The 144,179-nt window shown below is 41.7% G+C and overlaps 4 protein-coding genes, 2 long non-coding RNA genes and 1 other non-coding gene across 10 annotated transcripts; 4 read left to right on the forward strand and 3 right to left on the reverse strand.

The window, feature by feature from the left end:
* Positions 1-3,456: 3,456 nt before the first annotated feature.
* WDR41 (WD repeat domain 41) lies at positions 3,457-28,355 on the forward strand. Of its 3 annotated transcripts, none has more exons than XM_053407726.1 (14): positions 3,457-3,846; positions 6,161-6,273; positions 9,975-10,023; positions 12,581-12,712; positions 13,596-13,658; positions 15,057-15,168; positions 15,949-16,011; positions 17,160-17,267; positions 18,598-18,779; positions 20,630-20,751; positions 21,476-21,564; positions 22,071-22,204; positions 23,148-23,325; positions 28,252-28,355. In XM_053407726.1, exons 1-13 carry the CDS (start codon positions 3,796-3,798, stop codon positions 23,298-23,300), a joined length of 1,371 nt encoding a protein of 456 aa, XP_053263701.1. In that variant the 5' UTR covers positions 3,457-3,795; the 3' UTR covers positions 23,301-23,325; positions 28,252-28,355. The 3 variants fall into 3 exon arrangements, with proteins under 3 accessions (XP_053263701.1, XP_053263700.1, XP_053263702.1); XM_053407725.1 differs by having other exon boundaries at positions 28,289-28,355; XM_053407727.1 differs by lacking the exon at positions 3,457-3,846 and adding an exon at positions 4,123-4,234 and having other exon boundaries at positions 28,289-28,355.
* PDE8B (phosphodiesterase 8B) lies at positions 26,065-69,263 on the reverse strand. The gene is made up of 22 exons (XM_053407728.1): positions 68,884-69,263; positions 56,845-56,904; positions 53,567-53,757; positions 51,197-51,256; positions 50,158-50,215; positions 42,602-42,690; positions 40,656-40,734; positions 40,247-40,387; positions 39,753-39,841; positions 38,356-38,416; positions 37,899-37,950; positions 37,390-37,467; positions 36,879-36,955; positions 34,673-34,837; positions 34,030-34,075; positions 32,938-33,076; positions 31,695-31,893; positions 30,714-30,931; positions 29,787-29,916; positions 29,166-29,333; positions 27,781-27,910; positions 26,065-26,631 (listed from the first exon to the last, which is right to left on the reverse strand). Exons 1-22 carry the CDS (start codon positions 69,202-69,204, stop codon positions 26,510-26,512), a joined length of 2,673 nt encoding a protein of 890 aa, XP_053263703.1. The 5' UTR covers positions 69,205-69,263; the 3' UTR covers positions 26,065-26,509.
* A 20,611-nt stretch (positions 69,264-89,874) lies between these two features.
* LOC128423383 (uncharacterized) lies at positions 89,875-92,893 on the forward strand. The gene is made up of 2 exons (XR_008332741.1): positions 89,875-90,347; positions 91,864-92,893. It is a non-coding gene; the product is annotated as an uncharacterized LOC128423383 (long non-coding RNA).
* On the forward strand, positions 91,580-91,706 carry LOC128423814 (small nucleolar RNA SNORA47). Its single transcript, XR_008332875.1, has one exon. It is a non-coding gene; the product is annotated as a small nucleolar RNA SNORA47 (small nucleolar RNA).
* Positions 92,894-95,138: 2,245 nt separating the features above from the next.
* Positions 95,139-117,881, reverse strand: AGGF1 (angiogenic factor with G-patch and FHA domains 1). 2 transcript variants are annotated; one of them, XM_053407744.1, is made up of 14 exons: positions 117,585-117,881; positions 115,412-115,511; positions 114,209-114,408; positions 113,081-113,227; positions 111,172-111,360; positions 104,266-104,608; positions 102,715-102,826; positions 101,940-101,991; positions 101,721-101,822; positions 101,331-101,496; positions 99,914-99,996; positions 98,904-99,031; positions 98,005-98,104; positions 95,139-96,358 (listed from the first exon to the last, which is right to left on the reverse strand). In XM_053407744.1, the coding sequence occupies exons 1-14, from the start codon at positions 117,741-117,743 to the stop codon at positions 96,158-96,160; spliced, it is 2,082 nt and encodes a 693-aa protein (XP_053263719.1). In that variant the 5' UTR covers positions 117,744-117,881; the 3' UTR covers positions 95,139-96,157. The 2 variants fall into 2 exon arrangements, with proteins under 2 accessions (XP_053263719.1, XP_053263720.1); XM_053407745.1 differs by lacking the exon at positions 104,266-104,608 and adding an exon at positions 108,812-108,881.
* Positions 117,882-125,639: 7,758 nt separating this feature from the next.
* On the forward strand, positions 125,640-135,997 carry LOC128423052 (uncharacterized). The gene is made up of 3 exons (XR_008332658.1): positions 125,640-125,708; positions 132,693-132,845; positions 135,910-135,997. It is a non-coding gene; the product is annotated as an uncharacterized LOC128423052 (long non-coding RNA).
* CRHBP (corticotropin releasing hormone binding protein) lies at positions 133,985-143,748 on the reverse strand. Its single transcript, XM_053407746.1, has 7 exons — positions 143,540-143,748; positions 143,292-143,385; positions 140,534-140,691; positions 138,067-138,277; positions 136,805-136,953; positions 135,933-136,050; positions 133,985-134,716 (listed from the first exon to the last, which is right to left on the reverse strand). The coding sequence occupies exons 1-7, from the start codon at positions 143,615-143,617 to the stop codon at positions 134,559-134,561; spliced, it is 966 nt and encodes a 321-aa protein (XP_053263721.1). The 5' UTR covers positions 143,618-143,748; the 3' UTR covers positions 133,985-134,558.
* Between the last annotated feature and the right edge of the window lie 431 nt (positions 143,749-144,179).

The following is a 144,179-nucleotide window of genomic DNA, read 5'->3' on the forward strand; positions in this document are numbered from 1 at the left end:
CTATATGGATTCTGTTATAATGTGGCATCAGTTTAATAGCCATGTGTAATAAAACCTTAGTCATAATTGAATTCACACTTTTCTCATAAAGCTGTTGGAATGTAACTAATTTGGCTATAGTTATGATCTTTAAAATCTGAATGGTGCTTTTTACTGAAGAGTTGCTGCAGGACCTCGTTATCCCATGGACTTTAATATGCTGAACACAGTTAACGGACATGATTTCATCTCTCATGGATGAGTTCACAGCCATTGCACTCGGGTACCTGGATGTGTACAAACTGGATTCTTTAAAAATAAACAGAAGGGAGTGTGGCTGTGATTCCTTTGTTCAAATCCACCATAAGGATGAGGGAAAATTGGGGGTAAATTGAAGATTGCGACTCCTCCAATATGAAAACAAACACATTAGAAAAACAAGGCTATAATGCCATCTGGGGGTTCATGGAAATATCACAGCTACTCTGCTTTGGAAATTTCTCGCTTAGAACCCTGATCCGACAGCCTGTCTGACAGCCAAACTAACCTGCTCTGAACTCCATTAATCAAATTGCAGATGAATATGTGAACAGCGCCATATTATTAATCATTGTTTTCCAAATAACATGGTGGGAAAATAAAATGCAACACTCAGGAATAAACAGTGAACCTTTTTATGGTTCATTGTTGACTGTGTGCGGTTGATGCCTACAAGCCATTAGCTAAAAAGCCTGCATCAGAATGAGGCAATGGATAATATATGGTATATTTCTGTCATCACCAAAACACTCATTAGAAATACTGTAATTATGAATGAAAAGCTATTAGGGATGCTGTGGGAGAGATCAGTTGAATTTTATTCTACACCACGTCTCTCGGCTCCCATTAAGCAATCTACAAGTTCTTCCTTGAATACAAAAATGACAAAAAGAAGGGCTCAATTAAGTCACCAAGTCATATGCCAGCAAAAGCTCCTTTTAGCTCATTTGCATTAAGAGCTCTCCCATCAATAGCAATTTTCTTTAAACACAGGGGATGGAACTGAGGCTTTGCCTGCCAGCCTACCTTTCAGTTCCTTATTCTGCTTTTTATTTTGCACTAAAGTGGGCCTTGGTCCTTTGGGATGTAGGCTGAGAACCGGGCTTGTCAATTTTAATATTTTAAAAAATCAGGGCAGAGTGACTCTGAGCATATACTAAATTCCAATACAAATATCTGAAGGGGGTCTGTGGGCAAAAGGTGGATCTGGATGATCTATTGGTAGATCCCCCAATGATTTGCAAAATCATTTGCCCCACAAGCAAAATTATATTCCTGAAATCAATAAATCTTGGAGGAGCCAGGAATGGGATTTTATGTGTGAAATGACCGTGAGCTTCTTTCAGTTCTGGTACTCTAAACAAACTCCTGAACTCAGAATTATTTAATTCTAAGTCTCAAAGAAAGATGTGCTCTCTCAAGCCCACATTCCCAGCATGCTTGCACTCCTGTCTCAGCAACGTCTACATTGGCTTGGTCATGTTCACAGAGTGGAAGATGGCAGGATCCCCAGGGACATGCTGTACAGGGTGCTGGCTTCAGGCACCAGGCCCATTGGCAGACCAACTCTGCAGTACAAAGATTTCTACAAACGTGACATGAAGGCTGACAATATTAACTCTGCTGTGTGAGAATCCCTTGCAGACAACTGCAGTGGATGGAGACAATCAGGTCATTTATGCACAGCAGTGACCAGAGGAGAAATGACTGCTGGGAGGAGCACAAAAAGAAGAAACGCTGTGGTACACCTGCATCAGCACATCTGGATGCCTTCATCTGCCCCACCTACAACAAAACATGTCTCTCCTGTATTAGTCTCTACAGTCACTGCAGGACCAATTACTCTCCAAGGGTTTGACATTACCCCCAAAGGCACACTCTTCCATTGCCTCCCAAGATGGACAGATGCCAAAAACATCAGTACTTCTTTTACACCAGGCTCCGGTTGGTGGATCTTGAAATTCTAATAACCCAACCAAGCAGCTCTTGCAAGTCTGCCCACCCTAGATCACATAGGAAAATAGGAAACTGCCTTATACTGAGCCTTGCCATCCCCCACACCCCATGTGCACTGACCTGAGATACCAGCAGTGAATGGTTTCAAGAGAATTTACCCCTTCATTGGCTGACACAGAGTAGAAGGGGCTTTTGTCCCATATAGCACTCCAGGTGTTGGGATACACGGTTTTCCCCAAATCTGTTTTTCATGGGGAGGTTTTAAGACCATTAAAATTATCCGTGGTGGAACTGAGCAAAAATGATCAAGCAGGGATTTAGTCCCAGTTTCAGACCAAAATCTGTAACAGCCAGGTCTGTACAAAAGTAGTCTCAAAGAGCAAACTGTGACACCCTTTCTGATTATTTTTTATCCTCCTGAGATGATAATACCATGTAGTATCCATTGTTTATGGCTCTCCACACAAAGGTATCTGAAGAAGTGTGCATGCACACAAAAGCTTATACCTAAAACTACTCAGTTGGTCTCTAAGATGCTACATTTTAATTTTTAAATTCTTTTGGAAGGATTCTTTTAAAGACTTTCTTAGATCATATAACTTTTTTCAAGACTTGATTCTTTTAAGGGAGTTTTTAGGTTTTAAAAAGAGTCTTTTTAACTATCCTTTTAAAGAATTGTTTTAATTTATTTTGCCTTCAGCAGACCAACATGGCTACCTACTTGAATCTCATACAAAGGTTGTTATGGAGAAGTCTGTTTGGACTTCTTTCAGTTTTCAGTAGATGCACAGCCCATAGTTTCCTGCTAAAATCTGGTAAATCTTCATACCACCCATGTTCTGCACTGGTTGGTTGGGTTTTCTGTCCCACTTTTGTTGCGCTATAGCTCAGGTGTGCCCCTCAAGACGGCAAACTCTGGGGGAGCATCGCAGAACTAATAAAGCAGAATGAGGTGTGGACAGTCCAATATATAACCTCTCTGCTCACGCATTATTATTCCATCAATGACATCCTGCAGAAGACTCCCGCAAAAAACCCCACCACTCTGGCGAGGACTGCTCCACGTGAGGGCATAAACCATTCTGCTATAAATATACAGTATACACAAATAAATCAAAATTTATTACAGTTGTATGGCACTGAACCCGGGACTCCCACCTTTTAAACGGGTTTTTTACAGCCTTTAACAGCTGTATGTCAGGCAGAAAACCAACACGAGCTTCTCCTGGCACGGAGATACATTGGGGAGGAAAACTGCTCCTGGTGATGATGATGATCTTGTTATTATACTTGTTATTACTCTGTCCATATAAAAAGTGGCAACCCTAAACTGGAACACCGGCGCCTTACGCCTCTCGTACATTTACACATACAGAATAGGTGATCTTCGTGGGTGTGTTTAAAAGCATGCGCGTCGCAGGGGGGATCGATGATTCGGTACTCGCACCCCTTCGCCTAGCTCGCGAGCGCGCGGCGGTCAATCCTAACGGCGGAAAGCGGCGGAAGACGCGTCCCTGCTTCGTTTTGTGTTGTTCACTGAAGATTCGGGGATCGATTAAGTCGCCGACGCTTTGCTTCAGATTAAGCTCGCGCTAGCGAGTCCCTTTTCGAAGGAAAACAGCCCCGCGTCCTATTCGGCCGGCGGCGCGCGCAGTCCAACGCCGGCTACGTCGTGCGGCGCAGGGCGGACTGAAGCGAGGGACGAGTCCTCACAGCAAGAGCGTCAGCTGACTGACTGGAGCCGCGCGCAGGGCAAGGGCTGCGGCTTCAACCCGAGGCGAGGGCGCGTCCGCGAGGGCCGCCCGGACCCCACCTCTCGCGATGCTGCGGTGGCTCATAGGAGGGGGACGCGAGCCGCAGGGATTGGCCGAGGTAAAAGGAGCGGTTGGTGTGGGCGCTTGTGAGGGACGCTCGAGTCTCATTTCGGAGCCCTGTGCGCCGCGAAGGCAGCAACCAGCTCTTGCTCAGTGTATTGCTGGCTGGAGAAAGGGCCGCTTCCTCAAATGACGCCTTCAAAACACGAATGCTTGATATACTGCGTGGGCTCTTGTTGTTTTCCTCCGATAGTCTTTTTGCATTGATGATAATAATTAATTTGGTGATGGCTATATTATTAGTGTGCATAGATTAAGACCAGTCTTGGTGGGTTCAGATTGCCAACAATATATCAGAATTTAAGCTATTATAAAAGAATTGCTTCCAGTATTGCCTCCCACAGTGGCCACTCAGAGATGCCTGTGATGTTCACAAGTAGCACATGGTAAATATAGTCATTTAGTGCTTGCTTTCTGGCAATTAGGCATATTGTCTCTAGACGTGGAATTTTCCTTTTAGCTATGATAGATAAGTCATTTGTAGAGTACTGTAATTCTCCATGAAGCGAAGCCTGATCCTTAAAAGAATCCATCTGTGCTAATTTGCATCACAACATTCTGAGGTAATGTTCCTTTACTCAAGTCAGCCTTGTAAAATCAAAGCATTTACTAGCTGCCTCCACCCCACCCCAATGTATTAGTCTGCTGAGGACTAGCAGAGGAGGGATTTTGCTGGCAGCCCATTTGGTTTCTATACTGATCACAGAGGAGAGATGGAGCACTTCATTCCTTTCTTACTGCACAGAATTCTAGGTACTCGTCCGCATACAGTGCCTTAATGCTTATCACTGGACAGCAATAAGTATGCTTATTATTCCTGGTGCTTAAATACAAGACTGAGTTAAGTATGTGTTCCGGTGGGGGCACTTGGTTTTGTTTATAACCTATCACTAATCAAATGATGGCCTGAGCTCTATTGGAAAAGATACAGAAAATAAAGACATTTATATATTGATACCATTTCTAATAAATCTTAATGTATTTCTGAAGAAATTATGTTATGTTTTTTCTTTGTCCTTCCCCAACTAAAAACCACTGGTTTGTTAAACTTTTCTTCCTAAAGAAGATGCTTCTCACCCCTCGATCATTTTAGTTACCATGTTCTGTAATTTACCGTACCTAAATGTGATAACCTTTCTGAGCAACTGGAACTGCATTCCAAGTGTGGGTATAATATATAATGACAATATTTCATAGAATCGTAGAATTGTGGAGTTGGATGGGGCCCCAAGGGTCATCTAGTCCAACCCCCTGCAATGTACGAATCTCACTTAAGGCGTCCATGACAGATGGCCATCCAACCTCTGCTTAAAACCTCCATGGAATCATTATATTTATATATAATTATTGCATGCATATGTAATGGCAAACCATGACTTGGCATCATGAGCATAACGTGTGAGGGGAGATCAGAAACTCTTGATTTCAGTTTGCAGCAAACCATAGTTTGCAGTTATGTCTAAACCTGGCAAACATGGATCTCAAAGCCATGTTTGAGTAACAGCTTTCTGGGTTTGGCCAAAATGACAACTGATTTTCTACAGAGAAAGGGTAAATGGTCAGTGGAAGTCTGATGTTGCTTGTGATCATAATGTCAAACCACCGTATCAAGATACTGGCTGCATTTGGATTGGTATTAAGATATTGAGCTGGTTTGCATGTAAAGCTAAGCCAAACTTAGTGTGAACAGATGTATTCATGGAGAGGAGACTGACTGTTTTGCTCCTCCAGGCCTGCTGCTGCTGCAACACTGCTGTGAGCAAACACATGGTTTGGTTTAGTGTGTTGTCTGAATCCAGGCTTGTGGTTTATCACAACAGTTGTGATCTCTCTGAGAACCGTCATGCTCATGCATTCATGCTAAGCTATGGTTTGGCTAGCAGTATGTGAAAACCAGTTCAGTGGCCGCGTTTGGGTGATCAGATAATATGAAAATTGAACAAGTTTCATGTGCCTGCATTCAGCTGCTTTGTATGGTAAGTGAACAGAACTATAAAGTTTGCTGAGTCCCCGCTACCAGTTCCCCTTTTTAATCATATTTGGTACAGTATAAGACCCCTTACCTCATCCAGCAGTAACACATGGCATATTGGTTCCTTCCTCCAGGATAAAATGCTGGAGGGATAGCTGCTTTATAGTTAGCACCATAGTTAGAATTTTAAAGCTATCACACTGTGGAGGATTATTGAGGAATAAATCATATTGCAAAAAAGAAAACAAGTAACTAGAAACATCTGTTGATTAGAGAGAGAGATTAAGATAACAAATTTGTTGATTTACAGTTTTATTTTTCTGACTTTGTGGATTTCTAGAAATCTGTACAGACCATTGGCGAAGAACAAACACAAAATCCCTACACTGAGCTGCTTGTACTGAAAGGTCATCATGATATAGTGCGGTTTCTAGTGCCAATAGATGATTACAGGTAATACATTACTTTCATAACCTCCTTTTGCACCATAGGGATGATTTCGCTGAAAGTCTTAAAAATCAAATCTTCTGTTTCTTTTCCTCAGAACTGAAGAATATATGACAGGTAGCTTAGATCTAAAGTATACATCGGGAAGGGAAATTTTTGCAAAACTTTTAGGTGAAATCTAAGTAAAATATGCCCCCCACTGATTTTGACTTAAATAGTATTCTTTGCCAAAGTATTGGCAGTTTACATACAAAATCTTAATACATGAGTGAGCCATTTATTACAGAAATTACATTACATATTTTCTCTCAGTGCAGTACTGAGCCAGTGTTTAGGCGCTCAATCATCAGTGATTTTCCTGCCTTTGGCTGCAACTTCTTTATACTTCATATGACACAGTAATGTCAGAAAAAATTATCCCATAACCGCCACAAACATTGTTGGACTTTGGTGCCTTTTAGTGCATTCCCTTTAATATAAAGTTTTACATTGAGAAAACTATCTTCATTATTAATTATTTTTATTAATACACTGCTTGTATGCCAAAATGGCTACTAAGTAGTTACATCTTCACATTCAGATGTAAAGCTAATCACACACAAGCAAACATGAGAAGAGCTGAGCCTTAGGCTTGTGTACTTCCTTTTCTCTCTCTTTCCCACTTCCTTCTCCTTGCACTTCATGGCTTCTAAGCTGACTTCCTGTTGTCACCAAGCAGCTTGAAATATATCTTAAAATATGGGGAAAATGCAAAGCTGGTTCAAAATACTGGGTGTTTTATAGTCAGATTACCAAAATGTTGTATATGTACCGAGAAAAAAATAATGCATTTATCTAATATAAGCAGTAAAATAATTCTTATTCTTTGACTAGTTTAATTTGGTAGGTATTCCAACTTTTTAAATCTTTTGCGTGCATATAGTCATTAAGAGCATTGTTTTAACCAGGCACCACCACCTTGTTTGATTCTTTCCAATAGCATTAGCATTGTTACTTGGTTTCTGAAATGGTTTTATTTAGTTTTCATAGTTTTTTCATTGCATTTTTGTCGACTGTTGTAAGCCAGGTTTCACGCTTCAGCTCTTTAGATAATATCATCTTATTGAGAATTTTGCAGAAGGATTTTCTTGTTTTCTCGGTGGCTCAGCTAAAACCAGTGAGTGGAAAATTTTCTCAGATTGGTTTCTGAAGATACTAAATAAATCCTGTATCAACCTAACCGACAGCTGCTTTTCACTTCTTTTCTTTTGTGTTTTTGAACATGAAGAGAGGGTCATATTGATTGCAAGATCACTAAAGAAGGCTAAGCCTCAGCAAGAGTCTTCCAAAAAATGGAATGAGATAAAATTGCAAGTAATACTCTAGCATTTGACACATTAAACTAGACTGAATTCATAACACACTTTAAGAATAGCTTTTTCTGTTGCTCGTTTGACCATTTCTTGCTCCTCCAGGAAGCAGACAAGGTTATAGAGGATGGTGATCATGACTGGAAAAGAATCAGGTGACCCATGAAACACCAGCTTGGTGAAAAGAATCCATTTGTTGGATTGGTAGTTCAGCTATGAGCCCTCCATGTGAAATCCTGGGCTTCATATTTCAGACTATTTTAAAGACCGTGGTTCATTTTTTAATTGAGATATTAATAATAATAATAATAATAAAATAACAAAAACAACAACAATAACTTATCACCGTATTTTTCGCCCTATAAGACGCACTATTTCCCCTCCAAAAATGAAGGGGAAATGTGTGTGCGTCTTATGGGGCGAATGCAGGCACCTTGGCTTCAGCGAGAGCAACGTGAAGCTTCCGAAGCCTGCACTCCAGAGGCTTTGCGTTGCTTCCGCTAAAGCCAGGAGAGTCTGCTCTTTGGGGCTGGCGGTGGGGGAAAGCAGTGCTTCCCCCATCGCCAGCCCCAGAGGATGGGGGGCAGCGGGAAGGCGCGTGACACCTTTCCGCTACTCTCCAACCCGGCTTGGAGGCTGGCGGTGGGAGAAAGCAACGCTTCCCACATCGCCAGCCCCAGAGGATGGGGGGCAGCGGGAAGGTGCGCGACACCTTTCCGCTACTCTCCAACTCGGCTTTGAGGCTGGCGGTGGGGGAAAGCAGGCTTTTCCCCAAGGAGGGAGAAGGGACTACTGGCGGAGTCCGTCCCTTCCCGCTCCTGTGGGCTTTTGCGGGAGATGGGGGAATTCCTCCACCTCCCGTAAAAGCAGGCAAAAGCCGTGCACTCTTTAAAGGGGCTGCGCGGCTTCTGCTGGCTTTTCTAGGAGGTGGGGGAATTCCCCCACCTCGTAGAAAAGCCTGTAGGAGCCGCACAGCCTTTAAAGAGCGCACCACTCTTGGGGGCTTTTCCCCAAGGAGGGAGAAGGGACTGACTGGTCGTTTCAGTCCCTTCTCCCTCCTGGTCGAAAAGCCCGCAGGAGTCACGCTTTTGCGGGAGGTGGGGGAATTCCGCCACCTCCCGCAAAAGCAGGAAGAAGGTCTTGGAGTAGCGCACAGGCTGCGTGTAGCCTGTCCGCTGCTCCCAGAGCTGCGGGGGGGGGGGGAATCATATTGTTTTCCTTGATTCCCCCCCCCCCTGAAAACTAGGTGCGTCCTATGGGCCGGTGCGTCCTATAGGGCGAAAAATACGGTATTTACACCCCAGCCACTCTGGGCGGCTTCTAACAAAATATTAAAATACAGTGGTCTGTTAAACATTAAAAGCTTCTCTAAACAGGGCTGCCTTCAGATGACTTCTAAAAGTCTGATAGTTGTTCTTCTCTTTGACATCTGGTGGGAGGGCATCCCACAGAGTGGGTGCCACTAGTGAGAACACCTTCTGCCTGGTTCCCTGTAACTTGGCTTCTCGCAGTGAGGGAACCGCCAGAAGGCTCTCAGAGCTGGACCTCAGTATCTGGGCAGAACAATGGGGGTGGAGATGCTCCTTCAGGTATACTGGACCGAGGCCATTTAGGGCTTTAAAGGTCAGCACCAACACTTTGAATTGTGCTTGGAAACGTAATGGGAGCCAATGTAGATCTTTCAAGACCGGTGTTATGTGGTCTCGGCGGCCGCTCCCAGTCACCAGTCTAGCTGCCGCATTCTGGATTAGTTGTAGTTTCCAGGTCACCTTCAAAGGTAGCCCCACATAGAGCGCATTGCAGTAATCCAAGCGAGAGATAACTAGAGCATGCACCACTTTGGCAGTTAGGGTCTCAGCCTGCGTACCAGATGGAGCTGGTAAACAGCTGCCCTGGACACAGAATTGACCTGCACCTCCGTGGACAGCTGTGAGTCCAAAATTACTCCTAGGCAGCGCACCTGGTCCTTCAGGGGCACAGTTACCCCATTCAGGACCAGGGAGTCCTCCACACTTGCCCACCTCCTGTCCCCCCAGAACAGTACTTCTGTCTTGTCAGGATTCAACCTCAATCCATTAGCCGCCATCCATCCTCCAACTGCCTCCACAGGACCTCACACAGGACATTCACCGCCTTCACTGCATAATTGAAAACTGTTTTTAATTTTGAAGATTTAGATATTTTTAGGAACAGCTTCCACTAAAATCATGTTTTCATGTGTTTTTGCCCTGTGCTTATCTGTGAGATAATTTAAAGAATGGTTAGTGGTAATATTTTCTATTCTTTTTGTTTCTATATAAATGTAGCATTTCCTTTATATATATATATGTATCTAATTTTTGATTTGTTGTTTCCCAGGTTTGCATCTGCTGGTGATGATGGGATTGTATGTTTGTGGAATGCTCAGGTTTGTTTATGTTCAGAAATTCATTGCATACAGATGAAAATTAGGTGAAGTTTAAATTGGAGCTATTCCATTACACATGAGCTATCTAAATATAAAGTTAGTTATTAAAGATAATTGGATAATAAAAAAGATCACAGAAGCAGTTGTTCAAACTTAAAAACTCCATTTTGTAAGTAATCTTGAATGACCCTACTGAGTTTTTTATCTAATTCTCATTAGAAAAGTTGGAGACAAAATTGACTTTCAAATTTTCAGTTTATATTTTGACATCTTCCTGTGAAACTAAGGTAATGTCCGTGCAATAATAGTATAATTGCATGTTTTGTGACATTATCCTGACATAGAATTGCGTATATTATGTGCTAAGCATTTATTTCCTGACTTAGCAGTTATCTAGGTTGCTCTATAACTATCTGAAAGATAAAGGATAAAGTAAATGTGTGTGTAAGAGAGAGAAATGTTTTAAAGCTTTTAGTACTTGTGATATGTTTCCTTAATACTGGACTGTTCACTAACACAGAAAATGTCTAGAAGGATGCTGAATTTTATAAAAATTGAGATTTTGAATTATGTACATGCTAGGGCTGGGCGATATAGCGATATATCATCCAAAACTGGTTTGAAGTTCACATCATGATAATTGATTCCTAATATTTGAGCTAGCAATAAATGGCGAATCACAATGTGTGCAATGGCAGCGGCACAAACAGTGGCGGCCTGCGAGGCCTTGTGGTGGTGATAGCGATGGCAGTAGCAGCAGCGACCTGCGAGGACTCAGTGGCAGTGATGGGAGGCAGCAGCAGCAGTGGTGGCGGCCTTTGAGGCCTTGCAGCGGCAACAGAAGATGGTGGCAATAGTAGAGGCAGCCTGTGAGACCATGTGGCGACACAAGCAGTGGGGCTTGCAAAACCTTGCCGTGGAAGAAAGAAGTGGCAGCAGCCTGCAAGTCCTCCTGGTGGTAGTGGGAGGCAGTGGCAGTCTGCCTCAGCAAGGCCTTGAAGGCTACCTATTCTTCTGCTACCGTCTCCTGCTGCCACTGCTACTGCCATCACCACGACAAGGCCTCGCAGGCTGATGCTGCTTCTGCCACCTAGCAGGCCTGCTGGCAGTCTTGACAGTCCCAAATTATTTGTATTCACTATGACTCATCACTGTACTTTGGATTGTCATGAATACCACCATTTGGTAGCCAAGCCCCGAACCAAAGTCTCATTTGGATTCATTTTGGCTTGCCTACTGCTGAAAGTGACCATAAAGTGATTGATAATATCATCATTTATCAGTTTTAGACCCATAAGTAGTAGCAGTTGCCAGGACGTTGTTCTGTTCGCCTCTGCATAGTTTCTTATTTCAGATATCATGATATATCGATATATCACTATGTTTAGCTGGTGATATATTGTGACATTGAAAACCAGTTATCGCCCAGCCCTAGTACATGCTTCAGTCCATAATTCCATGCCAAGTTCTTGACCTTGTTTCAATGCAGAAGTTTTAGTGTCAGTTAGGACTGTTACCTTATTGAAATCGCTAATTTATTTATTTATTTAAAATGTTTATAAGCCTAAGGAAGCAGAGGGGACTTTCTTTCACCTCTGGTGGACATGCCCAAAGGTTAAGGCTTTCTGGGAAATGATTTACAATGAGTTGAAAAAGGTATTTAGGTATACCTTTCCCAAGAAACCAGAGGCCTTCCTGTTGGGCATGGTAGACCAGAAAGTGTTAAAGAAGGACAGAACTTTGTTTATGTATGCTAGTACAGCAGCAAGAATACTCATCGCAAAGAACTGGAAGACACAAGATTTACCCACGCTGGAGGAATGGCAGACGCAGTTGATGGACTACATGGAGATAGCTGAACTGACCGGCAGAATCCGAGATTTGGATGTAGAAACAATTGAGGTGGACTGGAAAAAGTTTAAAGACTACTTGCAAAAGTATTACAAACTGTATGAATCTTAAGACGGTGCATGATTTGAAAATGATACGCTTTAGCAATTATGATTAAGTAAATAGTAAACTAAGTGATAAAAGAGAAAAGGAGATAATATGAAATTGAACATGTTACGTTTATTTTAAAGGTATAAAAATTCTGACATAATACATTGAATATAGATACATAACATGTAAAAGTTACAATAAGGTATGACATAAGGTAACAAATTGCTGACATTGTTAATATAAAGAACGCAGAATCGGAAGGGGTGGGGAAGTCCAATTTGGGATTTTTGTTAAAAAAAAAAAAAAATGGTTTCTTGTAAACTCCTTGTTTGTAATGTATAAAATTTGGAAAGAAACGTAATAAAAAATATTATAAAAAAATAAAATAAAATGTTTATAAGCCGTGTAATACTTTAAAAATCTCTAAGCAGCCTGCAACATAAAAACAGTAAGTGGTATGAAAATGAAGAAAATACAACATAAAACCAGTAAAAGCAGTATTTCCAGTTACACATTGCTCCATTAAATCACATCCCAGTGGATTATGCTGTTATGTGCATTGGTCTATAACATTTTATTTCATTCAGATCATTAAGATGTCTTTTTTGTTTTCCAGACTGGAGAAAAGCTATTTGAGCTGCATGCACATACACAAAAGATTACTGCTCTTGCATCTTTTCCTCTATCAGATACTTGTGAAGAAAAATGTCACTTGATCTTGACAGCAGGTGCTGATAGAACTGTTATTGTATCCTTTAATCTGACCCAGACCCCAATTCTTTGTGGGAGAGAGATGTGCTGCTGGTACTCCTTTCCCTCCAACATTTATGTTGCGGGTGACAGTGGTGGACCTTGGGGCCTCAAATTTCAGTGGCACCCTATGCTACATCCCTATCTGGACAGGGATAGCCTAACTACTGTTGTCTATGCTCTGGTAACCTCAAGGTTAGATTCCTTCCAATGCATTATATGTAGGGCTGCCTCTGAAAATGGTCCGGAAACTTCAGCTAGTGCAGAATTCAGCGGCCAGGTTGCTCACCGGAGCAAGACTGTTTGAGCATATTACACTGATCCTAGTCCTACTACAATGGCTACCAATTAGTTTCCAGGCCCAGTTCAAAGTGCTGGTTTTGACCTATAAAGCCTTAAGTGACTCAGGACCACAATACCTCAAGAACCACCTCTTTCCATATGAACCTACCTGGACCCTGACTCTTCTGAGGCCCTTCTTCATGTGTCGCCTCCTCAAGCGGTCCGGAGGGTGGCAACAGGAGAACGAGCCTTCTCTGCAGTGGCTCCCTGTCTGTGGAATGCTTTAGGCAAAAACATTCCTTTTTAACCAGGACTTTGGTTGATCTGATTGACATCCTATGCCCTTTTAAAAATGTGGCTCTTTTGAGGGGGTGTTATTGGGTTGTTGTTTTTATTTTGAATATTTGTATTGTGGTTTTTATGTAGATCCACCCTGATACTTCTGGGCATAGGTCGGTATATTATTAACAACAACAACAACAACAATAATAAAAAATACACTTGTGCTTGTGCATCTCCATTTCTATAGTTCTGCCTTTGAATATGGATATATGCCTTAAACTTGTTGTAGTCTTGAGATCCTTAATGAATGAAACCAGGTTTGGGATTGTGACAATGGTAGGCAAGTTCATAAAGTATCCTGCTTTCATTCCACAGTAAAGGTAAGAAAAATGAAACTGGCTTTGATTTGTGTGTACTGATTGTGGCAGTTAAGGGGCAATTCATGTGATTTGCAAATCTGAGGTATTTTTATTTATTTAAAAGCATGCACCCTGCTAGGGCTGAGCAATGTCGGGTTTTCAACATTGTGATATATTACCAGCTTAACATTATACCAGCAATATATCTATATCATGATGTCTGAAATAAGGATGGAACTATGTAGAGGTATAGCCCTGACAACTGCTACTATTTATGGTTCTAAAACTGATACACTTTACTTACCTTTAACATATGGTGTTACAACTGTTATTTTATAGTACAGGCAACAGGGGTGGCAGGAATCATAAGACAAGGGATGACTGGATTCACAGTTTTTCCCACATTACAATTCTTTTACATAGTACACACATTGTACAGTGGTACCTTTGGTTACAAACACCTTGGGTTACAAACACTTCGGGTTACAGACTCCACTAACCCGGAAGTAGTACCTCAGGTTAAGAACTTTGTCCCAGGATGAGAACAGAAATCACACACTGGTGGCACAGCAGCAGTAGGAGGCCCCATTAGCTAAAGTGGTACCTCAGGTTAAGAACAGTTTCAGGTTAAGAACGGAAACTAAGTTCGTAAGCAGAGGTACCACTGTAATTTCCCATGTCAAATATTATGAAACCATTACCACAATGTGGACTTAACAGATTTCGGATGATGTATCGATACATAACCCAGCCTACACCCTGCTTGACTTAGTAAAATAAACTCCAAGTAGCTTACAAGAAAAAACTAATATAAAATGAGTTGTATCCAGTGATGTAGCTCAGCTGACAGTAAAGCTTCCATCAGTGGAAAACGTAGGGAATTTTTTGTTGTTCCATCTGCCCTCTTCTTGTCTTCATGTCACAGAGCTATGTTCAAGTATCATGGCCTTTATGACTAGCTACTTCTGTGAATCATGAAAAGTTAATTTTATACCTCTGAAAAGCTGGAGAATTTCATTGGTCTTTGAATTCACACCACTAGAGACCTTCTCTTGATATAACGTGTATATTTTTAACAAAACATCTCATGGAAAAGCTTGTTGTATATACAGTATTTGACATAAAAATATTTTAAAAGACTTGAACAAAAGTTGAGTAATAAGATGACAGGTTTTGTGTCTGCCTCATATCCTCCTTTGTATGATCTTGCAGTATCAAGCACCATGGTGCTTTTCTTTGTAGTTTATAACTTTTCTTTGTAGTTTATAAGCACAAGAAATGTTGCTGGGAAATAGAATTTCAGGTTGATTCTGTAATAGTCAAACCCTTACTGAAAAAGCTAGTGGCAATCTTACTGAAATTTTTTCCTAAAGAGCTTTGTTATGAGACATGATATGATTATTTGACTTGGTTCTACAGTGTTTGACAGTTCTTCAAAGGCTGGATGTATGGCTGTCTGGAGGGAGTGATCTGTGTGTTTGGAACCGAAAATTAGATCTCTTGTGTAAGACAAGTCATCTTATTGATGCAGGTAAAAATGTAAATGACTCATTATAGCAGCTAAAGTTAAGTAAAATGGATCTATATAATGACACAAAATCAAATTGGCAAAGTCCCTTTAATTCTAAAGATAACATATATTGAAGCTGACCTCTATTTTTAAAATGTCAGTGTAATCATTTTTGAATTAAGAGCACTTGGAGCCTCATGTGTCCTATGAATTGTAGAATATGTCAAACTTCAGTAACTGTATGTTAACTTAACTTAACTGAGCTGGGTCGGTATATATAAATCACTAAATGAATATATATTCCTTTAGAAATTAAATTAGGTTCTTCCACTGCCATCTACTGTAGGCATTAGATAAATGCTGTAAGATTCCACCCAACCTTATAAGCAAAATACAGAAATGTAACTGGAATATAATAAAGAAATGTGATGCTTATAATAATGTAGGAATGTGCTGCAAAATGTTTTTGGTTTGCAGATGTACAAAGGTGTTTTAAAAGTTTGCACACCATAATCTGCTCTGTAGTTTTCAATGAGGACAGACTTGCTGAATTGCATGTCCTAAAAACAGAGGGAAAAGGCTTTTATGAAAATATAAGGGAGATTTGTATAGCTTATCCCCTCCCTCCATTTTTTCTTAGGAAAAACTTTATGGAAATTCATGATTTGAGTAACCTTCCTGTGAGAAAGTCAGATAGTGTTTTATAATTTTGTGAAATAATTATAATAGATTGAGTATGCATTCACTTTTTACTTGTAATAAAATATCTTGCTGTCTATCCCCCCCGTCTTCTTAATAAAGATATCAGTGCTATGATAGAATTGCCTAAAAATTGTGTGGCGGCAGCAGTTGGCAAAGAACTGAGTGAGTATTGCTATATACTGTATAATAAATATTTGAATGTTATTAGCTGTGTGTTCTGTATGTTTTAAAATGTGGAGGAACATGCATTGTGTCTACAGGGGTTAAGATCCAAGCACCTGTGCACTAATTCCACTTAATCCTGGAGCCTTTGTGTTTGTATTACTGTCCCTTGATATAACGCTGTTGTAAATTTTAATGATTTCATGCAATGTTTGAAATTAAGGAGGGCAATCAATATTTATTTGGTATGTTGGTACAGCAGTACATTGCACATGGAAAGCAGCAGTCCTTGAGGGAGCTGCAACAAGAAGGCAGAGTAGGTTTTAAAAAAACATTTATTTCTTTATTTCATTTTCTTAGTATACAAAACCAAATAAAATATTGAGATCTTAAAGTCTCCAACAGATAGTTTTTGTAAATACATACCATGCCAACAGCTTTGGTCTTAGATTTCCAAACACTTGTCTCTTAAATATCTATCCTGTAATACCCTCTTCGTGTTTGAAAGGACTTAAATCTTGCAGGAGCAAGCAGTGTACCACCCGCCCCATTAGTCAGGTGACCAGTGCTTTCAGAAGTGACAGGGCTGCTTATCTGTTCCGCACACAAGGATCTCCATATCAGAATTGTGGTCGCCTCTGCTTGTAGCGAAATAATTCTTTCTGAAGAAAACTGAGGCTGTGAGTGCTGACGGAAGTGGAGCCAAATTGGCAGGACCACAGAGAACTCAGAAACATTATCATGCTCAGGGGAACCCTAAAATTGGCAGTAGTTTTTTGTTTTTTTAAATTTTAAAGCCCAAAATTTTAAAGAGTGTGCTCTTACGCTGTTTTGGGAGGACTTGTGTGTTTAAATTTTATTTTATTTTAATTTAAAAAAACCTACTGTCAACTTTAGGGTTCCCTCGAACTTGATAAATAGCCACTGCATGCTCAATAGCCACAAAATGTTGAGTGTCCTTAGGGGAAAAAAATAGAAAATGAGGTGTGTGGGCAGTAGAGTATTCTGGAGGAAAATGTGCCAGCCTGCCTGGAACTCTGAAAAGTAACATTCCTGCTAGGTGAGGCTACACTGCAACATTTTGTTGCAGGTCCTAATTATATGTATTCTCATAAATGTCAAGATGTTGCCTGCCTTTCTCTTTGAAGTCATTCTTAGACTGAAAGCTTCCAGAGATGGAACTGAATGGGATGTCATCGAAGTGAAGCGCCTTCTTGACCATGAGGACAATATTGTATCGTTGGTCAGTGTCAGTGGTAAGACTGTTACTAATTTAATTGCTAGTAACTCATGACACATTTTTAAATTACAAAGTTTCTTATGTTGCTTCCCAAATGTAACTAAATGTTTATCTGAAGTTTTTATTATTTGAGATGCAGCTGTGTTAAACCTTTTTCTTTTTTCAAACATCTCTGCACAATAGATTTGCCTGTACCTAAATCAACATGAAGTTGCTTGTCTGTTTATTGAGATAGCAATCAAAATACAGTTAAGCTTAACTGATTTCAATTAACTTACATGTACAGTGACTTCTTTTTTATTTGTAATGAAATGCATAATGTTTTTATTGGTCTTAAACTAAGTGTGTGGTTATATTTTGGTCACAACCTTCTTCTGGACAAGGGTGCAAAGCTCTTCCCTGCCCATTTTATCCTTGAAATAAGCATGAGGTGGGTTTGGCTGAGAGATGGTGACTGGCTCAAGGTCACTCAGTAAGCTGCATGGCTGAGTAAGGATTAGAACCTGGGTCTCATCAGTTCTAAACTAACCGCTACACCATATTGGCTCTCTTAGTGTTAAAGTCTTTACAGTACAATTAATAATCTTAATCCAGAAGAGTCAATTTAAATGTGAAAGCAGTGTCTTGTGTTTAGCTTCATCTCCAGTGTGAAACATTGCTGTGGAATCAACAACATTCACCATACTTATCCAGGGTATATATGAGATGTCCCTGCAAAACTGTAATTATTCTGATATTCTCAGGGTGGGGGTGCAGGGCTGGTGGATTAAAAACAAAACAAAAAACACTTCTGGACTCAGAGTTGTCTTTTTTCCCCTCTCCCCCCATCAGCTCTCTGCAGTGCAAAAGTGAGTGTGCAGCCTTCTGCTGCGCTTGAATTTTGTGCAATTGCTTGTTAGACATGATAAGAGTAGTTTTACTATTTTTGTTTAGATTGTATTTTTCTCTTTAATTTTTATTGCATTTCTTATTTTATGTACAAAGGGTGCTTCCACGTTTGGCTTTCTCCTCCAGCTACCAGCTAGAGTTTTACTTAGGCTTGCAAATAGTTGTCCCATGTGGCCAGTGAAATTTACCGGTACCTCCAGGTGACCAGGCATTACAGCCACTAATGTCTATTGTAGGTTTGTGTAGGTGGGAAAGCAGGCTGGTAAACATTTTGGTAGTCTAGTAATCTTGGCTGGCTTTGTTGCTAAAGTCTGTCAGAGTCCTGTTCTCCCGAGTCAGTTGGAAATGGGCCAGGCAGAGCCCAATTTGCATTGACTTTGCTTGTTATCTGATTAACTTGTGAGCCTCTGTGTAAATAGGTGTTTATTTATGCAAACTCTAATATTTTTGGTGCCTAGATCTGACTTTTGCAACAGGCTCTCATGTTGGTGAGCTGATAGTCTGGGATGCATTGGACTGGACCATGCATGCATATGAACGCAGATGGGATGCTTCTCTTCACGTTGACCCACAACAAGAAATAAAATTATCGCACAGTCAAAATGAAGTTTCAATTCAACATTTAGCTTCTGATGAGGAGGTGAACGTTTTAAACAGTATTAAAAAAATGAGACTTACAATTGTTTTTCTGTGTCTGGTTAAAAAAATGCTGATTTAATATGTACTTATGCTTTATTTATTTTCACATCCCAACAAGAAATGCAGATTGTGAGTCCTGAGCGAAAGGTTAATTTTAGAACTTGTCTTAGCTTTGTAAATTTCATTGAACTCCTACAGGCTCAATCCAATGAAACTACTCCTGTGAGAATCCCATTAAATGATTGCAGAATTTCAGTCATTTCAGACTTGAAATGGAGTGTGTTTTACGGTTTGGGCACTGAATAGAATAGGACAAGGAACACAGCATGGCTGCCAGACCAGATTTGCAATGTGTGCTGTATTCTTCACAAAAATAATGTGCATTTTCATTAAGTTAGCAATTATTAGATTAGTAGAAATCAAGTAGATATCTTCTTTTGGATGCAATTTTATCAAATGGCATTTCTGAGCATGGTCAATTTTTGCTTGTTGTTCCTCTTCGCCCCACAGCGCCAAGATCAGAAGTGAGAGATGCTGTCAAAGACCTATATCTGGTCTTTGTGCTGTGGTGTTCACCCTTAACTCCAATCTTAATCCTTAGTGCTTAGTCTAGAAATAACAGATCTCTGCACCTGATAGCGTATGACATCAGCTGACTGATGGGTGGGTGTGGTTTGCCCAAAGTGGCCCAGCAGGCCTAATTAGGACTGTGGGATTCCCTACCCATGTTAGCAGCTGGGACAATACAGCAATGTTTTGTTGCAGGTTTACAAACTTACTTTAGAGCACATTGTGTTAGGCATAATGCTTGTAGGTTGTGGTTCTGCCATAAAAGCAATAACATAAAATATACACATTATACTGTCATAAAACGCAAAGGAACACAGTGGCCCTGTTCAAATGATTAAATCTCATCTTAAAAAGCTGAGATATGAACAAGCATAATGTACCCATGGCAGCCACTTTGCTGCTCCCTTGTTTGAGCAGGGAAACAAGCCAGGAAGCCTCACTTAACTACCATTTTTGTTTAACTGCGTTTAGCTTTTTATTTGAATGGTTATGTTTTTAAGTTTTTATTGGTTTTAATATGTCACTTTGAGTAACGCAATAAGAAAAGCAACTAAAAAATACATAATAATAATAATAATAATAATAATAATAATAATAATAATAATAATAATTAATCACAGTTTCCTGATAATTTCCAAATGGTGAAACTGTGGTTAATGGCTTCCAAACAAGTCGTAGTACAAAGTTATAGTTTAACATTGGCTTTTAATCTCCTTTCTTACTTGAAAGCCATAAATCATAGCTACTGGTTCAGTTGTAATGGCAAGCTATGGCTAAATGAGACTTCCTGGTTTGTTTTCCTGCTTGCACAAAGGGAGAAACAAAGTGGTCATGTGTGGCTTCTTCATATCTCAGCTTATTAAGCTGAGATTTCTTTGACCAAATGCACCCAGTCAGTAGTAAATCTGTTAAATTGTAGTCAGCAGCAGGGGGCTAGAAAGAAACTGAACACATAGGCCAGCAAAGGTCTGGCAGAACAAGGTTTTTACAAACCTACCGGCCTTGAAAAAGGTTGTGGATGGAAATAGCTGGCTGTGCTTTATAGATTATTAGATGCCACCGACAGCAATAGGATTGTAGTATTTATATGAATTGAGGCATAATGCAAAAACTATTTTAGTAATTATAGAGGTAATTACAGTTTAAGGAGCTACGCACCTCTTGCCTTCTGAGCCATTTGGTTTAGATTGAAAGGTAACAGTGTCACAGTCCTCCTGGAAATCCATTACACAACGTAATATGTCTGCTTTGTTAAGATGTTCTATTGAATTTTCTTTCCAGTGTGTGTTCGCTGCTGTTGGAAAGGGCATATACGTGTATAACCTTCAAATGAAGCGTGTGATTGCCTTCCAGAAGACTGCTCATGACTCCACTGTCCTGCACATTACAAAAGTTCCAAACAGGTGCAAGTTACACTAAATTTTTCATACGCTGAAAATGTAAGCACCAGAAAGATGAAGAGGGCCACACTTGATGTTTGTTCATTTCACCCAACCTTTCATTATAAAATATTTGAGCAACCATTGACCTGTTATATTTTGCTTCCCTGGCTGCATGATAATCCTGGTCTTTAGCCTGAATTGCTCACTTATTTATTTTTAAATTGCAGTACTGAAATTCTGATGTACAATTAACAAAAAGAAACCCATTCATGCTCATTAAACACATTATTGCTAACATTGGATGCCATGCTGCAGGCGGTGCCACAACAATGACATAGAATGGAGGTCGGGAGGCGGAGGTGAGAGGGATTTTAGGGTTGCACAGGGCACTGCTGAGATTTGAGAGCCCAGACTCCACCACTGACCAAAGATCTCTCCCAGCAGCAGCACGTAGTTATTAAATAGCACCAGGACAAGAGCGGTCTTTGTGGCAATGGATTTACTCCACACTCAAGACAGGCAATATCTCCTGCCTGCCTTCTTTGACAGGGACTGCCAGAATCACCTCTGTTGTCGATGTTAGTTGAAACTGGGCTGATAGCAAGGTATCCTTCAGAAAGCAGGCCCACTGGGAACATTAATTCTAAACATTAGGTCACAATTACAGAGTCTTTGTTTTGTGAAATTCTGCTAATGTGGTTCTGCATGACACTGCAGTAATAAGTAAGTCACATTTGCTTTACAGGCAAATAATCTCCTGTTCAGAAGATGGCAGTGTTCGCATATGGGAATTACGAGAAAAACAGCAGCTTACAGCTGAACCCGTTCCTTCAGGTCTGTATCCAGAATGAGGATTGTTTACACAATATCTGAGATAGAAGGAATATGCTGGTGAATGCCAGTAGAGTGACCAGGGCTGCACAAAATTAAAATGTTATTTAGTCACGCTGCTAAATTTGTTTGTGTGAAAGTTGCTCAGAAAGCAAGAGAGACATTTTAATGTGAATGTACATGTAGTCATTTCTACACAGCTGTTCTCATATAGAAGCTTGTAAGATAATGAGCATTGAGTTGGCTGGATAGAAGTATATATTTCCCAAATATATTTAGTTCGACAGCATCCCATTTTATATGCCTTAGTTAGCTTAAGAGCCATCATTTGACAGCCACTGGCTTGTGGTAACAAAACATCCCATGGCCCTTCTGATAAGTTCATGGAGTTTGGTCGTCCGCTTGGTTTAAATGCCTGGATTTTGGCAGGAAGCAAACGAATGAAGAAGTAGAAACCTGGTGTAGTCTGCAGGAAACTCATTTACTTCAACCAACTGTCTATTTTCCAGGTTTTTTCAGTATGTGGGGATTTGGAAGGACAAGTAAACAAGCCAGTCATACAGCTAAAAAGCCGCCAGAGAGCACCACTGTTTTCTCCTTGGATCTCATTGGGGATTTGATTGGGCACTCTTTAGCTGTTCAGGTTTGTTGGAATTATTGCTGCCATTGTTCCTGTAACTATAAGGGTTATTTCTCTTAAACAGCTACTTAGGGACTAGTTTTATTTGAGACTGTATAAGGAGACAGAGCTTCTTCCCTAATTGGATCTTGAGACATGCAAGTACAGTAGTCTGTGAAAACTGAATTCTCAGCCTAGAAGGCATTCATTGTGTTCTTTTTGTGTTCTATTATGACACAAACCAGGGAAGAAAACTCTTACCTTGACTCTCAGGTGCCTCATACTTTGAGTGGTATGTCAGTTACAGTTCTAATAAACTAGAGGAACTAGAAGAAGCAAACTACTTCATTCAACATTGTCTTTACTACATATGAAAATACTTCCTGTGCTATTCTCTACATGCTTACCCAGAAGTAGGTCCCACTAAATTCCATGAGACTTATCCCTAGGTAAGTGTGTATAGAACTGCAACTATAATTATGTATTTGTCCTGTTTGCACCAGTATTTTGGCATGTAAAATGAATCATGCAACTTGCTCAACATGCCCCAAAGTTGGGCTTGTTCATAAAAACTGCTTCTTATTGAGGTAACTTTCAGAAGCAGGCATAATATTCCTTTGTTTTGTTTTGTTTTTTTAAAAAGTTTAAAACTGCTAGGCGTGCCCGTGCCTTTGAACATTCCTAAAATAGTTCATTGGGTCCTGGTTTTTCCTCTCACTTCTTGAATTTGTTTTAGGGGCACAGAATTGGCTCCATACTTCCTGCTGCTCTAGTTCTGTTTGGCTTATTTTATGATTATATCTTTTGCTGTCTCCCACATACTTGAGCCTAACCAGGTTGCTTTTATGTTCTTGAGGCGTTACCATTTTGGGCAAGTGTGTTACTTTATTTGACTTTATTTTGTGAATGTTGATAAAAAACTCTTACAGTTGAGTATATTGTATTGATGATACAGTTTTTGTTGTAGATGTTCCTGTACTTCAGTGAACATGGCCTGGCAACATGCTCTGCTGATCACCTTGTTATTTTGTGGAAAGATGGAGAACGAGAGTCGAGATTGCGCAGCTTACTGTTATTTCATAAGTTAGAACAAAGTGAAGATTTGCAGCTTAGGATCTAAAAGGACGTAAATATATGGGATAAAGGTATGGAATATGAATAATAGAAATAAGCTATTTAAAGTCTTAAGTATTTTTTAAAAAAACTTGTGTGTATTTTTTTTTCTGGAACCTTTTTTAAAAACACTTTAATCAGCATTGAGGAACTATTAACCCACAAGACTGCCAAGTTTTCCTCTATGACACTGCCAAAGACGGTGGACTGTGAGGTGCAGAAAGAGCTTACCTTACCCTCATAGAAACCACTCCTTTATATCAACAGCTAACTTACATAGCATCTTGTAGGGTTGAACTAAAGTGGACTGATAACTTTGGGAGAACCCCCTCTTACCAGTGGATTCTGAAAGGGTTGTCTAGAGCAGTTGGGATAGTTTGTCAAATGTAAGTTGACTCATGTATTAACAGAAAACATGCAATCAATAGGGGCATGCCCAAACAAAAAGGTACTAAAACTGCTCTGAGGGAGGCATTGAATGAGATGAGCTTCTTCGATAACGTAGTCTTACACTGGTGCATTTTGTCTAATTGTAAGTTATATACCTTGAACCCCTGGATTTTTGTTGCATATGTCTCAATTACTGTGTATTCTGCTGATGATGAAAAAATTGGATTGAATGAGAGCATGAAGAGAAGGCACACACATTTAACTGTAACAGAACTGAAGCTAAGGCTATGTGAATAAAAATGAATTAAAATTTAATCAGATATAGGCTTTGCTATTAGTACATAATGGAACTTATGAATACTGCAGTGAACACACCATTCTTTAAACAACACAATGTAGCATTATAATACATAGCAACGGAAGTTAGGTGCTGTTAGAGCTCTAACAAAAATATAGCTTCTATACATTTCTCTGCATGGAAAGTATATGAATGTTTTACAGTATTTTACATAACTTGATACAAAACATTGAAAAAATGTTGGCACATTATGTAAGCTACAATCATTTTTCATCAGTAGTAACACTATTGTTTACTTCACCTGGTTTTCCTCCTTGGACTCAGCACAAAAATATGGAGATGGCCAAAGTTTTTTTTTTCCTTTTGGGAGGGCAGTGTAATACTTTATATCAGATCATATGCATTTCAGCATTAGAAGAGTCCCTTGTAATGTGCAGTGTTAAGTAATAGTTGACTAATTTGAAGGACTTTGTGTCACTGATAGCCAATTTGATGATTTTCTAAGTCAGTACAAGAACTAACTACTGGTCAAAAACTATAAATCATATTCTTTCTTTTGATAAGATTTTATTAAGGCTTTTCATACTACAGTACAAAAACAGAAAAAGAGAAGGAAAAATGTGAATTCCTCTCTCAAAGGTAGATCTCAATCCTTGTCTCACACAGAAAGAGGTGGCTCCTCCCAGCTCTCACCTGAAAGCTTCCTGATCTTCTCCCACCCTGGGAGATCTTCCCTGCCTCTCATACAGGGACTTTCACCTGCCATCCTCCACCTTCATTTGCATATAATCCCCTCACTGACCCAGACTAGAGGACATAAAAAAAACCCCAAAACAGAAGCCAGGAACAAAGCAGAAAAGGGAAATAAAAAGTAACAGAAAGTTAAAAATAAATGAAAAGAGAGAAAATGATAAGGAAAGAGAAATAAATAAAAAGAGCTTCCCACCCATTCTCCGTCTGTCAGTTGTATATTTAAAATTTATTCAAAGTGTTCACTCCAATGCAACTTCCATCCATTTTTATGGGGCTTGCCCAAGAGGACCTCCCTATCCGTAATTTAAAAATGAATCTTATTAGGTCTATATTTTTATTTTAAAAACCCACATCATTCTTAACTGGGGCTCTTGAAGCAGCTTGCATCAAATAGCAATACAACTTGAACCTTGTGTTTTTGTTCTGTTCTTAACATTATAGACTATATTTAGCCTATACATTGTCTTGGGTCCTTGATATTAAGGTCACTGTCTTAAGAGTAATTACTATGGCTGCAATCCAGGACACTATAAAGGCACAGGGGCTTTCCTGTCCTCTATGAGGGAAATACAATGTATGAGCAGCCATTTCCCTTCTCATAGAAAGATAATAGGATGCCTCTGTACAAGTGTAGATTCTGGAAACCTTTTTGAATATGGCTTGAGGGTGTGCATATCTATCTAGGCAGGGTTTCTTTTCCTTATGGCTCATGTAAATAAGCATCTGTTACACACTGCTCCCCATTCTAGCAGGCAGATGTAAAACTGGAACTGTACAACACCACAAAGCATGATTGTGCTATTGAAGCAACAGATGCAACAAGTGCCAGTCCCTGACTTTAGTTGCTTGTATGGACTTTCACAATATGGCTCACTGTCACCTGTTTAGAAGGCAGAGAAGAGAACAGATTGGCTCAAATTTATGGGCTTCATTACTGCCTACTAAAATTTTATACAAAATTGGTTTAATAAGTAAAGCAGCTCCCAGGTCTCCTTGTGTATCTAGAAACCACAGTGTGTAGAGTCCCCACATTACTGTGCAACTTTAGTTAGTAATGGAGCTACTTCTGTGGCTGCATTCCTATTGTGCATGCAAACGGCCTCCTAACATTTAGGTCCGCAGGAAAGCCAGCTTAAGGAGGGAAGCAGTATGCACAGACAGGTTTAGATCACAGAAATTGTACCATATACAAAAGAGAACAAAGTTGATAGTTAATTAACTAACTTTGCTATTAAAATAATTATTTTTTTCTAAGAAAGGACAGTTAAATTTGCTGTTTACCCCCTCAAATTTATTTCTCCAATCGCTTTTTGTTTTGTTTTAAAGTTCTTGTAAACCAGGCTTCCCCAAAATGCTTATGTCCATCAAATGTTATTGATAGTTATTCCAGAGAAGCTAGCTTTTTGTAGAATTCTGCCCTCTTACATGGAGTTCATGTGTATAATTGATCCCGGCCTGCAAACAACTTAAACCAATCATATAATTTGACAAATTATAACAATTTGTTTTATATAAAATTACATTTAAAAGGATCCATTGTGCCACAAAAAGAGAATAGCTCTATAAAGCATATATTGGTTTCTCGATTATCATTTTTATATATAAAAAAACCAAAGTTGTGTAGAATTTAGAACAATTTAAAATTGAGAAACAATAGTCTTCTCCATGCTGCCCTGTTGGTTACTTCATTGTGAAGGAAATTGCCCCCTCTTGGGTTCATACCAGTAAGTGGTTCACAGTGTGAGTGGTAGGCTATGGTGTTCCATATCCTCCCTTCAGCTTCCGTTATTGTTCTCTGAAGGAAGCCGGAGGCTCCTACACTTTAGCTCATCTAGTGTTTTCCAGTGTTTGTAGTTATTTGCCAAGTGTTGCATCAGAACAGGTAGATGTGCAAATGCTGAGAGAGGAAGAGAAAAGAAATGCTTTACTGTCAAAGCCCAACAACTGAAAAAACATAATGTCAACTTCAGAGAAGCGTTCTCACAGTGAATAGTCTTCAGCCTTTGTACTGAATTATTTAGTCAACTGCTGGTACTTAACAAAGAATAGCATATACAAAAAATGATACCTAGTTTTATTGGTGGCTAACTTTCTCCAAAAGCACAAGTGGGACCTGCAACAAAATGCTGCAGCATGGAATATGCTCCTGTTCGGGGTGCCAGTCAACCAGGCATGCTGTTTTCCAGGTTACTCAGCATACACCCCCCCTCAAGTTTCCATTCCTGCATCATCATCTGCAGCAGCAGCTGAGCATGCTCAGTTTTTATTGGGCTGTTTTCTCAATCCTGCTGATGGCTTGTGAGTTGACAGTGTCATTTTGGCTACATAATTAGATCATTAGTTACGAAACTGGAAAATAAAATTGTGCTCTGCGCTCAAACAGTTGCTGTAGAATATAGTTTCTATTTATTTCAGAACAGCAACCATTTAAAAATTATTGAAAAATAATCCAAAGCAATTTTGTAGTCCTTACTGAGCTGCCGTAAAACATAGTACAGTGGTACCCCGCAAGACGAAAAATGCGCAAGACGAAAGAGTTTTCTGTTTTTTGAGTCGTTCCGCAAGACGAATTTCCCTATGGGCTTGCTTCGCAAGATGAAACGTCTTGCGAGTTCTTGCGAGTTTGTTTCTTTTTTCTTAAAGCCGCTAAGCCGTTAATAGCCGCTAAGCCGCTAATAGCCGTGCTTCGCAAGACGAAAAAACCGCAAGACGAAGAGACTCGCGGAACGGATTAATTTTGTCTTGCGAGGCACCACTGTAATCCCTAAAATCAGTACATTAGGGGAGGCCCTTTTTCACCTGCATTCACCATTAAAAGTACACATTCACCAGCGGTGTGCAACTTCCAAGCACCCCAGCCTGAGAGGTTGTGCTATCTGCACTAGCACAGATTTCCCATTGTACTGGGTAACCCAGAACTTATGCTTATTCTGTGATGCACAGTCCCTGGCCATATGGATTTAGACTTTTATATCCTACCACCTTTGGGGTGAAACAGTAAGAAATTTGTTCTTCCACAGAGAAAAAAGAAAATGCAACTTCTCACCATCCCAAGCATCAAACATGTCCATTATGAAGTAATCAATGAAGGATATCTGAGACTTGGGGATGCTACAGGTGTTTCGATCGAAAACTGGCATAACAACTGGCAGACCCTGTCTCTTTTCTTCATCTGTCTGTAGAAAACAAAATAATTGTAGTCAATTTGTGCAGCCAAAGCAAAGATTACACAATTTTTTGGGGGGTGTATGTGTGTATACCATATATGATCTTAACAGTACAGAGCAATAGCTCAGGAAAACAAACCCTACTTGCAGTTGCAATTAAAAATATTCTACCTGGAGCAGGAGCACAGAACTGCTATCCCCAAAATTATGAGAGAAAAAAATCCATGGGACCTGAAGATTAGTTTTTGCTTCAAACTATCCCAGAAGATGAACAGGCATTTTGCACATCATGGGCACATGTATGTAGAAAAGGAGGGTACAAAGTGAAATAATCAATAATATCTCTTAAGTCCGATTTAGGATTTTGCTGCTGCTGTTCCCATACAGGAAAATGAGCCAGAGGAAAAGAATGAACACTCAGCCTCAAGTGCTAAAACCAGTTGGACAGGGCAAGGTGAGCAGATGCAGTTCCAGAATGGTTTGCTTCAAAGGTGGCTGATTGAACCACTGGACTAGGAAATAGCTGTACACCAGGAAGTAGCTATGATGTTGTAGAGGCATGGAGAACTTCACTCTCACTCAAAAATATTTCCATCCTATTGTCAGTGCAACCTTCTCCAGGCTATAAACTCTCATGTATACTGCTTAGAAATGATAATGATTAAGTGGTATATAAATGCCTTCAATAAAAAATAAGTAATGTGTCAATTCAAAAATTGGTTCCTTCCATTTTTTCTACTTGTCAGTGCACTGCATTACCTTTCTTGGCTGTTCAAATAATTTACCCAGGCCACCGCGCCCCCCAATAGCACTTCACATAACAGATTTCACAATTTGAGATTCTTTGACTGCATCACAATCATCCAAGTCTGATTTCATTATTTTCATGCATTTTTTCCAGTTACATAATACATTCTAATCAAAGATTGAGTTTCAGCAGACTCTTCAAATCTTGCCGAATTGAGGATGGTTGGTTGTTTTTTTGCTGCAATGTTCAAAGTGCTTCTGAATCACTCCAGTATATTTTTTTAAGAGAGTGTGCACTTGCTTAGCATCTGCTAGCTTAAACTGTTTGATCAATTATACTTAATGAATTCTGTCATGGCATATGAAGCTGTTATTGATGGTAGAAGCTGAGGCGGGAAATACAGATAGCATGTGCTTTCTAGTCACCTGAAAACACAAGAGCATTTTAGAAGTAAAACTATTTTTCTCATGCTAAAAGCTATGTTAGTATTCAATTTTAAAAATTATAAAGCCATACCTGTGCAAAATATTCTTCTGAAATCCTCCCAGCCCATTCAATACACAGTTCTAGAGGGCGACATGGATTTGCAACATCTGCACATTTGATCATCATGCGCTTAATCAATGTCTGGTTATCTGGAATGTTCTTGAGATTGGTTGTACATTCACAGTCACTACCCTCATTCTGAAATGCAGATACATAGTTAAATGTGGGGGTTAGCATAACTGGCCACAACTGCTATGAAAACACTATCATAACACTTTTAAACTACACCTTAATATAAGTAACAACCCTGCACAAACCAGGTTTTTTTAGGAAGCAGTACAAGAGAGCCTACCGTGTTATATGTCCCTTTTATTGTATCGTACAGATGTGGATTTATTGTATGACAATGCGATGCATTATGTGACATTTGGTTCATGCAATCCAATTACTGTATTTTTCGCTCTATATGCCTTCCATCAGCGGAAGAGAAACAATGCACATTGCCCAATATATTATTATGAGATTGAGCACCTGGACATTGTTTGCACCTAATAGCATAAAACATAGATCCTGGTTGTGGATGTATGAATTCTGGTAATATGAAAAGAAAGTGCCACAGAAATGCACATAGTATACATCTACTTAAAATACCTGTGCTGCTTCTGAGGACATGGGCTTGGTGATGCTGTTCACAAACTTGTTCACATGCTCAAAATGCTTTGTCATTTCTGTTGCCAAAACCATGTCGATAATTGCCTGACGAAGCGTTCGGTAATGATTTCTGGGAAACGGAAAAAGAGGAGTGTTTAAGAATTCAGAACATTTGGAACCCCACAGGAAGGAGGAAGGTTTAAGAGAAGGGATTATAAAAGGAGACAGAGCAGGAGTGGGCTAAAATTGCTCTAAAGAAAGTTATCAAATACTATTAAAAAAGAGGAATCTCAGCTAAGCAGTAGTGTGGCTCACCATCTGCAGCCATTCACTATTTCCCAGGTATGGTATCAGGCCTCCAAATTCACATTTAACATTCCAGCCAAAGAATCACATTATGAATACAGCCCTTGTAATCACTTTCACATATTCATACAAAGTGAGTAATCCCAAAGTACAGGCCCTACTATTTCCCCTAAAAAATAGCAAATACCCCAAATTTCTGGAGAAGAAATACATTTTCATAATGCCTCAACTTGGAATATAATTTGTACACACTGCACACATATGGAAGATAGAGGTGCTTGGGTTGTGTTGTTGTTTTTTAACCATATGTATGTTACAATAAATGTCCAAAATTTGGAGAAAGGCAACATTCCCATGAGAATGCTGACCATAGCAGATAAATGTTAATGTGTGGAAAAGAAAAGAATAACCCAAGTTTTGGACATATGCTGATGAATGCTAGCAATCTCATATAGGCCAATCCTCTGCATTTTGGAGCACTGATGTGATTGTTGACACAAAATTTCAGACATCCATCTATAAACAGAATTTTTTTTTGGGGGGGGAGGCAGATCTCGCACACAACCACAAAAAAATGTATCTTCATGTACTCAAAACAAAGAGAACTGTGAGGAAGCTAACCTATTGAGACTTTTGAAAATGTTGCACTTGTTGTCTTTTACGGTGAGCTGGAACGCCAGAGCTGTGTGATGGCTTTCCAACACAGCTGTGTCATTGTAGAGTACAGCGAGCTCACTGCTTGCATTGCACAAGAAAGAATTGGTCCGTCCTGGGTGGTCCACATCATGAACTGTTGCAGCTATTAATGCAGCCACTTCATCTAAATGATCAAGGCTTGCCTACAAGAAAGAATTAAGTCTCGTTCACCTATACAGTATTTATCAAAATAAAAATGTAACAGTAATCACCAGTAGAGTCACTGATATGCAAGTCTGGGTGAGTTTGTAGAATCTAGAGGCAGGAGTTTCTTGTAATTTTCCCGATGGGAAATTTACCCATCCAGTGTAATCCACCCATAACTATGGGGAATGCAGCATTAGTTTCAATGGCTACATAGATGCAGCTCATTTTCATCTTCTGAAGATCCATTTACAACAGAGCTGGGGGTTTGGATCTGGCCAGCAGACCAGATTCTTATTCCTTCCACCTGTCAAATCACCTGACATCACAACAATTTCAAGTAATCTGTTTTTGTAGAGCGTTATGAATAAAGCTATGTAAGCACTGACCATTAGTTGATTGTCAATGCTTTGTGTGCCCCATGCACAGTTCCCTGATAATCAGCTGCATTACATGCCCCACACCTCATATATGACATCAAGTGTAGGGCATGTGGGCATGGCTTGGCCAAAATGGGGAAGCCCGGTGTGTCTACTTAGACTCATGGCCAAAGGTTCCCCACTGCTGATTTATAAGTATCAATAACCATAGAAAAATGATTGGGAGATGCCACCACATAGTGACATTTTTCCATATAAAAATGATTGCATAACTACTCTCAGATAGTAAGCAGCGCAGTGAGGGACTTCAAATAAATACCATGGAAACACCCGGTCATAACTTGTTGAACATAAGTATAGGAAATCTCAGCAAAAATTGTACCTTAACTCTCTCTTTCCCCAGAAAGAAAGCTGTGGCATGCAAGACATCAGCTGCATGAGTGGAGTTGTGATAGGAATTGGAGGAGTGGTAGTTGGCTTCAATCACCTGGAACCAGGCTCGCAGTGTGGCTTCGGGACAGTTTAAAAATTCGCAGACACCAAAGCGGGCAAAAGTTTTCAGACCCAGATAAACCAGTGGCCTGAAACATAATTGGAAAGGGAGATGGTAAAACAAGGCAGGAAAGGCACTCGTTATCAGTCTTCTTGCTCTTGCAGATTTTGGTTAGCAACAGCTTCCATTTACTGGATACATTTCACCACTATCCCTGTGTGTGCTTGCTTGCCATGTGAAGTTGACAGTCAGCATTTTGACGGTGGGGAGACTTATATAAAAATAAGGAAGAGCCAAATTACATGACGTGAAATGCACAGCTTGGCATTGTGCAGTCCTTTTTTAAAAACAGCAGCCACATGGGGGCAATTAGGATCAGGACCATGGCGCAAAGGCATGAAGGGTTACCACTATCTTCCAGTGCTGTAGTTCTAATTAAGAGCTCCCTCTCTCAGCTGCTGTTTGGCACAGATGAGAAGCTGTCATCGATGTCAATGGCAGTTACTTTTCTGTGCCAAACAGCAGCTGAGCAGCATTTTAGGAGGGCTGACAGCTTGGGGAGGAAAGCTTTAACACCTCAAACTGTATTTAATGTATTCTGGCCGGAAGAGGCAAGGGGTCATAGGGGCATAATAGATTTAACATGCAGTTGCATGTTCTTAAGCTTAATTTCAATGGGAAGTGAAGAGAGAGAGAGAGAAAGAAGAAGAAAGAAAAAGAAAGAAAGAAAGAAAGAAAGAAAGAAAGAAAGAAAGAAAGAAAGAGAAAAGAAAGAAAGAAAGATTGGTGGCACCATGTAGTAGCTCTTGAAGGGAGTCGCAAAACAGAAAGGATGGAGCTGCATATAGATCTATCCTGCTCTTGCTAAACTAACCACAACAAATGTAACATAAAGTAAAAAGGGTATTATTCTGGCAGCTTTGGGAATCATGCCCACTCCACACACCCACCAGGAAGCACAGGAGGGGGAAGCACAAGTTACTCCCGGCTTCCTGTATCAACATCTGCCAGAGACAGGCAGCTACAACTAAGCAAGTCATAGATGACACAAGCTTAATTTGTGCCACAGCTTGTTCAGCAACACCTTCCACTTCTACACCTCTATCTAACACAATGCAGAGAGAAGGCTTGCCTTTTATTTGTAACAGCTTCCAGTTCAAAAATGTTGAAGTCCCAGCTCTCTTCATTATCCAGTAAACGTGCAATACAGGGTGGAACGTCATTGATAGTAATTGGCACAGAGAGGTGACCATGGCTCTGGTTCGTGGTATCTGTCGAAATGATAAATTTATTTATTTCAATTATATTTCTGCCTTTTCCTCTAAGGAGCTCAATGTGGGGCACATGGTTCTCCTCTTCCTCCTCAGTTAATCCACATAACAACCCTCTAAGTTAGGCAGAGGGGCAGCGACTGGCCCACAGCCACCCAATGAGTTTCATGCCCAAGTGGGGATGTGAACCCTGGTCTCCCAGGTCCTAGTCCACCACTCTAACCACTACACCACACTGAAGAATCCTTAGTAGAAATTAAGTATTTGGACCAAGGTAGACACGACGGGATGAATCCAGGCTTAGTAACTGAAATCAGTGGGACTTGTTTGTTGTGATTCATTGATTTCAATGGGTCTAATCTTAGCATAACTATATCAGGATCCAATCCAGAGGCTACAATCTCATGTGTGTGTAAATGGAACTGCCCTGATGTGGAGTGGGGAGGTGCGTATGCAAAGGTGGCATGCATGGTGGTAAGGCACTGCCCTCACCTGTAGTTTACCTCCCTGCAGTTTTTATGCCCAGGCACCCTCTTTCTGTGTTACTGGGGCAATTCTGTGTTTAACACACTCTTATCGCCCAGCTTGTGTTTTCCAACACTGTCTTCTCTGGTCCTGATACACCTCTAGTTGCAGGCAGCAAATCACATGTAACAACTGGTGACCCTGAATGGGGATGTATAAGCCCATCAAGAAGATGAAATGAGCCAGTTCAACGGGGTCAAGTTGAACATATGACACAGCTGGATATACCCACTAAGATAAGCCTCAACATCTTCCATACATAGATATTCCTTACTGAATCAAGTAACTGCTGTGTAAGAACTGGACCTTTTATTGTGTGTTTGAAGGATTCCATGCACCAGTGATTTTCAGCAAGACTTAATTGCTTTGCAACAACAGCAACAAATAAAACAGGCATGTGTTAAAGAGAGTTGGACGTGGGAACTTACTTTTCGAAAATACATACTCATTTCCTGACAGCCTTCTCAAGCCATCCTGAAATAAAACAAAAAATATTTGCACACTGCTGGATTCCACACACCAAGGAAGAAGGAGAAGGGTGCACTCTTAAAAGACATTGTGATCAAGCCGCAAAAGGTTAGGGAAGATTAGGATTAGGGTATCATTAAGTTTATGCACTAAGCAATATAAATTATGCTCCAAATAATTAGAAAAGCACATACAATTAATGTGTGAATGCTTGCTTAAATAAATACGCTATAAAACTTGCACCACCACTGAGAATTCAATCTGACATTAAAGCTGCATGCTATCCTCCTTCATGGCTGCTTATCTGGAGCAGTTTACAGAGGCAATTTTCTGTATCCACAGAGCTCCGCTTTGGTGAACCAGGGCAAAGTTCAATATATTCCTCCTACTGTGCGTTCCATATGCTGCTTACATAAATCTTAACAGTTTTTCCCACAACAAGCACCAGCAACAGAAGGCTGACGGAATGTTATGGTTTGTAGTACTATCAATGTAATGAGGCAATTGAGAAGCCACAGGAATTTTATTTAGAACATCAGCTCAGCTGAAACACCCCACAACAGTGAGTGAAATTGGTTGTTTGATATGTGTCTTCTTACTCACAGTCATCAGACCTCCAACAAGATCACTAGTGTGAGGATCCTCATCTTTGGTACCTAACTGAGGAGAGTAAAGTTCTGTTGTCCGTAAGATTTCCAAAACCCGATCCAAGGCCTCTGCTACAGTTACAGGGCTGTTTTCTTGAGCGGAATTGATTATATTAATGACCTACGGGGTTACAAACAGAAAGGAAAAACATATAACAGAGCTATTGCTCATTTTTAGTCTACATGAAACCATTAAGGAATTAGTATGTAAAATGAACATCAGATGAATAAAGCAGTTGATTAATCATCTTATTTAAATGATTAACCAATTAATTTACCATTTAAATTAATGTATTGTTAAAAATTCAAAATAGGTGCCTTTTTGAGAATATTGAAAGTACTATGATAATTTAAAACTTATAAGCAAAAGCTATCACTTACTGTTATAGGGACAGACTGTATTTTATATTTTCAAGCCCTGTTACAATGAGTGCAAAATAGACACTAAACAGTAACAAATGTACCATTAACAACTGATTACAATTTGCCTACATCAGAGGTTTTCAACCTTTTTGAGTCTACAGCTCCCTTAACCAACTACATTCTTTCTGCGGCACCCCTGTGGGGCTCAGGAGCCCAGTTATGTTACCCCTTGCCTGCAGCGCTGGCAGCTTCTCACCCTTTTTTGAACACCTTCCCTTGTGGAGTGTTCCCTCGGCTTGTTCTCCTCTCCCCTCTCCTTGTGAGTTCTCCAGGGAGTGCCCCCCCCCGCCCCAAAGAGAGGTGCCTGCCAGAGGCACCATTTGCTTGTGGAGCTTATAGCCTGGGCTGCTGCAATAAACAGCTATGCAAGCCTTTGGGAGGCAGAGACATGAGAGGGCATCAGAGGAGGGAGGGAAGAAAAGAGGGAGGGCAGTGTTGCCTGCGGCACCCCTGACCGTTTGGACTACTGCAATGCGCTATAGGTGGGGCTGCCTTTGAAGGGGACTCAGAAACTGCAATTAATCCAGAATGCAGCAGCTAGACTGGTGACCGTATAACAACGGTCCTGAAAGACCTACATTGGCTCCCAGTACGTTTCCAAGCACAATTCAAAGTGTTGGTGAGGTTACAGGGAACCAGGCAGAGGGCCTTCTTGGTAGTGGCACCCGCCCTGTGGAATGCCCTCCCACCAGATGTCAAAGAAATAAACAATTATCTGACTTTTAGAAGATATCTGAAGGTAGCCCTGTTTAGGGAAGTTTTTTTATGTTTGATGTTTTATTGTGTTTTTAATATTATGTTGGAAGCCGCCCAGAGTGGCTGGGGAGGCCCGGCCAGATGTGCAGGGTATAAGTAATAAATTATATTATTATCTTTCAAGTTACTGTAGGGTGCCATGGCACACTGGTTGAAAACCACTTGCCTACATGATTAAAATTGGCATCACTGAGTAAGCAATTAAAGTTCGTGCCTGTAATCCTATTCCTATTTTCCTGGGAGTAAACCCTACTGAACTCAATGGTACTTGCTTCTAAGTGAACATGTACAGGAGTGCGCTCTTAGTTGATTACTGATTCAAGTTGGGCAGTTCTATTATGTAATAATAGTTCATAAAGATAAAGCATTAGTTACTATTTGAGAAAAAACATCCTTGGTCCATTTCTTGTGAGTTTACAAGGACATGTTTACAATAAGTTATTAGAGGCATCTGAATGAATAAATAGCATGGTCTCCATTCATGTGTTTGATAAGCAACATCTTAAAATTAGCTTGGCTTTAAGTTGCCGCACCTTTTATTTATCTGCTATAGTAGAAACTACATAGTTATTGGTCCAGTATGCATGTAGTGTTATGTCCGAACTCACGCTCATGGTTTGTGTATCCAAGGCAAACCATGAGTAGTAAGCGAAAAACAAATAGTGGCTACAACTCATAGTTTGCCTACAGCAATATAATGCCAGGCCAAACCATGACATAATTCCAGGTAGCATAACAGCTGGATAACTGGAGGGGGAGTGAAGCCGTTATGATTTTAACTGAGAGTACATGCACACTATCATGCTCACACTTAGCCATGGTTTGGCTTAGTGTTACATGCAAACCAGGTCATTGGGGTGATGTGAAATGTACTGTGTTGGCTGAGCGCATCATAAGATATCTGAATGCCTCAACAAGCCTTGCTGTATCCGTCCAGATTGTTGGTGTGTGTGAAATTTTATCAGAAAGTTGTTGACTCTTACCTTTGTGATTGGGGCTTCTATCGTCATGGAGTGTATTCTTGCCATTGATGAATACCGACGATTCTGTAAACTTGGGGCTGCCATTAAACAGAAACATTTTGGCATTTAAAACAAACAAAAGTAAAAATCTGCATCCTCGTACATTGCATTATTTTAGATGTGTGGGTCTATCTTGAGTTCTATGTTGAAAGAAAGGCAGGATATAAAGGTAATAAAATAAATAAAGAAGCTACGGTCCCATCATATGTTCTCAGAGAGTAATAAATTATTTGCCAGTAAGAGATGGAGACACCTCTGCCCCCAAATACTTTCCTCTGTTCTAAATTGTACTGCTTTCTATTATTGTTGCTCAATAGCCCAGACAATAGGGAGCTACTTTTAACAAAAACCTTGAAGACAAATCAAGTGCCTCTCTCTCAAATCTTCAAAAATGAACAGTGGCAGTAGCAGCAGCAATCTAATCCAGGATCCTGAACTGCTAGAAATATTCTCCACACATTGGTGTCCTTACCATCGCTGCTTCGAGAAGTTATTGATTTGACATCAATAGATTCTTTTCTCCTGTTCTTGCATCTGAAGGAGTGAGAGTCTAGAAATATTACAGGAAGGTATTTTAAAAGTGGCCAGAATTTATTTTCACATACACATTTGTTTTAACTAATTTCTTATTTACAGATAAAGATATTTAAGAAAATTTATTTTCTTGATCAGGTTGTTAAGCTAGCCAAAATGTTTCTCAATAATTTTGCCCTTGAACCACCATGTAAAGCACATTTCAATACATAATGGATTACATTCTCTACCTGCAAATCTGTTGAGATAGGCATCTCTTTGCATCTACCATCCAACATGGCAGAAGGCATAATTCTAGGAAAGCCCTCAGGGGGAAAGTACCAGTTCTGCTAGATCCTTGATGGTACTTAAATATATATACATACACACACACACACACACACACACCGCTGAAAGAATTTAGATGGTTATAAAACGATGCCATTTGAAGAAAGATTATTCTCTAACCTGACTGAAACTGGTCTCCTGCACACTTTTCATCACGATGGGTCTTGTAGGTCTGGTGTCATGTGAAAAAAAGAAAAGGAAATAGAAACATAAACTTCTGATTTAGCTAAACCTTAGCTGCACAGACAACCTTGTGGTATGCAGGTGTGTGCTTCCTTTTCTTCTGACAACTCTATTTGCACCTGTAAACAATTTAGCTTTCCCAAGGACCAAATTCTGCTACATGATGTATTCTGTGTAACTTGAAAGACTGCATAATTTTCTCCCCAAAATCTGGCCCAGTCATTTTGCTTGGTCAAATAAACTTGCATGCTGCCTGGTGAAGTCTTCCAGATAGTATGTTTTGACACTCATATTTTAAATATTTAAATATTTACTGGCTGCGTGAAGAAAAACAGTTATCACTATGGGATGATATCAAGCAAAGCAGTTGTATACTACAAAGAAAACACAGTACCTGTTTGTTGCTGTCATTGGTGCAACATAGCTTCTTGATGGATACAAAATGACGGATTTTCCTACCGATATTAACAAAAACAACAAAAGCACTGTTACTAAATAAAATAATTTTGGCACAACTGGTGATTAAATTGTTACCATTTACTTTAAATCAAAAATTCAGATCTGATTAATTAAAAGAAACCTGTTAATTAACTACTCCATCACTGTCAGAAAGGTTTGAGAAAATCTAATGTCTAAATTAACATATTGCAGAAGAGCAAATGATGAATAACGGAAACATTTTTTAGAGTGATTTTTTTTATCTGTGATGTTTTGGAATGATAAGTATCAGGACCATATTCAGTCATACGATGCTGTTGACTTATTATAATTATACAGATTGCATAAAATTACTGTATTTTCAATATTTTTTTCCAAATTAAAAAAAATCCTATCATTATTATTGTCATTTGTTTACTGATCTCATCCTACAGAATAGGTCAATTATGTTCACATTTTAAAGAATGAGACTGAGAGATGAGACCTTTTTTAAGGACAACTATGAGTCTAACTATGTGCAACAATGTAATTCTATGACTAGCAGTGGAATCCTATGTGAGTAGCTCTCCTAAATTCAGGTGAACTTACTCTTTAGTAAAGGTGCACAAGATTACAGTCTGAAACTCCTCACATTTTTTTTATGAAAACGTATGGAGAGTAGTTTGAATCAGAAATGCATGGGGGAATTCAACTATTTGCCCCTATTTGCCCCTAACCCCAAGGCTGCTTTTCGTAACAGAAAAAGAAGATGGGTGTTCCAGTCGTGGAATTTCCACATCACATGTAGTTTGACTCTCAGGTAATCCAGGTGATACAAGGCTTGTGCCTTGTCAATGGCACAAGCATTTGGTGAGAGTCACAGGTGAAGTACAGTTGAGGATTAGTAGCTGGTGGGAGGGAGACAGGAACAATATTTATTTTATCTTAAAGCATTTATACAAGTGGTGTACGGTTATTATTATTTTAATATTGTCAAAAAACACATCCTAAAACAAGCAAACAAAAAACCCAGCTTATAGAACAGAGATTCAGGGGAATCAAACACATAAAACTGGGTCCAATCTGCAGAAAACCTAATTGCCGTTTACTCTGATTCGGCAGTGAAACGCGGGTTTTCCTAGGGAAAGCACTGAGAGAGAAGAAATACACACTCAGACACAGAGCTTTAAAGCCCAGACCTGTGCCAAGAAACATGGCATTATTATATGGAATTATTATATTTGATAGAAATATAATTATGCATATAGGTGTATATATTCACAGTCATCCATAACCTGATTCCATCTATTTATATACATATGTATAACAGAGAAAACCATTACAGCAGAGTGCACTTTTAATTAACAAACTTACCCTCCTTGGCCGGTTACAGGTGTTATCTTCACATGCTGTTGGATACTGTCTCCTGATTTCCTCCGTGCATAATAAACTCCTTGCCATTCCTAAACAAGTTGAGTGAAAACAACATTCTAGGAAGCTCAGATCACAAACCCCTTTCTTAAAATAAACATTTCTAAGCTGGTAGCATTTTGTGACACCACAGTCTCAGACACCTTTTACGTGAGAGAATCATAGATGCACTCACAGCAAGCTACAAGCAGAGAATCCATCATCCCAGAATCTCCACATGGCAATAAACTCTGCACAAAAGCAGATTTTATGCATGCACACACACAATTCTTTCCCTCTTACAGTTTTGTTACAGGGTTATCCAATTGCACATGTTCTCCAATAAAGTTAAGGTGTCCTAGATTTGTAATTTACCAACAGAGGAAAATGATCTCAAAGGTCTGTTCAGTTTAAGGAGGTTTAAGGAGGCAGGAGGTAGAATTTAGCTAGTCACCTACTTTTCCTTTTTTTATACAAGTGTTGATCGTGTCCAGTAGGTCCACACGGTTTTTGTCACTCTTTGGAAGCTCAGTGAGTTCCTTTCCTATTAGCTCTCCCTTTTGATAGCCCATCATCCGTTCAAAGGCTGGATTGACATACTATAAACCAAAGAAACCATGTGAGCAACCAAGGAAAGCCTGAACTTAAAGATGCATTCAGGATGCCTATGCTACATTCAGTCCCCAGTATGAATACTGTTAGATAGGTTTCCATTGTAGAACTCCCTCCCCCAACAGATATTTAAGAAGGAAAGGAAGGATATGGCACAAACTTCTACATACAACCACAGAAGCCAATGGTGTTCAATCAACTGATATATCGATACACAGGTTTCTGAAGAGGAAGAAAAATGTGCCTTTTCCATACCTGAATTACATGATCCTCGCTAGTTATTTCTATGGCTTCATGACAGTGTTCCAGTGCTGTGAACACTGAATTGCAAGCCCTGAAATTAACAAGTACACCATTAATACCTGCAAGTGTAACAGGTCAGAATTACATCAGTGCATGAACTGAACACAAAGAATGATTTTAAAAACATTGCAAGATGTATTGCATTTGGATGTTTTCATTTCTACCAGGATTTTCAATGTATTTTTCTACACTACATCTATGGAGAGGATTGTTAGGTAATATGTAATGTAGTCACAGTGTAGATATTGCAAAGAAAATACTGGTTGCCTGCATTTCTCCTGCCTTTTATTCTCTCTCTGTAAATGCTCCCTTTAGCCAGAGCAATGAATAAGCTTAAGTGAGGGGAAATGGGAAGAGGGGAAGATTTTCAAGTGAAGGAGGGGATAAGCACCCCTCCTCTGTAAGACACCCCCATGACTCCCTCATTCCTGTTACAATGTGGAATGTGCGCTTGCTGAGAGAATGTCTAGTATCACATGGGGGTCAAATTTATTTTGATTTATTGGGTAGGCCCTTGACTTGTGTATGGCAAATACTGGTGGTACATTTTGGGGCAGAGGGGCCAGCAGAATTTTCTGGACCCAGTACACTTACCTCATTTATGCAGGGGTTATGTTCTGAGGTGCTGTATGTTGAAGTGAAATCACATACATTTGAAACACCATTGGAAAAGCTTGTAAACACACTGCCCCACCCATTTTTGTGACATTTTTGGGTCACTTCCAGTTTCGGCACAATACGCGCACATGCAATCACACACATATTGGACGTGCCCAAAGCAGTCACTGCCTATATGTAGATTGGACCCTCAGCTCCACTTGCAAAAGAGGGCACACATTTGTATACACTTTGGGTGGGATTGACATAACAAATTGTGTTAGTGGAAGCCATGCACAAGTTCTTCTGCTTTGGCAACAGGACTTTCCCTTCTCTCTTCCCACTGTGTGCCCCCCCTCCATAATTGACTCTGGGGTGCAGAACGGCAGACCCCCCCAGGACAAAATGCAAAGGGAGAAGAGTGGGAATCGTTCCATCTGACCAACACCTTAAACTCAGATAGCGTGTGGGTATAAGTTCCCTGAAGCCATGTGGAAGAACAGCAGCTGGGGGGGGGGAGAACCCGGATGTAGAAAAATGAAAGAAATGTTTGCTTCTTATAGTGATACCAACTACAGTGGTACCTCAGGTTACAGACGCTTCAGGTTACATATGCTTCAGGTTACAGACTCCGCTAACCCAGAAATATTACCTCAGGTTAAGAACTTTGCTTCAGGATGAGAACAGAAATCGCACGGCAGTAGTGGGAGGCCCCATTAGCTGAAGTGGTGCTTCAGGTTAAAAACAGTTTCAGGTTAAGTACGGACCTCCAGAACGAATTAAGTTCTTAACCCGAGGTACCACTGTATATACAAAATGCTCTACTTAGGTGAACATATTCTGATTAGGAAAAACTAAAGCCCAATGGAAGAAAGCAGGAGGTGAATACTTGGAATATAAGAAATAAGGAGTCTGACTGAGGCAAGTGACTAGAAGCTGAGTCCCTGTGCAAGCCCCAAACAGCACTTACTCCTGATGAATGGTTAATTATTTGGTCTGCACTTCCCAAATCCTGGAACTACCGTATTTTTTTCGTGTATAAGACAAGGTTATTTTGCTTAAAAAAAAAAAAGTAAAAAATTGGTGGTCGTCTTGTACACGCAACATGGGCACCCGGGGGATTTTTTAAATATTTAAGCATATGTCTGGGATTTTGGCTTGGGCAGGCTGAGGCGGTTCCTCCTGCTGCCCCCCCTTCTCCTCCCCCTCCGGGCTGCATGCTAGCGACCGGCTCGCCTCCTTTCTGCCAAGGACACTTTCTGTCAAGAACATGAACAGTTTTCGCACATATTTTTACGTACCGTAGTTTGAACTGTGATCGCACCTCGCTATGTTCTATTTGAATCAGTTCATTGTAACAAGCAGTGATGCTACTATTCTCCAAAAATCTCTAGGGGATAGAAAAAAAAGCCTTATATGCAATTAAGATACCATATATTTATGATCAACACAAGAAACATATGAAGTTGTCAGACCACTGGTCCATCTAGCCTGCTAATTGTTTATTCCAGGGTACCCAAAATGGTGCCTTCCGGGTCTTGTTGAACTGTGACTCCCATCAGTTCCACACAGAATGAGCCAAAAGTGGAATTGCTATTCTCTTTTACTGGTAGTATTGCACTTTTTAATGTCTGCATCCTACTATGTTCTGTCCACACCAGTGGGCATAAATAATGTCTCCATGAGTCTCTTTTCCCAGCCCCTTACACAGTTTCTACAAGCTTTTTGCAAGCATATTGCATTGTGATATGGAGAATGGATTTTTTCCATGCTTGAAGGAGGCAATCACAAAACTAGAGAAAAGAGGTATGGCCATTTAGTGCTGAAAGCATGAATCCTACCCCACAAAAGAGAATGTGTATTCACCCTAAAATTGTTCAGCATGATGAAGCATTCAGTCATGAAATCATAAGAATCACGAAGTCATAAGAGGTGCGATTTAAAAGATGGAAGGGTGGGGGAGGCTCTAACATTTTACCCTATCCCTAGTAACGCAGGTATTGAGTGACAGCAACTGCTCAAGGTTAAGGTGCTTGAAAGGTCACTGGCAATGCTGAGTAAAAACAGGAGGAGAAAAATAATTGGCGCCATACAGGAGCCACCACATTTGGTGTCTTATTTCTGTTCCCACTGATGATTATAGATTTTTGCCTGTGAAACTGGTAGCTGTATTGCATTGGAAGACTGGTTGTTAACTGAAGATTGGGGGGAGGAGGGGGCTTTTTTGAGAGCACATGGAGACTTTGATGGCTATCTCAGCAGATGGTACTTTCTGATGTTACTTGCCCTATAAATGAACAAACGTTTCTATGGCCAGCAAACAAACCTTTGAAGAAACTTCAAAGGCTCTTGCTGAAAAAATTATAGCAGTAAGAATATGCCACACAAGTCTCCACTTCCCCTCCCCACTGAAAATGTAGCACTGTCACCGTCACCATTGTAGGTGCAAAATCACTTTCACAAATTTTAATGTATTAGTCATTGGTGTGATGCTACATTTTCTTGCATAAGGAAAACATGACCCATAATATCCTGTCCCCACTTTTCTAGAATTACAAGTGTTGACCCAGTAGGGGATTCATTAATGAGTCTTAAAAGCAGGCTTTGCTTCAGTTTGTTTTTATTAATACAAAATCTGCCCTGGCCAAATAACATCCATGTTACAATTACATCTCTTTGACCTTCTCTTTCACATGAATCAGCTGTCAACATAAATAATTTCTAAAAGGCAATTTAAGCCTGGTATGTGCAAATGCCCGTAGTTTAGATTTTTACTTTCTTCCTAGGAAGGAAAAGAAGGGGAGCGTTGGTTTGTGCCTTGTACATTGCAAATTGTGCAAATTGTAAATTGCAGTGTGTAAGGGAACAGTTTGGTTTTTGCTTCTGGACGCTTATCTTAATGTTTTCCATGTTCTGAATTAAGTTTTTATTTATGTTTTTATTGGGTTGAATCCAACAGGGTTCCACTTGCCGAGTTTGGGCAATTCCCCTCTCCTACTATAGCCTCCACAAGACAGACACATTGTTTAGGTGGCCCCATATGCTTTGGGGAAGTTTTCGGGGGCAAAAGGGGAAAAATGAATTGTGCAAGCAGAGCCTGCCCTAATCCTAATCTTGCTTTTGTGAACAATGTGGGCTGGTGGATGAGGGGGAACCAGCCTGGGCAAAACTTCTGCAAACTGCAGAGACTGCATGCACTACATATTATGCATACTGAACCCCTAAAATGTCATGCATATGTGATTGTAAATTAAAGTGGTACCAACAGACAGGAGAACAGAATGTATGTGGCTTTTGCAACTACAACTGCACTGTACAGCAGGGTAAGTAAATCCCTGAGTAGAAATGGACTAGAAATGGACCTTTGAGAAGCTGGCTGTCAGATAAAAATTATGTCATTTTAATAGCACAGAATGGTACAGAGCAGAGGTAGTCAATGTGTTGCCTTCCAGATGTTGTACTACAAGTTCCACCATCCCTGATGATTGTTGATGTTGGCTGGGGCTCAGCGGTGGAGCAAGCTGATCGGGCGCCTGGGGCAGCGCACGTGCCCTGCACCCAGGGGCGGGGCCAGTCACCCGCGGGGTGGGGCCAGCCAGGGCAGGACGCTCCGTGGGGCCTCCAAGGAGTCTGCCTGCCTCCTCCTACTCAGCCTCCAAGCTGTGGAGCCTGCAGACACCCAAGCTACTGCATCACTCCCAGGAGAGATGCTTTGCTCGGGAACGCTGCAGGCCCCACGATGAGTGCCTCCCGGCATTTTGTCACCCTTCAGTGTAGACACCTGGGGTAGATGGCCCCACTGCACCCCACTTCCTCTGCCCCTGCTGGGGCTGATGGGAACTGGAGTCCCAGAAAATCTGGAAGGCTTCACATTGCCTGTTCCTGTTATAGAGTAAGTCCCTCTCACGTAATTTAGGCTATATATATGAAAAAGCAGGTCTGGCAAATGCAACGAGCAGCAAAAGTATAATGCTGACAAACAGTTTTCTTCTGAGATGAGGAATGACAGAGTTGGGAGGGGGAACTTGAAGAACAAATGGCAGCATCTAATACACTGTAGTTCCCTATAATGTTTGTTTGTTTTTTAAAATGATATTTATTCAGAGTTTCAAAAATACAGAAAAGAGAAGGAAAAAAAACAAAAAAGAAGAAGAAAATACATAAAAGCCAATACAACAACACCACAACAAAAAAGAAAAATACAAATCCCATATTACATCTTTCATTTGCTTATTTCCTTGACCTCCTCACACCTCCCTTTTCGTATTCTAGCTTAATTAGTTATTTCAGCAAATTCTTTCCATCTTTCTCAATTTTTATTTGAATAATTTATCTTGACAGTCTAGCCTATTAATTAACTCAGCAAATCCTTTCCATCTTTCACCATATTCTGTTATTCAATTTGCCTTAATTTGTTTAACCTTATCTTACCATAAAATACCTTAAAGCTTAAAACTTAATACTTGTTTATACATAACTCCTTATATCATTTCTACTAAAGCCAGATAGTTTCGTTCCAACATTTTCCTTAATATTCATTAATTTTACACTAATTCCCAAAATAAAAATTTTTCTTTATAGACTTTCTTCTAATTTTCATCCAACGTCCCTTCTTCCTGGTCTCGGGTTATGTCAGTCCTTATTGTCCATTCCATCCAGTCCATCAACCTGGTGATCTTATGTCCGAGGCCCTTAAGTCTCTTCCATGCCCCTTCTGCAGATTTTCTTCTTCTTGTTTATACTTGCACTTTTCCTTGTCTTTTGTTGGTCTCTTTCTTAATTTCTTTCCTTTCTCCTTGAGGAGTAGATCTCTGGGGGGTTCCAGCCGATAGTTATTCCCATCTCCCCTCATCAGACCAGCCCATTCCCCACAGTCCCACTCCCCGCAGTCATCAATGTGATCCAAAAAATAGTTAACAGCATATTTCAAAGTCCCTCCAAAGTTAAGAGCCTCCTCAGCTCCAGGCTCCCCCTGGCCCACTCCAAATTCAATCTTCAAAGACAGCAGCTTATGCTCCTGCAGGGCCTCGGATCTCTCCATTTGCATTACTTGAGGTGCATCCGCCACCTCCTCCATTATCATCTGCCCTTGCACTTGCCCAGTCGAACCAGTTTCCTGAGTTGGTCCCTGTATGATTTCTGTGTCAGTATTCCCTGTTTGTCCTCATTTACTGACTACAACAGTCATCAAGTCCAACTTCTCATTCATCAGATCCATCTTCTCATGCAAATGCTCCAGCAAAGCATTTGTTTTACAAAAAGCCAGCACCAAGACTTCCTCCCAACACATTTTTATTCAAGGTCAGAAGACTGGTCCCACGATCTTAATCTCACAGCTGTAAAGTCCCCTAGTGGACTGCAGCAACAATTTAACAAGCTCCCTCTAGAGGAGACAATTTCTATTTGTGTCCATCTTTTTAAAACATATCCAACAAAGGAAAGTTACTTTCATTTTTCAAATATTTTGTTTCTTTAGGATGCAAAAGGCAACATTGGAATCAGTTTGTTTCTCTTTTTTTAGCTATCTGTCAAAATGTTCCATTCACAGTCAATGAACGTCTCCGACAATTTCTGTCTCTGACACCCCGTTCCCAGGTTTGAGACGGTGGAAACTTACTTTTCTTTTACTCTTTCTCCTGCAGGCTTGAACAGTCAAAATTTCCCCCCCTTTTCTCCTGCTTCCAAGGGGGTTTTAGTGGTTATAAATGAAGGAGATTTCGACCTTTACAAACGACTTTCCAGGCTATTAGCTTACAAGGTTTTTGCTTCAGTCTATTTACAAAAAGCGGAAGGCGGACTTCCTGTTTTAAACCTTCCCGCTTCGATGCCAAATTAGAATGTTTCTTGATCCAATTTTCCATTTCTACTCACGGGTACTTGTTTAGAGTCCAATTGTCCACAGGAAAAAGTCAGCGCTCTCCAGCAATGGCTATGCAGCTTCCCTCCGTGAAAGTAGCAATCAGTTCGCAGCACCGCGCCGCTCACCCCACTTCGCTCCGGAGCCCCAAAATGGGGTTCCCCGCGAGTAGGGGAGGCGCTCCTGGTGCCCTGCCGAACCCCATGTTCCCAGGCTTCCTCCACCTGGGATTTCTAGCGGGTCCCCACCTTCGCCGCGGCGGGAAGACCCAGTTTCCACGGAGCCAGTTCCTCCGGTCGGAGGAACTCCGCCATTCGCCGATGGCGCTAACCCGGAAGTCCCCCTATAATGTTTGTTTACATTTCCCTTATTCTTTGACCAGTTTCTTTGAAGTCCTAATGAAAAAAGCAGGCTACTATGAATAATATACATTTATTCTTATTGTACACACAAACCCTAAACCTCTGAAATGGCTACAGCAATCCTAACCCCTGATCCATGCTGCTGGAGGAAGTTAGGATACAGCACAGGTGTCCTTCCCCCCAACTCTGCTGTTGAAGATGCAGAGTTCATTGCCTCTGGTGTGGACTCTGGACAGTGTACTGTCAGTGAAGTTCGCACTAGTAGTACCTGCTGTAAGGCCTGGAACTGGATCTACTGGATCCTAATCCATTATAGCTGCCAGAGAGGGATGAGAGCTGGCCTCTTTGCTGTGCCAGCTTGGAGCAGGCTCAACAAAAAATTGTTCCTTGGTATATGTTGTGTAGCTTTGGATGTGGTGGTGGCCCTGCTGCTCCTTTCAACCCCACTGCTCCCCCACTGGGAGTTAGGATTGCTCCCTTGGCCTCATCAATACTAATGAAGTTGCTTCCAGGTGACTGTGCTTTGAATCAGAGGCTCAGCCTCTGGCTGCTTTTCCTGTGAACAAACGGCAGCCCAGAAGGCAACCAGTGAAGCATAGAAAGTGTCTGTCCACCCACTCAGTATTATTTTAAAGCCTATTCTTTGGTATGTTAATCCTTTTCCCGTCACTTGAGAACAAGGGCAACAAGAATGAGCTATAATACACAACCTAAAGATGGCATGGAGATATTCAATGGGATCCTGTCTGAACAAGTTGGTTGTAATTATTGCAGCAAATACATGAGAGAGAGAAAGATAAGAAAGACAATAGAATTCGCACCAAGAGATTATTAGACTGGGTCATTCATGCTGATTCACAAGACCAAACTGATCTGTTCATAAGGGAGCTGATGGATCAGTGGCAGGTTCAAAATGAGCCCATCTTAAAACCAAGCTGCATTTACAGCACCATGACACAGCTTACAAATGTAGGTTGGTCATGTTTGATCATTTTCCATCTGGATGCATGCTAATGTCACCAGATTCGTGAGGTGGCCAGCTATAACGCAGATCAATTCAGCCTGCAAATGAGCATGCCATTTTTGTGACTCAGTGCTAAATTGCATCATCAGAGCATTAAGCTCATATCCATTGAAATAATTCAGAAACAAATACTGAACTTTGGGTTTAGCATCACGTGCAAGAACCTGCATCATACTCAGGTCTTCACACACACACACACACACACCCCTCCTTTGACGTGGTCATGAGGACATAGGAAGTATCTACACCTGCTTTTAACCAGCCTTTCTCAACCTTGGGTCTCCAGATGTTGTTGGACTACAACTCCCATCATTCCTAACCAGCATGACCAGTGGTCAGGGATGATGGGAGTTGTAGTTCAATAAACTAAGCAGTTTATTTGTTTAATAAATAACCAGGATCCTCATTATGTGTGAACTTGGATAACCCTGGATAGCTTAAAAGCAGGAGTCAAGTCTAATTTTATGTGACTCTTGGGCTTAAATTCATGTGGATGTCAAAGTGGGGAGGAAGAAAAAAGCAGGTGGCAAAAACAACAGAAAAGGGGATGCCCCCCCCCCACTGCTGGCTCTGAACAAATCAGCACCATAAGTCATTTCTGATCCTGGCTTCTCTGAAATGACCATAGCTTGAACTAACCAGAATATTCAGAAATAACACAGAAGTCTGATTAGTTTAAAAGTAGAACTTTTCAATCTTTCGTTGCGGCTGCACCAAAGAAACACACACAACTCTATGCTTAGACTGAGCTCACAAAGACAAGAATTATGATGTTGAAGATGGAATTTTAAATAAGTTAGATAGTAAGTATAAACACAATAGCACTATTAGTAAATAGAATTAAAGAAGCCATGCCGGGGGGGTGAGGAGTCAAAAGGGTACATGGGGAAAGGGAAAAGTGTAACAATAGTTGGTAAAATGTGGATATACAACTGCAATGTTAAAGGCGAAGAATACATGACGTGTTTTATTTACAGTATTTGAATATTCAAAGTTTATGTGTCTTATCTATATAATTTAAATATGAAATGTAAATAAATAAATAAATAAATAAATAAGGGGGGGACACACCAACACACACCAAACAGTTGGTCCCTCTTTGTTTTTCTTTTTAAATCCATCTAAAAATGCAGTTCTCCAGTGTAACCAGGTCTTTATTGGGAAGTTCAGGTGGTTGTTTGTGGAGTCTGACCTTACACCCAGACTCATTTTGTGTTTACATAAGGATCTTAAAGGCAAAGAAAGCGGCAGCCAGCTTTCCAGTCCTCTTCTGCTCAGGGCTGACCACAGAGGACCAGGCAGTTAAAGGTGCTTACGAAGATACCCTTAGAGAACCCTGATTTAATTTTTGAAAATAGCTTTCCCTTAATGTCCCTGCTTACTTTTCAGACATTTTTAGTTAAAATGTAAAGGTCGGGGGCTCTCAAAGCTATCATGCAACAAAAGTATGTATTTTCAGTTTTTATGAGAATTTCTACCTCATCATTCTGATGCGTATGCACCATCACTCAGGGTGGCTGATGAACAACATCTGCATCAAATCATTGAGAGAAAATAACTGGAGACTGAAAAATTAGTTATCACTTAAAGAAAGTGAAAATAACTTCTACATACCCTGTTAAAACCTGCATGGAGAATGGGTAGGACAGACGTTTCTTCTTGGTTACCAGACCTACAGAATTGTAGAAAATGTTGTCAGCCAAGCGATCTGAAAAATTCTGATAATTCCCTCAAGTATGTGTATTTATGTATGTGTAAGCTTATGCCACAATCAATTTGTTAATCTTTAAAGTGCCTGTTGTTTTTGCTGCAACACAGATTACCATAGCTACCCCTTTGGGAATTAGTGCAATAATATTATTCATACATATAGAAGTCATAAAGCACAAAATATATATTTACTCTAGCACATTGAGTTTTCCTCTTAATATCAGTTTTGCAGATATTGCCTTTCCTTATTTGTTATGTTATGCCAACATGAGCTTGGTACGAGTCAGATATCTAGACCTCACAATGTATGTTGGCTAAGTAGCTAAACTCATCATCATACCCCCACAAGGCAAATAGCTTTGGTGTGCTATCGGTCACAATGTGCTTTAATTGCATTTTGGCCTGAGAGCAAAAATCCTGCAAGTATTAAATCCTGAAGGAACCTCAAAACACCATATTCTGCTCTTGCAGATTTGTGATAGGAGTTCCCATGGAGGCAGCTGATGACTTTCTGTATGTATTATTTATAATTTTATTATTTTTTTGTAACCCCCTTTGAGGTTTTTGTACAATCAAGCAGTGTATAAATTTAATGGTGGTGGTGGTGGAGGCAGCGGCGGCAGCGGGGGGCGGGGGTCCTTTTTCAATGGCAACAGCACCATATCCTAAGTGCAGGAGTTTTGGGAAATGTATGAATTTTCAATAATGTGCCAAACCACATTCTGAAGTGAATAGACATTCTTGTCTGAATTAATAGTTTGATCTAAGATTTTAATGAGAGACTTGTATTGTCCTTCTCTGAGTAAAGAGTCAATTAAAACACTTATCACTAGCATATTTATGGATGTGAAGTCCAACCACTGCTAAGATATTTTGTTCATTAGTTAACCTTACCCATTAAAAAAGTGTCATTTGGAAAACATTCTTGCCAAAAAATACTTACATTTGTGGAACAACAGCTAATATTACAGTGTGTTCAGCAGGCTTTGTAGCACGGATTGACCTGAAATTAGGAAAGTCAATGTCATAATCATTGAAACAATCTTTAACAACAAAAATCAATACAGCAAACACCATATTTCAACCTATGAGTGGATTCTTACTTATGCAGGCAAATTGCACACAAAACCAAAGTTAAATTTGTTTCGTCTGAAGCAGTTAATATTACTGGAGAGATAAGCGATTTTATAAGCAAAACAGTGTTTTGTTTCTTCAGCAGCAAGAACATCTTCAGAGGAAATAATTTAAAAAGCTGTGGCTACATGTGTGTTTCTCCGGGGTTTTTTTGGTTTTGTGTGTGTGTGTGTGTGTGTGTGTGTGTGTATAATCTGCAACTTTTAGAAGCTGAAATAAAGAAAGAAACTATCAGTTTCATTCATCTTTCAACATATACCCGATATTTACATATTTCTCAGACCTGGGTAAGATAGCTTAGTTGGTTAGAGCATGGTGTCGTTAACACCAAGGTTGCAGGTTCAATTCCCATATGGAACAGCTACATATTCCTGCATTGCAGGGGGTTGTACTAGATGATCCTCAGGGTCCCTTCCAACGCTAAAGGTCTATGATTCTATTGATGGACTTCAGAGGAGGTCATTTGATTGTTCCACCATGCAACCAGGCTCTGCAACACCCACACAAGAGGAATTTGAGTCAGGCAGGGAAATCAGAGTTTCATCCTTAAGTGTGTTGGTCGATGGATGTAGATGAAGGTTAAGTGAGGATGGCAGAGCCTGGTCGTCTCGTAGAATAGCACTGGGGTCAGAAACAACTTGAAGATTTGAGTCTTGCAGGATGGTTTTTGTTTTCAAAGTGGGGCTGAGCTGAAGAAGGTCGACCACTTCTGTCCGGTGAACCCAAGTGGGGTTGTTTGAAGCATCGTTAGTATCTTCCCCTCTGTGTTGGACTTGCAAAAGCTGCGATTTAAGCGTGTCAAATCTTTGCATCATCACCGACTGTTCTTTCGGAGGGAGGGCTCTGAATGAATCAATAAGTTCCCTTTCATCAAGGGCAGTCTGCAGGTTTCTGTCCTCATGTATGGCAATTTGAGAGGGTATCGAGATTGGTCGAGAATGGCACGCCGCAGAATCATCGCAGTGGGGCCTGACAGTATTTTGAGGTAAGGCAGAGTCTAACACCCACACAACCCTAAATTAGCTCAAGTACAAGGTTACTAAGTCAGCTCTAAGTTTAGTTGCCTACAACCTTTTTATTTTCAGAAGTGAAAACAAAATACTGCTTTTGGCTTGATTTGCAGAGAACTATCTTGCAGTATTCAACCTCACATTTATGCCTTTTATTCCTGGTGTTGAGGGTCTAGTTTGATGTTGAGGTGGTAAACCTCAATGTATGTCACATCAGACTGCAGGATGGGGCTCACCTAACTGAATGCTCCTCTATACAAAAAAATCATCCATATATATATTGTCTGTTGAAACATTGGTGAGATGCTGTCAGTCAGTGCAGACAACACAGACCTAGATGGACCAACAATCTGTTCAATATCAGGCAGCTTCCTATGTTCCTATTCTCTTTGATATTCAACTTTCTATAAAGCAGGAGTTCAGCTCTTCTATGGAATCATAGAATAATCATAAGAACAAAAGCATATATGTGCTTATCAAGTCCTTTATAGTGCATTTTCAAGGCCTTTCTAGTCTGGCATGCATAGTTGTCAACTAAATCCTTATATAAGCCCAAAATCTGGCTAAGTCCTCCATGGCACACGTGTGATCTTCAGTAACTGCTATTCAGACACATACTGCCTTTGTTTCCGGAGGAAACACATTGCTGTCTCAGCTAACGGCCACTGGCAGTCTTTTCCTCCAGAAACAGTCCAAATTAGTGGCTATCACCACATCTTGTGGTAGCAAATAGTTTTAACTATGCTCTGTGATCTCTCCTACTATGCAGTCTGAAGTGGCACGGTCCAGGCACTGATTTGCCTTAGAAATAAAGTAGAGTTCCCATATTTCAAAAGGTGAAAATGCAGTCAAAAAAGTTGTTGAGTGTTTCTTTTAGTACTGCCCAAAGTTTGAGCTTTTTGTGTGTGTGCAAAATCTCAAAAAAGTTTTTGAACTATTTTTAAGGAAAATCACAAAAAACAACACTGCCAACATGGGTTGCCATACATCTGGATTTTTGCTGACACTTCAGAGATTTCCACCTGGACACTGTTTCTGACGGCCAAATCCCGGCTATGTCCAGGAAATTCTGGATGTACAGCAACACTAAATAAAGTGACCATAGTACTATTGTGGAACCGTTAACTCACACTCCAAGTTTCATATGAAAAACAAGGGCAGTTAATTACCTACAGATGGCTTCTGCGTCAAAGTATCTGGAGTTTCTATGATCTATGACAATTATTTCATGGTGTTTATCAAGAAAGCATTCAAGTGCTGACTCGGGCGTCCGAGCTATGTTACATCTATATCCAGCTCTGTCACAAGCCCACCAAAATCCATCACTCTGTTTATCTTCTTTCGCAAAGATCAGCAACACCTATAAAATATAGAAGGCAAGCTACTGTCGTCACACTTAAAACACCTTCCGATACTGTGGATTTAAACCTAATAATGTTTGCGGTTAAAATTATACTATTTGTTTTTAAAATTACTGCAACACTGCTCCCACTCACTTTCCAAAAGTTGGCAGCATTTAAAACACACACTTTTGAATGATGAAATTTATGGATGTGCTTGCCATAAAAGCCAATGTAAAACACTGTTAAACGATGAGAATAATAACTGAAATCAGAAGCACTATTTCCTAAATTTGGAAAGAGACTCACACAGCTGACCAACTGGCCTATTAGTAATGAAAGTGCAAGAAATCAGACCCACAATACAAGTCTAAGTAATTCACAACTAGGTATGAAAACATATCATGTTGTCTTGTATTAATACTGAACTCTGATTATAAAATCCTGCCTTCAATATTAGCAAAAAGTCTTAATATAATGAGGATATTATTTTTTAAGCAAACTGAGAAGCATGGTTAGTAATGCTAAGACTGCTGCAAACATTTTGAAGTTTCCCACAGAGTTACTATTCTGGAATGCAGCCAAGGCCTTTGATCGTATGGAATGGCTTTCTTTACTAGAAGTATTTAACACCTTCAATGTTCAACTCAGAAATTGGCTGGGCAATATATTCATCCATGGTAGCTACAGTTTCGTTCAATTCAGAATTGACAAACACTACTCAAGAGACAAAGGGAATGAGTCAGGGGCTGATAAAGTATATGGCGGGGAAGACCTGGGCTTCACCCTAACCTCTTCCATTCTACTTTTAATAATGTCCTCATCATTCTAGGAGGTAATACTCCATATCACGTCACCACATTCAGAACTGTACATACAGTGCCCAAATGGCCATATTATAGATACTTTTGTGGATTTTCTGCTTCCAAGGGTTGTCACTCATGCATCTTTAAAGAATTATGTGCGCTCAAATGTCTGTACATTTCTGTAGTGTCTCTGTGGTAGATCTGCCAATCCCAAGGCAGTGACAAGATGAGAACTGCTTTCTAATGTGCTGAGTGAGAAAGCAACACTGTAAATAATTCATGATTTTTCACAAGAGTGCTTTAAGAAGGAAATATGTTGTCATCTTTGTGACATTTACTAGTCGTTTTCAAATTTATATAGCCAGCAGCATAGGAAATTGAACTGCTCTGTTTTGAAATATACACAAATTATTAAATCACAGTAATCACCAGGGTCGGTACAGCCATTAGGTGGGGTTAGACCATCATCTCAGGTAGTGGGAGCCCCTGATGTGGTGTTCCTGTGGCTATCCCCCCCCACCTCCACTATTGGCACTAATTTTAGACAACATCTCACCAAAATTGCATAAGATCTCACTTGAAATCCACAAGATCTGTGCCTGAAACCAGTGCCAATGCTGGCACTGATGCTCCAACAGTGGCAGATGTAGTGGGTCGTGCAGCATGTTTGCTTTAGAATAAATATAATACAAGAAAGAAAAGATTCGTTGTTTATAAAAAATTGACAAGAACTGTTCAAAGTACCAATCTCTTTTAGCATAAAATGTACAGAGTTTCAAAGTTCAGTTTATTTCATATGAATAGATTGTCCTGTTAGTATCCTTGGGACATCCTGTGTATAGGTTAAGGAAAGAAAGTTTTGTTCTCTTTAGCTGGTTTCTGACGACTGTGCTTTGCCATGGAATCACCATATGAAAGTCAATGCATTTAATCTGCAGGTTGGCAAGGTGACCTTGATTTTGTGTTATCTAAAGCTATCTGAAGTGCTGACTTCCTAACAATAAGTGAGATGATGATTAATACGACTGTTGCACCACCACAAACGTCAGTGTATGACTAATCTGTTAAGAAAGCAATAGGCTGTAGACTATTAATGTACTTCAAAAAGTTCTAAGACAAGCCAGTATGGCACGTGAAACTTAAGTAGGCAGAAAAGTTCTATCTTTTTAAAACTTTGCTATAACTGGTTCTTTCTGTACAGACCAGTCACACCTAGTAAATAGCTCTTGAATCTGTGGAACTAAGGAATTCCTCTAGAAAGCATTAGAACCATGTGCGATTCAATGTCTTGGTACCAAATGCTCAGGCTTCAGGGCCAAAACCTGTTCTAGCCTTCTTATCCCTGCGGTCGGGGAGATATCCAAACATGCCACTTGCCACCTGCATTCTGAAACTAAATTGTCCCAGACAGACTCTCCCACTCCGTGCCCTGACTATGTGGATTGGCTTTCAGGAAGATTAATTAAAACAGAAATCTGGCAGCTCTGCTTGAGAGATGGCAAGCAAGTAAAAAAGTTAATTCCTTCTCTCAGAATACAAAACTTAGGAACTCATCGTTAAAATTGAAAGCCAGAGGTTTTAAGTACTTTTCTATACCACAGGCAATTACCCAGTGCAATTTGTTGCTGCAGAATATTATGGCCTATAATGAAAAAAATGCTTGATAGGTCAGTCTTTGGCTACTTGTCCTGACAGCCAGAAGTACAACTTCCACATATTGAGAGAGAGCCTGACTCTGGGATGATGCTGGAGACTAAGAACTGAAGATGGAAAGTACAAATTTGCAGGTGTTTTAATGCTAATGCTGGAGGTGGTATCCACTAAAGTAGTTCAGTTTCCACAAAATCTGTGCCACAGAGCTCCTTTCTCCTCTTCTTGAGTGCTCCATAAGTTTGCTCTGGGGATAATATCCAATCCATGCAGAGCAGATTTGGAGATGGCATAGAGGCATCATTGCACTAGCAGAACCTCATTGGATACCACTCAATATTCCCAGAAAATGATACCATCAGATATTACTTTTTTATTTATAATTCTCAAGTAAGGCAAGCTGCTTCAGAATTTGAATATCACACAATTTACTGAATCTTTGTAACTGGTTTCAAATGATCTATTAGCTCCGCAGTCATCCTAAGAATAAAGTTTAAAATGTACAGGTCTTTTTTTACATATACAGAAAGTGTATGGTTTAATCTGTGTATTTTCCTGAGCTGAAGGATTGTAGCAGTTAGTTGAACCTTAATACTTTAATAGTTTATTTAATACTTTAATAGTTATTACTAAAATGAAAAAATGTCCTACCTGAATAGGATCTTGTGTCAGCCTCATGGGCCCAATTTCTGTCTCGGTTGCTGAAGCCTGCTAAATGAAAACAATGTTTAAGATTTCTGCCCCAGTGTCAGACCATGTTAACAGCATTTATCTGAATATATTACACAAAAATAAAAAGGGAATATAATTAATACAAAACAAACATTAACATGACAAGTTTTACACGAGGGCTTAGTTCACACATGGCCTGGTTATGTATGTGGCAGGGTACCAGAATGACCCTTGGGATTCTGCACATTTATCCCACAGCATCCATGTGCAGACTCTAATGCTTATTACAGTGGTGGAGCAGGAATTCAAGCTCAAAGTTCACACCAAAGGACTGTAAACCAGTCCCCAATGTCAGTCTGAACAAGGCTACAAAGGCATATGATCCCAACAAATGACTAACTTTTAATGTCCTAGCAAGCTGCGCCTTCTTGAAAAGCCTAAATTTCCAATCTACAGTAGTTTCATTATGACCCTAAATGCCTTTTAGAATGAATTAATATTTAAATATGAGTGACATAGCCACATGCAGACTAGCATTGTAAGGAGTAAGTAAGGAGTAAGTCCATTGATATCAGTGAGACTTATTTCCAACATATCATTGGTAGGCTGAAAACAGCAGCAGCAAATACTGATTGTATTCTCTGTTTTGATTTCTGCTCTGGACATAGGGCAAATAAGCAAACAGCAATTTCTTACCTTCATAGGATCTCCTTTGGAAAATGAATTTAATCTTGTAACTTTTGGTGGACTGCACCTGTGTCTATATACCAGTAGTTTATTATTTTTAGTATGCATACCTGAGCCACTACTGCAATGTGGTTCAGGATGGCCTATGTAGTGAATGATGGTTGTGAAAATGATGGTTACATTCACCTTCAGTGAATGGAAGTTAATATTAAAAATGTTTGTGAAAGTTATGAATGTGGGTATCTGTGAGAGTCAAACTTCTCCAGCTTTTGCTTGGAGTCAGAGATGCCCCCTACTTCAGTTTCCAAAGGGGGAAGTAAAGTGCTTCATAGTCCTAGCATAATATATCCTTCCTGAAACAGCTCTCAAGTAATCTAGTATGAATACTCAATATTTGACTCATATAATCTGACCCCTAATCTGCCTTCAGCTCTGCTCTCTGAGTGGAATCCAGATGCAAGTTACATTCTTTATTTAGTCTAATATTAATGATACCCTCCTTAATTAGCTCAACTCTGGCTCTCAAAGTGAGTTACAGAAAAAGCACAATACTGTTGCACCCCACCCTAATCACGGAGCGCTGTGAGATTCCAGGCGATTACCCAGCGTTTGTGTTTCCTTTTGGGAAAGAGGCACAGCGGAGACTGTGGTGTCTTTATGAAATATGGTTCATTTACACATAAGTACAACCTGAGTCTACTATGAAGGGGTTCACAGCATTAACACCCCCAAATGATCTTGTTTCTCCCATAGCCACAGCCTTGTATCGAACAAAAACCAAACATTGCTCTCCCTCTCTTTCTCCAGCTTGCTGTTTTCCTTCCTAGGTCCCATCACTGCTACCTCTGCTCCAAACTCTGGCTTTATCTCTTGAGGGAGAGGGGCCTGCCCATTTGCTGCCTTGCATCCAGCACCTTAATCCCCTCTAATGGCTCATCACCCAAGCTATCACCTCACCAGGAGGCTAGCTTGGCTTTTCCAAGAATTAGAAGCCTTGATTACATTCTAACACTTGCTGGATCCAGGGATTAGAGGAGTTCTGGCACCCAGTTTACCACCCCAAACTCATAAAAATACAGCTCATTTCCATGGGAATTAGGTGCATTTCACTGATACTGTCCACAGTACCCAGCAAAGTATTTACAATTGCTACGGTTTACTCGAACAGTACTTCAAAGGGCTGTGGCTGTACGACACACAGCAATAATACAAAATTATCACACTGCGAAATTTCTGTTGACTTTTGCCCAGCCTTTTAAATTAATATTACTGTGAGATAAACTGCACCAAGCTTTTCTCACAATGGCAGACTTTACTTACCTGTTACTTCCTGAGTGGAACACAGAAAGCTGCCTTATGCAAAGTCAAATGAATGGTCCTTCTAACTCAGGAATGCCTACACTAACTGGCAGCAGCTCGTCAGGGGTCTCCCCCAGCACTAGTTGGAGGTGTCAAAGATTCAGCCTGGGACTTTTTACATGCAAGGTACAGTATGTGCTCTATCAATGAGCTACAGTCCTTGTGTTTGTCATTCTGAAAGCTTCCCTTCTCTGTTTGGTTCTTCCCAGTCCTTTCTCTTTGAAATCTGTAGACATGGTTGGAGCACCTAAAGCCTTTGGTTTGCTGTGATCACACACACAGTTCCATCATAATATATGGCTGGGAATCTCCCTATGCATAGGGCAAGAAGAAGGAAGGAGGCAGTATCTGGGTTTGGCCCTGGAAGATTACACCAGGGGCCTTCCTGCTGCCTGCTCTTGTGGCTGTGCGGTTAAGAGTGTTTTGCTCTGTGGAGTGGAGGGGCTGGGTTGCCTACATTTCCCCATCTGAAGTCATTTCCCTTTGCATTAGTGCTCTTTCCTTCTTTGGCAGCACTTAAATGTTCAGATGAGCTCTAATCAGTGCTGGAGCACCATCCCTGCTGACTTAGTGGCTGGAAGACCCCACTATGTGTGCCTGGAATGGGCTTTCCTTCTGGCACTAGCCTTCAGACGTTTCCCTGCACCTTTCAGTTCCTTATGCTCCTCTGCACCTTTTGCTGTGACTGAGCTCTATTTCATTTGTAGCCACAGCTGTGTGGCAAGTCCCAGGACTGGCTCCCATGTTGCTTCAGCAATGTGTGAAGGAGGCTCAGATGACTGTGTTACCTCTTACTGCCTGGCAGCTCACACTGGCGTGGGAAGCAACAAAACGATTAGGGCAACTTCTAATCTAATCCTTATCTCCACTTAAAATGACCAGGAGTCTTGACAGTCACCGCCAGTCAGAGTAGGAAATACTAGCCTACATGGACAAATTGTTACTTGCAGGATTGCCTGACCTCATATGTCCCCACTGAACCACTTTGAACTGCAGAACTGGCACTGTTACAGGTACCACATCATATTCACTCTGCACCTGTAAGAAATTGATATTTTCGTGCGGCAGTATCCACACTTTGGAACTCCTTGCCTATAGACATCAGGCAGGCACCTTTACTGTACTCTTTTTAGCACTTTTGTTTAGGCAAGCCTATCCAGATATGTAGAACGTTATACATGTTTTTGTTACAGGTAGGTAGCCGTGTTAGTCTGCCATAGTCAAAACAAAATAAAAAAATTCCTTCCAGTAGCACCTTAGAGACCAACTAAGTCTATTATTGGTATGAGCTTTTGTGTGCATGCACACTTCTTCAGATACCATATACATGTTTTAATCACTCTTTAGCTTAGTGCTGCTTTCAATTATCTTTTGAATGTTTTTAAATACCGTATTTTTTGCTCTATAAGACTCACTTTTTCCCTCCTAAAAAGTAAGGGGAAATGTGTGTGCGTCTTATGGAGCGAATACAGGCTGCACAGCTATCACAGAAGCCAGAACAGCAAGAGGGATTGCTGCTTTCACTGCGCAGCGATACCTTTTGCTGTTCTGGCTTCTGAGATTCAGAATATTTTTTTTCTTGCTTTCCTCCTCCAAAAACTAGGTGCGTCTTGTAGTCTGGTGCGTCTTATAGAGCGAAAAATACGGTACCTGTTTCAACAGCCTTTTCTTAATAAATGTAATGCTGGGTTGTTGTTGTTTTGGTAAAACATTTATAGGTTTGCATCACATGGCAGGATGGAGTCTCAAACAAAGATGTGCTTTCCCAATCCTACATTTCCTGCATGTTTGCACTCCTGTCTCAGGGATGTCTATGCTGACTTCGTCATGTCTATAAAATGGAGGAATGGCAGGATCCCCAAGGATGTGCTGTACGGGGAACTGCGTTCGGGCACCAGGCCCATTGGCAGACCAGCTCAGCGTTACAAAGATATGACAAGAAATGAAGGCTGGAAACATCAACCCCACCATCTGGGGACCCCCTGCAGACGACCTCAGTGCCTGGAGACAAACAGCCAGATCATGTATCTACGTCAGTGACCAGAGGAGGAATGACCAAGGGGAGGAGCACAGAGAAAACAAATGGTACATCTGCAGCAGCACAACCGGACACCCTTATCTGCCCCAGCTGCAACAAAACATGTCTCTCCTGTATCCGTCTCTACAGACACAGCAGGCACTGTAACTCTGCAGCTGTAACTCTCCCCCAAAGACACACTCCTTCATTGTGCCCCGAGACAGACAGATGCCAACAACTTATAGGTTTTATTACAATCAAGTGGCACATAAATTTTGTGAAATAAAATAAGCTTCTACACATTACTAACATCAAACCAGGCCGTGGAGATTTTACTAAGCCAGTTCTGCTTCTTTAAAAAGTGCAAAAGAGAAGCAAGCCCCTGTACCTATCCCCCACTATTTTATGAATATTTTATTCTCCAATTTTTCTTTCTTTTTATTCCATGGTGTGCTCATCCTCCCCTCTGCTCAAGGATGCATCAACCCACCCACCCACATTTTAAAACCCTGTCTAAAATGAAAAGGAATTTAGAGCAGGCAAGGAACATTGACACTAAATTGCTAGCAATTTAAGGCAAAACCCTAAAATAGCAAGCTAATATCTGTAAGACAGCTTTAATGGAATTGATGTGCTCCTTTTCTACATCTGGCATGAAATGACAGAAGAAAGAGCACAGAGCCTTGCATTAAGGGCTAATTATTAAACAGGAGGTAAAACTTACTAGAAGTGCATTATCATAATAGTGTCTCGACATCTCACAGCGAAAAAGTGCTCGTGTGATTGAGATTTGTTTTTTCTAGCTTAGGAATGGGCAAAAATTCTGGACAGAATCTGGCTACTATCTTGGCTGAAACAAGAGGCCATTATATATATTTTTAAAAACTAATTTCTCCACAGAGAGAGAGATTTAATCCATTAATAATTACTCATCAAATCTAAATGCATAAGAGCCCAAATCTGATCACTGTTCATAACTGATAATGAATCTAAATAAAATGAAGAGGGGAAACAAAAAAAGCAAATTTCACATTTGTCCTTATCATGCTCATCATCTTAATCTTAAAATTTAATTTAGGAACAACCCCACCAAATGTGTTCATAAGTTCCTTTTTCTTTTTGCATTGCATGGCATTCTTTCCAATAATTGCTTTGATCTATAATTGTATTTTTTAAAAAATCAATCAAACCCCAAGGCATATGGTATCATCTACCAGTTTATATTATAGGGCAAATAATACATATGTATCTTCATAACAACTCTCTGAGCTGGTAGGGTGACACAGGTTAGGAGTGCATGACTGCCTCCAAGGTTTTCCAGTAGGCTTCATAGTCAAATTGGAAATTGATCTGTGGTTTCCCAAGTCCAACACCCTAGCCACACTGTGGGTTGCTTTACTTTAAATTTACAACTACTCTGAAAGTAGATGAGACTAAGAGAGTACAACTGGCCCAAGTTCATCTGATCAATTTGCATTATCAGTGTATCTTTCTAAAGCCATCAGCCTATAGGTACTATTTATATGGTTAATTTAACAAAACTCACACATTAATCTTAGGGATTATCCATACCTCCATTTGCCCCGCCACTTTCTCCCGGGGAAGCCCAGTCTTTAGTGCTGGATCAGAACAAATGGCAATCAGCTTTTCTGCAGATTGACATTTGTTCTGACTTGGCGCTAGAGGGGTTTTTCGCGGGGAAAGTGTTGGGGCAAAGGCAAACCCACGTGGACCCATGCCTAGAAAGCGTGGGTCAAGCAGAAAGCCACCTGGACCCATGATTTCTAGGCATAGAACAAAAAGTATTGTGGACAAGTCCTTAGTCTTAAAATTCTAAGATATTCTGCTACTCTGTGTTGCTTATCTCACTGTGACAGCAGAAGACCCAAACCAATGCCAGTGGTACCATGAGCCCACTGCCTTCACCCCAGCTCCATTCTAACATCTGAAGAGTTCAGCCAATTGCAAGCAGCACTCACTACCTATGTGTTGTGTGGGTAGAATACAATTAGCCAGCAGGAAGAGAAAAACACATTTCTCAAGGGTTGGACTAGATGACGCTCAAAAATCCCTTCCAACTCTACAGTTGTATAATTCTGTTTCTTGATTCATTTTATACCATCTCTTTGATGAAATCCTTGCCTGGGTAGAATTCCTACTGAAAGAATATTTGTCTTTTCTAGTCCTGTTAATTTTTAATTGCTTTATCAAAGCTCACTGCAGCACAGACCATGTGCTATTTGTTTTTAAAGACCTTTTATAATTGGATGTGCCACACAGAGCCAGTTTTCAGGAAGCCAAGAAATATTTCCTAATAATAATAATAAAACTTTCATAGTGCTTATTGGCTAGTTTGTGCCCTTACAACGCAACTTGTTTTCATTCATATGGAAATCCTATAGTACTTTCATTGGACTGATGTAGTAACTGGTAGTATTTATATATGCTACTATTTCCTATAAAAAAATTTTTTGCATTGTATCAGGAAACTACAAAATGGACTGATATTTAAGGAATGAAATATTGATAACTATTTCTGCAGTACAAATGCACTCATTAGCTAAACAATGTTCAGAACTAAAATAACTATTTGAAGTACAACCTGTTAATAATGTACCAAACTTCACATTTTTCAACACTCACCCTTGCACTGGGTTTCTGTGCCCTAAAATGTTGCCTTACACACTACATGACCTTGCATTCTGCAGTGTACTGAGCCAACAGCTTCAAGTTGCTAAAGAATTTATTAATTATTTTCATCTATCTCTTGAAAATAGGTTTCTGGTCCTCATCATCATTAAGAAAAGCTAGACTTGATATATTTTTAGATTTCCAAAGTCTGGAATATAAACCAGCATTATGAAGCATTTAAGGTAGCCTTCTTAATCCAGAAATCTCTCAGTTCTGTGCTGTCCCTGTTGTAGCACAGCATGGCAAATAGGTGTTGTTATTTATTCCTTCTAGCTCTTCCTATGTTATAATATTGCTTGGTGAATTTTCACACTTTATTATAAAAGAAGAGAGAGGTGAACACATCTTTCTACTTCTCAAGAATACTAAAAAAGTTATAATAGAGTTATATAACTGGTTCATAATGATAATAACTGCTGCCAGCACCTCATCATTTAACTAGCACCCCTATTTATAGAAATCCTACACAAAGCCTTCTAAGCTATCTGCAAAGCAAATTGGCATAATTAAGAACTTACTTTCACTTCTGAGTTCAAAACCCATTCAACATACCTGCTTTAATCTGCCCTGACTATAAAAGATGGGGCTGTAATTAAACTTTAGCTGAACAGGAAAAACAAATCACCATAATGTATATATGCTGCTAAGGTTGCTGACACACCACTGTGATTTATAAGATTGTACCCGAATGGGACTATTTGTCCAGGTAGTTATGATTTACTTGCAGCATGAGAGCCAGATGGCATTGCAGCTGTCAGCGACGCGGACTTATAAAAAATATTGGGGGGGCCCGGGAAAGCTCATGAATAATAAATAAGCTCATGAATATGCAAATAAAGTGGCGCCGCCTCCTCGTGAGCGAATAGGGGAGAGCGTGCTGCGCCTATTAATCAGCTCCAAAGGAAATTGGGTGGAGCTTTTGCTCGGGAGGGAGGGCAGGAGGCATGCAGCCCGCCCCCCCTGTGCATTTTGGGCTGGGGGAGGGGCGGCGATGGCGCTCTGCTGGAGGGGCGCCGGAGATTATTGGGGGGGCGGAGCCCCCCCAAACGAATTTTTGAGGGGGCTCGGGCCCCCTCAAGCCCCATGGAGTCGGCGCCTATGGCAGCTGTAAGCCTGCCTATCCCACCGAAGGATAAACCACCCAGTGAAATTCCTGGCAGAGTGGCACATTTTTCTCTCTTCATGAATTGGAGGTAAGAGGAGAATGGTGTCACTGAAGACTCTTCCTGTTCTTTACCATTCCTTTTAAATGTGGTGTTAAGACGCGGGTGGTGCTGTGGGTTAAACCACTGTGCCGCTTGGGCTTGCCAATCAAAAAGTTGGCGGTTCAAATCCCCGTGATGGGGTGAGCTCCCGTTGTTCGGTCCCAGCTCCTGCCAACCTAGCAGTTCAAAAGCACGTCAAAGTGCAAGTAGATAAACAGGTACTGCTCCGGCGGGAAGGTAAACGACGTTTCCATGCGCTGCTCTGGTTTCGCCAGAAGCAGCTTAGTCATGCTGGCCGCATGACCCGGAAAAACTGAGGACAAACATCAGCTCCCTCGGCCTTTAAAGCGAGATGAGCGACGCAACCCCAGTCGTTCACAACTGGACTTAATTGTCAGGGGTCCCTTTACCTTTAAGCAATTTACAAACTCCTTCCCTCAAATGTTTGCAGAAAGTGGTAGCAACAAATGCAAATTACAATGTCCAACCAAGACCAAACTGGTTGCAAGTTGACAGCATGAGTTTTTCATGTGTTTATGTTTATTTCTATCAGTTTCCATATTTACAAAATGTGATCCAGATTAAGTCACTGGCCAGTTGCATCCCCAACTACAATGTTTTCCTGCCAGCATGCTCTCTGTGACCGGAGTACTGGACGGCCCTTTGCACTCACTTACCTACACAGTAGGGGAAACGCCGTGTCTCCAAATACATACAGAGACCCAAATATTCCCATTTAATCTGAAGGCATTCTGAATGTGTTATTTTCATGAGTCCAGAACAGGGTTGGGGAACATGCAGCACTTCAAGATGTTGTTGGAATATCCCATCATCCCTGACTATTGGCCATGCTTGCTGGGACTGATGTGAGCTGGAGTCCAAAAACACCTGGGCTAGTTGAGGTTCCCCATCCCTTTTCTAGCTGTCATAGCCGGATCTTTAACTTGCTCTTTGCCAAGCATAATCGACTTAGACTGACTGTATGCAGCCAGGGTGAGGACCCGTGCTCTTCCAGACGTTAATGGCAATGGTCTTCCAGCCAGTATTGGAAATGGTCCAGAATGATGGGAACACTGCAGGGCAATAGGTTTACCATCTGTTATACTGCTGTTAATTCTGAGGTCTTAATTCACAGGTACCAGGAATGGTATTTCAGACTGTATTGTGGTTCCACTGAGAAAGCTGAACAGCGTCACTGTTTGAACAGTATGTAATCCCTCACCCTAAGCTAATGACTGTAGCTTTATCTACCCTACAACTCTGTTCCTGGTCCTTGCCTCATTCTGTTTCTCTAGTCCTTCCTCCAGACCTCAGTACTGTCTTCTACACACTGGCCCAGTTTGTGTCCTTAGCGTGGATGAGCAAACATGCAGGTGCCTGGAGACTGCACACCTCCTCTGGTCGTGCTGCTGCTGCTGCCCTATTGAAAGCTAAGCCATGATTTGGCTTAGTATTATGTCTGACTAAGCCCCAGGTTTTGACTGCAGCTATGATCTTTTGTCCAGGAACCCATGTTTGCTCACTCACACATATTCATGGTTTAATGTAGCATTGCATGTGAACCAGGACACTGTCTAGTTGGTGCTGATCTTTCATTCTGGCCATTAGTCTCTACCTCTTTCCTATCCTCCCCCCCCCCTTCTAATTCTGACATCTGTTTTTAAATGTTGATGTTAGCCTTGATTTCATGAATCTGAGATACTGTAGCTAGAAACTCAATATCCCTTACCCATTGTGACTGGTTCCTGCCTTATTTATTCCTCACCATTGTATCCCATCTTTCCTCCAAAGAGTTCAGGGTAACATGCATTTATCCCATTTTATCTACAGAATTCTATGTAGTACATTGGGGTGAGAGATGATAACTAGCTCCAAGTTTGCCTACTGGACTTCACTGCAAACACGGATATGACTCTGGTCTCCCTGTTATAAGTTGAATGCCCCAATCATTACACCACCCTGGCTGTGTATATGTTTGATCTTGCTAAATTCTATGGACTCCCAGTCCCAGGAACTCAGAATACTTCTGGCTGCTAACAGCCTAGTCGCCCATTACTGTAAACAACAATCAATCAGGTTCCCAGAAACAGTCTAAGTTTGACACATTGTTTATCCAGAATATTAAAAAGCTGTGGGGCAGGGTGGATAGACACACAGTATTCCACACCCTTCATCTCCCACTCATATTACAAGGTCTTGCAGCATCTTACCGTAAAGACTAACATTTATTACGGCATAAGCATTTATAACCTATAGTCCACTCCATCAGTTGTAGTTCATAATAAATCTGTTGATCATTTAAGGTCCCATGGCTTGTTTTTACTGCAACAGACAAATTAACATGGCTACCATTCTGGAAACTGTCACATTTAAATTAATTCATGCTTTTGTCCTTTCGGAATACATCTTTGCATTAACCCATCTTTCTGCTGCCACATCTTAGAATACTATATTTGAATAAATGCAGGCACACTTTTCATGAGTAAGGCAAACGGCCTGACAAAAGCTAAATGCACAGAAGCCTTCGGGATGTGATGTAACTTTGACCCTGAGCTTCAGCATTGTAGCTGCTTGCCAATACTGTACGTGAGTGTGGTCACCTATGTGCATGTACCAGAACTTGGCCAGAATGGGAGGGACCTGTAGCAGGAGTGAGTCACTGGGGTGCCATGGCAACAGCTCCTTTCAGCTGCATCCCATGTGCATCCGCAGCAGCATCTCTGCCCAGCACAAGCTGCAGCTTTTCAGCACCATGCTCCCTTCTCTTCCGTTCAGAGCAGGAGAGGCTTTTTGCCACTGCCAGTGAAAACAGCACCATGTAGGAGACAAAAACATAGAGCGCACTTGATGCTGCCATTTCCTTACCCCTCCTCTCTTTGTGGCTCATGTTGCTCATCTCCTGGGAAACAAGTAAAGAGACACCCATCTAAAAGTCCCTTTTTGGGGGGCAGTCACCCACCCCAAGTTGCCCTTTAGGCAGTGGCGTAGCGTGGGTTGTCAGCACCCGGGGCAAGGCAAGTAATTTGCGCCCCCTAACCCGTGGATTTGCGCCCCCTAACCCTACAAATCTATGCCTATGAATGATGGTCCCTCTCTCTCTCTCTCTTTCTCATATTCCAATTGATTCCCATTTCCGCCGATCGATCCCCGAAGCTCTCACCCAGCGAAATTCGTGCGTAATTACGCTTCGCCATCCCTAATCTTGCCGCTTCCACCGGGAAATCATGACGGTGCGTTTCTCCTCTCCAAACTTTCCCCGGCCCTTTGCCGGCCGGCGCAGCCCTTTTGGCTACGAGCTCCCCTCCTTCTCTGCCCGCTTCCAACCCCACCTCCCCGTCCAGCCTCCCTACCTCCTGAAAAAAGGTGCCGGCGCCGAGCAGGACACCCCCAGCGGCCATCGGAGAGAGGCGGGGCCGAGGGAGGCGAGCCAATGGGCGAGGCGGGGCGGGGTAGGTGGCCACGGGGGCGGGCGCTGCCGCAGTCCTCGGGTGGGCAAGGTAGGAGCAGGCGGAGGCTGGCCGGCCGCTCTGACAATAGGGGCGGGCCGAGGGCACGACGCGGCTGGGCCCTCTGGACTCGCGCCCCCCCAGATGTTGCGCCCGGTGCGGCCGGCACCCCTGGCACCCCCCACGCTACGCCACTGCCTTTAGGAGTCAGGCAGTCGGTCAGAAAAGGAGTAAGGTGGTAAACTTGGCACAGGCTAAAGTTTCAAAAGCACACACCCACACCCCAGTGGGACACCTCCCATAGCCCAAGGCCACGTCAAATTAATAGCCAACATGTATTGAGGGTGTCCCACGGGAAAAAGATTTGCCAGTCAAAAGTTTCTGCCTTCCAGTGGGCCCCACTGGGGTGGATTTTAAAAATGTCGATATTCGTCCAAGCCTGCTTAGTGTAGTTCCTTCAAGCGGTCGCCTTGACCCCTGGTGAGGCAACGGGACACCCACCCACCCTTTTCTTCACCTCATGCCCCCCCACCCCAGCTGAGTCTCCCACCTTCTCGGCCCCCAAGGCTGTCCTGCGCGGTGCTGGCACCAACCCGCCCCTCGCCTCCTTTACCTTGACGTCGGTCTGGCTGGTCTGAGTCTCCGCCTCGACGCCACAGCAGTGGTGCACCCCGCTCCTGCCTTCTCGGCCGGCGGGCTTCCTGCGCCTGTGGGCCGGGCAGTTTGGCGGCGGCGGCGGCGGCTGCTGCCGGCTCTGGTAGGCGAGGACCGACGGGATGGAGTCGGCCGCGTCGGTCTTGACGAAGAGGCCGTGCAAGGTGGCGGCGGTGCCCTGCGAGATGGTGGTGGTCTGATGCGGGGAGTTGGACTCGTCCGAGTCCCGGCAGTAAATCACGCCGCTCTGCGAGACGTGGATGCTGGGAGCGCAGCCCATCCCTCCGCTGCCGCCTCGCCGCCCAGCAAGCCGGCGGGGCCCGCGAAGCTCCCCGGGAGGAGCTGCCCAGGCGGCCGAGAGAGGCCCCCTCAGAGCTCCCAGCGCTGCTCAGCCCAGCCTAGGGAGCCGCCGCCGGCCTGGTGCTGCTGAACATCGCCTCGCCTCTCACTCGGCGCAAGCGGCGCGCGCCGCCCGCCTCAGGGCGCCAAGCGGTGTTTGCTTCGCGGTCTCTCTACGGCGCCCCATCGGCTCCCCGCGACGCTGCTGCCTGCTTGGCGAGGCGGGAGCCGCCGGCCGCAGAGGGGCAGCTGGAGCCCGCCGCTGCGCTCCATCAGGGCATCCTTTCATACCCCGCTCCGGGAGGCGGGAGAGGAACCCGGAAGGCTGCCCTCCTGGGGGAACTTTGCGCGCTGCTGCCCGGAGCAGAGCCTGCCAACAGCTGCGCCGCCGCCGCCGCCTCGCTCACCTTTCGCGGCTGCCGCAATCCCGGCTGCTCCGGTCTCTAGTGGCAGCCTCATCTCTCCTCGCCCTCATCTCTCTCTCCCTTTCTGCACCCGCACGCAGCCCTGCGCGCCTACGTCTGAGGTCTGGCCACAGGCAGAGCGCCGGGCTGTTTGGCTCTGGCAACCTGTTGTTGTTCTTTGGACTCCAGCTCCCATCATCCCTGACCATTGGCCGTGCTGGCTGGGGCTGATGGGAACTGGAGTCCCACCGTCATCCGGAGGGCCACAATTTGCCCCATCTCAATGGGTCGGCAAAAGGAAATGGCGAGCTGGTAAACAGGGATGTGTGAGGAGCGCTGCAGCTTCACTTTCTCCATAGGAATGAATGGGAACCATTTCCTTATCGTAGGCGAAAACACTAAGGTGCAATCCAGGGAATGAAATTTCTCTGGATACTATTGACCCCTCAGACATTCATTTAGGTAATATGAATGCCCATGGGGTAGAGTAGCATAGCATAGTGGTTCTGTCTGGGCGGGGTGCATTTACAGTATTATAATGTGAAGAGTGCCCCCACACCTATAGCTGTACATGCAAAGGGGAAGGCTCTCTGTGCAGGGTTCCTGATCATGAAGAGGGATTTACACAGTGAATGAGCATAGTTCAGGGGCTGAGTCTTCTGTTCTGGTGCTGCCTCCTCCTTCCCCAAGATCTACGGGTGTTGTTGTTGTTGTTTAGTCGTGTCCGACTCTTCGTGACCCCATGAACCAGAGCACGCCAGGCACTCCTGTCTTCCACGGCCTCCCACAGTTTGGTCAAACTTATGTTGGTAGCTTCGAGAACACTATCTAACCATCTCGTCCTCTGTCATCCCCCTCTCCTTGTGCCCTCCATCTTCAGCAACATCAGGGTCTTTTCCAGGGAGTCTTCTCTTTTCATCAGGTGGCCAAAATATTGGAGCCTCAGCTTCAGGATCTGTCCTTCCAGTGAGCACTCAGGACTGATTTCCTTAAGAATGGATAGGTTTGATCTTCTTGCAGTCCATGGGACTCTCAAGAGTCTCCTCCAGCACCATAATTCAAAAGCATCAATTCTTCGGTGATCAGCCTTCTTTATGGTCCAGCTCTCACTTCCATACATCACTACTGGAAAAACCATAACTTTAATTATACAGACCTTTGTTGGCAAGGTGGTGTCTCTGCTTTTAAAGATGCTGTCTAGGTTTGTCATTGCTTTTCTCCCAAGAAGCAGGCATCTTTTAATTTCGTGACCGCTGTCACCATCTGCAATGATCATGGAGCCCAAGAAAGTAAAATCTCTCACTGCCTCCATTTCTTCCCCTTCTATTTGCCAGGAGGAGATGGGACCAGTGGCCATGATCTTCATTTTTTTAATGTTGAGCTTCAGACCATATTTTGCACTCTCCTCTTTCACCCTCATTAAAAGGTTCTTTAATTCCTCCTCACTTTCTGCCATCAAGGTTGTGTCATCTGCATATCTGAGGTTGTTGATATTTCTTCCGGCAATCTTAATTCCGGAATTAAGGTCTATGGGTATAGGGCAGTATACAAATTAAATAAATAATAATTATTATTCCTCCTGATGGAATGCCTATCTGAAGAAGGCTGATGGTGGGGTGGGGGAAAGCTGCCTCATCCCCACCTTTTCCATAGCTTTCCATGTTTGGGTCAGTAGAAAGAAAAGTTGATCCTTCTACAGAGCAGGATTCGAGATCTCAGGTAAACAAATCTGCTGTGTTTGCTCCATACCACTAAATGTAGAGAGGCAATGCTGGGACAAATAATCCACAGGAGACCACATGGTGGGTGTGATGTTCATCTGGGTGCATGCACACCCAGTGATTCCTGTGAGTGCGATGGCATAAAAGGATGCAAATCTGGCAACAACACTTTCCGGTGCCCTTTTTCATGGTTCCTTTCACTTAGCTCTGCATAAGAGGCACATCTTAGTTCTTACTTTTACACACATTTTAAAAGCACTTAGATAAAAGTGCTACAAAAGTACATTGTGTTCCTAATAAATGATTTAAGAAGATTCCAGACATACAATACAAATCTAATAATGATGGTATGTCAACAGCTATTCCGAGAAAGAGGTAGGTGTCATAATTTCCAAAAAAGTAGTCATATTCGGCTGTTGTAGCAGAAGCAACAAAGAACCTTGTAGAAGCTTAAAAGCCAAGGTATAAGTTTTCATAGACCACAGTCCACTTCATCAGATGCATAAACTGGAATCTTGAATTGTGTCTGTATGCTTGTTAATTCAGGATAATGTTTCATGCATCTGATGAAGACCACGAGCCACAAAAGCTTATGCTATGTTAGGCTCTCAGGTGCCACAAGAATTTATGTTGAATGTGCTATATTGGATAACAAATTGAAGATGACGCAAACAAGTATCAACCATATTACACCCTATGATTGGCAGGGGGGACCTTGTCAGTAGTGCTACCGCTGGCGGCTGCCTGGTTGATGACAGGATCTTTTCGGTGGTGGTTCTCTATTTGTGGAATGCTGTCCCTGGTGAGGTGTGTCTGTCTCGAATATTGCTAACTTTCAGGACAATTTTTAAAATGTTTCTGTTTACCCAGGCGTTTGATGGCTAAAATATACTGTTTGTGAGTCCAGAATCACTGGATGACAATGATGTTTTTATAACTGTATTTAAAATGCTTTTTTATTGTTGATGTGTTTGCCATGCTGTAGAGGGGAATATAAACTGGATAAACAAACAAAGTGAAATGTCTCAAAACTCCAGCTGTGGTATAGCAGTCCTCTGCTATTGTCTTCCAAGTCTTGGGAAATAACTGTAGCAATCTTATGAACACAGACTAAGATGGGAGATGGAGTTGTCTCATCTTAGTCTGTGTTCATAAGATTGCTACAGTTATTTCCCAAGACTTGGAAGACGATAGAGCACTGCTATACCACAGCTGGAGTTTTGTGATCTGTTTAGGATGTATCTTGACAAGATGGAAATAATGCAGAAGGAAGCTACTTAGATATTAATGCAGATAGAATGTGTGATTTATGAGAAAGTATTGAAAGAATTTTCAAGGTGTGGAATAGTGAAAGAACAAGTGAGATTTGTGGATGGATTCAGATATTTAAAGGGTAAAGGGGACCCCTGACCATTAGGTCCAGTCGTGACCGACTCTGGGGTTGCGGCGCTCATCTCGCTTAAGGGAGCTGACGTACAGCTTCCGGGTCATGTGACTAAGCCGCTTCTGGCAAACCAGAGCAGCGCACGGAAACGCCGTTTACCTTCCCGCTGGAGCGGTACCTATTTATCTACTTGCACTTTCACATGCTTTTGAACTGCTAGGTTGGCAGGAGCAGGGACCGAGCAATGGGAGCTCACCCCATCGCTGGGATTCGAACCACCGACCTTCTGATCGGCAAGTCCTAGGCTCTGTGGTTTAACCCACAGCGCCACCCGCGTTCCTTCAGATATTTAAAAGATGGGAGCAATTGTCTACACTATCAACAGAGAGTTCAAAGAAAACAGGCATGGCCCCAACATCAACCAGGTCAGGCATACACACAGGATAGCTCAGTTGGTTAGTGTGTGGTGCTGACAATGCCAAGGTTGCAGGTTTGATCCTTGTAAGGGATACCTGCATATTCCTGCATTGCAGGGGGTTGGTCTAGGTGATCCTCAGGGTCCTTTCCAGCTCTGTGAGTCTATGAGTCTGTATGGCTCCTGTTCGCAATGGCTGCCTGCTGTTTAAGTTACCCAAAATGTGAGTTGAGACTGCTGTGATTTGGCTGAAGGCAAAGCACCTAGGACTGCAGGGGGTCCCTATCTGGGGATCTGATGTAGAATAGTAGATCTGCTACCTTCTAGGGAGAGTCTGTATGCATCCACTTACGCTGTGCTTGCCTATTTGTCAACAAAACATATCTTGCTAAGTTGCTGTAAGTTTCCTTGCTCTCTTGCTCCCTAGGAAACAAAATCTGGTAATACTGCCCCTGGATTTTTCCCATCACTCGGGGGAGTGAGAAGCATTTAACAATAGTTTCTGGGAGGATTTCCCTTACAATGGTGAGATTAAAAGCATGTCTGTACAGAAACAGAAAGACAGCAATCAGTTAAAGGATCTGCATGGGCAAAATCCCAATACTGTGCAGTAAACAAAGCTCTCAGCAAGAGAAGCTTTAAAACAGTGTCTTTGTTGTTTTTAAGAGGTTATGTTGAATGTTAGTTTTGCAGCCAGAAGCTGTAAGTGCACCACACACAATAGATTAAATGGCAGTAGCAAAATAATAATTAGAAGGACAACAATGGGCCATATGCCATAGTGGATTTGCACTAGCAGAAAAGTGAATTCACTTATACAACGTGGGACATCCAATCTCCCCTGTCTATGGCAGTCTTCTAGGCCATGTCCCCTACTGTTCCACAGGGTCCACCAAGCCACAGGAGAAGCTTTTGAGGGGTGTGGATAGAGCACAAAGGAACCATAATCTATGTCACAATCATAGCAAGTAACATAAATATATCAGATTCACATGCAACACTTAATGCTATTTATTGAGGTGGGGAAATCCACCAACACTTGCTAGGCATATTCTTTTTGACAACTGTCAGATTTTAATAGCCCAAGGAGGCAGATAATAGCTACCCACGTTAGCTTTCAAAGTACGTAAAACGCATAATGCCAACTTATATTTGAGCAATAGATAAAACAAACCCTGAATACAGCACCTGCAGGCCATTGATAACACTATTCATTTGTCCCTTCAGCTCAGCTATTTAGAAAAAAGGCATTAGTATTAATATATTTACCATCAGAACTCTGGATTTAAAGGTGCTCTATGTTAGATCTCTTTGCCAACATTCCCAATCGTCTGTCACTTTAGTTTTCCTTGCTCCTTAGCAAATCTCTAGCAGCTCTGTGCCATTTTCTCGTTACCTTCCTCTGAGGCAAGTCTGTCTCCTGGTGTCTACTTCCATTCATATTAGAAGGGATTCCTATGGCAATGTAGCACTCCAAGCAAAATCAGAAGACAGATGGAAATGGTTTGGCACTAGCTTTTCTTTCAATGCCTATTTAATTTAGAGTTAGTTGATGTAACAGCTTTTCATCTCAGGTGACTGAAGATAACTTTCTATTATATGCTTCCAGTCATGGTCAGTTATCTCTGCCCCTCCTACTCCCACCCTCCCTAACAGTCCTCCCCTCCAATGGAATGACTGGTTCTCAAAGCATCTCCCATTTATGCTTGAGCTATAGTAAGAGGAACCAGTGCCCTTTCACATGGTCACTGTTTCCTAGAGATACAACGGCACACAGCAACATTTTATCCAACAATAGTACAGGCCAGTTCCAGATTACTATCTTCATGAATTAAAAACCCAGCAGGAAAAGCAGTCCATTCTGGGTCATGCTTCACAAAGATCCCCTTATAAGGAGTTTGTGAGAATATGTGTTACGATTGAGGGTGCTCCAACTATGGCATGGTGGCTGCTTTTCCACAACTGCATCCTAAGTTGTTCTGGTAACATGAAATAGCAATATCACATAGGAAAAGCAGATTTCATAGGAATTATCCCAAAACTCCTGGTGGTTAATTATTGCCCACTTTTGGATGTAATGCAGCTAAACATGATCAGGACAAGGCCCTGGCATGAATGTTCTTCTCTCTGTCTCACTCAGCTATGAGAAGTATGGAAACTTTTACTTCTGGGTTAGATTAACCATAGCTTCTTGTGCTGTCCAAACTCAACAATCTGTGGGTCAAATATAATTTGTTTGAAACAAGTCAGCTTCAGACATGGGTTATGAAGCTGGCATGCTTAAACAAATAATAACTAACGTTAATCACAGTTTAGGGTTGGGACAACATGCTAAACTTTGGTTAATGAAAATTGAAATTGAATGCTTCTGAACTCCTCCTTGGCGCCATGCTGGGGTGCAGTTCATTGTCATCACACTAAAAAATGGTTTAACATAACATCTGAGCACAACCTATATGTGTAAGGCCAAAAACAACAACACCTTACATATATTAAAACTTTACGCTCCTGCAAAATAAAGGATTTATTCTGCCTGCTGCAAGTGTTAAGATGACTTGGTTTTTACTGAGTCTGTTTCAGATACATAATGAAGTTAGTTATGTCCAACTGACTGCAGTATCAACATTGTAAGAGTCCTTTTGCATCAGGACAAGCATCCTTCTAGTCCAGAATCCTGATTCACACACCATTTTGTCAGATGCTCCTGTGAAGTTTACAAGCACCCCTCTCTGCTCATCCCCAGCAGCTGGCAGCGCCATCCCAAACAATTTTGCTGCTTGAGATGAAGAATAAGTTTGTGTTCCCCTACCCTCCCATTCCATGCTGACTGGACTGACTTGTACTTCAACATAGGTGATGAGACATCATCCTCCATCACATGTACAGGCAGCAGACTAGCTTAGAGGCACACAGAAACCAAAAGTGAACAAAGGCACTCAGCCACCACAAAGGCCTCCAGGAGCAAGCCTGGGGTGAAGAACACTCCCTGATCCTTCAAGCAGAATGCAACCTAATCCACTCAGACAGCAACCCCTTCTAAGGCGCCACTATGAGACTGTCTGCTGCAACAGACTAACAGGGTTATTCCTATAGCAGTTGTTTCAGGTAATGGATTTTGTTTACCTACTTGAGATCTTTTCCAATACAAACATTTGGGAGGTTTGCTTTTCACATTTGGAACTGACTTAGGGTTGTTGTTTTTCTCTGTTTTTAACTTCAGTTTCCAACTTGCCCAGTGCCCAAAGTAGTACTTACGTGTGGGCATGCAAAAAGTTTCTATGGGAGGCCATGCGTAACCTATTAATCTGCTTTTGTTAAACAATAGCATTTGTATCCTGATTCTGTAACCATGCATGAAAAAAAATGTACCTGGGTCAACACAGAGCAATCAATAGAAACGGTATGTGTAATAAGTCATTAATAATAATAAAACTCAGAGATCACGGAAGTGTGGGGAGAGCACAACACAACTGCCAGGGATTGTTGTTCACAAAACCTGCAACTGAAATTCTGTGTGTTGGAAAAGTCAATAAATCAAAGTTGTTTGCATTCAGTGGTGGCGTTTTAAAAATCTGACCATTCCTGTAATGCTGACAGACCAATACACATCTCTGTGTGTGTGTGTGTGTAGTTTGGGAAGAGTTTTGCAAAAGTCCATCAAATCAAGTGAAGTGTGCAGAGTGGCAGGAACACCCACAAAGCAGTCCCCTTTGCAGAACAAGCCCCACAATCCAGGCCCCACCTTCTTGGTGCTTGTGCAATGGAGATCCAAGGTGGAATCTAGACACATATAAAAAAAACCGAAAATGCTTTTTTAAAAAACGGTTTGAAAATATATATATTGAATTTGCCATAGCTCACCATTGCCACCTAGTGTCACATTTGTATAATGAACTTTACATTTAAAACATTTTATTTGCGGCTGAATAGCTGAGTCTCAAGAGAGACGTACCCACTAGTACGGAGGATGTAAACAAACAGGAAGCAACAGAAAGGCAGCCCTTTAAAACATAGTGGTACCTCGGGTTACAAACATAATTCATTCTGGAGGTCCGTTCTTAACCTGAAACTGTTCTTAACCTGAGGTACCACTTTAGCTAATGGGGCCTCCCTCTGCTGCACGATTTCAGTTCTCATCCTGAAGCAACGTTCTTAACCCAAGGTACTATTTCTGAGTTAGCGGAGTCTGTAACCTGAAGCGTCTGTAACCCGAGGTACCACGGTAGAATGCATATTACCTACTGTTGCAGTAAAGTAACAGGAAGGGAAGCAGCTCAGTGGCAGAACATTTATTTTTATGAAAAAAATTATATGGTGATGTCATGAAAAATATATCAAAGTGGCTTACGACAATGAAAAATAAAAAGCACAAACCCCCCCCAAAAATGAAGGAGTTATTCAACCTAGTCCAAATAAGTAGGACAGAACTGGGTTTTCTAGCAACAAATATGCTCCCCAACTTCCAATGGTGGGATTGTTCAGCGTCCCATTCCAAAACAGATACTGGTGTTGTGGAAATCATAGAATCATAGAGTTGGAAGAGACCACAAGGGCCATCGAGTCCAACCCCCTGCCAAGCAGGAAACATTCTTCCCCATTTGCCCTTATTTGTTGGCAAACATGTGACTCAAGCAAGCTGAGCCACATATTACATGGAAAGGCAACCAGCCTTACTCCCAAGGTCACCAACCAATCTAACTTGGGGGGGGGGGGAATCTCTCACTACCAACTATGGCACTGAACATACCCATACAATGGGTTCTTTCAAAATAAATGTTGCTGGAGATGGTCCTGTATCCAGTCACCTTTAATGCTCTTAAAACTCTTCCCAGTGAGAGAGGAGGCAAACAAGACTTCAGAGGCCAGAAAAACAAGTGGAAGCTGGTAAGAGACAATACTTGGCCATGAAGCAATGTAAGTGGTTAGTCATTGTGCTCTGAAACAAAGATGAGGTCATTTGAGAAGTGCCAGTTGGTGACAAAAGGGCCTAACTGCCTCCAGATGTAAATGTCAACAAGCAACAGCCATGGGTGCATCTAGTAAAAATCAAAGTCTGGTTACAAACAAAGTACAATTATTTCCGGGTGCCTGGGGTGGGGTTGTGGTTCACAAATAGCAGCAAGCCCCTTTTTAACATTACAGATGGCTTTGGAAACTGAGGAGATTCTCAAATGGAGTTTTTGATGTGGCATGGAAGTCTGCTCCCTAATTAAAAGCAAAACAATTGGGTGTGTGCCAGTACAAATCAGCCTATTTACTTCATCTTCATATTTTCTCAGGTGACTTCAGTTGTCTGGAATTAAACCCTCTGTATTGTTACAGCAATACAAAGGTCCTTCCCAACAAAGGTTCGTATAGCTATGGGTTTCCCAGTAGTGATGTATGGAAGTGAGAGCTGGACCATAAAGAAGGCTGATGGCCGAAGAATTGATGCTTTTGAATTATGGTGCTGGAGGAGACTCTTGAGAGTCCCATGGACTGCAAGAAGATCAAACCTCTCCATTCTGAAGGAAATCAGCCCTGAGTGCTCACTGGAAGGACAGATCCTGAAGCTGAGGCTCCAGTACTTTGGCCACCTCATGAGAAGAGAAGACTCCCTGGAAAAGACCCTGATGTTGCTGAAGATGGAGGGCACAAGGAGAAGGGGACGACAGAGGACGAGATGGTTGGACAGTGTTCTCGAAGCTACCAGCATGAGTTTGACCAAATTGTGGGAGGCTGTGGAAGACAGGAGTGCCTGGTGTGCTCTGGTCCATGGGGTCTCGAAGAGTCGGACACGACTAAACGACTAAACAGCAACAACAACATTGTTACAGCAGCTTTTGCTATTGTTGTTCATGTTCTTTAGAGATCACTTGAGATCTGCAAGAGAGGGAGGGTGTGAAGGTATTACTTAGAGGCATTGTGACAATCAGGTTCCATCAAACAGGACAAGGACTGTTGCATATGCATTACCAAGATGTGGATCTGGCAGCAGAATGGCAGGTGCGCAAAGCAGCAGAGAGACCAAAAAGAAGAGAGAGAAATTTAGGAGCACAGGTTACCTAGTGAATGAGGACAGACTCCCAAGGAGCATAGTGCTGTCAGTTTGGGGTGTTAAACTGTGTGCCAGGCTCCTCTAACCCCTGGATCCAACAAGTATTAGAATTTTATCAAAGCTTCTAATTCTTTGAATAGCCAGGCCAGTCTCCTGGTGAGCTGATAACCATTAAGGTGATGGTGATGAGCCATTAAGAGGGATTAAGGGGCTCAGTGCAAGGTGGCAAATGGGTGGGAGCCCCTCCCTCAACAAATAAAGTCAGAGGTTAAAGCAGAGAGTTGGAGAGGGGGCAGTGATGTGACCTAGAAGCAAAGTAGCAAGCAGAGAAAGCCATGCCAGATCTCTCCTTGAATCCAAGCCTGCAACTATGGGAGAAACAAGGCCCTTTTGAGGTCTGAATGCTATGAAAGCCTCCATCGTAGGCTCAGGTTGTATATACAGTGGTACCTTGGGTTAAGAACTTAATTCATTTTGGAGGTCCGTTCTTAACCTGAAACAGTTCTTAACCTGAGGTACCACTTTAGCTAATGGGGCCTCCCGCTGCTGCTGTGCCGCCGCCACACAATTTCTGTTCTCATCCTGAGGTACTATTAACCCGAGGTACTATTCCTGGGTTAGGAGAGTCTGTAACCTGAAGTCTGTAAGCTGAAGCGTATGTAACCCGAGGTACCACTGTATGTGTTAAATGTTGTTGTTTAGTCGTTTAGTCGTGTCCGACTCTTCGTGACCCCATGGACCAGAGCACGCCAGGCACTTCTGTCTTCCACTGCCTCCCACAGTTTGGTCAGACTCATGTTTGTAGCTTCCAGAACACTGTCCAACCATCTCGTCCTCTGTCGTCCCCTTCTCCTTGTGCCCTCAATCTTTCCCAACATCAGGGTCTTTTCCAGAAGTCTTCTCTTCTCATGAGGTGATGTGTTAAATACTTGTAAACAATATATCACAAAGACACCTCAGTCTCCGTTGTGCTTCATTCCAAAAGGAAACACACACTCTGAGTAAGCACCCAGAACCCCTGGAATCTTGCACCGCTCAGAGATTGGGGTGGTGTTCAACAATATATATTTGCTTAATGTGATTCTGCTAACATTGCAGTCCAGGCACCCTCTAGTGGGAAGATGCATCAATGAACTCATCCACACTACAGTATTGCTCCAGAGAGTGTTTGTCAGCTGAATGTAACAAAAGTGACAGTACTTTTATGAGGACCAGTCAATATTCACAATGCCAGCTACACTGCATGCCTCCTTGGGGTGAGGAAGCAAGAGAGAGAAAAGTGGTGAGATATCAGACTTTAATTAAGGGCATAGTTCTATGCCAGTGCCCTTAGGTTGTTTTTGCAAATAAACATTCAGTTTTCAATACTGAATTTATAGCTAAGCCATGGCAGGAGAAATTTCCTCCCCATTAACTTCAGTGGGAGGGAAGGAATTAGGACTGGTCATTCTGTCAATCACCTTCGCAACCACATTATCCTGACAGAGCATGGGATACAGTGTAACTCAGCACACCACTATCACCGGGACATAAAGCCCACATATGTAGACCACAATTCAGATGACAGGGCATGGCACAGGGCTGTATCTCTTCTGTGCAAAAGAGGAAATGTTGGCAACTGGGAAACAGGGAGGAAAGGCACTTCGAAAACAAAAGGGGTATGTGAGGTGTGCAGAAACTTGCCTACTGCGCAAAGGTGACATTCACATTCATTGCTCTCTCCATTTTTGCCCCTGGCATGTGGCGCCTGGAAAGTTCCCTAGAAGGGAATGTGGCCCTCACCTCTGGTGCAGAACAAGCTGTCACCACATACACAGAGTTCCACTGAAACCCCAAAGATGCAAGGACCATGCAGACTCTCTCTAGCCTCTTCCTCCCTCATGAAGGAAAAGTCTGTGGTATGTGGCACTCCCTCACAAATACCTGCTGAGCATCCAGGTTTAGGGCCTTTGTGCCCTATCTGCTGGCTATTGCTCTACAGTGGTACCTCAGGTTACAGACGCTTCAGGTTACAGACTCCGCTAACCCAGAAATAATACCTCAGGTTAAGAACTTTGCTTCAGGATAAGAACTGAAATCGTGCTCCAGCGGTGCAGCGGAAGCGGAAGGCCCCATTAGCTAAAGTGGTGCTTCAGGTTAAGAACAGTTTCAGGTTAAGAACGGACCTCCGGAACGAATTAAGTACGTAAGCAGAGGTACCACTGTATATATCTTCCCTTGAATCTAACAGGTCAGTCTCCCAAAGAACAGGATTGTTTCCACACCCTCTCCTTGCAGGCTAGGAGGCAGGGGTGCCATCTTGAATAAAATATTGTGGGGGCCCAGGTAAGCCCCGCCACGCATAATCAATCACATGACGCAGTGCATACACACCATTTGAATGGGAATGCCCGTCAACTTTGTGGGAGCCCAGCCCCCTCAAACAGAGGTGTGGCTAAGGGGGTGGGGATCACTGGGCACCACACCGCAGGAGGCGGCACTTACCGCCCCCAAGTCACACATATTTCCTGTGCCTGCAGGCTCCGTGCTGCCTGAAAAAGCAACGCAGTCCTGCAGGGTGCTGGAGTGGAATGGGGCTTGGGCACTGGGATTCTGGTGCACCCTGCCCTGTCCCATCTCACGGGCACCTCTCCCCACCCCTGGGCAGGGCACACACAAAGCCCCAGGCACCCAAGCAGTTAGCTATACTGCTGTCCTCAAATTTTTTTTTTTTTGTGGTGGCCAAAGCACCCACGGCCTCTAGGAGTTGGCTCCTATGCTAGGAGGGAAGCCCACCTCTTGATCACTAGCAGTGACTGGGATGCTCCCAGCAGTGAGTGCTTCTGTGGGATTGTTAGCCCCCACCCTTTACAACATGAGAAAGTGCTCTTACCATGAAGCTGGAAGACACCACACCTGCTACCCTGCTACCTGTCAAGCCAGTGCCATTCATTGGCTGCCTCTGTGTCTGGGTAGTATATGGCCATTGTTGCCTGATCAACGGGCTGTGGCAATTCTTCTGGTGCTGTAGCTTCTAGGCCAACTTTAAAGCCAACTTTTTCAGCTGTGGGCCGGTCCACCATCCCTCAGACCATGTGGGGGGCCGGATTATATTTTTTTGGGGGAAATGAATGAATTCCTATGCCCCACCATTAATGGCAACACAGAGTGCATTGCACGCCGTTCGATACAGAGGACTGCATTTGTCCACCAGGCCTGATATTCCTCGTTTGTGATATAGGCAAAGAAATAGGCCTAAGGATGACTTATAGAGAAGATGGCCATTAAAAAAAACTGAGAAATAATTTGATATAGCTGCAGTTTAGCATCAAAACCAAACCAAGCTAAATTAAAACAGCTTCACACTGTCATTCTTTCCAGCTATAAATTAGCCATTCTGTGTTTGTGCAAGAATTATAAGCGAAACAAGACAAAACCCTGGGAGCATTTAACAGCTGTTCCCTAATGAAAATGTGATGAGCGAGGCTGGGAACAAAGGGGGAAATTGATGAATGCACAGATGTGGAGGCCTATCCCCCCCCAAGTATTTTGGAAATCAAATGATATGTTGTGTAGGCATGGCTAGCTGGTAAAGACAAAAACATCTCTCTCTCTCTTTTAACAAAACAAAGACAACCAACTGCTTGCTTGCCTAGACTCAGCAAGTATCCTGCAACCTGGGAGCACCTGTCTTTTCAGAGAGGCAGAAGAAGCACAAAAGAAGCACCCACAGCCATACCAAACATAAAAGGACATTCAACCTACATTTAAATCACACGACTCCCCCGCCAAAGAATCCTGGGACGTGTGGTTGGTTAAGGTTGCTGGGAATAGTAGCTCAGTGAAGTGCAACATACTGTACCCAGGATACTTTGGGGGAATGCCACATGCTTTCAAAGTATTGTGTGGCTGTGAAGACAGGGGTGGGTTTAGGGCTGTGTGAGCAGTGCCTATGCTCTAGGTCAGGGGTCAGCAACCTTTTTCAGCTGTGGGCCGGTCCACCATCCCTCAGACCATGTGGGGGGCCGGATTATATTTTTTTGGGGGAAATGAATGAATTCCTATGCCCCACCAATAACCCAGAGATGCATTTTAAATAAAAGCACACATTCTACTCATGTAAAAACACCAGGCAGGCCCCACAAATAACCCAGAGATGCATTTTAAATAAAAGGACATATTCTACTCATGTAAAAACATGCTGATTCACTGACCGTCCGAGGCCGGATTTAGAAGGCGACATGGGCCTTAGGGTGCCTACCCCTGTTCTAGGTGCTGAACCAAGGGGGGCGCCTTCTCAAAGCCCAGTAAACAAGGCACTGGGTTTGGAGAAGGACACAGGAGGCTCTGACAGGGTCTTCGAATCCTCCCACCTCCTTCTCAAAGCCTAGTTAACGCTTTCCAAGCTGTGGGAAAGAGATGGAAGGGCTGCCAGAGCCTCCCACCTCCTTCGCCAAACCCCACACCTCTCTTGGTCTATGAAGCTCAATGCTATCTAGCCTGTCTCCTCCAGCACTGCTACCTGCTTGAGACCTTGGTGCCGTAGAGGACTTCTGTCTATAGCCAAGCTAGACAGTACTGAGCTACATAAACCAATGGTTCAATGCGTTATAAAGCAGTATCTGGAGATTTTGGGGATTGACCTCTAATAACGTATATTAATAAATACAAAGCAAGTGCTGTAGCACTGAGCTAGAGCATCTTCTGATCATGTTTAGTTCCATTAAGAATTAGTTGCCCTAGTTCCTAATTATTAATTATTATTTTACAATGTGAAGGAGGGCAGATGTAGTTATGTTGAATTTTACAATTCTCTATGAGGCTTTCAGATTCCTTGAGGGTGCTTAGAATCCTTCCTGGATCTCTATTTAATGATCAAATAAATTTTGTGAAGTGTGAACTGCAGGGATGGTTTCATCAGGTGCAAGGTAACAGTGTTAATATATGTAGCTCTAGCAACCCAGGCAGATAGGAATACAAAACATTTCTATTGTACCTTAACTGTGACAAAATGATTTACAATTCTGCACGTCCTGATTCCGTAAGGCTGAGCAGCAAATATCCGCACACTACAAATGGGAAACAGAGTCCTAGGCAGAACAGCCAGTGATTTCATGAGTGAACAAGTTTTTGTATGCCAAGGTCTAAAACCATTTTGCAATTTGTGCACACATTATGCAAATTGTGTTGTTACAGCCAGAACAGGTTTTTTTTTGCAGTAAACAGGTAAGTCTGTATGCATCCATTTCTAAAGACTTGAGGAGACTTGCAGGAGAGATCTGATTGGCCATGTTCCCTAACATGTGCATGTTGAAGTAATTGATTTAAATATTTATAAACCACATTTTCATAAAATATCAGAACACAGTAGACTAAAAACACAGTAATGCAAAAAATAACAAGTCAACTGAATCAGTATAGGCTAGCTGACAAAGAAGCTTAGGTTTGAAAGCCTGTCTGAATAATACAGTCTTTAGATGACATCTTAAAACGATCAGTGATGGCTCCTATTGGCAAGGAGAACTTCTATTGGCAAGGAGTTCCACAGAGCGGGGCCTGCCATACTAGAGGTTTGGTGTCATGAACTGGTAGGATGATGGGGAGGAGGAAGAGAATCCCAGCGAGGGGTGTAGCTGGGACTGGGATACACTGGGACAAGAAGGATGGGGAAGGAAGTACTCACAGGGTGCCAGAGGATGCTGAAGGGATGGAAGTCAATGCACAGGAATCAGAACAGCAGGATCCGTCACCAGAGCCAGAGGGGCCCCTGTCCTCACAAAGATGGCGGCTCTGAGGCCTAGGGAGCAGCAGGAGATACATTCTAGGAGGCTGAGGGAGGCAAGGGCCCACAGCTCAGCTCCCTAGCTGGCCAGGTGGGGTTCACTAGCCTTGGGAGGAGGGATGTGACTCTTCAGCTGGAGCAGGCTCATAACAGGTGAGAGTCACGAGCCTCATCAAGCCCAGATGCCGCAATCAGTATGCAAGGTATAAAAGGGAAGCAGAGCTGAGATGCTGTGTCTGTTCAGCTGGCCATGTTGATGGACCTCAGCTTGGATGCTCCTGGACCTCTATAGAATGTGCTTTGGGTTTGACTCTGGACTGGCTATTCTGGCTGCCGGACTTCAGACTTGGCTACTTGGATTGACTCTGGACTGCAGTTCCTGAGCTTTGGACTTTGCTTGTGTGACTTGACCCCCAGACTTTACATAGTGACTTGCTGCCAGGTAGACCAGGGGTTCAAGGCAGTCAGCCCCTTGTAAAGGCCATCTGAACCTTAGGTGCATGCAGCATGCAAGTCTGCCCTTCACCTATTCAATCCCCAGGTTCAATTCCTGACATCTGGTAGAAGAGCTGCTGCCAGTCAGTGTGGACAATACTGAGCTAGGTTTGACACAGTATCGGGCAGCTTCTGTTGGAGTGGTGGTGGTGGTGCAGCAGAGAGGATCATAGCTCAGTGGCAGAGAATCTGCCTTGAATGCCAATGGTTTCAGGTTCCATCCCTGATATCTCCAGACAGGACTGGAAAACTATGAGACTTTGCAGAGCCATTTATGATATACGGGTTTGAAGACTGCAAAAAGGTTGGCTTGTGGAAAGCAAAAGAGTTGGCTGTTATTCTGGAGCATGAGTCTGTTTTGCATAAGTCTATATATAGATGAAAGAAAATCTGAAGTCTTTCTCTTTTCCAGTTTTTATGTTGAATAAAATGCTTGGTATTTGATGTTAACTTTTCATTTTTCTTTTCCAAGCTTCAATAAAAAACATTCATATTACAAAAGTTAGAAGGACCTAGCCAGTGAGGTTGAAGAGATGTGAGCTAGAGGAAAAGCAGCAAGCTGGAGAGAGAGAGAGTCGTTGGAGTACAGTTTGATTTCTGTTTGAATCCAAGGAGAAGCAAGACCTTTTTGGGGTGTTAATGCTGTGAAGCCCTCCATCATAAGTGTCTGGAACCCCTGGAATCTCACACCACTCGGAGGTGGCATGCAGCAGTATGTTTGCCATTATTGCTCTTGCTCCAGGAGAAGCATCCTGGCATGCAGCAGTTAGCAGCACTCGGTGGGGGGGGGAAAGTGGAAATCAAAAGCATGGAGGGATGTGAAATTGGAAGGGAATTGGAAAACATGATCAGAGAAGCTAAATTAGAATAAATCATTCTCTTTTAAAGATTCAATTTCATAGCAAGTTGTCTTTAGTTTCGCAGAATGCACCAAAGTGCATGGAAAATAAGGAGCCTGAATCAATCTATGGGCAAGTACAACATTGTATGGAAGTCGCTGAAATTGGACTAACATATTTAATTACAAAATGCTGAGTTCTCCCAACTATCTGAGAGTGTCAGGTATGACAGTGAGATTCCAAAACAGTGGGAACAGTAAAGGGGAAATGAAAATATAATTTATTTACACATCCTGCTTTTGGCTGTGCCATGATACCAATAAAAAGGCAGAGGATTCTCTGCAAAATTGGCTATGTATGAATTAGCCTAGGAAGATTGAAACTTTTGCCCCGTGTTGACAAAGGTTTACTGCAGGGGTGAAAGTAATGCAGTACAAACTCGCCATACAAATTATGACCCTGGTCTGCTGGTTGTAGCGAAGCAAAACTATTTTATTCAGTATGCGGTAGGCTTTGTGAAAGACTTGACATTTTTAACATGTGCAGTTTTTCACTGATTGTAAGTCTTTCTGAACCAGCAGAACCAACACGTTATTGTATTGCTTCTTAATTGTGAATTGGAAAATTAGGGCAATTTGGAATTGGAAATTTGTCTGAAGTCCTAGAGTCTAATTGCCTGAAGTCTGCAATTAATCTAGAATGCGGCAGCTAGACTGGTGACTGGGAGTGGCCGCTGGGACCACATAACACCGGTTCTGAGAGAGCTGCATTGGCTCCCAGTACGTTTCCGAGCACGATTCAAAGTGTTGGTGCTGACCTTTAAAGCCCTAAACGGCCTCGGTCCTGTATACCTGAAGGAGCATCTCCACCCCCATCGTTCAGCCCGGACACTGAGATCCAGCGCCGAGGGCCTTCTGGCGGTTCCCTCATTGCGAGAAGTGAGGTTACAGGGAACCAGACAGAGGGCCTTCTCGGTAGTTGCGCCCACCCTGTGGAACGCCCTCCCATCAGATGTCAAAGAGATAACCAACTACCTGACATTCAGAAGACATCTTAAGGCAGCCCTGTTCAGGGAAGTTTTTAATATTTAACACTGTACTGTTTTTAACACTTGATTGGGAGCTGCCCAGAGTGGCTGGGGAAACTCAGCCATATGGGCGGGGTATAAATAATACATTATTTATTATTATTATTATTATTATTATTATTATTATTATTAGAGTAATCTCTTTTTGCATGTTCATTTTACTTGTATTTAGTAAAGCTAGAAACTTTGAAACTGGCAAGTTTAATCATTATTATTAATAATAATTTTTATTATTCTTACCCTGCCCATGTTGCTAAAGATTGTTAAAGGGGGGGGGAGAGGTTTGACAGCAGATCATTCTCACAAGTGATAGATAACCAGTTGTGCTTGTTTGCCAGAGTAAGACATCAGCTGCCCATTGCTTGATCTTTAATTATCTGGGAGCAGCAGGAAAGGAAGAGGATTTCCATTGGGTGAGTGGAAGTCTGCTGGCTTGACACTGGATTTCACCATCCAGTTTTAAACAAGGATGCTGAACACTGATATTGAAGAAAGAGCAGCAGAGTCCCAAAGTAAACAATGCCCGCCCCAACCAAGCAACTCTGTGCCTCTCAGTATAAGGTGATTATGCCTACTGATATCATAGTTGCATCTAATGTTCTAGCTCCAAAGAGCCAACAAACTGGCAAATGTTCCTGTAATATACACAAACATTTCATGGCCTTTTAAACACATCAGAACAGAATGTTCTTCCGCAGGTAATTAATGTAATGTAGACAATGAAAGGATACACTGTTGGAAACTGAAGATTTGGTTTTGATTTGTAGCTTGACGCCATGCTCCTTACAACATGAAATAAAAACATAATTTCCTCATGTGTAGGAAACTGTCCAGCAACCGGTTCCAGCCCTCCCTTCTGGATAACAGAGAATAGTCTGCTTCATCTCCTGACTATCAGCTTTTCAGATATTTGAAGATCACTATCATGTTTCTCTTTAATCTTCTCTTCTCCAGGCTATGTAAATAAGATCCCGCAGCCAGACCATACTTTAAGATCACCTTCAGAGGTCCTGCTCACAGATAAAACCAGTTAGACATGAGAAGCATGGTCTTCTTGGTTGTGGCTCCACTGTAATGGAACTTCCTTCTGAGTAGATTGCACTTGGTACTTTCATTACAAGCTTTCAAATGAGCCCTTAAAAACTATCCCTGAGGCTGTTTCTGGGCACCCAGAGCTGTTGATATAATTTACTGAAATCTTTGTTGCTGTTTTGGTCTGATGCAAAAGTGATGCCTCATAGTAATGTATGCTAATTTGATGTGCCTTTTTCTTTGGTTTGTGAAGGTATGGCCTTGAACGGCAGCCTTTAACTACATTAAACAAAATTACCTAAATTGTCAGTCAATGAAAACATAAACTTTCTGGCTAGAAGTTGCTCTCTAATTGTACATGACTTTTTTGAAATTAATTACATTTCTCAATGGAAGGATCCGTAAGTCCACCTAAAATGTAATGCATTTCAGACACAGAAAACTTCATGTAGATGGGCACATAAGAAAATTGCATAAACATCTGTTTCTCTGCAACTATTCTGTTGATTATTTCCATAATGAAAAATGTCAGGCACACTACTTTTGACTGTTTTATATATATTTGAGATATTTATGCATTACTCTGCAACTTCCTTCCTGGGGAAGCTAGACTGGCTCCCTCCTTGTTCTTATGCCAGCATGTCGTCTTAAGACCTTTTTGTTCTAACAGGCTTTTGAGAACTGACTGCTTTTAATGAAAGGGCTGGTGCAGTGCTGTTTTTATTGTAATTATTTGTAGGTTTTAACATATTTTATATTTGTATAGTTTTAATTCTATTAATGTTTACTTGTTTTTTCTGATTCTTTTATTTATTTGTAAGCTGCCTTGAGTCCCGCCAGGCAATATGGCAGGAAATAAAACAAATGTGTAAGTAAATACAGCAATAATAGTAATAAGGTGCATAGTCCTTTATTGGCTACAGCAGGAGTGGAGCTCATTTGGCTTTCGGCATGTTACTATGCCACAACTCCCATCAGCCCTAGCAAACAAAGTCAGTGGCCAGCGATAATAAACAAAATTACTGTACTCTAATAATATCTGGAGGGCCAAGGATTCCCCACACCTTCTACTGCATGGATGGCTTGAAAATTTTGAGTGAGGACTGAAACCAGATGCGTGACCCTTAATGTTTGGTTTTCACACTTTTTCCCTATTCATAAGATGCACACCATAGCCATGCTGTAAGTAGGGGGTGCATCACAAATGCACACTCGCAGTTCGCAATACTGTGGTGTACTACAGACAGTGTGGCACAATCTTTCACAAAAATGAATTTCAAGAGATAGTATTTATGCAGGCAAAATCAGATGCATGTCATCTACCTTGACAGCAGGGCATATGTGAAAGCCCTATCTGGGTTTCCCCATCCCCCTCCCACCCCCAGAGTACTGCAAAATAATTTTGAACTGTTTCAAAGGGGGGGGGGGAAAGCACACGAGTTTTAAACGTCAATGAATTTTAGCGCGGAAACAGAAGAGAGCACGGCTTCTTTAAGAAAAAGCACGTGACGTTTTGCACCTTTTAAGCAGAGCAAGATGGCTCTCTTCGATTCAGGGAAGGTGGAGGAATGCGCCGTGGCTTTGCTCCCCCGGACTTTCAAGCGAAGGCTAGCTTTGCATCAGATCCTACAAGGTAGTCTGAAAAGGGGCTGGAAGGAAAATGAGCTGGGTGCAATGGAGACATCGCTCAGCCTCTAACTGCTTCTAAATTGAGATATGAAAAGAGAAAGCAACTTGCAAGGCCGCCGTATCATGAACCCGGACCGAGCTGAGACTGCCAACTGGAGGACGAGGATGCAGAACAATGATAATCGGTGAATCCGAAAAGCAAGATTCTGCAACCACTTAGCAGTGATCACCGGCGCGCACTTTGCAGCGCAAACAAGCAAACGCATTTCTTTACTCCGAAGTAAGTCCTGTCGGAATTCAGTGGGATTTACTCCTAGGCCTTGGTGTGTAGGCCTTGATGACCAGTACGTAGTTCTATTTCGCTAGCAGATCATGAAACATCTTCCTTGCGCACGGTTGAATTGTTTGTTTTTTAATGTTAAAAACACGTTAGACTTGCGGAGTGAAAGTATGCCTCTGAACACGTGCAGAGTTACTTTTCCTTGCTATTTCTACTCCAGAGTGCTATGCATAGGTGTAGGCAGGATTTTTGTTAGGGGGCGGACAGGACTTTTTTGGGGGGGGGGCAGAACCGACGTGATTGGCCAGTTAAGTATTCCTATTGTTTTGTTTGATGGGGGGAGCAGCTGCCCCCCCGCTCCCCTTAGCTATGCTCATGCGGCGGTGTAACGTGAATAACTCGGGCTAGAACACTTCCCTGTCCTGTAATAGCTCATGTTTCTCAAAGGTATGGAGCGGGGCGGAGCCACAGTCCGGAGCGTTTTCCCGCTTAGGTCCAATGTTGTCGCGGTACTGGGTAGCAGCAGAGGAAGACGCACCATTGCTGCTGCTGCACGCCTCGCTCAGCCCGCTCCATCAGTGCAGCAAGGTGAGGTGTTGAGTGGCCTTGTAAGTGGTGAAAACTAACTACCAGGTAAAACGAATACACCAGAGTGTACTTCTGGTCCGTTTTCTTAAGTGGTGGGAGTTAACACTGCTACCTGGACTTGTGACATTTTTATTAATTCACCCCCCCCCCCTCAGGTAAGTGTTTTAGGATGGGATGTTGGAGGAGACAGACTACTAGAAAAGAATCACTTTAAAGCCCATATGATGTTAGTAGTTTGCAAGTACCTGCTGCTAGTTTGTCAGCCCTCAGACAATGTGGGCTTCTCTTAAAGGGAGGTTTTTACAGCAAGGGCTTGCTACAAGCAAGGATTTTAGGGGAAAGGGGTTGGGGTTTGCTCTGGTTCTCCTCCCTCCCTCCCTTATCCCAATCACAGGAGTACACAATCTAAAAATACTTGCTTTCATTGAAGGAATTTTCAAGTAAAGCAAACACACTTCTCTGTGGGAACATTACTAGGCTCTTTCGAGAGGGCGAGGGTGGAGATTTTCCATGGTATGGGAGTACCAAGCTTGTTAAGGTTGCGTTGGTTGCAGAAAAAGATTGAAGCAAGACCTTGCTCTTGTCCTGGTTGCATAAATTTTATCAAATGCTTTCTTAAATGCGTGTGATTAAATGGCAAGTTACGGAGGTTTGAGAAAATAAGGCAGTTAAATGTACTGCATTTATTGGTTACAGCCTCCAAAATCAAAACTGCAAAAGCAAGTCCTGTTCCTTTGACCTGTGTAGGAACTCTATTGCTGGTTGCATATATCTTTTCCCCCAAAACCTAATGACTGCTTAAGGGAGTAGATTTTGTAGTTATGCAAAGCTCCCATTACAGTGTCTGTACAAGGAGCCACAAACTATTTGTTTTTTAGACAAGTCATACCATAGGCAGTAATCCTTAAATGTTCTCTTTTCTTTATAGGTTGACTGAGAAGCTGTGAAAGTTGGATCCAGAGCTTTGACACACTAGAAATACCACGTTTTCATGCAAAGCAAAATGTGGACACCCCCCCTCCAATTTATTAAAAACAGGCATGTTCAACAAGTAGATCATGACCTACAGGTAGATCATTGGACGTCTGTGGTAGATCACTGGTAGCTCAGTGGCTCCCCCCAAAGAAGCTCAACAAGTTTGAACCCCAAAGAAATGGGCTTTCCTCATCCCTCACAAAAGCTCAACAACTTTGACCTGAACCACCCAAAAGAGGGTAGATCACCGCCAGTCTTTAACTCTTGTGAGTAGATCACGGTCTCTTGGGAGTTGGTCACCCCTGATTTAAAATATAGATGCTCTGCCAATGGAACTATGTGCAAAACTTTGAGGGTGAAACTACAATAAGCAGACCATGTGAATCCACTTGTGTTTCCCATAAATGCTTTTAAGCAGCACGACTACTTAGAAATAATTTTATTCTGCCTTTTTTTTTTTTAGCTACTTGGATATGTGATAATGGTGGGCTAGAAAAATCGAAGATTTGTATTTTCATTTTTGTTCTGCTCATGCCTATGGCAATTACACAGGTGTACATGTTACCTTGTTTTGAGAACCATTCCCAAATTTCACAATGAAAGTTAGTCCAACACCCTCTTACTGAAAAGCTATTATAATCTTATCTACTTTAAGGTTGAGGATTGTTGGGAAGTTTGGGTGCAATTCAGCAGAAGAGGGGTCCTGCATGGGTTAAGACAGTTAAGTACCTCCAGATTTCCAGACTATCCCTATACCTTTAACCTGTAGCTCTTTTACTCTGTCAGGCATCATGATATTAGAATGATATTGTGAGATTACACTTCTCTCTGCCCTGAAGTTAAGAGGTCATTCTGGAACTACCCTCCAAGAGATCAAAGGAGCCAACATGGCCTTGTTCTACTGTAGACTAATTGGGTAGAAATATTCCTAGTTCTAGTCTAAGTATGTATTTCCTACAATAAACTACTTGGTTACTTTTTTTACAAACAAGCATCTCTGTGTGTGATTGCAAGTTAAAAGTCTGCTCTCTAACCAGGACCTTTGCATACTAAAAGGGTTTCAGTAGGTAATTGGAACCAAATACCAAGATTTTGCTTGGTAACTGAATGCAACTTCATCAGTGAACAATTTAAAATGAATCGCTGTGTATACTTGCATAAAAACCAGGTAGCTGCTGTAATAGGATGATGGCACTAAGAGTTAAAAAGTCCATCCTCATGTGACTCAAATGTTAAACATAAGTTGCAGTCCCCTCTAACAGTAAGTATCCTGATTATTTCAATAATTATGGACTGTGTTGTATCTAAAACATAAGAAGAAGAAGAAGAGGAGGAGTTTGGATTTGATATCCCGCCTTTCACTCCCCTTCAGGAGTCTCAAAGCGGCTAACAATCTCCTTTCCCTTCCTCCCCCACAACAAACACTCTGTGAGGTAAGTGGGGCTGAGAGACTTCAAAGAAGTGTAACTGGCCCAAGGTCACCCAGCAGCTGCATGTGGAGGAGCGGAGACACGAACCCGGTTCCCCAGATTAGGTGACTACCGCTCTTAACCACTACACCACACTGGCTCTCGCGGGGATTCGAACCGGCGACCTTCTGATCAGCAAGGTCTAGGCTCTGTGGTTTAACCCACAGCACCACCCAGCAGTATTTGGGAAGCTGATTATGGGTACAATGGGAGTGAGTCCAAGTGAATTCAGGGAGGGGAAGATGCAGTACAAATTTTAAGTAGTAGCACTGCAATTTTTCATATTTGCCCAAATCAGTTTCAAAATCACACCACGGCAACGATTTTGACTCAGCAATACATTGTTGCTCATGCGAGGGATAGCCAGGCAGCTGATTTCAAGGCACCGCCAATATTGCATGATCTCAGCCAATGATCTGAGTTCAGAGAAAACAGGCCAGCTGCCATCACTGCTGATCTAAGCTGATCGGGAGGCATGGCCATTGCTGAGGCACCGTGGCACTACCTTCCCCTGGCACTGAGGAGGCGGAGGTGTTTTTCTCAGTCAACAGGAAAGCAGCAGCCAGTGGACAAACATCTTTGCTACGGAGGGACGGACTGTGGCTTGATGCACCCCCATCCCCTCCCACTCAAACCATGTGGTGGAGGTCACTCTCCCCTCCCCATCCCTACACCTGATCTCCAATTTCAGACATCATGATATGTATATCACAGGGGTCAGCAACCTTTTTCAGCTGGGGGCCGGTCCACCATCCCTCAGACTATGTGGTGGGCCGGACTATATTTTGAAAAATAAAAAATAAACAAATTCTTATGCCCCACAAATAACCCAGAGATGCATCTTAAATAAAAGGACACATTCTACTCATGTAAAAACACAATGATTCCTGGACCGTCCGTGGGCCGGATGGAGAAGGTGATTGGGCCGCATCTGGCCCACAAGCCTTAGGTTGCCTACCCCTGATATATTGAAATATTGTGATGTTTAGCTGCTGGTATATCATGATGTTGAAAACCAGACAGTGCTCAGCTCTGTTAAGTAGTTAAAGGTAAAGGGACCCCTGACCATTAGGTCCAGTAGTGGCTGACTCTGGGGTTGCAGTGCCCATCTCGCTTTATTGGCCGAGGGAGCTTTCGAACTGCTAGGTTGGCAGCAGGGACCGAGCAACGGGAGCTCACCCCATCGTGGGGATTCGAACCGGCGACCTTCTGATCAGCAAGTTCTAGGCTCTGTGGTTTAACCCACAGCACCACCCAGCAGTATTTGGGAAGCTGATTATGGGTACAATGGGAGTGAGTCCAAGTGAATTCATTATTCCTGCTCAGACACTGTTAGTATTGCAGCCCAAGACATTTCTGATCAGTTAAACTGATAACTGCAATCCTTGTCAGTCTAAACTGGTTTTATAAGGGACGGACTGAAACATTAAGGATTAAGGCTTAGTCTCAGAACGCCCCCCCCCCAAGCTGTAGTTTAAAGTCACTGAATCTCATATTTTTAAAGTCACTGGAGTCCAGAATAGCAGAGGGGAGAGCCTTCCATGGAGTAGTCAGTTTAATCGCTTCAGCATCTCATCTTTAAGTAATAAATTATAACTAAGTTATGCTATGGTAAGGTATACACCTCTTCAGCTAATTGCCAGTTTGAATGGCTCTTGGAAATCAGATTGCTATACCCAGAAATACAAGAGATTTTAAAAAATGAAGTTTAACTGCCTTTTGCCTAGCACCTTCATGAATTAAAGTTTTACACCACAAATGTTGAAAGCACTGTTTTATTAACATTCAATAAATAAGTGTTCAACCTCCGCCCTGAAACAAAAGTAAACCAAGATTCCTGGCCTAAACTCCATTGCCAGCAATGGATACAGAACAGGCCCAACAGGTTAATAAATAATGCTCGTCTGCCGAGATTCGAAGCCACTCCACTGATTTCAAAACGGCCTATTTCAGAGTGGCTTGAAGACTTACATAGTAATCAGATAGCAGTTTCTATTTTAGGACCAATTTACACTTTAAGAATAATTGTAGTACAGAACTCTTGGAATGCAGGTGGAAAAAATGCATGATTGAATATAGTTTTCTTGGAACCCAATGCACACTGAAAAATTAGGCTAGAATTGTATGCTAACCTTTCAAGGAGAATTCTTGAGTCCAGCCAGGAAATCTGCAATCAGTCACAATCCTCCCATATAAATTCTGTAGTAACAATTCTTAAAAGTGTATTACAGCTTTGTATATCACGGCAGTTTCTGAACATGCTACCTCAAGACTACAACAAGATGAATACTTAACCCTCAATAATGTCCTTCACAGAAGAAAATAAGGTTGTTAGAAAATCTTGGTTAATTTCATATAATAGTGAAGTGGTGAAGCATATCAATAATGCTCCCTCTTTTGCTACAAAAATTCTCAAAGGACTTTAACCATATACACAAGGCATTTTTTTTTTTTGCATCAGTTCACACATTTCTATGAGATCCATGAAGAGTCCAAGAATAGATTAATGAATATATCAATTCACTGACTAGGTGGGTTAAAATGTCTTCCCTCATAAATTACCCACAAGTTCTGAAAGTTTAATATCAAAATCCATTCAACCAAGTCCTGGGCCAGTCACACGTTTTGTGTTTTAAAGAAAAATGAAAACATATAAACCAACCATGTATTGCAGATAACTAGCCAATACAGCAGTCTAAGAAATATACAAATAATCCAACTTCCATTTTAGCATAAAATAAAAATCTATTTAACCAAGGTAACATTAAATGCTGAATGTCACTCTGCAGTTTCTCTAACCCAAGTCAGATCCTTTGGTGCATTTTTCTGTGTTTTAGGCTCCTGAAATTTTTCTGCAAATCTCTCTCTTGCTTTTTCCCAGTTCCTTCTGTTCTTGGTGCTGATGATCTGAACCTCTTCTGCAGATGTAGGAGTAGCTGAACCTAAGCCTGCATGCTTTCTGTGCAGCTGAAGTTTGATCTGCCAGACAATGAATTCTTATAAGCATAAATTCAACAAATAATATGCATTCAATAACTTTTAATATCTTGAAAAGCTGGAGAGAAGCACATAATGAGGAAACCTGAAAACTATGTTCTCATGATAAAGCCACCATCTGTGTATGTGTGATGCAACTGACACTTTCAGCAAAGCTTACCCAAAAAAATAAAAACAGAACATTATATAAAAAATAAGTCTAAACCTAAAAGAACAGTGGGATTAACAGGTAACAATATCAGTCACACTATTTTATTTTACTTCCAAATGCCCACTTCTACAACCATTTTATTGACTGAAACAGCCGGTGACTTTTCTTGTACACAAACTGTAGTACCTTCAAATCTCAAAAGTATGTTTTTATTCAGGATAGCCATGAAAGAGTAGAAGAGGTCCAATAAATTATCTAGCTGAGGGTACACTTCACAAGCTAGAATATATACAGTGGTACCTCGGGTTAAGTACTTAATTCGTTCCAGAGGTCCGTTCTTTTTTTATTATTATTAAACTGTTCTTAACCTGAAGCACCACTTTAGCTAATGGGGCCTCCTGCTGCTGCCGCGCCGCCAGACCATGATTTCTGTTCTCATCCTGAAGCAAAGTTATTAACCTGAAGCACTATTTCTGGGTTAGCGGAGTCTGTAACCTGAAGCGTATGTAACCTGAAGCCTATGTAACCTGAGGTACCACTGTACCTGCACCATAGTGACAGGTACTGGAGGGAATTCCAATATTTTCTGAGTGGAATGGCTCCAAGAACTTAAGAGTCCTGCTGATCAGACCAGAGGCCTGTCAGTCCAGCATTCTGCTCTTACAATGACCAGCCAGATGCCTAAGGGAACTCCACAAGATTGACCGGAAATAGCATGAAAGCAATGATAGTTTGTGGCATGCGTGTGTGTGTGTACACACACACTAGAGGAAATTCCCCACCAGTGAACTCAAACTTCCCCACAAGTAAAGTGCCCTTTGCAGTTCACTCAGCTTCTTTCTTTAATATAATGATATGGGTTCTTTTGATGAAATATTAATTGCACATTTGAATGACTATCATAGAATAGGACATAGATAGAAAAAGTGTCTGTAAAACTTCCCTCATATCCAAGCTTTCCCATTGTTGGGTGTTTGTGTGTTGCCTACCTCCACTCAAGCCTGTTTCCTAAAACAAACAGTAGCAGCAACCCTCCTCCCCTCTCATCTAGCACAATTTGCAAGGAAAAAATCTACTTCCTGTTTGGGCTCACCTGAACTGAGTGAAGTGGTTCGCTGAAACAAGGCCAAATCACAAGACACATCTGAAATAGTAACTGATGACCCCCCATTTTACTACAATATGTATCTATCATTCATTGTGCATTAATAAAATAGGTTCAATAATCAAAACATACATCCCAGAAAACATACAAAAAAAACCATCAAAAACTACTAAAAGTAAGCAACCTCAGAAGTCCTACAAAGTTCAATGACACTTCAAATTGTGCATAGGATTGCAGTGTGAGTGTACTCCACAGCACAATCCTATTAAACAAGTATCATTCGTTTCAACAGGGTTTACTTCCAAGGAAGTGAAAATAGGATAGCAGCTTTAGTCTAAGCTTTGCCCAATTTATACATTGAAGTAGACCTACCGGATCCTTCATTCCGCCACCACTCTTTCCGAGCCCATCTCCTTTCTTCCATCCCATCTTCTCCAACATTTTGTGACCTTTGTTGCTATCACTAATTTCACTTAAAAAAAAAAGAACTTTTACATGGGAAGGAACTATTTACTTTTTTACACTTTGAGAGAAAACTGTTTTTCTTACAGCCAAAATAAGTGAAGATACAGTGGCCTTACTACAAATTGTCATTTTTTTGAAACGGTTCAGTGAAATCTGCTTATCCATAGTTTATATCAGGACCTAAATATTTTTCTGCATGGTAGACTATTTACTAACAATATAATACTAGCAAACTCATACCTGGCATTTGCTCAAGAATGCGAAGAAACAAAAAAATCAGTGCCATTTTGAAATTGGAGGCCAAGATCAATGCTGTTTTTAAAAGGTCCAGTTCACTATATTGATTCAAATGGCATCCAATTGTATCCATACACAGACAAGAACCTGCTCTTTGATCTCAGAAACCATAATGCAAAACCGTCACTATACTCATTTTAGTGTCTGTTAAAAACATGCTTATTTAGACAAGCCTACTCAGATGCATAGAAATTTGATGTAATTTTAAAATAGGGTTGTTATTTTTTCTTAATTTTGTTCTATCTTTTTGTAAACCACTTTGAGGCTTTTTTTTTACAATCAAGTTGTGTATATTTTTAAGTCAGTAAATACAGTTTGATTACAATTATTTTAAGAGGTGTTCAAATGCACAGTGAATAGATAAACAACTTTCAAAAAAAGATAGTAAATGATATGTGGTTTAGAGAACTGGAAGTAAGCCATGTGAATAACTGCACTGCATGTGTGATAGGTTAACGCATTTCTAGAGATATATATACTTGCAGAAAACCAGCCAACTAGCAACTTACACATGTACAGAGGCTGGAGCATCATCTCTGTGAAAGTTTCCTTCACTTCCAACTGTCTCACGGCGTTTTCCTGCTCTGTCTTTGTAGTTTGGGTTTTTTATAACTTTTTCATTTTCATATTCTGTATTCTTTAAAAAAACAACAACCAATCAACCCCATGTTTGGAAACTTATTTGTTTCCAAACAATACATTTAACAATAAGGCACAGGCAATGGGAAAAACAACTCATACACATTTTAGGTGCATATTAAATACACTCAATTCCCAGCATATTATACTGTAGAGTTTGATGTAATTCTAGAAATATTCCATAGATTCCTTTAAAACCTTGCAGTATAGAAAAGGTGCAGATACGTGCAGTAAAAATGATTGGGACTTGAAACATCTTCCCTACAAGGTGAAATGACTAAGGGCTTCTTAACTGAGTGGGAAAAATGACAGCTAAGGGGGCAGGGGAACATGGTAGTGTTTTACTATATATTGAAAGTGAAGTGAGTTTTTCTTCCCCTTCCCAAATACTAGCAATCAGGCTATCCCATGACATGACAAAAAACCCAGAACTATTTCACATAATGCACAATTTATTTTTCTAATTTGTTGTCACAAACTGGAGCAATGGCTACTAGCTTAAATGTTGAATTTAGTTGATTGCAATGAGTTTTGTTTGTGTGTAGTTATTCTTAAGTGTGCACATGAAGGACTGCTTTGAAATGCAGCTGTATGTTAGCAACGACAGTTTGGAAAGACCCTGCTTGCAATCTAGAAGATTGAGTTGTCCTCTCTTTGACAGTGTCGTCCCTGGTACAACTGCTGTAAAATTACCCTGAATACACAGTCTCAATGAATTCTACTCTTGTGTTTCATAAGACAATTCATTCCCATCTAACCAACACTTGTAACTTCTACAACTAAGAATATGATGCAGAATACAGTACAAATATTTTTTTAAAACCTGTATGTCCCCAAATCCAGTAATTTATCAGACAACTTTTGTTAAAAAGGAACTTACCTGCAAGCCATACTTAACACGAATTTGTTTTAATTCTTTTCTTCTAACCAATTCCTTCTCTTCTTTTGTCAGAACAGTGCAAACTGAAAGAGTACAAGATGATGATTCAACTAAGTCAGCAGAGACCCATTGGCAGATGGGAATTCAACTAGAGGAATTTTTGTGTTATGCTAAGGCTAGTGTGTGAATTTACTTGTAGGCACAACAGCACTTTCAAAATATCTTATTGGCCATTTGAATTCAACTTCTAGGCATACCATGGATTCCCTATTATCTAAATTGGATGAGGAACCTTTCTAATTCTGAGGGCCATGTTCACTCACAGGTAACCTTCCAGGGGCTGTGCACTATTGGTGGATGTGGCCACACACACACGGCTCTCCAGCCTTCCTCCAGGCAAGCAAAGGGTATTATAACAGTTCAAAAATATATTCCAACTTGGTAAGTTTGCACACGAGTGCAGAGCAGGGCCAGTGAGAGATAGGGGAGGCCATCTATTTAGCTTCTGAACCTAAAGCTCCCCACCTCGATCTAAATAATGGATTATCTTCTTCAGCTTTGGGGGTTTGCAGTAAGTTTCATGTCAAACTGCCAGTCCCTACACTGCATATTAGGAGGTAGGGCACAGTTGATATATAGCTGTAAGAGTACTACGCTGAAGGTTGTCTGGTATCCTCATTCAGTACTGAGAAGTGTATAAGCCAGTGATTAGTGCTTCCCTTCAAGCTTGTCTTTTCAGGACTAAGTACCTCTCTCCTCCCAGCACAGGAACATAGGAAGCTGTTATACAGAGCCAGTTGACTAGGTCATCTAGCTCAGCACTGTCTACACTGACTGGCGGTGGCTACCCATGGCTTCAGATGGGACATTCAAAGCTATACTTGAAGATGCTGAGGATTGAACCTGGACCATACGAATCCAAAGTAGGTGCTCTACTGCTGATCTATGGTCCTGCAAGCACCACGAGATGAAGTTCTCTCATTGCACTTGGGGCACCAGGAGCAAACTGCAGCTCTTTAATCGTTCCCAGCTGACCTTCACTTCTTTCAGCTGAAATGGGAGTTGCAGAAAAGTAGGATGGGGCTGAATGCTGCCCAGGTAGCTAACCCTTACCTAACCACTCTGAGTATCCAATTGGAAGATGGTGAGCTAAAACAAAAGATGAAATTATGAAGTCTGGAAACTTTTGCATCTTAGATTTAGTTTGCTTAATGGAGGCAAGACCACCTTTAGGCTGAAGGCAAATTTATTTTAAAAATTCTTCAGTAGTGTAAAAATAACAAAAACGTGTAGCCTTTTTCCAAGTTAAGTCATTTGTTTATCTACTTCAACTTGGGATCAATCTTTTTCCTGGAAATTGACAGTGCATTAAAAAAACAAAACAAAACAAAACCCTCAAGCCATTTTTATCACTTACTTGAAGATGCACTTTTCTTATCAAGGCGAAGATGGGCTCTGACTTGCCCTGGTTCACATCCATCGCAGGTTTCACTCCCAGGGTGTATGTGAAAGGATAAAACCGTTTCCCCAATTTTCACTTCATCACCATGTTCCAGAACATGAGGTTCACTCTTTGTTTTAGGCTAGAAGGGAAAAAAGGGGGAAAGCTAGACTGCAGATAAGTGCTGATAAAAGGTTTCTGTACTGCTGCTTCAGAGAAAGATTAAGGGGATCACAAAGTGTGTACAAGCAGTAGCAGCATTATGGGGTGGGGGTGGGAAGGGCAGAAAGGATAAAAAGGGGAGTGGCAATTTCTAGTGATGGGTAAAGGGTAGACCAGGCAGCAGCACCTAATGGTTATGCTTACCTGTAAAATTTGATTTCCGTTAACCACAGTACCATTCTGACTGCCTTGATCCACAAGAACGTAACTTTGCAATTCGTTATCAAAGTATACTTCTGCATGAAACTGTTAAAAAATAAAGTGTTTTAATACAGAGCACATTTCAGTAACACAGCATTAGGTTTAAAATGAAGTAACTGACAAGTTAAGATCTCTTTTTAAAGTCCTTAAAGAGTTAATTACCTTACTAACTCCAACCTCTGGAATCTGCAGTGTATGTTCCATATCTTTTTCTCTGTAAACAGAAGCAACAGTTACAAAGCCCACAAGGAGAAGTACTGTGAAAAGACGCCTTAAGGACTCAACTGTGCAATCTTATGCTATAACACTGAGCAGCACTCTGGCAGGACCTACCATCTATGCTTGCATACGGCTCTCCTTTTAAATGATATTTTACAGTCCAGTACCCCAAGCAGTGCTGGATGGCTGGGTCTAGCCATCATTATAGTTTCTCACTGGAGGGATGCTACATGGGTGGCATTTTAAGAAATTAAAACAGCAGCTAGACTCAGCTAACCAGCGCTGCTTGTAAAGCTCTTCAGACCAAAATGCTAGACTACAAAAACTACAAATTTCTCTTAGTCATGCCGTCTTCAAACCAATTTAAATATGTAGTGAATATGGACTTTAGTGGTAGTTTTACCACTGAATGATCTAGTTCAGATATATTAAAATACTATTTATTGTACTGCACTAATTCCCAATACACAGTATTTTGCCTTTGGCAATACACAAAGTTCAACAGAATTCAATCACCACCCTAGTTTCTTATAGTGAACTGCCATGGCATCTATCCCTGGCATGCTACTATTCTAGGAGTCAAAGAGTATGATGAATTGATTTAAACAGAAAAATCGTGCTGTCTGATTGTAAGCCACTCAATTCAATCTGGTTCAATAGAATTGGCAATCTTATCAGCTAACATAAGCATGGATTTCTTTTGCATATTTTGTATTACCTTCCAATTGTGGCAGGTTTGACAGCTGTGATGATATACAGAGATCCCATTTGCAGTACTGGTGATCTAATCACAATCACTCTAATACAAGGGGGCCAAATCTTGTCTCCGCCTAAATCAATAAAAAATAAGCATCAGACAAATCAATGTCATATTTCCCCAATCACCCTTGATTTTCAAAAGTAGGGTTAAGACTGTAGGAACAGCCTGTTGGATCAGACTAATGCCCCACAGCATCTTATTCTCACAGTGGCCAACCACATGCATATGAGAAGCACTCTCCTGTCCTGCAGTTTCCAGCATCTGTTATTCAGAAGTGTGCTGCCTTTAAACATGGAGGCAGAAATAGCCAGCCTTGTGGCTAGTAACCATTGAGTTCAGCCAGTACATCAGTTAAACCAAAAAAGGGTTAATGCATCAAAACACTGTAAAAATTAACTGTACAAGCACATCTAGTAGAAAAACTTTTGACTAGCATATTTTCCCAAAGTTGGCCTTTTAAGAGCCCATAGAAATCAACAGCCTGGTTATTCTGTTGTGCCAGGAAGTTTATCTTGGTAATAGACATTTAAATTAAAAAGTAGGCAGCATCAGGATAGTTACAATTATTTTTGCTAGCAGCCAAGGCCAGCAGACAGAACTCCCACTTCTTCTTAGAGTAGAAAGAAGGCTAGTGCTAAATTTCCTAACTGATGCAATGACCATGTGCTGAATTAGTTGAAAGGGGCACTGAAGATAAGTGTTGCCACGAAGGAGACAGAGCTTTTGCAGCAACAGAGGAAGAAGACACTGGGGCTGTTCACAGAATCTGGATATTTAGCCAACTTGAATACTAAACTACATGACAGCTACTCCAGATGTGAACCTGGATACAGGCTCTAAGATGAAGAGAAAGGTCCTACTACTTGCCACTGTGGGAAGCACAAGGACAAACTAATAACCAGTGCTTGCCAAGTGGTATTCAATGATACCAACAAAAGAACGAAGGGCGCCTAGACTCCTATATACAGGGGACACTGTATTGCTCCCAGTATCTGGAATATTCCTAGACCAAAAAGAACAAAACTTTCTCAACATCAAACTATGAAAATAAAATATTGATTAGTCGAGGGGGGTGTCTGTTTCAGAAACAATGCCATATAAACAGCTTCTTAACCAACCAGCTATGCAGGTGTACATTTTTATACACACCACGAATAAGAGTAAGCATCTGAAGAAAAACACTAATTTCTGAACATAACATTAGTGTCCCTCCACTTTACACATACAATATTTTCAAGTAAGAAGTCTAAATAGATCCATGTAAGCAGCAACGTCATGAAGTATCTTCATCTGACAGCTTTTATAGTGATAAGATACAGCTTTTACAGTTATCCATACTTAGTTGCAACATCTGAAGACTAGAAACGGAGAGATCAAGACAACTTTTGCCATTTTGCTGAAGATCTATAGCATTCAAACTTGTAGGTTTCAATTTTTGATATTATCCATTTTTGCTTGTTCCCCAAACTATACATATTTAAGGATACTTTGTAAAAACCCAGGATTCACCTTCACTGTCAGTGTCTTCTGAATTTACAGTTTCTTCACTTGTTACTTCATCTTCACTGCTATAGTCCTCCTCTTCAGAGTCTGTAATTTCCCCTTCTTCAGGCTCACTCTCTGTCTCTGTTTTACTATCCTCTATCACAGCAGTACATTGTGTGTTCTCAAAACGTAAATTGGTGCCAGTTGTGGTAATTGATTCTTTGGCTGATAGGCTGTTTCTTGTATCAGTGTCCACCTTAGCCTTTTTCAGATTTGGACCTTTTTCTTCTTCTGGAGAACTTAGCTCATTGGTGGTAAAAAGGCAATTCAGATTGCTGGATGATTTCTGCTCATCTGTTTTCAAGTCCTGAAGAAGATTGAATGAAAATCAAACTTGAGGAATGATAATAACGTTGTTCTTTTAATGACTGGATTCTTTTAAGGCACAAGATGCAAAATCTGTAAGCAAGCAAGCAAGCTAGTACTGTAATGGGAAATAGAAAAATCATTTGGTATCTGATCAATTTTAACCATTCTAAGATATCATGACTAAAGGTCCTCTTCCAATCTTCAAACCCCTTCATTAACTTTTCAGAGTTTCTGTCTTTACTTAAAATAAAAAAGGCAAAGGATGCTATCCATTCTAGACATTCATTTGCGGAGGTTTCTATATTTTTTCCTCTTTCCCCCTTTCCCAGTTAAAAAACCTTGTGTTCCAAACTTCCTTTCTTTGTTCTAAGCTACTTGCTTCAGTGCTCTTGTACTGCACTAGCCAGCAAACCAACCAACTAACTATTACTTTCAGATTGTGACAGGAAACACCGAGGAACAGTAACAATATATTTCTCCAAATAGCTGTCCATTCCTTTTCATAGAAGAGAGTGTATGCCTGGCATGGACCTCCAACGTGATGAGCTAGCCAGACAGAAAGCAAGCAGACCAGTTGCTCCTTCAGAATAGTGGATCTGCTGTTGACTTTCCTTGGGCCAGATTTGTTTGGGAGGGAGAACGAGATTGCCAACCTTCTTTTAATTCTTGATCACTGTTCTGTACACAGGCACCTAGCGTTTGAACTAGCTCCTTGATATAGGGAAGTTTTTCTTCTTCCCTTCAAATGCTGTTCATGAACTATGCAGGCTAGCTCCTCATCTCATAGGGAGATTGCATTTGGGGATCACTTGCTCCTTTCACATGTCTGTACTTTACAAATCCCTAGCCTGGAAAACTAAGTCATACAGTGCTCAAGCCCCCTCAAGGGGGCCAATGATCTAGCTCAGCCCCAGACATCATGGCATTACACTAGTGTAAATATTTAGGATAAAAGCATTTCACTCTCACATACCAACATTTGCAGATTATTTAAACCAATTTTTTTCTTATTCAAAATTAGAAAAAGTACTGTACAAGTATGCTAGTATCTGAATCATCCCAGTTTTAAGGTGGGAAATCCACACAACACTTAATACTAAGGTCCTATCACCAATACTCGTCAATATCCTATCAGTAGAAATGTTCCTTTACAGTTCAAACAGTGCTCTATGTACAACTATTTGTACACTCTCATCCACTGCCACACACTGCAACAGAACTGTAAACACAGCTATCAAACGATTACATTTCTGCAATTTTGCAGTATCGATAGGCATATCCAATTAATACACAACACAAACCATCTTTTCACAAAATACTGCATTATTTAAGACCAGCTACTTAATCAATACATTTTCAGTTTTCTCCCTCAGCCCAACAGTTTGGTGATTATTCCCAAATGTATCAGCATCAATGACCTGATCTGTACTGGGATGAATGCTACCATTCATCCCAGGCATATAAAACAAAAGCCAGTTACTATCTCTCCTCCATAAGCATGAGATGAACTGAACATCTCTTAGGATAATATGTGTCCTCTCCCCCAAACTAACTAAATTAATTTCAATAGCAACAAATGTATGGTTCTACACTTAGGCAGGAAGAACCAGCTGCACAAATATAAGATATGGGGCACCTGGCTTGCCAGTAGTGCACGTGAAAAGGATCTAGGGGTCTTAGTAGACCATAAGCTGAATCTGAGTCTACACTGTGATGCAGCAGCAAAAAACCCCCCCCACTAATGCTATTCTAGGCTGCATCAACAGAGTTTAGTGTTCCGATCAAGGGAAGTCGTGTTATATTTTGCCTTTGTCAGAGCACATCTGGAATACCGTGTCCAGTTCTGGCCACTATAATTTAAGAAGGATATTGACAAGCTGGGACATGTGCAGAGGAGGGCAACCAATATGATAAAGGACCTGGAAACCAAGCCTTATGAGAAATGGTTGAGAGAATTTGGTATGTTTAGCCTGGTGAAGAGAAGACTGAGAGGAGATAGAATAGCCATCTTCAAATATCTAAAGGGCTGTCACATGGAGAAAGCTGTTTCAGAGGCTAGGACCTGAACCAATGGATTCAAGTTACAAGAAAGGAGATTCCGACTAGTGGAACAGATTTCCATGACAGGTGGTGGACTGTCCTTCCTTGGATGTTTTTAAACAGTGTTCGGATGGCCATTTGTCATGTATAATCAAGCTGAGAATCATGCCTTGCAGGCGATTGGACTAGATGACCCTTGGGATCCCTTCCAATTCTACAATTCTATGACTCTATTATTCCTTTTCTTATTTTCCCTTAAGCTTCATTTATTTATTAGATTTCTCTCAACATGTCATTCAAGAAACCCAAATATACAATATTTCTCTCTGCTTAACATACAAAAACAAGTAACACTAAAACACAAAGCACTTCTCATATTCTCAGATAATTAATCTGCCTGCAATATTTCCTGTTATCACAGAAAGGAAAGCAAGCCAAGATTAACAGTGGACTACATGGAAATTAAAAATGCTTCTTTAAAAAAATTAAACAATTACAAATATTCTTCTTTAACATTCAGACTTGTAGTAGAATAAATACAACTCATGAACTATCAAGCCATTCTCTAAACTTATTACACACAAAATTTCTCTGAAAATGGAAGTTCAATCAGATATTTGAACGCATTTTACAACAAAATATATATATTGTCGAGAATGAACAAATAGTCATACATAAGGATAAATGAAGCTTTCTAGATTCTTAGAGCTATGGTCCATGTGAGATCTGCTGTGTTAGATGTTTTTGCTGCTGTACTAGGAACAAAATATTTTGGAAAAAACTTATCCAAGTAGTTCTCAGAGATGGACTTGTACAGATTTTTGCTACAAGCAGATGATGGCTAATATGTCCAATACAGTTTGCCATTTGAAAACCCCCAATGCATAATGTGCCTGCCATCCCTGCACTAGCCTATTTTGCTTGCTGCTCCACTTCATCATTCCTGCTGCAAGCACCACAGTCATTTCCCAATTGTAGCAAAATCTGAAGTGAAAGAGAATTTGCAACCCCTGTGGAGTGGCATTTCATTTCGAAATGGTGAATATATAGAGAAAAAGAAGTGCATGTAGCTAGGGAAATAGGAGCATGTAAGCAACTGGGGAAGGTGAACAGTTAAGAGGAGCCTGTGTGAGTGGTAAAGAGGGCCATTCTCCCCACATTATTTCAAGCAAAGTGGACTCATTTAAATCAAAGCGCTTTAAATTATGCAAATTGCCAAGAAAAAGATATAAATTTAAATAAAGATTCCCATTTAAAATGCACATATTTCCTTAAAAAATGCAGAGCAAGCATTCCTTCTATCTTCTGTTTCCCACAGTTAAATAATACTGGTGTGCAACTAAATAAATCTTTATGTAATCTAAAGGAATAATATAAAACCACTGGCCATGTGCTCCACACATCTCTCGTACTGTGGAATTATGTCTATTTATAGATAAGGCATGTCTGCATGCAAGGATACTAACGGAGATCACTTACTTGAAGGCTAAGGCTTCCATCCTATGTACCCTTATTTGGAAACAAGTCCCAATGAATGAAGTGAAATTTACATCTGAACCAGCATGTATAAGATGGGCTGCAACAAGTATCAAGAACTTTTCAGTTTTGCCTCTGGGCAAAATAGTCTTTCCTCATCTGTTTAGTTGGTAGAACCAAAAATATTAAGTTTCTTCATTGAAAATACTGCAGAGCTCAGGATGAGATCGTAAGGACTCAGTAGTGCATCTTGGTGAAATAACGGATGGTAATTCCACCTAGATACTGTGATGCCTTGCTAGTTCCTGACTCCAAGAATATAAATACATGACCTGTCTGATGACTGAAGATGTGTTTCCTGCACTTCTCTTATTACGAAGAAATAGAACCCTGCATAAGAGGGCCATAAATCCAATTTTATGAGAGTATATGTTTATAATTTATTTATTTCATTTTATACTAGGTTATTTTAATAAACTTACTATACCTGAAACTTAACTTAAAACAAATAAATCATTGTTATTTAGCATGTCTAAGGCAGAAAGAACCCCTATTTAATCACAGCATATGTGTGTAAATTAGAATTGATCTTAAATTATATCTTCATGTAATTAATTGTTTTAATGGTGCTTTAAGATCAACTTTAAACATCGTCAGACTGATGCGTTTGGTATCATAACTCTACCTTCACTAGAAGTTGCCAATCCAGAAGATGAAATCTTCAGATTAGCCATGGTTTCTGTCAACTGATGTACCTAAAGATGAACAGTAGCAAACAGTAAACAATACAGTGCAAAAATGAAGTATGTGTTGAGAGTACTATGGAAATATATTACCTCTGGACAAATTGCTTCCAAATTCTGCATATTTCAATTTCCTTAACACAACAAAAAGATCAAATGCTACCATGTCCTTCTCTCACACATGTATGCATGGAAGGTACAAAGCTACAGAAACATGATATACTTTGCAGCCAGGACACTTTCAGTTTTAAGACTTATGCACAGATGCAGAAATTCAGAAGTCTATCCCAACACAAGGCCACAAGGGTGTCCTTGAGGCAGATGTGGTAGCTATCTCCTTACTCGGTGCAACAGCAGTGACTGGCAGTATGTGATCCCCGCCTAGGGGACATGTAGAGAACATCAGCAGAGAGGGTGACTTCTTGCATCCTCCAGTACACTGCTGCCTGGAAATTAACTGCTGACTCTCCCCATTTTCTAGACACCTGCTCAAACCCTGGCTTCAGGGTTCAGTAAATCACTGTTTGCATCATTACAGCTAAACCCTTCGCCAACATCACGGCACCAACAGTATCACACAGCCTTCCTGCTTTTCAGCTTGAAGATGGGAAATGAGCTGCAGCAATGGTGTGCTGAAGTTTAACAGTTACCCAATATAGCCCACTGCTCAGTATAAAATGTATCACTTTGGTGAGTGGCAAGTGTTGCAAGTGAAAGGAGTCAAAATATTACCATTGCCATGCGATCTAAGAGATCCACGGATTGGTTTGGCAGCCAATCATTTCCAAGCAGCCAGCTTTAAGGTCTAAATAGAGTATTATACTCAGCACCCGCTGCTGACATACATTCCTGTCAAAAAGAGATTCAGGGTATCTCCCCAACAACTGGTATGCTGCCTTTAATTCTGGAGGTAGAATAGAGCCATCATGTGGCTTTTATTGCATGCTGAAGATGCATCTCTTTACCCTGGTCTTTGACAGCTGAGATATATGTCAAAGACCCAACTTTTTAATTCATTCTAAACTCTATTTTTGGTTCTGCATTTTGTATTGGGTTTACGTGGTTTAAAAATTCATCTTTTGTTTTCCTGTAACTCACCCTAGGACCTCATGTCAGTCTGGAAAGCTTAAAAATGCTTATCAACTGGTAGGCAAGGCTAGTCTAGAATAGGCCTGCAGAGGAGTTGAGGAGGACAGTTTTATTTTCCTCTCTTCTGATATTGTTATTTGTTCCATTTCTCTCATTCTCCTCCCTCCTCTGAGAAAATGAGCAAATGGCAGTGGATGAAGAAATTCATAGTCACAATAAAATTATCTATCAACTTAATCAGCCTGTACAAGCCTTTTCTCCCCTCACCCACCAACTTCCCTCTTTAACGTATTGAGTAAATGTAAGTGTCCTTAACAGCACAATCCAGAAACAAGTCCCACAGAGTTCAGTGAGACTTACACTGAAGTAACTGGGAATAGGTTGGAGAAAGGATCTCAAGTTGACACAGCTTGATTTTGACCAGCCAGCAACTTACAGATCCTGCCTGCTCTCATGCACAATAAAAGAAAGCGAAAAGATAAGAAAAATACATCACTCAGTCATGAGACACAACTAAACTGAAGAGAAGTGTACTTTGCTGCATGGGAACCATTTTCTCATACAGCACCAGAGTAGTTTGCTGGTTTTTTTAATATCGTGTCTGTAGAGGTGAAGACAAGTCACTTCTATCTACAGTTATAGAACCTAACAGCATTGGCAGCTTGATGTACCAAGGGCTGATAGCCATTAATCAATTCAATCTTTCTGTTTAGTTAAGCATGGCTTCCTAGAGTGGCACTTTATCCACTCAGTCTGATTTTCTATTCTCTAAGGCATGTATATTTGGGATGGACACAGTTAACTGGGAATAGGTTAAGCATAGGGAAAGAGGGAGGATTGTTCTGTTTGGCAAGATGAAATATATACACTGATAGAACATTAAATGAAGCACAAAGTTGTATTCCTTTCTAAGAATGTATTAATGACCAATTTTTAGCAATTGTTTTCCCAAATTATAATGGATATAGTAACTAACTGCTACAAATTTTATTTCTCACATCATGCATAATCCATTTATATAGTACAAATCAATCCCCATGTAGAAAATAAGAGAATTTTACTGTCATTCTGAGCCATTTAGAATGCATACTGTATAAACTTTTCTCTTAAACATGCTCCATACTTACCTGACCTTAGAAAGATGCTAATTTTGATAAAAATGCATCATCAATCACATTTTTATTTACTAAAATGTAATTTGTTGTGAAGATACCTTAAGCTCATTCGCCCTAGGCCATTCTGCATCTTTCCTCTTCTTTTTGCCTTTCCTGTCTTTGCTATACTGAGCAGTTGCTGTTTCATAAGACTGTAGATCCACTCGTGAATGGAACTGATATCGGCCACTTTCAACATCACAATAGTAATAAATTCCAGTATTTGGATCATAATATAGTTGGTTTTCCTTTAATGAAACAAGAACAGTAAATCGCTTAAAATTAAATAAAGCAGGTTGTATACTAACATAGCAAAATCATAAATTAAAATATGGAAAAGCTTAGAAAGGGAACAGTAAATTAGCAGGAACAAAAGCAAATTTAAATAAGCAATGCCTACAAAGGCTTCAGTATATCAACTATATATTCAACTAAATCCTTGCATGGGTAGAACTACTTCCATTTGCACAACATGACTTCTCCCATATCCACACCATTCCCTTATTTGTTCTTCAGGGTTGGGGGAACACTCAGAACAAATTCAGGGGACATGCAGGCAAATAGAGAATAGTCCCATTGTGCAAGTCAAATTTGTTCTGCTCACATAAGGATTTACTTAGCACCATGTCAAATACAACCGTGAGAATTTAACAATCCTATAGATATGCATATCCATTTAAAAGAATGGTAAACTCTGTATTCCAGGCCATCAAGATAATTAAAATATATAGGTAAGCAAGACTACTGAATAACTTCTGGCATGCATAAATTTCTTCTGCTTCAGCTCAACTACAAAACTACCTCCGGCAAAAGGATGGAAGGATGAATTTAAAAACAAGATGAATGTGTTTAAAGCACACTGATCCAAGCACAGAAACATGTCTAACTTTAAACAATGCTTCAGTCAACCCAGACTTTGAGAATGAAAAACAATGCATATTTTAAAAATGTGTGAAGGGTAATCTTTAACTTACTGTAATTGACTTACAAGGGATTCCAAAATGGACATACAAATACCATCTTATTCATTCATTAATTAGTCTCATATTAGAAGGTCTAGGTATAAATGGCTGTGATTGATTCACTGTGCATAAGTGCAGATCTGCTAATTCATATACAGGGTGGCCCAAAAGTAGGTACACAGAAACAGGTATACAGTTGAATCAGTGAAATTAATCACAACAGATTATATTGGTACATATAACTGACACACAACAATGTGGCAGTTAAATTTCAGGCTGGCAGTTGGAAATAATAGTGGAGTCAGATAAAAGGATTAGCTTTCTTTACTGATATTGTGAATTTTGACAGTGAACTTGAGTCAAGAACAAAGCTAGTGGGCCACCCTACAAACACGTACAACTGCAGATACCATTTGCCTATGATCAACACATTTTGAATGAGCTGCATCATTCCAAAATATATTGCTCACTGCTTTGTGGAATAGGAGGCATACAATTAGGTGTGTACTGGATTCTAACACACACCAAACCAAGTTGGGATGCCTCAGAAGGATTTTGGAGTTGCACAAGGGGAAGTGGGATTTATACAAAGCTCTGCAAATCAAATCAAATCTAAGCACTTTGTGCTGCCTTGGCAAACCAGACATTAAAAACATGCAGCAGACAAGTGCTAAGGAAAACACCAGGATTTTTTTGAGGGGGTGGGGTGGGGAAGGCATGGAACAACTTTATAAGATCAATATCTACCGGTAGTTTAAGGAAAACTGCAGGATCAGGAGATGGGAGAGCTCCTTTGTGACATACAGGTCTTATTTGTAATCAGAGTGAATGATTTTGGTATTTACATGAACGTTATCTATTACATTAAGAAAAAGCTATTCACAGCCAAGAAAATATTTTTCAGGAGAACAACTATCAACAAATCCATTATTAGTTTAAATTTGTTATTTATATTGAGGAGTATGAGATTATTTTATATGAAGTAAGCAACAAATCAAATATTTACCGAGTTATAATAGAATCCAGTGCTGTGGTCATAATATAATCCGGTGGTTTCATCATATATAAATCCTGTTTGTGACACAGCAGCCTCTGCAGCAGCCCTCAAGTTTTCTGCTAATGTACCTTCTGTTAATAGAGGCTCTTCTGGTTTCTAAGATTATGAAAGACAACATAAAGAGGATATTTATGTAGCACTTTGAAACACACAGCCTTAATTTTGTTTCTACCCATAGCAACCCTGAGGTACACTGCTATTATATCATCCCACGGATGGGGAATAGAAGCTCAAAATAGTGAACTGCTCAAAAAAAGTCCCTGACTAAGCCAACATCCAATTTCGGCTCTAACACTATCCACTGGAATATACTGGTTTATATAAATAGGTAATCCTACTTAGGTTTTCCCCACATTGTAAATTATAAGGGTAAAAGTCAATCAAATGTGAGTATCATTCCATTTGTTTTAATCATTCCATTTGCACTGTTCTACATGAAAGTTAATGCAGTTAAGGAATCACATTAATAAAGCTAGTTCTTGTACAAAAAGAGTTACTGATTTAATTGAGGTTCTAGTTATAAAGCAGAACAAAGCATACTTTGTATGTATACAGCACTTAATACCACTTAATACTAAGTCATTAAGAAATAAAAATCCAACAATTGAAACTAGATTGGTTGTTTCTGTACACAATCCTCTGCATAAAGATAGTAGCAATCATTTGTGCTGTGGGAAAACCAAGGGAACCAAGTCAAAGGATCTTGAGAAGAAGAGTTTGGATTTGATATCCCGCTTTATCACTACCCGAAGGAGTCTCAAAGTGGCTAACATTCTCCTTTCCCTTCCCCTCCCACAACAAACACTCTGTGAGGTGAGTGGGGCTGAGAGACTTCAAAGAAGTGTGACTAGCCCAAGGTCACCCAGCAGCTGCATGTGGAGGAGCGGAGATGCGAACCCGGTTCCCCAGATTAAGAGTCTACCGCTCTTAACCACTACACCACACTGGCTCTTAAGGACAGGGAATGGCTTTGTTCTCTAGTGATAGTACGTATATGAATGAAACCCACTCTAGTTGTTCTGATGAAGTAATAATTCTAATAATACTACTAGAAAAGTTGAGAAACACTCATCTCACCTGCATGTTATGAACCACAGCATCCTGTTTTCCAACCTCGCAATGCTCTGTGCCATTAACATCTGGCTGGTCACCTAATTGTAACTGATCTGCACAATCAGAGTTTGATCCTTCATTATCATAACTTGGCTGTATTTGTGCTCCATTTAGCTCATGAGGATCAGAACTATTATAATAATAATTATGAAAATAGTAATAGCCTGCAAAAAGTTAGGAAATAAATGTATTAGCAATGCTGTTTTGATTTGATATTGTATGGTACAGTATGTGGAAGTTGGATTTATAACTGTACATCTTATCTATATTTGTCAAGCATGCCAAAAGGATAACAAAACCTTACAATTCATATTATTTTTGTACAACTGCTTAGATATATATATTTTAATATATTAAGTAGTTTATAAATTAAATAATCAAAAATCAAATCAAATATTTACATATGCTTAACTTTGCACTTCTTGCAAGTAATGCTATTGTTACTTTCATCAACAGCTAAATCCCCACAGAAGATTAAGCACCACCACCTTAGGATTTATATAAGCATCTTTGCCTCAAAGGTCATGCAAATAATAATGTTAAGTGTCTAGAAATTCCAAAGTAGATGAGATAATGACGCAAGGCAACCAAGCCTTAAAAAAGGGATTTCCATTTAATGTATATAACTAAATAGCACCAAAGCATGTCAGGATTTATTTTTTTTAAGTGTAAAGAATTTGGATTAACACTTCCCCATCTGTTTGGTGACACACAAATGAGACCTACAACTGAGTCAGGAGTTTGCATAAAGGGGATGTTTTTGTATTTGATGAAGGATGTAAGCTGACTTAAGTATTTCTTTAGAGACAGAAAAAATATGGGTATAAAATGATCCAAAATAAATCAACCAACCAAGTAATTTATATCTGAAATATAAATGGGAAATGTTTTAAATACAAATAGATACACCTGGAATTTACCTCTTTTTAAGGTGGAAAATTCCACCTCTTTTTTTATTTCATTAAAACTCCTTTCACTTTTTTCAAACAATGGGATTAATGCAATGGACAGGAATCATTTATCTGTTAGATTATTTTAACCTAATAAAATGGGTTCGAGACCACGAAAGCTGCATGTCCCTTTAGACTGTTTTTGCTGCAAGAAACTAACACGGCTACCCCTTTGAAAATTATTTTAATTACTGACGTTGCACCATTTGCTATTTACCTTCATGTGACCATTCAGCAGCATCTTCGGTTTGCACTTCTACATTGGATGTTGCCTTCTCATATCTTTCTCCGTCACTGATTTTCTTGAGTTCTTCAATCTACAAAACAGGATAATTATGTTGCTGGTTCAACTTGTAAGTACAAAATGTTGCAAACCAGAGTGCTCCACCTCAGGCAGAGGTCGGCAACCTAAGGCCCATGGGCTGGAAGCGGCCCATGAGGGTCACTTAACTGGCCCATGAGCCACCCCCGAACCGAGCTGCCCGCTTGGCGAGTCCCTGCGCACTACGCTAAACTGGCACAGCGCGGCAACTCTCTTTCGCGGCTCCGGAAATTGCTTCTGTGCATGCACATGCCAGAAATCGTGCCTAAGCATGTCCACAGCGCTGGAAATTGCTTCTGCGCATGCCCAGATGCCGAAAATCGCTTCTGTGCAGGCACGATTTCCAGCATCTGGGCATGCGCAGAAGCGATTTCTGGCACCGTGGACATGTGCAGACGTGATTTCTGGTGTTGCACTGCGCTGGCTTGGCCCATGGAGGATCTCCGCGGGAGTGATCCAGCACATGCCCAGTAAGCCTTGCCAACCCCTGACCTCAGGATTCTAGCCAGCCATGCTCTCCTCCCAGCAGTTTAGGAAGTTTTCTCCAGGGGTCCTAAAGGCCACCAAGCTTGCTAAATCCTCCTTGGGCTGTGGAGTTGACTCCCCTTTACACACTGTATTTCTGCATACACCATGATCTACAGAATCATGCTGATATCTCCCTCTTGTTTCTCAGTGTCTAGACTCCAATCCTGTTTGCACTCAACCACCTGCTTGCTCTTAGCGGGATTGACCCATGAATTTCATTAGGATTAGCAGTGTGCCTTAAGAAAAGCCTGAATGATCCATTACTAATCCTAGGCTTTGTGGAACTTCCTTTATCAGTAAAGGGTTGTGAAAAAAATACATATCATGTGAGTAACACAATGAGTTGGAAACCAAGTGAATTATAACATTTATGGTTATCTCTTCTTGCACAAAGCCAGGGAAAGCAGTCGCCAATATTGGAGCATTAACACCATGGGTAGGCAAACTAAGGCCCAGATGCGGCCCAATCGCCTTCTAAATCCGGCCCGCGGACGGTCCAGGAATCAGTGTGTTTTTACATGAGTAGAACGTGTCCTTTTATTTAAAATGCATCTCTGGGTTATTTGTGGGGCATAGGAATTTGTTCATTTCCCCTCCCCCAAATATAGCCTGGCCCCCCACAAGGTCTGAGGGACAGTGGCCCGCCCCTTGGCTGAAAGAGTTTGTTGACCCCTGATTAACACGGTCAAATACAGTGGTACCTTGGGTTACATACGCTTCAGGTTACAGACTCCACTAACCCAGAAATAGTACCTTGGGTTAAGAACTTTGCTTCAGGATGAGAACAGAAATTGTGCTCTGGCGGAGCGGCAGCAGCAGGAGGCCCAATTAGCTAAAGTGGTGCTTCAGGTTAAGAACAGTTTAATATTAATAAAAAAAGAACGGACCTCTGGAACGAATTAAGTACTTAACCCAAAGTACCACTGTACTTCAAAAGTGGGAGCAGGGAAGGAAACCATGTAAGCTGCTGTGCCTTGGTGAAAGAAAGGAGGAAGTGAGGGATATAGCTATTAATGATAAATTAACATGTGTTGTTATGGTAAACCAGGGAATATGCAGAAGAAATGATTTTGAGGAGATATGGAAGGTGTCTCTAGAATTTGTACTGTAAAAACAGAAAGGGGTCAAACCATCGCAAGAGGTGTTGAAATTTTGGGAGGTTGGATAGTGACGATGGAATGGTCTCAGTGTTGGAGTGCACATTTTTACTCTTATTTATGATTATTACTTTGTAAAAATAAATAAACAGAAAGAAAGAAAGAAAGAAAGAAAGAAAGAAAGAAAGAAAGAAATGTAATAAATCAAAGCATCCAGGTGCTTAGGAAGGCCGGCGTTCCTCCTGGTGAGGCTCCTATACCTTCTAACAGGTGAGAGACAAGGAAGTCAGCAGTGAGCCTAAGCGGCCCAGGCTGGAAGCGGAACAACCGCCTGTCCCCAGAGCAGCAGAGCCCTTGAACCCAAAGGCCGTTGCGGGGCGACCTTATCCCGGAGGTTTCCCCGCCTGGCCCCCGACCCCCTGAGGCGAGAGGGCCGCCCCTACCCGTCTCCGTAACTTGGCGGCGCTGGCCTGGGCTTTGAGGCGCAGCTTCTTCTCCCGCTCCAGGCGGCTCTGGCAGGCGCCCAGCTCCGACTCCAGCGCAGCCACTTTCCCCCGCAGGGTCGCCACCTCGTCGCCTGGCGGTCCCGGGGCTTCGGCCATCCTTCGGCTTCCACTGACCCCAGCCTGGCCGCCGCCTCCTCCTCAACGGCCGAGGCAGGGACGCAAACGCAGCGGCCGAGCGAAGCGAGCCCAGCGACCGTAACGGCTGCTCCTCAGCGCCCGCGACCCGTCGGCGCCCCTCGCAGCCATGGCAGCGGCCGCGCGGACAGGCTCCGCCCCTTTTGCCCCCACCCCCCCTTCTCCCCGCCGCTTTCTTAATGGGAGACCGGCTGAGGAGCGGGGAAAGAGTGGAAAACTTTTTCTTCGGGGCATGCAAGTGACCCGGATCTCGTTTTCATGAAAACAGGAAGTGACGCCAATTGAGCGGGGGGGGGGGAGGGAGCGGGAGACATAGATTTAAGAACTGTGTTAGAGGGACGCGCGGACCTGAACTTCCAGTAACGCATTGGAACGCACCGTATTGAACAGAGTTGCTTTTTTTTTTGCTGGAGGGCGGAGTTGTAACAAGGATGAGGCATTTTTTTGGCAGATTGCAGGTGATTTGGTTGGGTGCATAGGCTTTCCCTCACTTGAGAGCGGGGGAAGGATCCACATTTGAAAAGCTCTGAGTCAAAATGCCCTCTAAAGCACCTTTCCACCGTTGGTTTGGCTTGCATGATAGAGGCAGCAGCGGTGGTGCTCTGAGGAGTGCTAAAAGTGCTTTGTGAGTGTTGTGAGTAGTTAAAATGGTGGCTAACCCCAGCTAGCCAGTAGTGGGCTGCAAAAAATGATTTAAAAGAGACCCCAATCATCAACACACTTTTTTATTCACACTCCACATTGCTGACATGATTACTCAAGTACTGTAGAATTTTCCAATTTATTTAGTGCATTTTGATACACATTGTGATTCTAATGCATTTTAATAGTTTCTTATGTACTTTACTGACATTCACTTGGTGATATCTTATTGTCATTCTTGTTGGATATCATTTGTGTATACTTTTCTTTTTTTACTTGTGTGTGCATGCACTTTCACACACAGGTACACATTTGTGCGCACACTTTCACACAGGTAAATTTGTACTCCACATTTAAAAGCAAGATATATAAATAAAAATAACCAGAAGGTATATACAGTGGTACCTCAGGTTAAGTACTTAATTCGTTCCGGAGGTCCGTTCGTAACCTGAAACTGTTCTTAACCTGATGCACCACTTTAGCTAATGGGGCCTCCTGCTGCCGCTGCACCGCCAGAGCATGATTTCTGTTCTCATCCTGAAGCAAAGTTCTTAACCCAAGGTACTATTTCTGGGTTAGCGGAGTCTGTAACCTGAAGCGTATGTAACCTGAGCTACCACTGTATCATAAAAACAGCACAGCGAATTGTTTTGATAAAAAACAACCAGTTTGTTAATGTCCAATTACTGCCAATTGTACATTTTAACCGCTCCTTTAGGAAAGATAATTGGAGCGTAAAGGGAAACGCCATTGAACAGACTAAGACCTTCCAATACTTAGGCATTACTTTCTCTTATAATGCCAAATTGTCAACACACCTGACCACATCAGCTATATCAGAAGGAAGAAGTGCAAATGCCATCCTTAGATTATTCAGAAGGAAAGGAGCTGGCTTCCTCCCGATGGCCCTAAAAGTTTTTCAGGCAAAATCTTTAGCCCAACTCCTGTATGGCTCTCAAATTAGCCCCTCTGCCAACCTTAAGACCCTTGAAACAGTACAATCAAAATTCTTAAGATCATTATTTGCTACCCCAAAGTGTACACCTAATGCAGTCTTAAGGCAAGAGGCAGGACTGCCCATAGTGGAATTAAAAGTCTGGGAGCAAGCAATATCCCTCTGACTGAAAATCCATTACAATCCTAAGGGACTGTTACCTTGCTTCCTGGCCGCAGTTCCCTATCCTCCTTGGCTTATGCAAATAACTAATAAGATCAAACAAATTGGCCTAAACCCTGAAAACCTTTTTAGGCAAAAAAGGCAAAAGCAATTATCACTCAGAGACTTTATGATGTCAAATTACAACAAGAAGATGCCCTACTCCCGGGGACGTATAGATGTTTAAAAGCTTGGCCCAATTTTGCAGCTGCCCCTTACTTAACTAACATCACTAACGAAGCTTATAGATGGGCTTTCTCTAGAGCCCGCTTTGAGACAATGCCCTCAGCAGTGCTGTACGGCAAATTCACGCGGGTACCAATGCATGCGCGTCTCTGCCCCTGTATGTCTAATAAGGTAGAATCTGTCACACACATCCTTCTATTTTGCGAATTTTATAGTGAAGAGCGAGTTCAACTTATTTTGCCGCTTTTATCAAAATTTATACCCCTACAACATTATTTGGAATCCTCCCCCGAAATTCTACGAAAATACCTTCTGGAAGATTCCTCAAGCTCAATATCATATGAGGTGGCCAAATTTTGCACTTTAGTAATCAGGAAGCGTAAATCTCCTCTGTTGAATGGCACACTGCGAAGTTCCCTTGTGTAATCCTTTCCCCCCCTTTTCTGATGTTGTTGTTGATTCCTTTTTGTTTGATCTTGTGGTGTTTAGTGTCACTGGCTTTTGCCGTAATAAAACTTGAAACTGAAACTGAATATCCTGTGAAGGTACAATGTATCTTTTTGCTCTTCTGGGATGTCAGTATTTCCCATAGCATCCAGAAGGTGGTGATGGTGTACTGTTGACAGTAGTGGTGGTCTTTCCAAGGCACACATTGGTGCCTTGCTAAGGCTATTAATTCTTTAGGGAGAATTTATTTCAGATGTTATAAGAGAAAAAAACCTGCTCCTTTTTCCTTATGGGGTATCCAAGAGCCCGTATAGAGTCTTTAAGTATGTTATCTATCGGAAAGAGAAAATAACAGAGGCCAACCAGAGAATCTTGAGAAGCAAGGCAGCTCGTAAGCCTGATCTTTATTACGGTAACTGTTGCAACAGGGTGCTCACAACCACACACAGGAGGCAGGAGGGACCCAGAACAACGTTGTGCAAGCCCTTATATAGACTTTTGAAATTGCTCACCCTGTGGTTCAAGACCACCTCCCCAAAACATCATACATACATCACAGAAGGAGGCGGGCTGCAGCAGAAATACATCATTGGGGGCAGTCTACAACAGAAATCTTGTCTGGCGGGATACTGATAATGGTCACTTGATTGCTTTACCTGGGCAGCCTGGCCATTCCTTTTCAGATGCTAAATACTTAGTCCCTGAATCCAGATCACAGGCTCACCCTATTCATACACAAATACACCCTTAAGACAGGTAAGCAAAAGACAATGGAGAGGCTTTCCCATTTCCTTCCTCCTTGCAGAGAAATAATTTCAGGTCAGTTTGGGAGAGTCAAAATGGTTACAGGATTGCTCTCCTCTACTATTTCAGACACATGGTTTATATACTTATGATTGTGTTTGCCTTCTAAATTTATGAACATACAATATATATATATATATATATATATATAACTAACCTTAGAATTGTTTAGAATTGTTATAACACAGACCAGCAAGAATTCTCTTTTATTTTGGAAATGTGTGTATTAGAAAGAATGAACAAAATGTTGCAGTTCAGCGATCATATGTTTACCTTTAAAAGTACCAATCAAATCAGAGATGAAGTAGCTGCAGCAGCTGCTCCTACCTGCTGCTCCCTTGAGCCTTTCATACTCCCTCTTTCCCTACATGCAGTACCAAATGAGACCCCACCACATGAAAGAGAATTGAAAAAAAGGACCTGGGGAAGATCAGGAGCTGCAACAGTTATATAGGCTTTGATTGTTGTGGCTTTATGGCTTTGGACTGCTGTTTTAAATGTTTTAATATGCATCACTAGGTGTGTGTTTTTTGGTAACTGATCATATTCTGGATTGTGTTTTAAGAATGTTGTTCATACATTGTTACTGTTTTGTAGGCTGCCGTTTAAGAAATAAATAATGAAATCAATTCATGTTCTCTGGATTGTAAACTGGAAATCCAAGAAAGAGATTCTGTATCAAAAGAGATTCTGTAATACAAATATTAACCTATTTGAATGAAAGTGTCTTCTATTCCAATTTGTTGGCATCCATCTGTCTTGAGAGACAATAGAGTGCGCCTCCAAAGGGTTTAGGACCAGAGTATTCCTTCCTTCTACTTCCCCAGGTTCATGAACCCCATCTGCCCCTCACCTGCCTCTACAGCATGAGCAGAAACCGCCTTCTTGAACGTTGGACCCAGTATTGGTCTTGTCCACTCAATTTGCTGGAGCCTGTCTTTATATGCTAGGAAAGCCCCTAACTCACTAAGGGTTTGAGACCCATTAGCTCCCCTCACCTGGTTTAGCCAGCCAGTTGAAGCAGTTCCTGGGATGCTGACACCTTCTAGGAGTCACAGGTGAGAGTTGAGTGTAGGGTGGGGCACTGGTGGAAGAACGGGGGTGCGGAGGGAGCGGACCGCCCCAGGTACCACTATTCTGGTAGGGTGCCATCATGGTGGCCCCCCTGGACACACACTGTGCACCCCCCACGTGCCAGGTGCCATGCCCCCAGAATGTGTGCCATGCCCCTGGGATGCACATCATGCCCCCCCGGCCACTCATCACAGTCCCCGGGGTGCGCCAGCCACGCCCCTGCCTGCTCTCGGTAGCAGAGCATGCAGCTTCCACACTAGGGTGGGGACCAAAGGTGGACAAACTACCCTAGAAGGAGCATGACAGCTCTTGACAGGCACCTTCATACATTCAGCACCTGTTCAAATTCTTATCTGGTACAATCACACGAGACAGCTGCACCACATCAGCTTCTTTACATGTAATGGGCGCTATGATTTAGGTCAGAGCAATAATATTATTAAAATAATACAGAACATTCATCCATGATATAAACTGATGTCCAGTGTCAGAAAAAGAAGATGACAGAGACACCAATGAGCTTAAACCTCTGAATTACCAAATCAGCTTATGGCAATTTTATCTACCTCATTTTTCCTGATCTTTTTTGCAGCCAGTGCATAAGTAGCCAGTTGAGCTAACATTGTTACATGGTGAGCAGTGGCGTAGCGTGGGTTGTCAGCACCCGGGGCAAGGCAAGATAGTCCCTTGCTCTCTCTCCGCACCACACCACACGCCTGGCACACCCCCCCCACAGTGGGCGGTGACCCGGCGGCTCAGATCGGATTCACACAGCCAGCACTGCAGTGAGAGAGAGTGAGCGAGCCAGGTAGGGGCAGAGAGCTGCGAGTGCAAGCGCACTGCCCCCAGATGTTGCACCCGGTGCGGCCGCCCCCCTGCACCCCCCACGCTACGCCACTGATGGTGAGCGTTTTCGTGTTCTGAATTCCTTTCTTTGCTTGAGATCACTGGAGACTTAAGGCATTTATTTTTTATCTTATCATATATGTTGAAATTGTTTCAGTTTGGCAACTTAATTAAAATTATTGAAAAAATAAGAAATTGTTTCAGTTTGGCTGTGTACTTTTTAATGTTTCATATATTTTTTTTGTATGTTTGTAATTATGCAATTTTTTCCATTCAACACTGAGCATGGTTTTAACTATGGAAAGCTGGCATAAAAATAAATTATGCATTTATTCATGTAGTTAAGGTCATGATGAGGCATATTTATTGACTGTAGAGCCAGGCTCTTTACATAATGTGCTTGTTAAAGCAGCTTACCCTAAATCACAGTCCTGGGATAATGCATTAGGAGATTACTACTTAAAACATATTTTTGAATGACTATAAATGTCATAAGTGCTGATATGCCACCTCCAGTTGTTCCTTAATAAACACTAAACGTATAGAATTTACCAGGAAATATGAGTCAACTAGAAATTCTAGTTTAATTAACTTGGTGACAATTCATCTCTGAAGACAGCTTGGTAATTTTATTCTTTTCCATTACTTTTCCAGTTAGTTTCATTTATTGTTTTATTTCTCTAATATATAAACAAGATTTCCTATTCTGAAGCTGCTCAAAGCCTAGTGAAAGTGGAAATGAGAATGTTCAATGGTTTTTTTCCTTTTATTACCTGCAGATGTGGCTATGGATGCTTAATGGTATGGCAACTTGAGAGAAGAGCAGAGGCCGAAGGACACAGATCTATGCAACCACTTTTAAATTATGGCATTAAGAGACTGAAAGAGCTACAGAGAGTGGCTTTGAGCATGACCTCACCATGCAGGAAGAACCTGCCCAGGTTACACTTTCTGTACCTGCACGTAACACACAAAACTGCTCTCAGCTGTAAAGGTTTGTATAAAGATAATAGATTTCTTTCATTCATCCTCATGAACATCCGCCATGGCACAGACCATTGTTATTCCTAGTATTGACACCAGAGAACTGAAGAGTGGTCCAAGCTACCTATTCAGAAAAAAGCACATAGCACAGCTCTTTCCAGATGCTGGTAGTGGATTCCTCAGATGTCAGGCTTCAGGGAATCAGCTTCCAATCCTCCCCCATGGCAGTAGATGAGCAGAATAAAGGAAAAGGAGTCTTCTTACCAGTTAGAAACTTTAATAACCACAACAAGAGAACAAAGAACACATCTCCTAGAATGGCGGTGCTCCCAATTAAGGACCCCACCCTCTTCTGTCCCTATACATCTATGTCACTTCTGCGTCTTATATTAATCTGAGCTTGTAACCTCTGTGCTTCTGTTCTGCCACTTTCTGAACTCTCCGTGACTTTGGAGAAGGGGCGGATGAATGCTGTCCAGAGACTATGAATCTGTTAACCCTCTTTCTTCTAGTGTTTCTTCTCCTAGCTGTTCCCCATCCAGTATTTCCCAGCTTCTGCCTTCTGAACTATGTCCCTCTGCAAACCACTGTTCCAAATCTATACTGTCTTCCTGCTCTTGGGGAGATTCAGGATCTGGATCTGGATCAGGGGGAGGCTCCCACCATTCCTCCTCAGTGCAGTCCTCCTCAGCATGGTCCCTGACATCAGAGGACAGGAGAATTCTAGCTGCCTTTCCTGCTCCCTGGCCAAATACGCAAATGGTTTTTTTTTATGTGGGGAGGCATTCACATATGATTCCAACTGTATACTGAAATTTGTAGAATGAGCAGATCAAATCCAGCCCAGCCCATGACCCTCCATTAAAGTGATTTTGAACAATAAGTTTTTTAAACAAACAAATGAACAAACAAACAAACAAACAATTATATCATTGGGACAAAAGGTTGTATCCTTATATAGCGGCAACTCACTAAAACACACACACCCTATAATCAATCTGCATCCCCTGATAAATTAGCTTTTTGCAGAAAGGGCCTCAAGCTGTAATTGATGATAAAAATATTCATAGTGTGTTCCTTTCTTCTATTATTCCCAGATATGGCATGAGTCAAGTCAGCATGGTGACTCATACTTCAACAAGCTGATGAGGACCTTGCAAAACTCCCAACCTAAGAAACACACCGTATGGCCAGCACCTCATTTTATGGGACCTACATTCTGAGCAAGAATCAGAGAATAGCTCCATCAGGTTAACAAATGAGGGGGATGCTTTTGGCCCAGGGGCAGCCAGTGGATGATACCAACCATAAACTTGACTTTTCCAGGACATATTAGCACTTTTATAACGTTGAATATGGAGGTGGTATATTTCATGTGGGATAGGTATTTCCCCATGCATGCTCACATTTTGCAGCATCCACACAACATTGTTGGCATCAAAATCACAGCCTGTACTTTTTCTCAATTTAATATGGATTTTCCCTTTGCAGGGTAAATACGATAAAGTTAAATGAATAAACTTGTTGTCAACAATCTGTTTGTGGTATCTTAACACCACATTTGCAACATCAAGCTCATGTCTAGAAATGCCGTTATGCAGAATCAGACCATTTGCAATCCACCTCTATTGGATATGTTGAAACAAAACAAAACAAAACTGAATTTTGGTGTTTTGCTCTATCTCTGAACTTCACTTCTGTACCCCACTGTACGCATGCATGTATAATCTCTTAATAAATGCTACAGGTGTAACTGTGTTACCAAGAAATGAACTATATATGTGATGGTAAGTCTCCTAAATCTATACTAACTCTCGATGTTTACAATAGCTCAATAGCTAGCACATGTTTTTCCAGCAGGAGCATGCATTCATAAAGATAAAAGGTAAAGGACTCTTGAATGGTTAAGTTCAGTCAAAGACAACTATGGGGTGCAGCGCTCATCTCACTTTTCAGGCTGAGGGACCCGGCGTTTGTCCACAGACAGCTTTCCAAGTCATGTGGCCAGTATGACTAAACCGCTTCTGGTGCAATGGGACACCGTGATGAATGCCAGAGTGCACAGAAACACCATATACCTCTCTGCCGGAGTGGTACCTATTTACTTGCACTTGTATGCTTTCGAACTTCTAGGTTGGCAGATTCATAAAGATGTGCACCCTGCAGGCTGAGTAGTAAATGGTTAATTTTTAATGCATATTCTATGAATAACCTTACTGCTTATCTAATGAAAGTATGTCATAAGTACACAATAGTATAAAAATGCACAGTGTCATTCACTGTCATGTCTATTTCCAAAGTGTTTCTTTATCACTGAATGATTCAGGCATTATACTTCTACAGCAAGCACCTATATATATTTCCCCTTATGGTAAAGTTGTCTGAAACAACTGTTAACTGCCTGGGCACTTGTGTACAATGTTCATCTTCCATGCAATTTTTTTCCATCAGCACTATATTCTGGGCCCCACTTGCTAGTCTTGATCCCATTGTTTTCAGCCATGGTTTGGCTTAGTGTGTGACCTGGACCCAGACTCATGGTTTGTCTCCCACCAAGCAAAACACAAACTGTAAGAGCCCATGCTTTGTCTGGAGGAGTCAAAACACGAGCCTGGGTTGGGATTATATGCCAAGCCATGGTTTGGCTTAGTGTTACATGTGAACCTGCTCTCTGTTTCTTTTTGGAAGATCTGTGTCTTGTTGATGGTCCAGTTACTCTTCAGTTTAACACTATAATGTAGAGATCCTAGATACCATGTTGGGCTGAACCTGAAAACTAGGTCACACCCACACCGTTGATTTAAAACACTCTTATGCCACTTTAATGGTCATGGAGGAACTTGGGAACTGTAGATATTTAGGGGTGCTGACCTCACAGACCTGTAGGTCTCAACACCTTAACTAACTACAGTTCCCAAGATTCTCTGTGAATTTTAAAATGGTATAAGAATACTTTAAACTTATTTCCCCTTCCCTTGCTCCTCGGCTAGCACCACCTTTTGTCCCTGGTGTTTATATAGCTAATACCACATATGCCACCTCTCACATTTTGTTTTTAATGCTACAGTCTCGTTTGCTATGCTGGAGCACATAAAAGACACTCTCTTGCAAACTAGGAACACACATAACCACCTCTGTGTCTAGACCAGGGGTAAACTATTGGTCTACAACACCCATCATCTCTGACTATTGGTCATGCTGGCAGGGACTAATAGGAAATGGTCTAGCAAATGAAGTTTGCTCCCTTGGCTGTAGATCAGAGCTGGCTAACATGTGGGTCATGAGATGTTGTGGATTCCAGTGCCCATCAGCCCCAGGATCATTAGGAATGATGGGAGTTATAGTCCAGAAACATCTGGAGAGCCAAAGTTTAACCATCCATGCTGTAAATGTACCCATATTTAAATATTGAATGTGGAAGTGACTGGGTAGATATTTTTAGTTGCCTTTATTACTGGATATGGCAAGGCTGACGTACTATGTACAGGTGGAGTTGAGAGCAGCTGAAGAAATCCTGGGCGTTATGAAAAGGTATGGACACAAACAGTTTACTTTTAGTGTGTAGCAATGATAAGCAGGAAATAGAGATTTATGTTATGAAGACACTATTTGCATATGAGGGGGCTGAGCGGGTTGCGTCATGCAACTTCGGTGGGAGTTAAATGCTGCCATTGTGGGAAAGCTACAATTTCCACCCCTTCAGACATTTAACCCAAGCAAATTTGGGTTACCAAAGACTTTCCCAGTTTCTGAAGGAGTAGTTAGTTTCCAGCTTTACTGGGGCTACGGCTGCATACACACCAAATTTAAGGCGCATGACTCCCCACAAAGAGGAGTCTTTGTAAATGGTTCACCTTTGGTTCTTGCAGTAAACAAGGTTGAAAACATGTTATTTATAGGCAGTGGATGTTAGACCTTGAACAGTTCCATCAAATTATGTCGCTCTTTTAATAGCAGTAGGAAATCTCTTGGAGAACAGAGCAATTCCTAATAGAGCAAGGTGAGAACTCCCAGATGATTCCTACAGAATCTTGCTGAGTGCTTGTTGCAGCAGGTGATGTCCTCAACCAAACAGGAGTCAGAGCTGCAGCTACAGGGGTGGGGTCGAGGAGCCTGTTTTTTTGCCCCAGGTGAAGCCTCCAGAGGGGCACCACTGAGGCTCCCAGCCTGTGTGTGTATGTATGCAAATACACATGGGGGGGTACCAAACTGGGTCTTTGACCCGGGTGAAATAAAGCCTAGTTTCACCTCCAAGGAGAGCACAGCATTTTGCAGATTTGAACCCATGAAGGGGTCATCATTCTCATTGCAAAGGACTGGAAATGCAGGGTGTGTGTGTAAGATTTACTGTGCAATTCTATGTGTGTATACTCAGAAGGGTGCATGAGTTTGAAGCACATATAGGGACTAAAGGACTGATAGGAATTCAAAATGTAATTGCAGGGATGACTAGCTAGCATGCCAGTGGTCAAGGATGGGATCTGCAGTCCAACAACATGGGGGGGGGGAAGGACACAAGTCACCTGTCCCTGTTGTCCTCAGACCTATTCTTCATCTTTATACAATTTGTTAATTGCCTTTCATTTCATCTTCAAGGCAATTTAAAATAATAAAATACATCTAAAGGTCAGTTTAAAGATATATACACTCAAGTCAGAGACCTATATATATATTTTCTCACAGCTGGAAAAGTCAGACAAAAATGCCTACAATTGTTCCCTGAAAATAGCACACCCCGCAAGCGTCCCACAAAAAAATGGGGCATCCCATTTTTTCCTCTGAGAGCACAGTGGCCATTTTGGTCACTGCAGTCTCAAGAGATTTCGAACTGTGTTCTCACCCTGAAAAACTGCTTTTCTCAGGGCTGCGATCTCAGGCGGTGCCCCAAAATGTGAGTTTTTGTGTGCTGTGAGCACAGCCCCCCCCCCAAAGTGTGTCTTTTGGGCTCCATGATCTTGCTTGGGTCACCTGACTTGCGCAGCAGCACAGACAGGAAAACATGTGCCCCAGTTTTGGGACTCAGCATGTTGGAAGACATGAAATAGTGACTGCCTATTGTAACTCAACAGGGATGCTAGCTGTTCCACAAAACAGGGGTAGCCACACTGACAGGCCTGCTCCATATTGCTGTGGAGAGGGCTCCTGATATTTTATCAGCTTCAGGGAGAGAATATATGTTATCCGGGTTTAGAATTATCTGGGACAACCATATAATTGGGGTAGGGGGAGAGTTTTTAACCTCTTCTATAGAATCCCAGCCTGCACTGCTTATGATGCTTATCTGAAAATAATTGTATGCTGGAACAAGGCATTCCCAGGACCCAATTAAGACTGTGTCACTTGGGAATGGCTTCACTGTCATGGCAACAATATTTTAAAAGACCTTCCCACTGGAGGCCTGTGCCACTAATGTATCTCCGGTCCACAAGCTGCAACTTGTTGAGTTGCTGGGCTGGTTCTGTATCAGAAAAGTGAGGCGGCATTGTGTATTTTTCATGCTTTGGAAAACAGAAACATAATAACAACCAGACTCCTGTGATCTAAATTTGTTGAGAATATTCCCACATTCATAAATGGTGGAAAAATAAATAAAGGGAAAATAACATCTGGCAGTGGAAGGAAAAACTTAACAACATGTCCCTAATCTCAATTTAGATGTAATTTAACTATCTCATCTACTGATACCTTATTCCACAACGATGCTATTGCTATTTTCCTCTCTTTTGAGGCTTGCTTTGTTCCAGAATTTAGTCTTTTCAACTATGTGTAGGGCAAACATGGTGGAAGCAAACAGAAATACATTTAGCAGTATAAAACAGGAGTAATTTCCTATCTGTGTTATTCTTGAGTTTGATTCAGCAGAGAAACCTTATGTTTCTCCATGGAATTCTGGAAAGAGCCTTGTTAATAAAAGTAATTTAATTAAAGAAGAACTGGTTTAGACTGAAGGCAAAGAGACAAATCAAAATTGCACATTCAAGTTAGATGCCTCTTTTAAACAAAGACTCGGCAATAATACACTTATCAGTTCCGAGAGCAACTATTGACACCAGTGACCACCGGAAGAGTCATTGTTCCTGTAGGCATTGGGGAGCACTTTCCAATTAAAAAAGTAAATCTCATAAGGAGACTTGGGAATGGGCTTCATTGAAAAAGAAGTGAATGAAGCTACTAGAGATTTGACAACAATAGCTACAGTGATTTGTAATCATGAAGGGTGGAAGATAACGTATAATTTGCCTTGGTAAAAATAGAAGGATGAGTGGAATTCACGCAGATCTTCTCTTATCTTCTACGCAGTGTCCTTTCTCAACTTCCATCTCAATGGAAAAACAAAACAAAAACCCATAGCAGTCTCAACTCCCACAAGTAAGACTGCAGTTTAAGATTAGTCAGTATTGCCATGGGAAAACTTCTTTCTCAAAGGTATTTTCTCCTTAGTTGTAAAACCTTTATTTTTTAAAAAAACCAACCAAGCTCCTAAGATGAGGAGTGCAGTTTAGGACCCAAATTCTAGATACATTTGCTTATAGACCACAGTGTGAATGGTTCAGATCCACAGTGGTTTTGCACACACACACACACACACACACACACACACCGCCATCCCATTCTGGAGAATTCTTTGTGGCTTTTCAAAAGGATGGGGAAATGGGGGTAGTGAATTTCAGGAGGCAATAAAACCCAAAAGTACAAGTGGATAATAGCTTGTTTTCTCTTTCCTGGATGCAGGACAAAGGGGTTTTCTTCAATAATATAAATGCCTTCTTGGACAAAAATGCTGCTTAGGCAACTCCTGCTTTACCATCAATGCCTAGCATTATATTAAATTACTCAATATTGTTTTTTAAAAAGAGAGAAAGGGAGGGAGTTTGGTGGGGATCTGAAGTGGCACCATGCCTTTTGTCATACTGTAAATGTCAATTTAGTTTGAAATAGTGGCAGATAATGAAAGCTGTTCATTTTTTAGTGACTCACGTGTAATATACTGCATATCCTTTTATAGGAAATGATGTGCGAACAAAATCCATAGCTTCTATGATTAGTAGTTGCTGATCTTCAGAGATAAGTAGCCAAGACAAAGTGGGAAAGGGGGGGGAAAGTGCGTCATTTTCTCAGCAAGAAAATCTCCTCAGATAGCAGAAGGATGAGGCTGTAAATAAAAATGATTGTAATGAATCATTTCATTGAAGTACACTCTAACTTATATTGAAAGGAGAGCCCAGAGGGCATAAGAGGTTGTAGCTGAAGGGGAAAAACACATGGGGGGGTGGGGGAGATGGGTAAAGTAAGGTGGACCTTTCTATTGTGGCCTTTGACAAAGGATGAGGGATATTTTAGGACTCATTCTATTTTCTCAACTGTAAAATATGCTAACTGGTTTTAATACTCTATTTTAAAATTGTACCCTGCCTTGGGGCCTCATGGTGAAGGGCAGGTAAGAAATCTAAATAATAATTACAATAATAATAATATTTTATCTAAACAAGCCTAGACAGAAGGAGAGATAGAAACCTGGAAGGCATTAATTAGGATTATCTCAAACTTTACCTCAGCTTCGTGTGCAGTCTCTTTTAACCATATGCCTTGTTTACTGCCTCTGATAATGAAAGGCTGGTTCAAATGACCTTGTGACGTGTTTTCTTTGGCAGTCATCTCTTGATAGCAGACTGTGTGAAATCCATTCTTGTAGAGGGCTTCACAAATCTAGCTTCCACATCACTCCTGCTGGGCAGCACTCAGAAACAGGGATTGTTAGACACCAAAGTCAATTTGTAGTGGTGGGGAAATAGTTTTTAGTCTCCATGGCAGATGTACCATCCCAGTTAGTTCAGCAATCTCAGCCTTTGATTATGAAGTTTTTGTCAGACTTGAGTCTCTCCAGCCCACATGCTCCATCATCCAGTGCCCCCCCCCTATGACTCAACTTGAAGACACTTGCTGCCTCTGCTCCTGACCACCATGTACTCAAAGGAATGTGAGAATGGGTTCTACATATGATCAGGGTTCCTTACTGTAAATACAGACTCTGTAGCCACACATAAAATGCTATGTGCCTGTTTTTTTCATGCTCCACCCAATATATGGAGCCAGTGGTGTAGTGGAGCAGGAATACAGGTGAGTGTAGCTCTGGTACAGTGGTACCTCGGGTTAAGTACTTAATTCATTCCGGAGGTCCGTACTTAACATGAAACTGTTCTTAACCTGAAGCACCACTTTAGCTAATGGGGCCTCCCACTGCTGCCGTGCCGCCGGAGCCCGATTTCTGTTCTCACCCTGGAGCAAAGTTCTTAACCTGAAGCACTATTTTTGGGTTAGCGGAGTCTGTAACCTGAAGCGTATGTAACCTGAAGCGTATGTAACCCGAGGTACCACTGTACTTTTTTCATAGCAGGAGTGATGGAGTCATAAGATGAAGCAGGACTTTCCAGTGTTGCAAGTTTGGGAGAATTAGATGACAGGTCTGGACTGGCACACAACCTCTTTGTTAGGAAGGCTAGGCTCAGGCAAGATCACCCTGTGAACTTCATAACTAATCAGAGATGTGAACCCAGGTTGACACAGCCAAAGTCTAACATGTCGAGTGCTACACCACTCTTTGCCAATTCATTACTGACTGTCAACTGATCATGAATGGGTATTATGTTATATACTGCCTGCTTTGTAGAGCAGGGTTGGGGAACCTTGTGCCAAGGGGCCAAATGTGGCCTTTCTGGCCTCATTATACAATCCTTAGAACCTTCCCTGGCCCTTTCTTCTTCCTTCCCCAGGCAACTCCCCTCAATGGGCTTACTCTGCATCCTCCTTCAGTGCTTTTGGTTGGCTGGAATGTGTCCTTGCCTGGATAGAGAATAGAGAGGTGGGCATGTACATGAAGAAAGCTCTGCCTTTTCCATGGCTGGAATGTAAACTATTGTACTAAGGTAAGCGATGCATGGATTGCTCCTCCCACTTTTGTCTCTGGCCACACCCACCACAGCCAGAAGATTCCTCAGAAGGGGATGTGGCCCTTGGGCCACAAAACATTCTCTACTTCTGCTTTAGTGTGCATATAAATCAACACAGCTACCATGGCTATGGACTCTCCTTGAAGGAGTGGCTGTGGGAGCTGACAGGATGAGCTCCCCTACTTCAAAACTACCACTGCACCTTTACATTGTATTGTATGGTGGACAGGGGCAAACCCATTCTTGCATTCCACCAAATGCACAGTTCCCTGCGCCCATGATCCTGTTCCCATTCATACCACTGAATGTGTGAAATGGAATGTGAAAGGCTTAGAGAAGCTCCTGTAATCTTTTCTGCACTTGTGACTCTGTTAAAAGTTACGCTAAGTGCATGTTTTGTGAACTAAGGTTAGTATATGGGGATACTAACAATGAAAAGCAAGGTTACCTTGCTGCCATGGGCATAGCCAGGATTTTTGTTAGGGGGGTAGGACTTTCATGGGGGGGGGCAGAACCAACGTGATTGGTCAGTTAGTAAAGTATTTTTATTGTTTTACTTGATCGGGGGAGGGGGGGTAGCTGCCCCTCCCTGCCTCCCCAACTATGCCCATGCTTGCTGCATTGCCTACAGGGCATTCCAGCAGCTGGATCAATGTTGAGGGACAAACATACCTGCCTATAAATATGTCTCTGCTCATGGATGCTTATGCCCACTTATCTAATATCACAGAATTAAAAACTCTGTACAAGAAACAATACTTACCCTGCATTTTAATACATGTGTAAAAACTTAGTTGATATCTGCAGCAATGTTAGTTGAATTGTCCACAGGCTTTTTTTTAGTGAGAGAGATCAACAATTATTGGTTTTAGTACATGGAAACTTCAGAAGCTGCCATATATTGAGCCAGACCATTGGTCCATCAAGCTCTGTATTTCGCAAATGACTGGCAGAGGCTCTCCAGGGGTTCAGACAGAAGTCCCTCCAGCCTCTACCTGGAGATGCCAGGGATTCAACCTGGCATCTTCTGCATGAAAAGCAGATGCTCTAACCACTAAGCTACGGTCCTTCCCCTTGCTGATGAGATTTATGAAGGGGAAAAAATACCACTAAAATTAGATTTTGCCAATACTGTGAATATATTTATTCATGTCTGGACCAGTAGAAGAAAAACCATTTTCCATGCTATAAATTTTATTAAAAACAACTAATTATACATTTGTATCAATAAATTAACAAACAATTGAATTGGCACGCACTAATACAGAACGTTCACTTACAAAATTGAAGTGTAATTTCTCTTTATGCATCTTTTTATACTTGTGACTGATGCAAAAGAGGGGAAATTGCTAAGTGAACTCTGGAGTGCCCTCAGCGTTACATGTGCACTCAAAACAATTACAAAAGTATTTGAAATAATACTTCCATTGGAAACAATTGGTCTGTGTGCTTGTCTTTTGCTCTGAATCAATGGATGTGTACACATGCTTTCAGAATCCATATGGATCCGTGTGTATTAGATAATACTAAATACACTTAAGGGAGAAAAGCTAGGATCAATACTGTTCTGATAATGGGGGGAAATGATTTAGTAAGAAAAGATAAATATCTGAACCCTAGAAAGGTTACATAAAGTTAGCTGCTTAAAATTAACATTACATTTCAATCACGAGTGACTTGTCTTGTTTCTCAAATATTTGAAAGACAAAACTCTTCAAGGCTGTTCTCCTTTCTGTTTTCCAGTTCATGTTGCTCCAGCTGATGATACTCAAATGTTACACGATTGATATGTTTGCCACTGGAGACCATTCGCAGCACAGTGTTGTCACAGCCTATCTTCATTTGGGCTAGTCAAAAGATAAAGAACACCTTGTTATTGTTTGGAATAACAGACAATGCATGACCATGTCAGATGGAGCTGTCCAAAATATGAGGAAAGCACTATGTTTGTGAAGGTTGCATTAGTCTATATCTAAAGCCTATTTCTATGTAATAAAAAAGGAAGAATGTCACTGCACAGCTCCCACTGAAGGATTTGTAGAATTCTGGATTTGAATGAAGTCAGGGTAGGGCGAGGGAACAAAAGTTGCACAACAGCAGTGGTCATGGCATGGAAGAAAGAAGCGAGGAACACAGAGAGGAAAAGTGGTGGTTTAAAATGTAACAACAGAAGTTTAGGTAGAGGAGGGGTGAAAGAAACTGAGAGGGAAATGGAAGTTTTAAACAACAGAGGTTTGGGTTAATTGCATTCCTCATATGAAAGTACTATGAAATATTTGAGGGCTCAACATTCATTATCCCTCTCACATGAGGCAGTTAGGAATGGAAGTGTGAGTATAGCAAAAAAAAAAAAAAAAAAAGAAACACTGAAAGGGGGACAGTGCCAGTTTCTAAAACTGGTAGAGGTTTGAGTAAAGCAGAAATGGAGAGATACTGAGAGGGGGAAAGTGGTCATTTTAAACAATGACAGGAATTTGAATAAAGGGGGGGTGGGGAAAGTACTGATTTTAAACAACGGTAGAGGTTTTAGTAGAGTGGGCAGGGAATGAAACTGAGTAGGAAAGGTAGCAGTTTAAAAGAAGGTTTGCATACAGTGAGAAGGGAGTTTTGAAAGGCTCTGTGATGTTAGCTTTTTATGTTATATCCATCTCTGTTACTTCGTCCTGTTAAAACTGTTTTTTTTTAATAAAGTACAGCACTGGCATAGTGAAACTTACCTCAACTTGGTGTCTCCAGATATTTTGGAATACAAATCTCATCTCAACCAACACAACCACGTTGACTGAGGTTGATGGGCATTAGAGTCTGAAATGCCTGAAGGGCACCAAGTTGGGGAAGGTTGGCACAGTGTCATTCTCTTGCTTCTTAGCTAAGCACCATATACGATGGACCCAACAGATAGCAGTGTCCGTGCAGTCTCGCAGAGTAAGGTGTTATTCCGGCAGTGCAGGTAAATAGCAGCAAAATATTTAGGACTTGAGTGTAAAGCGATCAGATTTCACAACTCTTTCTGTATCATTCTTTAGAAACATTTGAACAGGTGACATTAAAGCAAGAACTCACCTGGGCCATGGAAGGAGTGGCACAGATCAGCTAAAGGGAACATCTTAGAGGGATCTAACCCATTTCCTCCCAAGAGCTCCAAAAAATCTCCTACTCCTCCACAGCCTACGGTGGGTTTCTGTAAAAAGAGATGCAGAATTAAGTGCAACAACATTGACCAAATATATTTTACTCTGAATTTTATCCAACTGCAGAAGGTTTCATGTAGCTCTTTAAATATTTTTTTTTTTAAATGGTTAGCCTCCATACAGAAGCTTGTGCTACTTAGAGTGTCCATTGCCTAGGATATATGCTGCATAGACCAGGAAAATTATCCACCGGTAGCCATTGGTGTGCAGTGATGCCATGCATGGTGGCAGCTGTTGCTGAAGAATCATAGCACTGCAGCAGAGTTTATGGATCTCAGCAGAGTTTATGGATCTCACCATGCAAGAAGAAACTGATCCTCACCCTCAGTCAAAGATATTGTGTATCATGACCGTTGATAAGTTAGTTAGTTGAATTCATTAATCAATTTCCACAACAGAATGTCCCAAACTCTATTTACAAAATACAGTGAAACAATTTTTAAAAAAATCAAAAACACAACCAAAGTAAAAACAAATAAATGCTCAAGTTGGTAAGTCCATTGTCAGCATGATTCTACTAGGAGAGCTCTCAATATGCAAAAAGCCCCCTTTTATATAGAAGATATTTTGCCAGTTTGCATTGCACTCTGCAAGGATGTAACTCCAGAATAAGTACAGATTTATCTTTACAAAATGGGCTATTTAAAAGAAATACTGGTGTGGCCTGTATAAAGGATTCACAGCATAACCTGGTGACCCATATAAAATTTCCATTGATGGCTTAGTACAAAACCATCAACTCACCTTTAAGCGGAGGCCATTCAAGTGCCCCAGCATAAGATCAGATATTTTTATCACCACTGGGTAGATTATGGAAAAGCTGCAGTTCCTGCGCTGATGAGGAATGACCATGGTAAACCTTCCAGCAGGGGTCTGAGAGATGACATTGCAAGCTTTAGTATAGGGGAAAGATACAGAGTTACTTGATCACAATATGTTTAATGCAGACTTTTTACCTGATGCCTCAGGACTAAACTAAATGAATGTTTAAGCATAAAAAGAGCCTGCTGGATCAAGCCACTGACCCATCTAGTGCAGCATCCTGTTCTTACAGAGACCCACAAGTAGGACCAGAGTGCATGAGCACTTTCCCCTTCTGCAGTTTCCAGAAACTGGTATTCTGGGAGGCATTGACAGCTGTATCCTCCATGAATTTGTCTATTCTTTTAAAGTCATCCAAGTTGGTGGTCATGATTCCCTCCTGTGGAAGTGATTTCCATAGTTTAACTATCTGCTGAGTGAATAAGTACTTTGGTTTAGCTGTCCTCAATCTTCCAACATTAATCTTCATTGGATGTGCACAAGATCTAGCGTTGAGAGGGAGCCAAAACTTTTCTCTATCCGCCTTCTCTATGGCATGCTTCCTTTGACTCTTTTTTTTTCTACACTAAAATGCTGCAGCCTTTCCTCATTCCTCCCCTTGATCATTTTGGTTTCCCTTTCTGGAGCCTTTTCTAACTCTACAGTATCCTTTCTGAGGCAAGGTAACCAGAACTGTACACTGTATTCCAAATGCAACCACACCATAGATTTGTACAGTATAGCATTAAGACATTGACAGTTTTATTTTCAGTTCCTTTCCTAATTGTCCCTAGCATGGAATTCCTCAAATGCTTGCAAAATGATTTGTTTGTCCTCGTCAAGTAGCACAAGAGCTAGTGTGAATTGGTATATTGCTCCTGAAACTGGTGTGTTTAATTAACTCAGTCTACAATAGACTATTCTAAATTATTTCAGACAAATGCTTGGCACCTGACACTAAACATTTGCAATGTCCTGATTGCCTGAAAGGCCACAATGATTCTGCATCATCATCTTCATCATGATATTTTGAGACAGCACTCAAGACTCATATACTACCCAATGCACTTGTTTTTTGGCAGAACAAATCTTTTGACTGGACCACAGGCTATTTTATCACAGCATTGCTCATATAAATGTGTATCCTTTCATATGAGATCACTGGCATTCTTTTTACTCAGATGACAACATGAAACAATGCTTACGGAAAAGGTTGGGCATTTTCTTTATTGTTACTGTGAATCCATTTCCCGGGTCATGAATCCCAAAGAAGATCATTGCCACATTCTGTGATGACCTGATGGTGCTCCTGACGCTGTTGCCTTCACAAAAATCTATGTATCTTTCGGAGGTGGGGAGAGGATGGTCCAAGGAACTGGGAAACTTCTCACCTTTCAATATCCAGCCATCAAACACCTAGAGAGATGCAGCAACAAAAAGGACAATTAGTGTTTACTTTCTCACTACAATTCCCAGAAGCACAAGCCAGCACCTGAGTGGCACCTGTGTAGCAGTTTTCCCTTAAAGCACAATCACAACCCCATAAATATGAAGTTTTTATGCTGATCTGCTTTGCAGAGGCACAGACCACAGCACTCAGAGCTAGATATCCTGGAGAAGCCCTGCAGAAATGCAGTGACTACTGCTCAGGAATAAATGGCTCAAGAGTAGAAGCTTAAGATCCCATTCATATTTTGCAGATCCAGGAGGAATGTTAACACTTGGGTGGGAATGAACCACTTAACAGGGCTTGCCCGTGTAGTTCTGAGTTATGGGAGATCTTGTCTCCCATGTGTGTTTTTTTAATTAAATAGGAGCCATTGGGCCCCACTTTGGATTGGGAACACAGTGGTAATCCTTTTGGTTATAGAACAGTCCAGTGATATTTTTATTTGGAGTCCTGGGACCACTTCCCCCCTTCCTAACCCTTATCTGAAATGTTGACCAATCTGTTCCACTTAAGACTTGGCATTAACATCAATCATAAGTCATCACTTTATACAGCAGTGCTTAATTACTCTGACATTCCCTGCAGTTTTCCACTTCAAATATTTTAATAATTGTGCTTAATTAGAGGGGACACATTTCTGAAGCCTGGCATTTAAACTTGGAGCAATCTGAGTGATCAATATGCAGTGTCAAACGAGTGACAGTATTAGTATGTCAGACTCCTTTTCAGCTGTTGCTCTCTTATTTGTCTCACTTTGAAGTTTGTGCCAGCTGTAAAGAAACAGATGCTGGTCCCTCCTCTCTTTCCCAAACATTTTCTGCAAAGCTTATATTGCCATCCATGGCCTGATCCAGAGATTCTGGCACACAGCATAAGTTATGCACATATTTCCATGCTGTCTGAATTCATGCTTGCTACTCTCAGCTCTGATCATGCTAGGTCCTTAAGATGTACAGAGAACTGTGAAAGATACTTCATATTTCAGATCTAAGAAAATTAAAATGCTTGTATGCTCTGTTGAGGCAGACAAACAAGTGCATTGACAGAACCGATTGCTAATTGTGTTTACTTAGCAATCACTTTAGATGCTCCACATAAGGCCTTTCCATGCGATCATCATTAAGTGCAAATAAATGCACAGTTATTATTTATTTGTTGCATGGTGTCTAGACATTATCCTTCAAGGCCATGCTTTGCTTGTAGTGACAACATTTCCCAGCAGTGGATGTGCTTCATTTTCTAATTGGGAAAATGTAATTCTTCCTTGCAAGTAGTGCCTTCTTTGCTATTGAAATTGCTAAATGTGACCATAACTGTCACAGGCACCCTACTGGGCATTGCTGCTGATGTGAGCAGTGATGAGATACACATCCCTGTCCTTCTATTAGGTGGCTCTTTACAGAAGGACCTTTTAAAGCAAGGATAGGGAACCTGTGATCCTCTAGCTGTTGTTGGACACCAGCTCCATCAGCCTTAGCCAGAGTGGCCAACAGTCAGGAATAATGGCCAAAGAATCCAGAGGGCTGCAGGTTCATCATCCTTGTTTTCCTTTATTTCTAGTGCTTCTTGTCAATGAAGCATAACTGGCCAAAACATGCTAGATTTGGAGCAAAACTCTGACAATTTCCTGCCAAGACTTTACCTCTCTGCTCTTGACTATTTTCACCACTGAACAGAATTTACTATGTGCTGATTCTTAGCCCCACTAGCAGCTATGAAGGAAACCAGGAGCGGCCAATTCTCTTTTGCTCCCTGAGGATAAATGGGAAGGTGGCACCCCCAACTGCTGTCCCTCCTGCTCTCTTGCCGAAACCTTGCTTACTGAGATCATGTGGCAGCTTCCGGCAAGATCTCATGTGACCACCGTGGTACCAGGGGCACTGTTCAGTGGGTTTCCACTGCCTGAGGCAGATGCTTCAGTCTGCTTTATGGGTGGGCTGACCCTGAAGCAAACATTAGCCCTGCAGCTAACAGCAGACCTGCAGAGAAGGGATTCTGGTATGGTGAGTTCTTCCACTTGCCATGTGTGTGATTAACTGAGAAAATTTTGAGAATGGATTGGGAGGACAACCTTTATTCTGACCCTGTTTGTGTATCCACTGCCAAATCAGCATGCCAAATCCTCCAAAAGGGGCAACAGTTTTCTCTCTTCTGCCCTGCTGCACACATTCACACATTCAGGACAGCCCTGCTAAGACCATCAGGCATTGCAAACCTCATACCTTCAGGAAATCTCCTGCTTGACAGTCAATGTTGACAAAATCAAAGTCTATTGTGAGGAGCTCGGTTGGGTCTGCTATGAAGAAAGTAGCACAGTGCAGCTGGGGCTGCTGCGCCGTGAAGCTGAATTGTCCTTCTATGCTCAGCATGTCAATGCATCCTGGAGATGGGGAGAATAAAGGCAACCGAGTGATTCCTTTCTGTCTCACAGCTGATTCTCATTCTATATTTTGTTTTCAAACAGAGATACCAGAATGAAAAGTAAAACAGCCTTTCATCAAGGGTGTTCCTGATGAGTGATGTATTGTGGGATCAGCAATTCTCAGGAACACAAGCTGCTTGCGGGGTCTGCACAAAATACTAAAACATCCCCCCCCCCAATTTAATCGAGATTGCCCCCTTTCATGGAAAATCCAATTACTAAAGAAAACCTGTTCCCAGTGACCTGTTTATGATGTTAAGCTCCCCTCTAAAACACCTTTTGTGGCCCTGCTAAGTATTACCTGACTCCTATTTACGCATTCAGACCTTGCTAAGCTTCACTGGGCTTACGGTAGCTCAATCTAAAGATGATGCTTTCTCATATTTCCATCTTGGTTTCCTTAATGGACAACTCTAATAAGTATTTTTCAAGTCATCAATTTAAGCTGATCTTCATGGAATCAAGACAACCATGGCTTTAATAAATTGCCTGCTTGTACCTCTTAGGCAACCAGAAATTCCATGCTGGCCAGTGAGCGAGCTGGTGGAGGATGGATGGAATTCTTGACACTGCCATATGGGCAAATAGTCTGACCATGTATAAGGCATCGTCCTCAGTTTTTTAAATTAACGCAATAAAGATAACAGTTACTATGCTTATTTTGTAAACCTAAAAACTTTACAATGAATGGCCGTAAAATGTCTCTCTTTTATTTCATTGCCTTTTGACCCCACTATTTACAATTTCTCCTCTAAGTATGTGGATATGTGGTTACATTTGTGTGTGTGGAAGAGAGAGAAAGAGTGTGAGAGATCACACACACACACACACACACACTGCTTCTGAAGATAGTACTCCATGCATCTTATGAAGGGAGCTCTTACGTACAATCTGCCTTTCATTCGGTATCCATCTATTCCCAATGAGCACATCTCAATTCTCTGTCCTAGAGATGCTCTCTGCAGAACACTATCAGGAGCAGAACATTGTCAAGCCTTCCCCCCACATCCTGGCATTCATTGCCTACTATTTTGTCCCCACTCTGCTCAGGGTAGAGCACTGTTTTCTGAGGTGGCAGCCACAATAACGCTCGCTGAAAAGAATGGTGTACAGTTTTTCCTCCCAAAGGGAATCCATACCTCCTGTTTCCCCAGCTAGGGGTTAATAAACTTGGAAGTGCAAGGGCTCAGCAGTGTAACATAGCAATGAAGGCCACACCCTAGGGTGCTTTTCTCTCAATACAAAAGAATCAAAATTAGAACTGACATATTGGGAATTAGTGACAAGGGGATTCCAAAAGAAGCAGCATTATTTTTAAGACGAGATGGGCCTCATAATCTCTCTCCGTACTACTTCCCTTAACCAACTTCTGTTCCCTCTTCCCTCTCAAAGGTCACCACAGCCCTCTGTACTCATATTTCAACAACACTTTTTCTTCCTCTCCCTCTCCCTCAGTTTTCTTTCCTGCTGCACTTCCTCTAGGTCATCATCTCCCAGTTGTCAAAACTCCACCACAAGAAGAATTCATTTGTAGAAACACTGGGGAGATGCTGAAGCTGGAAGTAAGCCCCACATCCTGGAAGTGAGCCCCATGAACTAGAGGTCCTGGCTCCTTAATTCCAGGGGGGAAAAGGATGCTTGACTGTCCTTATTTGTTAGAATCCGAAATGCATGGAGTGATCAGATGCAAAACAGAACAATATTTTTCAGAGTTGAACAGAAGAAGGGATTTCTGCAAACTTCTCCTGTCAAACTGTTCTCTTCTATGTAGCTATGCAACGATCTCTGTACTATTAAAGAAATGGCTTATGTTGCAGATCACCCTACAAAGGCACTTTCTTTTTTCTTGCCAACACTGCTTTGGCACTCAAGAAAAGGGCTCCATAGCTAATTTCCCATTATGTATATGTATTTATCACCTCATTCCTTCCTTCCCTTTGTAACCTTTAAGCCCACCCCTCCTCCTCAATTTTATAACTCAGTTTACAGTGAAATCTTAACCACGCCTATTTTGAAGTAAGTCCTATTGAATTCAGGTAATTGGCGCCAGGACTGCAGACTTAGGCTGAAAGAGAGTGACTGGCTCAAGGTCACCCAAAGAGCTTCATGGTGGAGCGGCATTTGAACCTGGGACTCTCCCATCCTCCTAGCTTTCCCCTCTAGTCTACACCTACATAATGGGAAATTAGCTAAGGAGCCCTTTTTGAGAATGCCAGAGAATGGCCTTGGTAAGAATAAAAATGAAAGTGCTTCTGAACATGTGCAGAGTGCCTTTCTGGGGAGAACTAGTTGCGGTTCCTCCTGCCCTGTGCCTTTAATAGCTATACAAAAGAGTTTGACAGGATGCAGAAATCCCATCTCTTGTTCAACTCCCTGGAGGGCCACAGGTCTCCTCACCTTTGCTCTAGCCACTACACTGCGCTGCCTGGCGCATTCCCCTGGCCTCCATCTCCTCCTCTCCCCGGGCTCTTCGGCTTCCATCCCTTTCCCAGCCCAGCCCGGAGTCCCACCCACGAAGTGGGCTCCCCTCCTCGTCCGCCCAGAAGGAAGCGACTCACGCAGCGCCCGGCGGTAGAACTGCCCCTCGGAGAGCTCCCTCTTCAGCTCCGCGTTGAGCAGCAGAAAGGGCTCCTGGGCGCCCGCGTCCCTCACCTGGAGACACAAAGGCAAAAAGGACAACAGCGGCGTCAGCAGCAGCAGCAGCAGCAGCGCGCCCAGACACGCTCTCTCTTCCACATCCTAAGTGCTTTCAGGCTGGGGATCTCTAAGAGGGGAAGGGGCGTCCGAGCGCCAGGGCATTGCTCACCTCGAAGTACCGGCTCTCTCCCACCCGGAGGGCTGCCAGGAAGACCAGGAGGAGGGGACCCTGGAGCCGGAGAGCCATGCTGCTGTTCCCACGCTGGTCCTCGCTGAAGTTTGCTCTCCTGCCTCTGCTGATAGGAGGAAGCAGCAGCAGCAGCAGCAGCGTCGTCTATGGGGCTCCTTCCCTCTCCCCCTTTTTCTTTTTATAGAGCACTTGGGAAGGGGAGGCATCCTGTCCCCTGTCTGATAGGGTAACCCATGGTAACGGGATTCCTGACAGGGCGACAAAGTGCGTGGCGATGACGAGGAGGGTCCAAATTGACAGCTGCGCGCCTCCTCGTGCCCACTCCCTGCTTGCAAAGCCCCAGCGAGATGTGCTGTCTCTCGCTCGCTGTTTGCCCACTTCCAGATTTTGGGATAATTTAGCATTTCCACATCTAAACTGAATGCAAACTGCATACATCATAGAACCATAGAATCACAGAACTGTCGATTTGGAAGGGACCCCGAGGGCCGTCTAGTCCAACCCCCTGCAGCCAACAATCAATATATATATATCAAGATTTGCAGCCCTGCTTCACCTCTGATAGGAGAGCTGTCAGGCTTTTAAGAATGCTTGCAAGGTACATTCCCTTACCTGACAG

This window comes from Podarcis raffonei, chromosome 11 (assembly GCF_027172205.1).
Source record: "Podarcis raffonei isolate rPodRaf1 chromosome 11, rPodRaf1.pri, whole genome shotgun sequence".
Lineage (NCBI taxonomy): Eukaryota > Metazoa > Chordata > Lepidosauria > Squamata > Lacertidae > Podarcis > Podarcis raffonei.

Coding starts and splice junctions, on each gene's coding strand:
- WDR41 (XM_053407726.1), top strand. CDS start 3,796: ATGCTGCGGTGGCTCATAGGAGGGGGACGCGAGCCGCAGGGATTGGCC. Junction 12,713..13,595: donor GTGCTGATAGAACTGTTATT/GTATCCTTTAAT, acceptor GAATGAAACCAG/GTTTGGGATTGTGACAATGG. Junction 16,012..17,159: donor AGCAGTTGGCAAAGAACTGA/GTGAGTATTGCT, acceptor TTCTCTTTGAAG/TCATTCTTAGACTGAAAGCT.
- PDE8B (XM_053407728.1), bottom strand. CDS start 69,204: ATGGGCTGCGCTCCCAGCATCCACGTCTCGCAGAGCGGCGTGATTTAC. Junction 36,956..37,389: donor AACTTCTCGAAGCAGCGATG/GTAAGGACACCA, acceptor GTTTAATGGCAG/CCCCAAGTTTACAGAATCGT. Junction 26,632..27,780: donor CATGTTTGATGCTTGGGATG/GTGAGAAGTTGC, acceptor TTCCTCTCTCAG/CATTTGCACATCTACCTGTT.
- AGGF1 (XM_053407744.1), bottom strand. CDS start 117,743: ATGGCCGAAGCCCCGGGACCGCCAGGCGACGAGGTGGCGACCCTGCGG. Junction 115,512..117,584: donor CCGCCAAGTTACGGAGACGG/GTAGGGGCGGCC, acceptor CCTGTTTTGTAG/ATTGAAGAACTCAAGAAAAT. Junction 114,409..115,411: donor TGCTGAATGGTCACATGAAG/GTAAATAGCAAA, acceptor AACTTTTTGCAG/GCTATTACTATTTTCATAAT.
- CRHBP (XM_053407746.1), bottom strand. CDS start 143,617: ATGGCTCTCCGGCTCCAGGGTCCCCTCCTCCTGGTCTTCCTGGCAGCC. Junction 143,386..143,539: donor GAGAGAGCCGGTACTTCGAG/GTGAGCAATGCC, acceptor TTGTGTCTCCAG/GTGAGGGACGCGGGCGCCCA. Junction 136,954..138,066: donor GAAAATGCCCAACCTTTTCC/GTAAGCATTGTT, acceptor CCTATACTAAAG/CTTGCAATGTCATCTCTCAG.